This window comes from Salvelinus fontinalis, chromosome 38 (assembly GCF_029448725.1).
Source record: "Salvelinus fontinalis isolate EN_2023a chromosome 38, ASM2944872v1, whole genome shotgun sequence".
NCBI classification, from domain to species: Eukaryota; Metazoa; Chordata; class Actinopteri; order Salmoniformes; family Salmonidae; genus Salvelinus; species Salvelinus fontinalis.
Window position 1 is genome coordinate 32,490,344 of NC_074702.1, and position 144,179 is coordinate 32,634,522.

The 144,179-nt window shown below is 43.4% G+C and overlaps 6 protein-coding genes across 11 annotated transcripts; 2 read left to right on the forward strand and 4 right to left on the reverse strand.

Annotated features, from left to right (window-relative positions):
- Window positions 1-14,828: 14,828 nt before the first annotated feature.
- On the forward strand, window positions 14,829-24,543 carry LOC129837332 (protein cornichon homolog 4). Its single transcript, XM_055903410.1, has 5 exons — window positions 14,829-14,995; window positions 15,540-15,608; window positions 21,641-21,753; window positions 23,175-23,315; window positions 23,505-24,543. Exons 1-5 carry the CDS (start codon window positions 14,927-14,929, stop codon window positions 23,530-23,532), a joined length of 420 nt encoding a protein of 139 aa, XP_055759385.1. The 5' UTR covers window positions 14,829-14,926; the 3' UTR covers window positions 23,533-24,543.
- A 158-nt stretch (window positions 24,544-24,701) lies between these two features.
- On the reverse strand, window positions 24,702-37,168 carry LOC129837331 (WD repeat-containing protein 26-like). Of its 2 annotated transcripts, none has more exons than XM_055903409.1 (14): window positions 36,486-37,168; window positions 34,249-34,348; window positions 33,996-34,052; window positions 32,919-33,055; window positions 32,475-32,572; window positions 31,481-31,637; window positions 30,898-31,036; window positions 30,585-30,725; window positions 30,242-30,361; window positions 29,983-30,128; window positions 29,794-29,872; window positions 29,566-29,695; window positions 29,062-29,256; window positions 24,702-28,320 (listed from the first exon to the last, which is right to left on the reverse strand). In XM_055903409.1, the coding sequence occupies exons 1-14, from the start codon at window positions 36,776-36,778 to the stop codon at window positions 28,247-28,249; spliced, it is 1,866 nt and encodes a 621-aa protein (XP_055759384.1). In that variant the 5' UTR covers window positions 36,779-37,168; the 3' UTR covers window positions 24,702-28,246. The 2 variants fall into 2 exon arrangements, with proteins under 2 accessions (XP_055759384.1, XP_055759383.1); XM_055903408.1 differs by having other exon boundaries at window positions 24,702-28,330.
- Window positions 37,169-37,664: 496 nt separating this feature from the next.
- On the reverse strand, window positions 37,665-38,304 carry LOC129837411 (transcription factor BTF3-like). Its single transcript, XM_055903559.1, has one exon. The coding sequence runs from the start codon at window positions 38,203-38,205 to the stop codon at window positions 37,741-37,743; it is 465 nt and encodes a 154-aa protein (XP_055759534.1). The 5' UTR covers window positions 38,206-38,304; the 3' UTR covers window positions 37,665-37,740.
- A 676-nt stretch (window positions 38,305-38,980) lies between these two features.
- LOC129837333 (adenylate cyclase type 3-like) lies at window positions 38,981-67,943 on the reverse strand. 3 transcript variants are annotated; one of them, XM_055903413.1, is made up of 20 exons: window positions 65,155-67,943; window positions 63,691-63,840; window positions 55,477-55,619; window positions 55,211-55,322; window positions 54,847-54,974; window positions 54,242-54,400; window positions 53,724-53,889; window positions 53,212-53,331; window positions 52,564-52,706; window positions 52,054-52,215; window positions 51,879-51,966; window positions 48,268-48,384; window positions 47,660-47,928; window positions 47,340-47,421; window positions 47,022-47,180; window positions 43,314-43,460; window positions 43,013-43,126; window positions 42,551-42,707; window positions 42,315-42,439; window positions 38,981-41,837 (listed from the first exon to the last, which is right to left on the reverse strand). In XM_055903413.1, exons 1-20 carry the CDS (start codon window positions 65,827-65,829, stop codon window positions 41,655-41,657), a joined length of 3,399 nt encoding a protein of 1,132 aa, XP_055759388.1. In that variant the 5' UTR covers window positions 65,830-67,943; the 3' UTR covers window positions 38,981-41,654. The 3 variants fall into 3 exon arrangements, with proteins under 3 accessions (XP_055759388.1, XP_055759387.1, XP_055759386.1); XM_055903412.1 differs by having other exon boundaries at window positions 42,551-42,677; window positions 53,212-53,328; window positions 65,155-67,938; XM_055903411.1 differs by having other exon boundaries at window positions 42,551-42,677; window positions 65,155-67,937.
- A 1,976-nt stretch (window positions 67,944-69,919) lies between these two features.
- On the forward strand, window positions 69,920-78,820 carry LOC129837334 (prolactin regulatory element-binding protein-like). Of its 2 annotated transcripts, none has more exons than XM_055903414.1 (10): window positions 69,920-70,233; window positions 71,242-71,418; window positions 71,631-71,820; window positions 72,182-72,435; window positions 72,539-72,619; window positions 72,761-72,888; window positions 74,467-74,640; window positions 77,762-77,834; window positions 77,920-78,079; window positions 78,185-78,820. In XM_055903414.1, the coding sequence occupies exons 2-10, from the start codon at window positions 71,284-71,286 to the stop codon at window positions 78,277-78,279; spliced, it is 1,290 nt and encodes a 429-aa protein (XP_055759389.1). In that variant the 5' UTR covers window positions 69,920-70,233; window positions 71,242-71,283; the 3' UTR covers window positions 78,280-78,820. The 2 variants fall into 2 exon arrangements, with proteins under 2 accessions (XP_055759389.1, XP_055759390.1); XM_055903415.1 differs by having other exon boundaries at window positions 69,921-70,233; window positions 72,185-72,435.
- Window positions 78,821-107,517: 28,697 nt separating this feature from the next.
- Window positions 107,518-140,753, reverse strand: lyplal1 (lysophospholipase like 1). 2 transcript variants are annotated; one of them, XM_055903420.1, is made up of 6 exons: window positions 140,632-140,753; window positions 140,343-140,471; window positions 111,212-111,311; window positions 110,376-110,545; window positions 108,339-108,454; window positions 107,518-108,052 (listed from the first exon to the last, which is right to left on the reverse strand). In XM_055903420.1, exons 2-6 carry the CDS (start codon window positions 140,413-140,415, stop codon window positions 107,801-107,803), a joined length of 711 nt encoding a protein of 236 aa, XP_055759395.1. In that variant the 5' UTR covers window positions 140,416-140,471; window positions 140,632-140,753; the 3' UTR covers window positions 107,518-107,800. The 2 variants fall into 2 exon arrangements, with proteins under 2 accessions (XP_055759395.1, XP_055759394.1); XM_055903419.1 differs by lacking the exons at window positions 140,343-140,471; window positions 140,632-140,753 and adding an exon at window positions 111,968-112,083.
- Window positions 140,754-144,179: the final 3,426 nt, after the last annotated feature.

Sequence of the window (144,179 nt, forward strand, 5' to 3'; positions counted from 1 at the left end):
TAGGGCTAAACAGCACAGTACCAAAACAAGATCCCACAAACTACAGGTGGAAAAAGGCTGCCTAAGTATGATCCCCAATCAGAGACAACGATATACAGCTGCCTCTGATTGGGAACCACACCCGGCCAACAAAGAAATAGAAAACATAGATTGCCCACCCTAGTCACACCCTGACCTAACCAAATAGAGAAATAAAAGGATCTCTAAGGTCAGGGCGTGACAGATCCCTGACAACCATTATCATTACAGCATGACCAATGGAAAACATAAACAGCAGAACCTTAGACAATTTCTATAACAATGCAACCAAAAAGTGTGTGCTCAGCATACACTCACAATTTTAGTTGAAACTCTAGCGAGCTCAGCTGAAGCAGTTTGTACTTGAAGTTAAGAACCTTGTAGAGATATTCCTCATTATATTTCTGGTTGAATGAGCCCAGAGCAAAGGCCATAGCTTTATTGGCCTCTAGCTGGACATTATACCCCAGTATAGTTGCCAGCATTAAACAAAGCAGTACCAATATCTGGTACTTTGCCAGTGCCATGTGTAATTTCTATTCTCAAGTCACCTTTACTTTGTAGCTCAAGCAAGGCTGCATACTACTCTGCAATGGAATCTCTGACCTCCAAAACACACTGAAGATTAATGGAGAATGGGTGTGGTGGCAGGAAGTTTCACCGTTCACTTTATTCATTAAAAAAAAATTATCAAACAATGCAATCACAGTCTAATATTTGTACTACTGCGACAGGTATTCATTGATATGAATGTTACAATGGCATCGATGATGCATTTGAGAGTGAAAAGTAGCCAAACAATATGACTGAGAGACTTGTCTAGATAGAGTGTGCGAAATAGAGAGATTGCGTGACCAACCAGTGTTTTGAGACCAATATACAGGCAATGACTTAAGAAACCTTTCAGAGAGCAAACTCTGTCTCTCCTTGTTCACAAAGTTGAAACTATATTTAGGATATATATTTAGGATATATAAACTCAGCAGAAAAAGAAAAAGTTCTCTCACTGTCACCTGCATTTATTTTCAGCAAACTTAACATGAGTAAATATTTGTATGACCATAACAAGACTCAACAACTGAGACATAAACTGAACAAGTTCCACAGATATGTGACTAACAGAAATGGAATAATGTGTCCCTGAACAAAGGGGGGGGTCAAAATCAAAAGTAACAGTCAGTATCTGGTGTGGTCACCAGCTGCATTAAGTACTGTAGTGCATCTCCTCCTCATGGACTGCACCAGATTTGCCAGTTCTTGCTGTGAGATGTTACCCCACTCTTCCACCAAGGCACCTGCAAGTTCCCAGACATTTCTGGGGGGAGTGGTCCTAGCCCTCACCCTCCGATCCAACAGGTCCCAGACGTGCTCAATGGGATTGAGATCCGGGCTCTTCGCTGGCCATGGCAGAACACTGACATTCCTGTCTTGCAGGAAATCACTCACAGAATGAATAGTATGGCTGGTGGCATTGTCATGCTGGAGGGTCATGTCATGATGAGCTTACAGGAAGGGTACCACATGAGGGAGGAGGATGTCTTCCCTGTATCGCACAGCGTTGAAATTGTCTGCAATGACAAATCAAATCAAATCAAATGTATTTATATAGCCCTTCTTACATCAGCTGATATCTCAAAGTGCTGTACAGAAACCCAGCCTAAAACCCCAAACAGCAAGCAATGCAGGTGTAGAAGAACGGTGACTAGGAAAAACTCCCTAGAAAGGCGAAAAAACGTAGGAAGAAACCTAGAGAGGAACCAGGCTATGAGGGGTGGCCAGTCCTCTTCTGGCTGTGCCGGGTAGAGATTATAACAGAACATGGCCAAGATGTTCAAATGTTCAGAAATGACCAGCATGGTCAAATAATAATAATCACAGTAGTTGTCGAGGGTGCAACAAGTCAGCACCTCAGGAGTAAATGTCAGTTGGCTTTTCATAGCCGATCATTAAGAGTATCTATACCGCTCCTGCTGTCTCTAGAGAGTTGAAAACAGCAGGTCTGGGACAGGTAGCACGTCCGGTGAACAGGTCAGGGTTCCATAGCCGCAGGCAGAACAGTTGAAACTGGAGCAGCAGCACAGGCAGGTGGACTGGGGACAGCAAGGAGTCATCATGCCAGGTAGTCCTGAGGCATGGTCCTAGGGCTCAGGTCCTCTGAGAGAAAGAAAGAGAGAAGGAGAGAATTAGAGAGAGCATACTTAAATTCACACAGGACACCGGATAAGACAGGAGAAGTACTCCAGATATAAGACTGACCCTAGCCCCCCGACACATAAACTACTACAGCATAAATACTGGAGGCTGAGACAGGAGGGGTCAGGAGACACTGTGGCCCCATCCGATGATAACCCCGGACAGGGCCAAACAGGCAGGATATAACCCCACCCACTTTGCCAAAGCACAGGTCCCACACCACTAGAGGGATATCTTCAACCACCAACTTACCATCCTGAGACAAGGCCGAGTATAGCCCACAAAGATCTCCGCCACGGCACAACCCAAGGGGGGCGCCAACCCAGACAGGAAGATCACGTTAGTGACTCAACCCACTCAAGTGACGCACCCCCCCTAGGGACGGCATGGAAGAGCACCAGTAAGCCAGTGACTCAGCCCCTGTAATAGGGTTAGAGGTAGAGAATCCCAGTGGAGAGAGGGGAACCAGCCAGGCAGAGACAGCAAGGGCGGTTCGTTGCTCCAGAGCCTTTCCGTTCACCTTCACACTCCTGGGCCAGACTACACTCAATCATATGATCCACTGAAGAGATGAGTCTTCAGTAAAGACTTAAAGGTTGAGACCGAGTCTGCGTCTCTCACATGGGTAGGCAGACCATTCCATAAAAATGGAGCTCTATAGGAGAAAACCCTGCCTCCAGCTGTTTGCTTAGAAATTCTAGGGACAATTAGGAGGCCTGCGTCTTGTGACCGTAGCGTACGTGTAGGTATGTATGGCAGGACCAAACCAAATCGGAAAGATAGGTATGAGCAAGCCCATGTAATGCTTTGTAGGTTAGCAGTAAAACCTTGAAATCAGCCCTTGCCTTAACAGGAAGCCAGTGTAGGGAGGCTAGCACTGGAGTAATATGATCAAATTTTTGGGTTCTAGTCAGGATTCTAGCAGCCGTATTTAGCACTAACTGAAGTTTATTTAGTGCTTTATCCGGGTAGCCGGAAAGTAGAACATTGCAGTAGTCTAACCTAGAAGTAACAAAAGCATGGATTAATTTTTCTGCATAATTTTTGGACAGAAGGTTTCTGATTTTTGCAATGTTACGTAGATTGAAAAAAGCTGTCCTTGAAACAGTCTTGATATGTTCTTCAAAAGAGAGATCAGGGTCCAGAGTAACGCCGAGGTCCTTCACAGTTTTATTTGAGACGACTGTACAACCATCAAGATTAATTGTCAGATTCAACAGAAGATCTCTTTGTTTCTTGGGACCTAGAACAAGCATCTCTGTTTTGTCTGAGTTTAAAAGTAGAAAGTATGCAGCCATCCACTTCCTTATGTCTGAAACACAGGTTTCTAGTTAGGGCAATTTTGGGGCTTCACCATGTTTCATTGAAATGTACGTGTCACCCGCATAGCAGTGAAAGTTAACATTATGTTTTCGAATGACATCCCCAAGAGGTAAAATATATAGTGAAAACAATAGTGGTCCTAAAACGGAACCTTGAGGAACACCGAAATTTACAGTTCATTTGTCAGAGGACAAACCATTCACAGAGACAAACTGATATCTTTCCGACAGATAAGATCTAAACCAGGCCAGAACTTTTCCGTGTAGACCAATTTGGGTTTCCAATCTCTCCAAAAGAATGTGGTGATCAATGGTATCAAAAGCAGCACTAAGGTCTAGGAGCACGAGGACAGATGCAGAGCCTCGGTGTGACGCCATTAAAATGTAATTTACCACCTTCACAAGTGCAGTCTCAGTGCTATGATGGGGTCTAAAACCAGACTGAAGCATTTCGTATACATTTGTCCTCAGGAATTCAGTGAGTTGCTGTGCAACAGCTTTTTCTAACATTTTTGAGAGGAATGGAAGATTCGATATAGGCCGATAGACAACAAGCTCAGTCCGATGATGCTGTGACACACCGAACCATGACGGACCCTCCACCTCCAAATCGATCCTGCTCCAGCGTAACGCTCGGTGTAACGGTCATTCCTTTGACAATAAACGCAAATCCGACCATCACCCCTGGTGAGACAAAAACACGACTGGTCAGTGAAGAGCACTTTTTGCCAGTCCTGACTGGTCCAGCGACGGTGGATTTATGCCCATAGCCAATGTTGTTGCCAGTGATGTCTGGTGAGGACCTGCCTTACAACAGGCCTACAAGCCCTCAGTCCAGCCTCTCTCAGCCTATTGCGGACAGTCTGAGCACTGATGGAGGGATTGTGCGTTCCTGGTGTAACTCGGGCAGTTATTGTTGCCAATCTTTACCTGTCCCGCAGGTGTGATGTTCGGATGTACCGATCCTGTGCAGGTGTTGTTACACATGGTCTGCCACTGCGAGGACGATAATCTGTCCGTCCTGTCTCCCTGTAGCGCTGTCTTAGGCGTCTCACAGTACGGACACTGCAATTTATTTCCCTGGCCACATCTGTAGTCCTCATGTCTCCTTACAGCATGCATAAGGCACATTCACGCAGATGAGCAGGGACCCTGGGCATCTTTCTTTTGGTGTTTTTCAGAGTCCGTAGAAAGGCCTCTTTAATGTCCTAAGTTTTCATAACTGTGACCTTAATTGCCTAAGCTGTTAGTGTCTTAACGACCGTTCCACAGGTGCGTGTTCATGAATTGCTTATGGTTCATTGAACAAGCATGGGAAACAGTGTTTAAACCCTTTACAATGAAGATCTGTGAAGTTATTTGGATTTTTATGAATTATCTTTGAATGACAGGGTCCTGAAAAAGGGACTTTTTTTGTTGTTGCTGAGTTTATATATGTACATACATATAGTGCTAATAGAAAGTGTAAAGGCAGTCATTGTTGTTCTCCCCCTTAGACGAGGAGGAGCATGGATAGGACCAAGATGCGGATTGAGGGAAATAAGCCATCTTTTAATGACAACAGCAAAACAAGACACTACAAAACTACAAAACAACAAATGTGACTAACCTTCAACCGTCCTGTGAGGACACAGGAACAAACACCCACAAAACCCCAGTGAAACCCTGGCTGCCTTAGTATGACTCTCAATTAGAGACAAACGACACACACCTGTCTCTAATTGAGAATCATACCAGGCCGAACACAAAAACCAACCTAGAAATACAAAACATAGACTGCCCACCCAAAAACACACGCCCTGACCATAAACACATACAAAAACAACATAAAACAGGTCAGGACCGTTACAGAAAGTCTACACCCCCTTGAACAAAAATAAATACATGTGAGTTACAAAGTGGGATTGAAATAGATTTAATTGCATTGTGTTTGCCATTGATCTACACAAAATGCTCCAGAATGTCAAAGTGAAAAGAATATTCTACAAATTCTACAAATTAAATAAATAAAATAGAGTCATTGTATAAGTACACCCCATTTGTTTAGGCAAGACTAAATTAGTTCAGAAGTAACATTTGGCTTAACAAATCACAGAGGTTATATAGACTCTGTGTGAAATAATAGGGGTTGACATTAATTTTTAATGTCTACCCCTTCCTCTGTCTGTCAAACATACAACATCTGTAAGGTCCATCAGTCAAGTATTGAATTTCAAGCACAGATTCAACTACAAAGGCAAAGGAGCTTTTCAAAAGCCTCATAAAGAAGGGTAGATGGGTAACAATAACAAATCAGACATTGAATATATATTTTTGGCATGGTCAAGTTAATAATTATGCTGTGGATGATGTATTAAACCACCCAGACACATCAAAGATGCAGCCGTCCTTCTGAACTGAGCTGCAGGACAGGAAGGAAACAGCTTCACCATGAGTGATTGGTGATTGGTGATTTTATTGTTGAGTTCAATGGCTGTAATTGGAGAAAACTGAGGATGGATCAACAACATTGTAGTGACTCCACAATACTAACTTAACAGAGTGAAAAGAAAAATATGCATATATGCATATATGCAACAAAGGCACTAAAGTAATATGCAAAAAAAACACAGCAAAGTAATACACTTTTTGGACTAAATGCAAAGCCTTATGTGTACTTCTTCTTTGGTATCTTGGCGTTAGCACATTTTGTTTGTGCATACCACCACCTACTGTGCGGTACAGTGTGGTCAATCAATTTACATTTTGTGATAAAACAATAAAAAAGGAAGGGGGAAAAGGGAAAAGGAAAATACTGCACCACCAACTAACCCTACACATACAGTACCAGTCAACCAGCTTCATGAGGTACTCATCTGGAATTTCAATTAACAAGACCTAGTCCATATCATGGCAAGAACAGCTCAAATAAGCAAAGAGAAACGACAGTCCAGCATTACTTTAAGACATGAAGGTCAGTCAATCCGGAAAAGTGCAGTTGCAAAAACCATCAAGCGCTATGATGAAACAGGCTCTCATGAGGACCGCCACAGGAAAGGAAGATCCAGAGTTACCTCTGCTGCAGAGGATAAGTTCATTAGAGTTACCCGACTCAGAAATTGGCAATTAACTGCACCTCAGATTGCAGCCCAAATAAATGCTTCACAGAGTTCAAGTATCAGACACATCTCAACATCAACTGTTCAAAGGAGACAGCGTGAATAAGGCCTTCATGGTCAAATTGCTGCAAAGAAACCACTACTAAAGGACACCAATATGAAGAAGAGACATGCTTGGGCCAAGAAACATGAGCAATGGACATTGGACTGGTGGAAATCTGTCCTTTGGTCCGATGAGTCCAAATTTGAGAACCGCCATGTCTTTGGAGGGTCATATCAGGATGAGCCTGCAGGAAGGGCAGAGTAGGTGGACGGATGATCTCTGCATGTATGGTTCCCAACATGAAGCATGGAGGAGGAGGAGTGGGGGTGCTTTGTTTTATTTAGAATTCAAGGCACACTTAACCAGCATGGCTACCACAGCATTCTGCAGCGATATGCCATCCACACCACCAGGCTGTGTAAGGGCTATTTGACCAAGAAGGAGAGTAATGGAGTGCTGCATCAGATGACCTGGTCTCCACAATGACCCGACCTCAACGCAATTGAGATGGTTTGGGATGAGTTTGGGACTCCTCCAGCTCTGAGGAGAAGGAAGTAACGAGAGAAAAGTTATAAGTTCCAGTCATCTCCTGTGATTTCCTTTAGTTAGCATGCTTTGTTTTAGCCAAGGCCAGTGTGCGTCCTTCAGAAATGTGACTACATGTTTCTTACTTTTCATGTGTTTATGTTGTGGACACACTCAGCTACAATTATTTAGTTTCTCTTTGTTTTACTAATTAGTGTTTTTCTGCACAATAAAAGCTAAGACGTTAATATTTGTGTAAACTCTACACAGTTGTGTTCTGAGTGCCACTAAGAATGCAGATACCCCATTTCATGGGTGCACAATTCATAGGTTAGCCTGTAGAGAGCAGTATGAATGGACAATACACACAATAGGCTGATTGGAAAGGTGATTTCCCACAGTCAAAGTCCTGCAATAAGAACTAAGATGGACGTTATGGATGTTAAACTGGTGAGATTTTCTGATGCTACCAAACATGAATTTGCACACTGCAGTCAGTGCACAACAGAGCCAGAGGCGCTGTTAATATCATTAGCAAGCAATTTGTTTTCTCAGCAGTTTGAGTAGTGTCCTGTCTGACAGAGAAATGTGGCTGAAGTTAGCTAGTTCTTACTGTAACTTGGACTATGGAGTAACGTTAGCTAGCTACTAGTAGTGTTACAAAAATGTAGGACTGGCATTTGGACGTAAACTAACGCTGTTGATGTCTGACTAGCTAGCTAGCTAATGGCTGAAGTTATTATATTATATATTATATAATATATACTATTATATATATTATTATTATTATAATATATTGTTATATATTATATACTATATTATACTCTTCTCTGTATACATCAATGATGTTGCTCTTGCTGCTGGTGATTCTCTGATACACCTCTACGCAGACAACACCATTCTGTATACTTCTGCCCCCTCTTTGGACACAGTTGTCACGATCGTCGAAGGGAGAGAGATTGGACCAAGGCGCAGCGTGTGGAAAGTACATCTTCTTTTATTCAGAAGAGGGAAAAAAAACACAAAACGAACACTATACAACTAAACAAACAAAATAACAAACTGACGACCGTGAAGCTATAATAACAAAATGGTGCTGACACTGACCATTACATACTGACATAGACAATTACCCACAAAAAGCTAAAGCCTATGGTTGCCTTAAATATGGCTCCCAATCAGAGACAACAATAACCAGCTGTCTCTAATTGAGACCCAATTCAGGCAACCATAGACTTTCCTAGACACCTACACTGAACACTAAACCATCTCCTCTACTAAACCCCCTAAACCATACAACACCCTAGACCAGGGGTGTCAAACTCATTCCACGGAGGGCCTAGTGTCTGCAGGTTTTTTGGTTTTTCCTTTCAATAAAGCCCTAGACAACCAGGTGTGGGGAGTTCCTAACTAATTAGTGATGTTAATTCATCAATCAAGTACAAGGGAGGAGCGAAAACCCGCAGACACTCGGCCCCCCGTGGAATGAGTTTGACACCTGTGCCCTAGACAATACAAAAAACACACAAACTTCCCCATGTCACACCCTGACCTAACTAAAATAATAATGAAAACAAAGATAACTAAGGCCAGGGTGTGACATAACCCCCCCCTTAAGGTGCGAACTCCGGGCGCACCAGCATAAAGTCTAGGGGAGGGTCTGGGTGGGCGTCTGTCCACGGTGGCGGCTCTGGCACTGGTCGTGGTCCCCACCCCACCATAGTCACTACCTGCTTTCTTAACCCCACTGGAATAAGGGGCAGCACCGGACTAAGTGGCAGCACCGGACTAAGGGGCAGCACCGGACTAAGGGGCAGTACCGGACTAAGGGGCAGCACCGGGATAAGGGGCAGCACCGGGATAAGGGGCAGCACCAGGATAAGGGGCAGCTCCGGACTGAGGGACGGCAGCTCCGGACTGAATGACGGCTCTGGCGGATCCTGGCTGGACGGCTCTGGCGGATCCTGGCTGGACGGCTCTGGCGGATCCTGGCTGGACGGCTCATGGCTGGCTGACGGATCTGGCTGCTCATGGCTGGCTGACGGATCTGGCTGTTCATGGCTGGCTGACGGATCTGGCTGCTCATGGCTGGCTGACGGATCTGGCTGCTCATGGCTGGCTGACGGATCTGGCTGCTCATGGCTGGCTGACGGATCTGGCTGCTCATGGCTGGCTGACGGATCTGGCTGCTCATGGCTGGCTGACGGATCTGGCTGCTCATGGCTGGCTGACGGATCTGGACGCTCATGGCTGGCTGACGGCTCTGGCAGATCCTGTCTGGTTGGCGGTTCTGGCAGATCCTGTCTGGTTGGCGGCTCTGGCAGATCCTGTCTGGTCGGCGGCTCTGGCAGATCCTGTCTGGTTGGCGGCTCTGGCAGATCCTGTCTGGTTGGCGGCTCTGGCAGATCCTGTCTGGTTGGCGGCTCTGGCAGATCCTGACTGATGAATGGCTCTAGCGGCTCCTGACTGACTAACGGCTCTGACGGCTCGGGACAGACGGGCGGCTCTAATGGCTCTGGACAGACGGATGGCTCAGACGGCGCTGGGGAGACGGATGGCTCAGATGGCGCTGGGGAGACGGATGGCTCAGATGGCGCTGGGCAGACGGATGGCTCAGATGGCACTGGGCAGACGGATGGCTCTGGCCGGATGAGGCGCACTGTAGGCCTGGTGCGTGGTGCCGGAACTGGAGGCACCGGGCTAAGGACACGCACCTTCAGGCTAGTGCAGGGAGAAGGAACAGGGCATACTGGACCCTGGGAGCGCACATTAGGCCTAGTGCGTGGTGCCGGAACTGGTGGTACCGGACTGGGGACACGCATCTCAGGGCTAGTGCGGGGAGCAGCAACAGGACGCACAGGACTCTGGGGACACACAGGAGGCTTGGTGCGTGGTTTAGGCACTGGTGGTAAAGGGCGGGAGACACGCACCATAGGGCTAGTGCGTGGAGGAGGCAATGGTGGTACTGGGTTGGGGCGGGGAGGTGGCGCCGGAAATACCGGACCGTGCAGGCGGTCTGGCTCCCTTGAGCACTGAGCCTGCCCAACCTTACCTGGTTGTATGCTCCCCGTCGCCCGACCAGTGCGGGGAGGTGGAATAACCCGCACCGGGCTATGTAGGCGAACCGGGGACACCATGCGTAAGGCTGGTGCCATGTAAGCCGGCCCGAGGAGACGCACTGGTGACCAGATGCGTTGGGCCGGCTTCATGACATCCGGCTCAACGCTCAATCTAGCCCGGCCGATACGTGGAGCTGGAATGTACCGAACCGGGCTATGAACGCGTACAGGAGACACCATGCGCTCTACTGCGTAACACGGTGTCTGCCCGTACTCTCGCTCTCCACGGTAAGTACAGGGAGTAGGCGCAGGTCTCCTACCTGACTTCGCCACACTCCCTTTAAGGCTCCCCCCAAGAAATTTTTGGGTTGTACTCACGGGCTTCCAGCCTTGCTTCCGTGCTGCCTCCTCATATCGCCTCCTCTCGGCTTTAGCTGCCTCCAGCTCTTCACGAGGGAGGCGATATTCTCCCGGTTGTGCCCAAGGTCCCTTTCCATCCAATATCTCCTCCCATGTCCATGAATCCTGTGTAGGTGGGTCCTGTTGCCGCTTGACACGCCGCTTGGTCCTGGATTGGTGGGTAATTCTGTCACGATCGTCGAAGGGAGAGAGATTGGACCAAGGCGCAGCGTGTGGAAAGTACATCTTCTTTTATTCAGAAGAGGGAAAAAAAACACGAAACGAACACTATACAACTAAACAAACAAAATAACAAACTGACGACCGTGAAGCTATAATAACAAAATGGTGCTGACACTGACCATTACATACTGACATAGACAATTACCCACAAAAAGCTAAAGCCTATGGTTGCCTTAAATATGGCTCCCAATCAGAGACAACAATAACCAGCTGTCTCTAATTGAGACCCAATTCAGGCAACCATAGACTTTCCTAGACACCTACACTGAACACTAAACCATCTCCTCTACTAAACCCCCTAAACCATACAACACCCTAGACAATACAAAAAACACACAAACTTCCCCATGTCATACCCTGACCTAACTAAAATAATAATGAAAACAAAGATAACTAAGGCCAGGGTGTGACAACAGTGTTAACTAACCTCCAGACGAGCTTCAATGCCATACAACTCTCCTTCCGTGGCCTCCAACTGCTCTTAAACGCAAGTAAAACTAAATGCATGCTATTCAACCGATCACTGCCCGCACCTGCTCGCCCGTCCAGCATCACTACTCTGGACGGCTCTGACTTAGAATACGTGGACAACTACAAATACCTAGGTATTTAACCAAAAAGGGTTCTTCAAAGGGTTTCTCCTATTGGGACAGCCAAATAACCCTTTTGGAACACTAAGAGTGTAGTGTAAGTAGATCCAATTGATATAACACCGCTTCTTATAGAATACATTTGTAAAGCAACATTTTTTTTTCAGATGCAAAACCATTGTGTCCTAATTCAACAGACATCTACCTCGGTGAGTCATGTAATGTTTCTTCCTTTTCTCTCTTGCTCATTCTCCCTGTCGCTCACTCAAACTCACACATGTGCGCAGTTGCAGAGAAGAGGAAGAATGATATGTCAGACAACTTTTGAAAAAGATAATATGTTATTGTCTCTTTATTGCCTCTACACAAAGCCAAATGTAAAAATGTAAGTTTCTTTTTTTTTAAGACTGCCGAGCTGTGCTCAATCGGGGGAACCTCTGTCAGGAACAATGTCCTCAGGATTATGGAGTGTGTGTTTCTAAAAGGTTGTGTAAATATCACAACATGTATTAGGATTAAGCAAAACTTTACCATTTAAAATGGGTTAAAATTGTCATTATCCAACTTCTGTTTAATGTTCATATCCTCTTTCTTAAAATGTTTCAGATTGATGACTAATATATTAATTTCCCACTTCAATATGAAGGGACAGAGGAGCAAACATGTCTTTGCTAGGACTTTTTAGTGATTCTGTTAGAAATATTTTACTGTGCGTTACTGTTCTGTCTTGTTGTCATGACTGTCCTGTGAGGATGACAATGGGTCAGATCAGTTTGGCAGAGGGGAGGATGGAACTGGAGTGGGGGTTTGACACCTCAACACCCGGTCGTAAATGAAGCAGGAGAGGACTCTCTCTCTACCCTCCAGTATTGGCTAAAGGAATGTCCCTTTGTCTCCAGAGACTTTTTCCCCACCCAAAACGCTAACGTCCAAAAAGTGGACAATGGAACAATATTTCTAACATAAAGAATGTGGGGAATGGTCAGTGGGGAGATGTAGAAAACTAATGTCATATTGTTTTTCATTTTGCAATGTCATTAAAAACTGTATGGACGAAATACTGTAACTTGGAAATCTGTCAAGTTTCCATCCAATACGTTATACATAGGATATGAAAAATGATGTGGATGTGATTTTAGGAGTCATGAGAGATAACTTCTAATCCTATTCTTTGCACATTAAGTAGCCACATCCTGTGTGAGGTCAGAAGAGTGTGACAGACGGACGGAGCAATCCCCTTTGGCCAGAGTGCATAAAAAGCCTTGGTAACAGAATTAACATTAGACGAGAAAAGTGTGGAGCGGTCGCTACACGTCTGAAATGGTTGGAACTTTGAACCTCAACACGAGGTGAAGAAATGAACTCACCTTCCTTTAGACCAGAGAGACGAAGAGCTACAGCTCATGTCCATGGTGGTTTGAATCCTGAACCCGGAATAATCAACACGAGGAGGAAGAGGCGACAAACTCCCCCCTCAGACAATCACTGGTACAGCTGATTAGCTGTCCTGAGTCAAATATCTCAAACTCTTCAAACCATCCCATCCTACTACGAGTCTCAAATCACTGTAGTACGATACTTCCATCACCCCACTGGAACCATTGACACGGCTGGCTTATCTACAAATAACCAGCTTCAGGATCGAATGGAAGAGGGAACTCTGTAGTTCTGTTCAGGACTACACAACGAACAAGGGAACCCACACGCAAACACATTCATGATTTCTTATTCCAAGTGGGCGGCGGTTCGTGTGCAAACTATATGATTAGTGTTACTGTGAGAATAATTCTGAAATGTCTCCACAATAAGTGTGCCTTTCTCTCTCTCGCTCTCTCTCTATGTCGTTGGGTAAAATGCCATATTGTGTCAGTCCGCTAGGAACCTTTGTCTCATGTAGTAAGTGTGTGTATTCTGTGTTATTATTTAGTTAGCTAGTACGTAAATAATTGAAACCAATTTGTGTAGTACTGAATAATGAGCAAGGCTGGGGTTTTTGCAGATGAAAGGAGGTAATGATTAATAAGATGACTGTTTATCGATGTAATAGATATATACCTTATAGAGCTTAATTCAGGAGATGGTAACTCTAACCTCTTCTGTGGTGCCACAAATCCTAATGAGTTAACATTATTAATTTAATCGGGTAACAATTAAACATAGTTAGTGGATTAAATAAATAAGTAATCAGATTACTGAAGGAAAAGTCACGACAATGTCCTGCATGACCACAATATGCCAATCATTAATTTATTTTCTTCTCTTTTTATGCTTACAGCAAGTGCCATGAAAAGCCAGAAAATTCAGGAGGTTGATGTGTTGCGGGCCCTCTGGAAAGTTCTAAAATATGCCCCTGACCGCGGTGGTGTAGGATGTAAACTATGTATATGAGCAACTTGCTCTTTTTTTAAGACATCTCTAAGCTATAACTGCCACAAAATTAGTCAACTACCACCATGGAAATACCCATAGGCAGCTGAGTCCACAAAGTTTCTTCAAGAATGTCCTTTTCTAGTTTTCTTTTAAAATATAAAATTGATACAGATGTAATGTGCTGATTCTCTTCACTGCAGATCTGACCCATCACACGACTCTTCAAGAGAGCCACTACGCTCCAGATCTGACCCATCACACGACTCTTCAAGAGAGCCACTACGCTCCAGATCGCCTTCTGTGCTCAGAGGACCTTGATGAGGCTCTACCCCATCAAACCATGCTTATGAATAATTAAACAAATAAGCCAATTGGCCTTTATATAGTCTTTCTATGCATGTAATGTCTGGGTGAATTTTGAAACAATTACTAAATGCAGATGTGCTCAAATTTGTGATGTAGATTTGTTTTTGCCATTGCTTGATCTCTTTAAAATGTAAGAATATGTTGCAGATTAACTATGACCAGTAGGCTGCATAACATAGGACATAATATAGTGGTCACAATTATGACCAACTGGTCGTATGGTGGTCAGAAAAATACGTAATATTCTGGTCAGTAAAAATATTGTAATGACCTGGCTAGATCCTAAATGAATCCTAACCTGGCTAGATCCTAAATGAACTAATGGATTGCGTTTACGAATTTCAGGTTTATTAACCAAACTCAACACAGGTTACTGTTTGGCCGTAGCCCACGCCAAATAAATAAAGGAAAACAGTATCTAACAACGGTGACCCATCTCTTGTTAAGACCAGACGTAAAGAAGGAGAATAGCATATGGTCTTAAACTTGCGGTGCTAGTTGAACTACATGTTGTTCACTGCAGGCTATGCTTTGTACTGTAGGCTATTTTTATTTGTAAGATGCTGTAGGTCTGTCTCATGGGCGGTAGTTTGTACTATCGACTACAGTACGAGAGGTGGCAGCATAGGTAAAAGCTAACTAACAATTTGCACCTAGTTTCAAAATAACCGGAAATAGCAGTGAATGCGGAAAACGAAAGATGGAGGCGGCTGTGTTCATTCTATCGCTGGTCGACTGCTGTGCTTTGATTTTTCTGGCGGTGTACTTCGTATCCTTTTCTTGAACATTAGCTAATACATTGTGTACTGGATCTCTATTGGTATTCTTTGTTATAATCAATACGTTTTAGTGCTCGTGCTTTGTGGGTACCGGTCTGTACCTGTCGGTGCTAGTTAACGTTGCCAGTGATTTAACTATGATCAAACGGATCAATCAAATCCGTGCTGCTTCCGTGCAATCCGTGCTGCTGTCTTGATAAACGGACGTTCTCGAACTAGCCAGCAAGGGCCAGTGAGCCAACGTCCTGTTCGTCCTTTGCACTTTAAAATGCCGATCTTCTGGCTGTCTACAGCAGTGTTGACATATTTTAGATGCGGTATCTGCTGCTTGTTTTTTCCTAGCAAAAGTTCAGTGGTTACTGCTTAGACTGTTTAAGCTTAGACTGTCAGTCCTAGTTTCTCACACATTCATACTTGTTCAATTCCTTCCTCGCTTGAGTTAGCTGACATTCAGAATAGAGATAAACTGTTACTCTATAGCTAGCCTGATACATCTCTGCCCAGACAGTATACATACCTTAACTTCATGAATAGATAATTACCCTCTCCGATCTAGAGTGTGACTACATCAATGCACGAGCCTGCTGTTCGAAGTTAAACAGAGTAAGCACAGTTGTCATGGGTCATCTTTCAAATATATTTTTTTTGCATGTACACACAGCTAGCTGGCTCTCGAGAACCCAGGGGGCATAGCCATCCTTTAGGGCTCTCGGTTAAAGGTGTAGACCACAGCTGACAACTGTAAACTATAATCCCGACACTGTTTTAACGGTTAGAAACATTCAATCTCGTTTGCGATAAGGTTTTGGAAACCTCTGGGACTTAGCTTTCACATTAGCGAGAAATAATATTTTAAATACCAAAAGATACACTTGTGAATCGCAAATCGAGCATCACCGGGTCACATTTTGGTGTGCCGGCGTTTCCCAATGATCTTGAATTTGGGATTTCGTTTTAAGTAATTGCTGGCAGAGCACCCAGCGAATAAAGAGAGATATCCCACCTTGTTACCCACTCCACAAATCCGGGAGGCAGCCTGTGGTCAAAACGAATGCAATCATTCTTTTTGACCACAGAACGGGTTAACCGGGCGAGCTAAATCGAACTCCCTTCATTGGAACATTAGATTCCGTCTGTAGTATATATAAAAAATAAAAATTACACAGCAGGGTGTAACTTTGCCAAACTGTGTACTGTAAGTGTATCTTTTGTGTTTTTTCATCGCTGATATGAAAGTTAAAGCTGCAATATGTAACTTTTTGGCCACTGGGCCAAATTCACATAGAAATGTATGTTATAGACCTGTCATTTTTATTGAAAGCAAGTCTAAGAAGAGGTAGATATGTTCTGTGTGTGCATCCTATGCTTCCGTTACATTTAGTTGTTGCGTCTTTACTTTAGGTTTTGTACACCATCTTCATTCAAACAGCTGAAAATACAATAATTTTGGTTATGGAAAATATATTTCACAGCAGTTTAAACGCTACAATGATTCTCTACACTATACTTGCTTGTTTTGTCAGAAACTGAAATTATGCAAACGTAGAATTTTAGCAATCAGGAAATGGAGGAGCATTTTTATTAAGTTCCAAACATTTCCAAAATCCTATTGCAAGCGAAGTGTATTTACGTTTAGACAGAGCATTTGGGTAGGGTCAGGACATTTCCAACTGCAAAAAGGGATGTGGAATTCCACAGTGGAGGTGTCATAATACCCATAAAACCTGTCAAACAGGAAAGTGGTTTCAATCGTTTTCAACCATAAATTTTTCCCATGGGGGATTTTTAGAAACACTTAAAATAAGGGCTGGGTTTCGTGTAGGCTTACCCTGTCGTGACGTTTTGATAACCAAGTAAATCTATCTCGGACAAGGGGACTTATCAATATATTATGCTTTATTTACTATGATTTGAAAATGCTAATTAAGATCAAAGTAGACATGCAAAACGACAAATCCCCGCAAGCTCCTGCAGACCATCGCAAAAACTGACACCTTTGCTAACAGGTATTGTGTCAATTTAAAACTTGCATAAGGCAGTTCACAGAATTGTACATTTAAATACATTTAGCCAATTTATTCATTACTACATTTAGCTAACATTAGATTGTAAATCCAGAGATTCCTACCTTTGCCTTGATTCGGCAGCCCCGTCCAGATTATCATGGCATTTGTAGTTCCTTATGATAGCCACATTAGCTAATTAGTGTTTCATTTTTGGTGTGTAAATACAGGCAAATATATTGATAAAAGTCACTTTATCCTAGAGAGATTTACACAGTTATCAAAAAGTCACTCAAGGGTAAGCCTACATGAAACACAGCCCTTATGCATGCATGAGGCATGCATGAGAGCATCAGCTGTTCCGGACGACTGTGATCACGCTCTCCGTAGCCGATGTGAGTAAGACCTTTAAACAGGTTAACATTCATAAGGCCGCGGGGCGAGACGGATTACCAGGACGTGTGATGACCAACTGGCAGGTGTCTTCACTGACATTTTCAACATGTCCCTGATTGTGTCTGTAATACCAACATGTTTCAAGCAGACCACCATAGTTCCTGTGCCCAAGAACACTTAAGGCAACCCACCTAAATGACTACAGACCCGTAGCACTCACGTCCGTAGCCATGAAGTGCTTCGAAAGGCTGGTAATGGCTCACATCAACACCATTATCCCAGAAACCCTAGACCCACTCAATTTGCATACCACCCAAACAGATCCACAGATGATGCAATCTCTATTGCACTCAACACTGCCCTTTCCCACCTGGACAAAAGGAACACCTACGTGAGAATGCTGTTCATTGACTACAGTTCAGTGTTTAACACTATAGTACCCTCAAAGCTCATCACTAAGCTAAGGATCCTGGGACTAAACACCTCCCTCTGCAACTGGACTTCCTGACGGGCCGCCCCCAGGTGGTGAGGGTAGGTAGCAACACATCTGCTATGCTGATCCTCAACACTGGAGCCCCTCAGGGGCGCTTGCTCAGTCCCCTCCTGTACTCCCTTTTCACCCACGACTGCGTGGCCAGGCACGACTCCAACACCATCATTAATTGTCAAAGAGTTTGCAGACGACACAACAGTGGTAGGCCTGATCACCGACAACAACAAGACAGCCTATAGGGTGGAGGTCAGAGACCTGGCCGGGTGGTATAAGAATAACAATCTATCCCTCAAAGTAACCAAGAATAAGGAGATGATTGTGGACTACAGAAAAAGGAAAACTGATCACGCCCCCATTCTCATCGACGGGGCTGTAGTGGAGCAGGTTGAGAGCTTCAAGTTCCTTGGTGTCCACATCACCAACAAACTAGAATGGTCCAAACACACCAAGACAGTCGTGAAGAGGGCACGACAAAGCCTATTCCCCTCAGGAAACGAAAAAAGATTTTGCATCGGGTCCTCAGATCCTCAAAAAGTTCTACAGCTGCAAGATCGAGAGCATCCTGACTGGTTACATCACTGCCTTGTACGGCAACTGCTCGGCCTCCGACCGCAAGGCACTACAGAGAGTTGTGCGTACGGCCCAGTACATCACTGGGGCTAAGCTGCCTGCCATCCAGGACCTCTATACCAGGCGGTGTCAGAGGAAGGCCCTAAAAATTGTCAAAGACCCCAGCCACCCCAGTCATAGACTGTTCTCTCTACTACCGCATGGCAAGTGGTACCGGAGCGCCAAGTCTAGGACCCAAAGGCTTCTCAACAGCTTTTACCCCCAAGCCGTAAGACTCCTGAACAGGTAATCAAATGGCTACCTGGACTATTTGCATTGTGTCGTCCACCCCCCCCCCCCCCAACCCCTATTTTACGCTGCTACTCTCTGTTTATCATATATGCATAGTCACTTTAACTTTACATTCATGTACATACTACCTCAATTAGCCCGACTAACCGGTGCCCCCGCACATTGGCTACCCAAACTATCTGCATTGTGTCCCACCACCCGCCAACCCCTCTTTTACGCTTCTGCTACTCTCTGTTTATCATATATGCATAGTCACTTTAACCATACCTACATGTACATACTACCTCAATTAGCCTGACTAACCAGTGCCTGTATATAGCCTCGCTACAGTTATAGCCTCGCTACTGTTATTTTTCAATATCTTTTTACTGTTGTTTTTTATTTATTTATTTATCTATTGTTCACCTACTACCTATTTTTTACTTAAAAATGTCCCTGTTGGTTAGTAAGCATTCCACTGTAAGGTCTACTACACCTGTTGTATTCGGCGCACGTGACAAATAAACTTTGCTTTGATTATTTTAAGTGTTTCTGAAATCACCTATGGGGAAAAAGGAATGGTGGAAAATGTATTGGAACCATTTCCCTGTTCGACCGCTTGATTTCATGGGTATTATGACTCATACTGTGGTACTCTATAGGACCCGTGATAAGTACCAGCTGTGCACCTGAGTGCAGAGCAGACATGAGACAGAACCTCATATTTAGTTAATGTTGGTATTGGTTTAAGGGAGTGAACATTATTTAAAATAAGGGTTACATGGAGAAAATCGGACCTCTCTGAAATGAAAATGTCTGGCCCTCCCTACAGTAAAATATATTTGACCTAAGCCTAAACGCTTAAAAAAATCAGCCCTCCCCTATACCCCAAATAATAATTAACACATAAAGTGATAGCAACTTTGACTCTCCTGAACTGCCATTGTAGTCCTACACAGCACAGCCATTGGTTAGACAGCAAACAAAAACATTTTTGATTTGCAAAAGCAGAGCAGGCCGGGGCTCAGGGTTGGATTATACATTGCAGTGTGTAATGCAGCCTAGTTTCATTTACACCATCCCAGCAGCTATCTTAGAAATATAACTTTGCTCTGTGCTTCTCAAGCATGCACTTCCGTAGCCTATAGGCTATGGATCATTTGATTGAGACCACACTAAATAGCCTATAGGCTATGGATCATTTGATTGAGACCACACTAAATAGCCTATAGGCTATGGATCATTTGATTGAGACCACACTAAATAGCCTATAGGCGCACTTGATATTGAGTGCCCACCGGAGAATCAGCGATGAGGGGCGGTATCGGACACACATTGATATATAGCCTAATAAGCAACTACTTCTAAAACTCTGAGAAATATTGACATTTCAATCTATTACAAATTACATAACCCTCCCCTGGACGAGATTAAGAGAATACTAACCCCTCCCCTTGACTAAAATTGAAAAAGCATGACCCTCCCCCATTTCCCTTCAGGTAACCATTCTAAATGTTGATCCATCCCTAAATCCGTTTGAATGAAATCACTTTTTGTCAGGATCCCTTTTTGATTTAAACAAAACTTTCCATAATTTTTTTTGCCCATGGAAAAAGGGGTCAGAAAGTGACTTTTTGGACCTGATTGCCAAAAGGTTCAGGAGTTAAAGGTGCTAACGGTTTGCCAATTTTGCGTACCCCACCATACCATGAGACATCCATGTCTTCTTCACTGGAAAAGATAGTTGAGTTTAATATCATTTAAAAGCTTACAAACAGTTTTGTCAAACTATTTTATTTCTTGGAAAAATATTTTTGGAATACAAATTGTCATTTTTTAAAACCTTTTAATGTACATGATAAAAAAAATGATAAACTTCAAATATTTTCATATTCTCATATATCCTATTTCACATAATCTGAGGTTTCTGTGTTGTGCGCGCCATCGGTTGAGACACAACATGCTCTTGAATACAGGGTGGGTGTCATTTCAATCATAGAAATAGAATTCATAGAATGGAACTATCCCTTCAGACCACTGCAATTTAGCTGGTACACTATTGACCTTTAAATTGAATTGACATTTTAACTTCTAATTACTACCACAAAGATGACCGCCCACCGTCGTCTGTCAACGTAAATAGTTATGTAAATTCTATTATCTATATTTCTATGATTTCAATAGGTTTCCTATGGACGATTGACAGTATAATTTAAAACAACAGATATACTCATTCCAGTCAACATTCGCTGATGTGTGGACCTCCAACCATCTTTGTGGTACCATTTGAAATGTGACATTTCAATTTTATTCCCATATTTGTACATTTATCAGCCAAAACATGACACCCTCCCTGTATTCAGGAGCATGTTGTGTCTTAACCGATGACACAACACAAAAATCTTGTAAAATAGGGTCTAAGCTACAACATATGCAAATAGTGTTTTTAGATCATTGACAAAGGTAAAATAAAATAAAAAGACATTACAAAAATAAAGCTACAAATTATCAAACAATTTGACAACCTTGTTTGTAAGCTTTTAAATGATATAAATCTCATCCGTTCATCTTTTCCAGTGACGACGACATGGTATGGCGGCGGTATGCAAAATGGGTTAACTTTGAGCACCCTTATCTCGTGAATGTTTTGGAATTCAAGTTCAAAAGTCACTTTCTGAGCATTTCTACAATGGTTAAATAGGCCTATGTATGGAAGGTTTCGTTCAAACCAAAAGAGGTGCAGTCAAAAAAGTTCCTGAATTCAAATGGATTTACCCTACATGTAGTTAGTAACTTTCAGCTTCCTGACTTATACTTCTGTGGCCCGTTGTCTCCAGTTGTCTTTTTATTTATTGTGTCCTGTATGCTTGTGCTCATATACTTTTCATAATGTGTATCTGCAGTGGGTTGTACCAGAGCTGGTAGGCCAGGCCCTGGCAACAGTGCTGATGCTTGTCTCCCTTCACTGGTTTGTCTTCCTACTCAACCTGCCTGTGGCCACCTGGAACGTGTACAGGTAAGTAGGCTGTACCTACTGTTTGAGATGACAACTGAATGTTAATGGTCAACGGCAACTTCTGTTCTCATGTAAACAGTAAAGCCACTTTTGTGTATGAGGAGTGAGGGGGGTCCACTCAGAGATGTCATCAGTGGCTGTGTGTAAACCTTACGATACACTTTATTTTTGAATTTACATTGAAATTAATTTTGTGACGTCAGCATACAAACACAACACAATAAATTACATGCAGTACTGAAAACTGGAAAGTTAGTATACAAATCACACATTTCCATTTTCACATTCTACTGTCTGACCGTGTATTGGGCCTGCATCTGTCCCATGTCCCACTCTTTACCAGGCTGATAGCTAATGAAATGAAACTTGCCTTCCTCCTATTCTTACTGAACAATGAGACCCTTAATCTCCTTCTGGAAGGCAGCAGCTCAAATCATTGGGCAAGATTGTGTGTGGGATCCTCTATGATGCTCTTGGCCTTGTCCCTTGCCTGTTTATCATAGTGGCTCTGAAGCCCCCTGCATTGCAGCCCGCAGAGCTTGAACCCTAGGCTCACAGTCCGCCTGAGGATACCCTTATTAGCCACTGACTGCCCACCGTACCAGGCCAGGAAACAGAAAGTCAGCACACTCTCTATATGGCAGGTGTAGTAGTTGGAGAGTATCTAGGTGATGACATTCAGTTGTCGGTCTGCGCAGGAGGTACAGTCGTGGTTTAATATTTTTTTATTGATGTTCTGAGTGTTGGCATTAAAAGAGGGCGTGCTGTCCATGATGGTTCCCAGGTACCTACAACTCCACACTCTCTATCTCTTCACCAAGCAGGACTAGGTGGGTACCTTTGCCACTGTTCCACCCCTTGTGTATTGCGCTGTCATGGTGTACACACAATAGTGGCCTTAGAAGCACTGTTTGAAAAAGCTGAACCTTAGTTGTTTTAATATATAATCACTGAATAACACTGTGTCTGCCTTCCCCCAGAAATCAGTGAGCAGTTTAGCTGAGTTTGAGGTAGTTGTTATTGCACCAGTCATGAACCCTGTTTACTTCTGTTTGGAAATGCAGTGTGTCATCTGGTGGTGTCATCTGCATATTTCACTGCCAAGCAGTTCCCATCGGAGCCTTTCAGGTCATTGGTGTATATGAGTAATAGCACTGTAGAGATGACAGTTCCTTGTGGGGAACCGGTAGATGTACACGAGGAAGTGATGTTATTGAACTCGACATACTGCCCCCCTGCTCAGCAGGAAGTCCAGCACCCAGCACCCGTAATACTATAACTACCCTAGCCCATGTAAGCCCCTTTCAAACTCCCCAACTCTTAGAGATATATCCCACCCCTAAGCAGTTTACTACAATGCCATGGTTGTTCTTTTGTCTCAAGTGTTGTTAGTTTCCCTCTACCTATTGTTTATCCGACAGGGTTTGGAAGGTGCCCATGGGAAACATGGGGGTGTTTGACCCCACTGAAATCCACAACCGGGGACAACTAAAGTCTCACATGAAAGAGTCCATGATCAAACTCGGCTTCCACCTGCTCTGCTTCTTCATCTACCTGTACAGGTAAGGGACTGCCTTGCTGTCTGGGATTCTGTATGCTAGCCGCTGTCACGTGACAGTACTAAGATGGCTAATCTTACTGCTTCTTCATTTATTGCTTCGCACAGGATAACTTTGATGTTTAGCCTGAGCTTAAGTTTTGTTTTCAAGTAATTTCTTCACTTGTCACACGCTTCCTTTTCTCCTCCACAGCATGATCCTGGCACTGATCAACGATTGAGATCCCCATGGCCGTTTTAATCCAATCGGCCAAATCACAAACTAATCAGTATGCGGCGTTCAATATGTCCTGGTCCTCAGTCCTCTGCTCAGCTGGAGTCACATGACCTTACCCCCCCCCCCCATTCCTTTTGTGTTCTCATAACTGCCCTGGAATTGTGTGTGTGCTCGCTTGTGCACGTGGGTATGTTCATTCGTTCAGCCTGTGTCCAAAAATGCTGTCCACGCACTGCTCCTCTGGGCAGATGGAAAACATGACAATCGTACAGGCTAGATGGTGCATACAATTGAGCACTTACAGCCAAGAGCCAATCACAACAGCTAGCACATCCTCTTGGAGTCTGCCGAACGCCATATTTGATTGTCATATTTATTTTTTTGTCTCTTGTCAACATGCTGGAAAATCCTTGAATTGAATATCCTTTGCAGAATACTGATCTGTGTTTTGGCAATCTATTTCTATGATATTTTCTTGCAGAGTCTCTTATTAACATCAAATCAGTTATAGATCTGACTGCTGAAAGGTGCACATTTGATTGGTATTATAAAACAAAAAGTGTTCTCAGGGGAATACATGCACCTGGATTGGAAAATGTTTTTCAACCCTATTTCATCACTCTGACTGTGTATCAATGGGCAATATATCCTCGGGCTCGATTCAATCCGTAGCGCTGTAGCGCAATTTCATTTAAGGTAATTTCCAATTGAGCTGACATGCAGCATTTATCATGAATGCAGTCTCCGCGAACGCGGGAACATTGCCTTTAAATTTGTATCGTGCTTCAGATTGAATCAAAGCCCTTGTCTGTATGACAGATGCACATTTATTACACGTCAATGTGAACATTTTTATTTGTGCAGTTTGAGAATGACCATGTTCCAACCAAATGTACTCCATGGGGAAGGGCGCGTGTTCCGATTGTTTAAATCAAACTAAAATGACTGTCGAGTTTTATTTTTGCTTTTGAAAATAATTTGTGGGGTTTCTTAAATAAATAAACTTGAAAGAGAACACTTGTGTCTTTTTCTTGTGAGATTGTATTAACCCGTATTGAGGTAGGGCTAATACAAAGTGAAAACCTCGGGAGACTTATGCATGTTCTGAGAATATAATCATTTCTGTGGCTGTGTTTCGTACGCTGCTAATCATTAAAGCCATCACTCACGGCCTTAAAACTCTGAATGCTTTATTGAAAATATGCATACATATCTTCTCCTACACAACATTACGTAACAGTACAATCACTTTTTTTAATAAACACATTTAAATGCAAAAATGGATTCTTCCGAACCTGGCCGCTAACAAACAAACCTAATAATGGCTTCTCACCTCGCCAAGCGTTGACAGCAAGGAGTGGGAAATAAGAAGCCCCAAAATAAGGTACGTCTCAAAAGAACAAGAACTTGCATAAGCTGAACCTAGAACACCACATCTGTGATTGTTTTAGTGTTTGATCTGTACTGAGGTGTGTGGCGTGTGTATACATTTTTTTTATTTTTTATATCTATCAGTCTTCTGTACAGAACAAGCTGGTGGTGGCTGTAATGACCTGTGGGCAGGCGCTCGCCTGATGCAGGGGAGATCTGTGTCACAGAAAAATGCTTAGCCTATATACTGTTCTTACACGATCTCATTATACATACCATAACATATACAGATATAAAGAGCATACCATATCAGAAAAGCTTATTTTGCTTGACCATCCAACAGGAACAAATAGTACATGTTCATAATTATCTGATACACTTGTGTACAAATGCATTACATATACATGATGAATTGTGGGTAAAATAAATTAACGTATAGAAAAAGAAATGGTTGAAGAGGCCAATGATAGTACGGGGAAAATGAGATGAAGTGATAAATGAAAAAGAAAACGATAGTAACAAAATTCACAAAAGCCATTAAAAACAGATAAAATGTCTGAAAAAAACTTGTCAGCCTGTATTGAATACATAAATCAGGAAAATGAAAAACAAACAAAGCAGCAAATAAATGCTCATTTCACCACAGCTAGAGAAAAAAGTGGATACACCAAAAACGTAAGCGATAAAGGTGAGGGACAGGAGAGAAGGGAACAAGTGAGGCAAGGAGAGAAGAGGGAAATGGAGGTCAAATGAAAACAGCACAATGGTGGACACACAAATGAGATCAAAGTCAAGGAAAACCCAGAGTCAACCCCATTGCTGTTAAGTGGATACAGCAAGTTGAAGCAATTCTTTCCCCACTACCGAACCTCTCCACAACTATAACCTCCTAAACGTTCCCATTAGAAAGTTAGCCTCAGCACGTGCTTTACTAGGTCTGGCAAGCACTCTGAAGAGTAAGAGCATAGCCACTATATAATCAAATGCTATTTAGCTGTAAACCACAGGTGGTCAAAATGGTTTCTTCTGGCAGCAGTGAGGCCTAAGCGACATGCACATCAATCTCACCATCCCACCAATTCGGGGAAACAAAGCTACATCCAATTTAAAAGGGTATTTTACTGTGTTAAAAAAACAAACACTAAACAAACGTAATCATCATAACCATAGAAGCATCTCCGAGATTCACTTAGATTTGTGGATTTTATATCCATCCGATTCAGTTAAAATGCCCGTAAGTCCTATCATTTAAAAATAGCTAAAAGTTTGAGGTGAAATAAAAAACCTTAATTATTTCCAGCGTGTGAAAACCACAATCTCATATACGTTGAGACGTTTATTAGAGGCAGCAATGAATAAACCCCCCAAAAAATGACTTTCCTGTTGGAAGAGAAACATAGATATATAGTGCCGTGATAAGAATTTGCCCCCTTTCTGATTTCCTCTATTTTTGCATATTTTTGATAGCGAACGATATCAAATCTTCAACCAAAACCTAATATTAGATGAAGGGAACCTGAGTTTACAAAAAAAAATTATTAACAAAGTAATGCAACATCCAATTCCCCTGTGTGAAAAAGCAATTGCCCCCTTACACTCCATAACTGGTTGTGCCACCTTTAGCTGCAATGACTGCAACCAAATACTTCCTGTAGTTGTTGATCAGTCTCTCACACCGCTGTGAGGAATTTTCACCCACTCTTGCACGCAGAACTGCTTTAACTCAGCAACATTTTGGGGTTTTCAAGCATGAACTGCTCGCGTCATCTCAATTGGGATTAAGTCTGGACTTTGACTAATCCATTCCAAAACGACAAATGTGTTACTTTTGAACCATTTTCATGTAGACTTGATTGTGTGTTTTGGATCATTGCCTTGCTGCATGACCCAGCTGCCCTTCAGCTTCAGCTCACAGACCAATGGCCTGATATTCTCCTGTAGAATTCTCTGATACAGAGCAGAATTCATGGTTCCTTCTATTAAGGCAAGTCGTCCAGGTCCTGAGGCAGCAAAGCATCCCCAAACCACCACACTACCACCACCATGCTTGACCGTTGGTATGAGTTTCTTACTGTGGAATGCAGTGTTTCGCAGGACAATGGGACCCTTCTCATCCAAAAAGTTGACTCAAGTTTGCCAAAAAGTATGTGGATGATCATCAAGACTCTTGGAAGAATGTTCTATGGACAGAATTTTCAAAAGTAGAACTTTTATGAAGACATGGGTCCAATTACGCCTGACGAAAACCAAACACGGCATTCCACAATAAAAACCTTAAGCATGATGGTGGTAGTGTGATAGTTTGGGGATGCTTTGCTGCCTCAGGACCTGGGTGACTTGCCTTAATAGAACAAACCATGAATTCCGCTCTGTATCAGAGAATTCTACAGGAGAATGTCAGGCCATCCGTCTGTGAGCTGAAGCGCAGCTGAGTCATGCAGCAAGACATGATCCAAAACACACAATCAATCTACATGAAAATGGCTAAAAAGCAAAAAAATTGAAGTTTTGGAATGGCCTAGTCAAAGTCCAGACCTAATCCCAATTGAGATGTTGTGGCAGGATTTGAAACTAGCAGTTCATGCTTGAAAACCCACAAATGTCACTGAGTTAAAGCAGTTCTGCATGGAAGAGTGGGCCAAAATTCCTCCACAGCGACATGAGAAACGAATGAACGACTACAGGAAACGTTTGGTTCGAGTCATTGTAGGTCAAGGTGGCACAACCAGCTACTGAGTGTAAGGGGGCAATTACTTTTTCAAACAGGGGCATTGGGTGTTGCATAACTTTGTTTCTGAAATAAGTATGTAACGGTTGTGTTATTTGTTCACTCAGGTTCCCTTGATCTAATATTCGGTTTTGGTTGAAGATCTGATAACATTCAGTATCAAAAATATGCAATAGGAGACAATTAGAAAGGGGGCAAATAGTTTCACAGCACTATATATACCCTTACCACTCTCCACCACTACAGCCCTCTCTATATATATATATATATCAACGTACTAATCATGACAATAAATAATATTATCAATAATAAATAATAAACTCTCAACGAGGCAGATGAAAGGTGGCAGTCCTGGGGTTAGCTCTGAGACAAAAGAGGATGGGGCCTGGCTGAACACAGGTGCAGACATCAGACACTGTGAGCCACACAGGTAAGAGAAGGTGGGAGACAGGTAAGAGGAGGTGGGAGGTCACAGTCAAGGTGGCTGCTGGGTAATCAGTTAATTTATGTGATTTGTCTGACATCTCCGTGTGTGTGTGACGTTATCACCTGCCACAGCCCCAGAGCCAAACCTCCAGAAAGCGGCTGTCAAAACGCAATAGTTTCTCTGCTTCATTCGTTAGAGTCTAGTGTTGTTCTCCTGGATTCGAGAAGTAGTGTCTTCTGATCCAAGATCACCATCAGCTGTCCATGTTACAACATTCTTTCAGGGAGACAGAGAAACAGTAGAGCATTTTCATTTATAGTTTATTTTTTTAAACATTTCTTTTTGCCCATCCCCTTCTTTGGACTACAAAAATAAACTTTGTTTTTACCGTTTTTAAAAATGTTGTTGTTACATGTAGTCTACACACATTTTACATACACGTTTTACATACATTTCTTTTTAAAGTAGTTACATAGCAAGAATAAAATAATTTGATATTTTTTATATACATTACATCTATATAGAATAGTACTTACGGTATACATTGCGCTGTCAGTCATAACTATTATAGAACATGAGCTTTTAAAACCACACCTCAGCTACTCTCAGTCCATCCCCACCTATCGCCGTAAACCGCCCTCATGATTTCTGTGCTGTTCACATAAAATCTGAACCGGTCTAATCCTATAGAATCTACATATTGTAAGATAAATAGTTTTGTTACATTGTTGATTGATTGACTATGGCTTTCTAAATCTCCCAACAATGCTATATGAAGAGTTCATAATAGCAGAGCATTTGCATGTATAGTACCTTTTCTTCTTGGTCCACCCCTACACAATAGACTTAAAAACCTACAAATGGTCTTTTACACCACATTTTGTCTCATAATTACAGTGTAGAGGCTATGGAAATAATAGACACTGAACCTAAAAACATATGGCAGATATAATGAGGGCTCTAGACCACTAGTTAAAAGTACGATGACCCGTCAAATAAATCCGTACCGTTTAGCCCCTCAGCGTCCTGGACATCAAGGAAAGGGGCGGGCCCCCAGATTCGGACGGTGCCGTCGTCTGAGGCGCTGGCCAGGAGACCGGGCACTACAGGATTCCAGCTCACACAGTTCACTGTACGGGTATGACCTGTCAACTCTGCGATGGGCAGCTCACTGCGCCTGTGCCAGATGTACACTTTGTGATCTGTAGATGGACACACAGTATAAACCAGACCATGTGAGTGTTAAACATTCGCCTCTACCTTATCCTGGGTCATGTTCATTAGGCAACAAATGGAAGAAAACAGACCGAAACAGGGAGGGACTACCTGCCCTTCCAAAAATAAACGTTAATTTTCCTTTGCAAACGGTTTGAAAACGTTTTCCGTTGCATGAGCTAATAAAACTTCCCTGATGTGTGAGTGAGTTTGTGTGGTTATACCGACAGGTTTACAAATAGTCAAAGCATAATTTGGACTCAGATGAGATCGACTAAAAGGGGACGTGGCCTTACCCTCGCTCCCACTGGCGATGAAGTCTTCGTTGTGTCCTCCAAAGCAGGAGTGGATGGTGTAGAAGCCCTGTGTCACGCCCTGATACTTCCTCACCAGCACCCGGTCATGTAGGTCCCACAGGTGCACACCCTACAGACAGACAGAATATTGACCAGTGCACTCTCAGACAGCTCGGCATAATCCGAACCAACCCCCCCCCCCCCCCAAAGAAAAGCCAAACCACTCACCTGAGTAGCCACATTCAGCAGAGCTAACCTCCCGTTCTTTGAAACTGTGAAAGACATGATTGGATGGTCCTCCTGGACTCTATGGAAGGGGAGCACAAACACAAAATGACAGAACTTGCAGAAGCACAGGATGGGCCTCGTGCGTATAGAAACAATGATTAGATACGACAATGGATGGGACTAACTCACATGTTTCTGTCCGTAAGGTCCTCAAAGTTGTAGCCACGGATACGCTGGTGTGTGTCTGATGCCAGGACGGTGCGAGTGTCACCCAGGCACCACAGGCACTGAACCCTTACTCCTTCCCACGAGTCCAGCAGGTTACCGTCCAGATCCTGGGGATAAGGTTATATCAACCTCAATGCACTGATTCGTCCAACACACACAATAGCTCAATCTGCCCTTATGCTGGGAACAAACAGGTCACACCCTGATAGAAGACACTCACACACTGGTAGAACTGGCCCCTCTGGCCTCCGGTGACGAAGCGCTTGCCGTCTGGATTCCAGGCCACACTGGTCAGACTGTCCTCGTGTGATTGGCTCATCTTTGTCCGCAACTCACCCGTCTGGCCAATGACAAGAGACATGCGTGAGTGAGCAGGGGGGACATTAAAAACAAAACAAAAAAAACAACTGTAACATTTTTTTTAATGCCTAGTAATAACATGACAATAACAACTGCCATTTCCATCCTGGTGAGAGTAAGATGTGGAAGCCATCTCTAATTTACCCGCAACACAATCATTTCGAACAACAAGCATTCCGGATAAAAAGTCAATCCAACGTTACCTGTACGTTCCACAGCCACAGCTCTGAGCAGTCATCGGGGCCACAGGCAATCAAGTAAGTGTCATCAGGGCTCCAGGCCAGGTATGAGACACCGTAGGCGTGGCCCTCAAGAGTCTTCATCAGCTTCAACTGGTGACTCTCCTGTCAATCAGCAGCACAGCTATCACCTCAGCTAATCATTTCCCCCCAAAGTCCACATCTTCCCGCCTCCGCCACCCCTTTGAAACCCCCCCTCTCTTATGCTCGGTTTACTAAAACCTGATACACTTATCAGCATGATCATGGTTCATCTGTAATGATGAAAGGCTCCTACTGTGTTGACATGCCACACGATGACTGTGGTGTCTTTGGATCCCGTGGCCAGTTTGGTGCCGTCATTGGAGAACTTGCAGAACCACACTTCATTGCAGTGTTCGGTGAGGATCTGCTGGGTGTAGCAAGGGAACTGTTTCCTGTAGATAACAACACTCAGACGTCAGGGAGAGAGGACATATAGGGGAGAATAAGGTTTTGTTGATTCCAGGTATAGACCTCATCACCCTGAACGTTCTACCCAGCTAGCGTGGGTAGCTAATAATAAATAAAAAAATCCAGGGCAAATAGTGGCAATGCGCTAAGATTTTTTGCATTGGTTTAAATGAAGCACTTCACTTCCATTAGAAAATGTGAACGTCAGAAAACGAGCGTTAGTTAATGGCGCGTGAATACGTACAATCTAGACATGCAATCTTGTGACGTAACAACCACAGTAGACGCAAAACAAACTATTCCTGGGAAGTAAGACCATTCCAACTACAGCTGAGGTCCCAGGCAAGGCAATGTTGACGGCCAAATGAAGGGAATGAACACAGGAAGGACAGACAAATACAGACAGAGTATAGAATGAAGAGCCTTACCGGCTGCAGGCGTGGTCCAGGAGGAGGGACACAGAGTCCATGCCGCTGTCCAGTTTGGTGTTGTGGTAGAGGCAGCGCTCTCTCTGCAGCTCCACAGCCTGCCTCAGCAGGGTCTGCAGCCGGCGCGGAGGCAGCATCACAGAGGGAGGCAGGTACGCTACAGACAGGAGAAGGGAGGGAATGGGGCACAGTGTGATAAGATAGGAATGAGGGGAACAAAGAGAGAGGGAGAGAGATAAATTGTTTAAAAGAAAGTCTATTCTTAAAATGTCACTCGGAAAAGAAGAGGAACAAAATATCTGTGTTTAAAGGCCATCAATTCTGTTTCAAATCTGGAGATTCAGGTTCTAAATGAACCTATTAAAACTCACGGACGCTTAATAAAGCTCAAACCAAGTTTATTCACCCATTGGGTCGATACAGCTGCATATCTCTGTTGCTAGACAGAACCTTAGTGATATCTGTTCTTCCTCACTTCATCTGACCTGACCTCTGCCCCAAAGTGCTCACTCCTCCCCAACTCACGGCTGTGTCATGTCGACTCGTACCAGACTGTGTCTTCCCCGCCCCCCCCCCCCCCCCCCCCCCCATAGGATCCCTGATGGCTAACAATAATATATCCGTACAGAATGTAAACATTATACATTCCCCTCTCTCCCTCAGTGACATGAATACGTATATTTCATATTCTCAGAACCCAACAAGAGGAATTCATTTGATAATAAAGGTACACTCATCTTAAACAAAACTGGGGGGAAGGCTGAATGTGAGGATGTGGTATGTGAGGACGTGGTATGTGTGGGTGTGTATATGTGGGTGTGTATGTGTGGGTGTGTGTGTGAGATGTGTATGTGTGGGTGTGTATGTGTGGGTGTGTATATGTGGGCGTGTATGTGTATGCGTGGGTGTGAGTGAGAGATGTGTATGTGTGGGGTGTGTGTGTGTGAGATGTGTATGTGCGGGTGTGTATGTGTGCGTGTAAGATGGCACTCACTCTGTAACTTGTCCAGGAGTTTAGTGCGGGAGGCAGTGCCTTTACCCTCCCACTCTGCCTTTGCTCTCAGGTCCTCTGCATGGCTGCACATCAGGTACCTGGGAAATAGATGACATCAGCATTAGGCTGCCCTGCAGGACTCAGCCCCAGCACCGCGAAGACAGACAAAGAATCCCGCTATTCTAGCTCACTCAAAATCAGCTCAAATTCAAAGTGGAGCCAAAAATGTGTCTAATCAAATCCAATACCATCGACCATACTGAATGAGGATTGGCTGTACTCCAACACAAACACTCCTCACTGATGGAATAGTTAGTTGTCACACATTGCAATGGAGATGGATCAAATTCCTTTTAAAAAGGAACTACAAGTGACAGCGGTTTCAATTTCAAGAGAGGCTTAGCTCTGTGATCTAGGCCATTTCTTTAGGTCAGAGGTAGCTACCCGCTCAGGATGTGGATGCGCTCTGTGTTGTACTTGAGGGGAGTGAGCTCAGCTCTCAGGACCTGCAGCGCCTCCAGGATCTTGGCATCCTCCAGATACTCCAGGTACTTCTGCTGCAGGAGCAGGAACTTCATCCGCTATAGAGAAAATAAGACGGGCAGGGGAGGAAAGGACATGTACAAATATGAGTGCATTATGAGTTAAGCACATGCATCTTAAAACATATCAAAAATGGTTTGTCTATGAGGAAAATGTAGTCTACACATCCTACTCTTTTTCTCTGACAAGCAATAGGTGTCAATGTCTTGTCCGCATTCTACTGTAGCTAGTGCTGAGTGATTAACCGAAATGTCGGTTATTTTTCACTTTTTAAACACCTCATTGAAAGCTGTCAGTTCAATTTTTTGAATTCCATTTAATTCATGTTTTTTCTGTGAGCGCAATGCGCAGGTTCTCTAGAGATAAATCAGATCAAGCCCGAACTGCACAATGTAGTAGGGAGTTTCCAACAGGTCAATATTCTACATAGTTTTGTGCAGAACACATGGTAATTACCTACAATGACCATAATCGAGAGAGAGAGAAGAACACACAATCAAGAGGGATAGAGAGCAGTTACTTCGTGAGGTATCGATACCTGAAAATACATCATCTAAGATTGATAATTGGTATTCAGCAGTCATAAATGTATGCCTTATTTACTGTGAAGAACTACTAAAATAGTGATTTTGTCAGACAGCATAAGCATCAGCTCTACAGAGATGACGTGGAATTAAATAATTGCCATCAAATAGGCCTAAAACAAATGTAAAATACAATACAACTGAAATATTTTATTAAATGTGAATACATTATGGTTAATAAGTGACAAGCAGTAATGGGCAGTCACTACCATCATGGGACTTTAATTCATTGTTTTTTTCTGTGTTGTTACAGCATTCAACCCACATACTGCATAGTGCATTTAATGTTAAAAACAATAATTGAAAACAGTGATTATTTTATATATAATCGAAATGAAACCGACCTCTAAATGCACCAATAACTCAGCACTAACTGTAGCACTGTTGGGCTCACCACAATAGCACTTGGAGAATGCATCAATGCTTTCAGCTCATTCAGGTCACTTTCAGCCTATATTCAAACAAATAAAATAGACACTGGTTATTTTCTGTTTTCTAACTACTGTACATTTCAACTTAATAAGCAAAATTGTTGTTTAAAAAGTTTGAGAGAAATTAATAAAATAAGCCAACATGTAGAATAGATGTGTTGTGTACCTCTAAAGTTAAATGACTAAAAATAAAAACATCTCAAATGGTTTCATCACCTTGTCCCACTCTCCTTCCACCACATGGTTGCGGAACATTGTGGCAGAGGGATGCTCCAGTCTGCAGCCAGACTCCTGCATCAACAGGTCCACTGTCTGACTGTAGATGAGAGGGAGAGCATGTGCAAAGGAAAAACACTAATTATTTGCAAAAGGAGAGTCAAAAAGCATTATTTTATGTAGAGGAATTCAACAATAAAGAAGTAATTCATTTGAATCATGTTTACTAACTTATTACTTGGTCAAGTACAATATCACAATGCCTGATAGGGTGATCATTGTATCTTTATCAATGACTTGCCAAAGTCCTAAACAATTCGACTTGTGCTGTATCAAATATATAGACATATCTTTAAAGTTGGAGGCAAATATGATGATCGTTCAATTTTCTAAATTCTTAATGAAAACAGATCGATTTCACGTGATCTTGTGGCTTGACTGACATGCAAATACTATCAAATAACCAAACATTCTCAAAGTATTCTGGACTAGATTTTCCAGTTTCCATGGTCTTGGCAACTCGCAAGAGTAATGTCATTGTAAACATATTTTTAAATACACTTAAAACAATATATACATATATTAGAGGCCGACCGATTAATCGGAATGGCCGATTAATTAGAGCCGATTTCAAGTTTTTATAACAATCAGTAGTCAGCATTTTTGGACGCCGATTATGGCCGATTATATTGCAATCCACGAGGAGACTACATGGCAGGCTGACCATCTGTTATGCGAGTGCAGGCAGCAAGGAGCCATGGTAAGTTGCTAGCTAGCATTAAACTTATCTTATAAAAAACAATCAATCGAAACAATCACTAGTTAACTATACATGGTTGATGATATTACCAGTTTAACTAGTTTGTCCTGCGTTGCATATAAACAATGCAGTGGCTGAAATTGTGTCACTTCTCTTGCGTTCAGTGTAAGCAGTCAGTATATGCAGCAGTTGGATGGCTCCTTGCGAACTGTGTGAAGACCATTTCTTCCTAACAAAGACCGTAATTAATTTGCCAGAATTTTACATAATTATGACATAACATTGAAGGTTGTGCAATGTAACAGCAAATTTAAACTTAGGGTTGCCACCGGTTCGATAAAATACAGAACGGTTCTGTATTTCACTGAAAGAAAACAGTTTTGTTTTCGAAATGATAGTTTCCGGATTTGACCATATTAATGACCTAAGGCTCGTATTTCTGTGTGTTTATTATATTCTAATTAAGTCTATGATTTGATATTTGATAGAGCAGTCTGACTGGGCAGTGGTAGGCAGCAGCAGGCTCATAAGCATCCATTCAAACAGCACTTTCCTGCGTTTGCCAGCAGCTCTTTGCAATGCTTGAAGCACAGCGCTGTTTATGACTTCAAGCCTATGAACTCCCGAGATTAGGCTGGCAATAGTGCCTATAAGAACATCCAATAGTCAAAGGTCTATGAAATACAAATGGAATAGAGAGAAATAGTCTTATAATAACTACAACCTAAAACATCTTACCTGGGAATATTGAAGACTCATGTTAAAAGGAACCACCAGCTTTCATATGTTCTCATGTTCTGAGCAAGGAACTTAAATGTTAGCTTTTTTACATTGCACATATTGCACTTTTACTTTCTTCTCCAACACTGTGTTTTTGTATAATTTTAACCAAGTTGAACATGTTTCATTATTTGAGACTAAATGTATTTTATTTATGTATTATATTAAGTTAAAATAAGTGTTCATCGTCCACTCAGTATTGTTATAATTGTCATTATTACACACATATACATATATATAAATAAATAAAAACCGGCCGATTAATCGGTATCGGCTTTTTATGGTCCCCCAATAACCGATATCATCGGTCGACCTCTAATATATATATATATATATATATATATATAAATAAAGTATGCATATGGCTGATGATTAGGGAAGTGTTAGGCTACTTAACGAGAAAACGGCATGTTCTTGTCATTTCATGAAGTCCCATTTCTGGACCCCAAAGTAACAGTTAACGTTAGATAGCTTACTACCAAGACCAGCTAAATTGTGCAATAACGGGCCATCTTTCTCCCTTCATCAATTTTCTATAGGACCCCGTGCTGTATTCAATTTTACCTCTACAAAACTCCTCTATTTATCTCACCGAACTAGTCGCTGTCAACATGACTTGCCTTATTCGCGGTTATTATGAAGGACATGATTTAGCATCAGCTGACAGCTAGCTAGAAAGTTAGCAAACGTTACTTACTTAAATCCTAAATCGTGTAAATGTTGCCCTATAAGTCTAATGACATCTTCCTCTGACTGAGAAAGACGTTTCTTCTTTTTCACGGAGTTTGCATCCGAAGACACGGTGTTGTTGGATGCTGCTGGGGCTGGGATACCGATGTTGTTACTGACAGAGTTCCCATTGTTTGTTGTGGATAGTCCATTAACGTTAGTGTGAGCTCCCCCGGCGGAGGACGACTCTCCGTTTTGCGTACTGTTGTTTAGGCAGGACAGCTCCGAATCTTGACCCTGTCCTGCCCCGTTGGCCTGCATGTTATTAATGTAGATGTGGGCTACACTGTGCGGATTTAATCGAATGACAGGAGCAACGGGTGAATTGGGAAAAGTTAAAATCCCCACAACTGTAGACAGGGCCGCTGACCCAATTGCAGCCCCAAGCTCCCCTGCTCCCTCCACCACCGAAGCTCGGTATTTCTTCCGCGGTAGCGGCGACGCTCCGCCGGTTTCCGAGTCGGAGGAAGCGGAGGCCAGAGTTAATTCGCCAAGGGCGTTGGTGACAGAATGATGTCAAGTTGGGGCTGGCAAAGGTGTCAGAGACGAGACAATAACTCGTTTTATCGCGGAGCTTCTCTTGTTATTGTTGCTCTCCAGACAGCTGCAGATCCATTATCGATCTTGAGACGCAATGACGTCACCGGAAATTCCGACACTACCTTGTGTCCGGGTAGTCCATTTGTGGCGCCCTTGATGTTCATACTGAACTTTGTTTCACAAGTTAATAGACCTTTTTATATTTGTTTTATATTTTGATTAATTTTCTATTGGGAAAATGATAACTTGTTTACGATAAAAGGGTAAATCTGCAGTTCTAACAATAACCGTGACCGTGCTGCTGTATGTAACCACTGTAATCAAATGCAACCACTCTCAAATTCATAGACGAGCTATTTTTTTAAATTATTATTATTATTATTTTTTTAAGTTGACAATAGCAAAATGTTTATTCCAGATATTATGGTTTCAGCCAGACTGCAAAGAAATAAGGTTCAGTAACACGGAGGAAACTGTTGAAGAGACCTCGAACCTCAGAGAGACAATATACAGTAACGTACATACAATCTCCCACTGACTCTCAAACTGGACACAGGACAGTAGTGCACAAAATAGCATTTGGAAAATCGGGTGGCAAGAAAGAAAAATAACGCCTTGTGCCCACCCCACCCCACGGCCTAGTCAAGTCCTGTTGAGACTCTCCTGAAGGTCTGTTGTTTCCTTTAGTTTGCCTCATCCTTGGAAGCCTCGTCAAAATTCTCCACCAGATCTGGAACATCATCATCTTCCTCCTCTATGGGGGCGATTGGTGCTTTTCCATCTCCAGCCTGTTTGGGCAGAACCTCAGCCAGTCTCCGGAGAATAGTCAGACTGTCTGCTCCCAGCAGGTTGATGATGCTGGGGAGCATCTCTGTCAGCTGCTTGGTCTCGGCGTGGCCAGTGATGGTGAAGGTGTTGGCTGCCAGGGAGGCCTCCACTTTGGGGTTGTTGAAGTGGATCACTGTCCCCTGGTTCGTGAACATGTTGACCTCTTCAATGCCAGAGAGGACTCCTAGTTTCTTTAGGGAGAACTGAAGTTTCTTGTCATCTGCAGTTGCAGTTCTGTGCACAACCTTCTTTCTGCGAGCAGTGCCCTTTCCGCCGTCGCGGACTTGTGCCTGAAGTTTGGCAAGTTTTTCTTGATTCATTATTATTTTTTCCGTCTTGTGTCATTGAAGAATGGCAGAAACAGTGCAGGAAAGAAGGTATTTTAGAGCTCCTAACTGACCTGCACACTAGCAGCGCACGCACGCGGGGAGCAAGATCCATGGACAAGAGCTATGGATGCAAGGGCTGACCATTCATGACGTCAAAATTATAGAATTAACCAAGTTGAGGCTATACAGCTTTTGTTTCAAATTACATTGTTTAGAGCTTATATTTACAGTTCGTGTGGGGTACAACAATTGACCGAAGGTCATGAGACTTGTCATGACACTTGTTATATTCTTCAATAATCAATGGGTATATATTTTTTTTAATTTTTACCTTTATTGAACTAGGCAAGTCAGTGAAGAACAAATTCTTATTTACAATGATGGCCTACTGGGGAACAGTGGGTTAACTGCCTTGTTCAGGGGAAGAACAACAGATTTTTATCTTGTCAACACAGGAATTATAGCCCAATGCTCGAACCACTAGGCTACCTGCCGCCACAGGTAGCATAACTTAATGATTATATATCATTAATTTAAAAGTCTAAAACTGGAAGTTGCAATTGCAGGTTTCCCCTTTAAGTTTTTTTCAAGCTACATCAAAAAGGGGATCTCTTCTCAGCAAGCAAAATTGGTTGAGACGTCTTTTAAACATAGTGTTCATTAGGTTCTGCAACTTCTGCATGAAATGGATCAGATGTCACACTCTCAACATATGCAACAACTTTACTCTATCCAGAGGCAACAGACCTACTCAAAACACACTAAATAAAGAAAGTATTAGGGACCATGGTTTAATTCCGTTTTTTTTTTATCAATACACTTGAAAATGACAAATAATTTAAATACATTAATAACTTATTTTTAAACTCAAACACAGATAGTTTACAACCATTCAAAGTGCCATTTTATTCCCAAGCCTGAGGTTCTTTAAAATACAAATCGAGAAACAGCAAAGACCTGCATTTTGGCCACATGTACAGGGACCAAAGCCATTCCTTCAACATTGGCACTTTTACATTGGTTTAAAAAAGAAAAAGGAAATCTGTCCCTGACGACTGCAATAAATTAATTTAATGAACAGTAAACTGTATGTACAACTTAGAGACTCATTCGTCCTTTATCCCATCACTTTAAATAGAATCTCAGCATGAATTAAACTTAGTTATAAAAATATTAAAGGGCCAGGAATGTTTTAATTTGTGTAAGGGGCAAGCGAGGACAGAGGGTTGTAGAAGAATAAACTATTACACTTTCATTCAATTTCAGAGAAAAGACACTGATGGGGACACAATACGAGCAAAAGAAACTCACCTGCACCTGCAATACTGTCCACATATCCACCTTACATACACACAAACAAACAAACATACAGTGCTGTGAAAAAGTCATTTGACCCCTTAATTCTCTACTTTAGCATTTTTTTTTAATACTGAATATTATCAGATCTTCAACCAAAATCTAATATTAGATAAAGGGGACCTGAGTGAACAAATAACACAACAATTAAATACTTCCTTTAGTTGTTGCACAGTCTCTCACGTTGCTGTGGAGGAATTTTGGCCCACTCTTTCATGCAGAACTGCTTTAACTCAGCGACATTTGTGGGTTTTTAAGCATGAACTGCTCATTTCAAGTCCTGCCACAACATCTGAATTGGGATTAGGTCTGGACTTTGCCTAGGCCATTCCAAAACTTCAAATTTCAAAATGTGTTTTGGATTATTGTCTTGCTGCATGACCCAGCTGCGCTTCAGCTCACAGAAAGCCTGACATTCTCCTGTAGAATTTACTGATGCAGCAAGCATTTTGCGACACCCACAATAACATCTGCATGTGACCAATAACCTTTTATTTGATACGGAACATAATTCATTGTTCCTTCTATTAAAAGGCAAGTCATCCAGGTCCTGAGGTAGCAAAGCATCCCCAAACCATCACACTACCACTACCATGCTTCACTATTGGTACAAGGTTCTTACCGTGGAATGCAGTGTTTGGTTTTTCGTCAGGCATAAATGGGACCCATGTCTTCCAAAAAGTTATACACTTGACTCATCTGTTCATTAGAACATTCTTCCAAGAGCCTTGATGATCTTCCAGGTGTTTTATGGCAAACGTAAGTCAACTTTAATCCAAAAGTCAAGTTTACTTTAAAATGACTAAAAAGCCGCCGAGTTAACTCGCTGAGTTAAAGAAGTTCTGCGTGCAAGAGTGGGCCAAAATTCTTCCACAGCGACGTGAGAGACTGATCATCAACTACAGGAAGCATTTGGTTGCCGTCATTGCAGCTAAAGGTGGCACAACCAGTTATTGAGTGTAAGGGGTTAATACATTTTTCACACAGGGGCATTGGGTGTTGCATAACGTTGTTAATTCAATAAATAAAATAAGTTTATTTTGTAAACTCAGGTTCCCTTTATCTAATATAAGGTTTTAGTTGAAGATCGGCTAATTTAGTATCAAAAACATGTAAAAACAGAGAAAATCCAAAAGGGGGCAAATACTTTTTCAGGGCACTGCATTTCTACCCACCGGGAATACCCATAATGGCCAAAGGTGTCAGCTACTCACAAAGACCCGGTGACCACAAACTCTAAAATACCGCAAATCACTCTTGCTTGTCAGCACACCTGCAATGCCTCCAAAAAACACAAAAACATTCAACCTGTCTCCAATTTCACACCTGGGTTCTGTGCCCACTGTCAGCATAGACTCAGATGCCGTAAAGAAGTGATGTGTGCCAATGTAAACAAAGGGGGGGAAGAACATAGAAGGCATGTGTTCCAAATTCATAGCAAACAGAGACAGGGCATGTTACTTGATTCTGGATCAGAATACTTTCACTGCAGGCTTGTTCAGCACACACACACACACACACATATATTAACCTTCAAACACTCTACCATCTTATCTCAGGTCATCTCCATCTCCAAGCAGTTTGGAGATACTGTAACAAACACAATGAAATCCATTATTTTCCCAAATATAAAGTATTTTGTAAAAGGGGGAACAGTATTCAAAATGAGGCATTTAGTCCAACAGCCATGATGCATCTGGCTTGAGTGCGTGGTAAGGATGGCATTGTAGTGAATACACGACTGTGCGTTTGTCAGACGGTGTTTCTGAATAAGAGTGTTTGTCTAAGCCTGTGTGTAAATATAGTGACTATACAGTAGGGTGATATGTGTTCATAAGTCTGTAGTGCAAATAGCTGAGCACTATTTTGAAAAGCTTTGTAGTTTGCCAAAGAATGTATTTGAACAGGCAGGGTGGGGGGAGGCGGGACAAACCTTCTTTCTTTGCAAGATGTACATATCCTCTTACATACTTTGCAATTCTGAAAGAGTGTTGGTATAAGCATGAATTCAGATCTCACTTATACATTAGAATGTATGTTTCTGATTATGTGTGTGTGTGTTTCTGTGAGCATTGACACGCAGGTCAGGAGTTGTCCACCACTTGGTGTGGCAGGGTGACCGAGGAGCCGTTGATGAAGGAGCCCTGTTTTTCTCTACCCTTCAGAAAGTAGGTAAGCAGCTCTCCTTTCCCCTTCACAAAGATAGGTCCCCTCCTCACAAAACGGAATCCGTACTCCTTCAAGATGTGGTAGCAATCTTCCACCACCTGGGGGCAGTAGAATCACATCAAATTGAAGGTGATGAATCTCCGCATGCATACAGATCCATCCAACATGCGTTTCCTACCCAGATTTGGTAATCCACTTAAAACTATTCCCTGATGTCAAACCCCAAGATCTAAATAGTAATCAAACAAAGTAGGATAATTCTTGTGTTATTATAGCCATCTGGGAAACAACAATTCCAGGCCGACTACATTGCAGTCAACCAATGGTTGCATGCCACATCGTCGACTGCGCAGTCGGGTATCCGATTGCTGTATGTGGTTTTGAGATCTTGCAGGTGATTGAAATGTATCACTCATTGTAGGCTATCAAGTGCTCGTGCTCGGTCCTCACCAGAAATCAGGTACATCAACGACCTGAACGGGCCAACGCGCTACAGCCATAACTGATTGTTTGGTTGTCACCTCAAGACTTATCCCATCCTGCATCTCGTCGCACCCTGTACGGAGAGGCCTTACCTGGATGTTACCCATGACCCCTGTGGACTCCATGCGACTGGCCACATTCACAGTGTTGCCCCAGATGTCATAGTGAGGCTTCCGGGCACCAATCACTCCTGCCAGCACCCCCCCTTTATTCAAACCTGGGGAGAGGAGGAAGCATGGGATACGTGATATGCATGCTGTACAAAATTAGGACACGCTCTCCATTCTTCTCTCACCTTAAAATATGTGGCTGAAAGGTTAGCACTGACCTATGCGCAGCATGAAGTTGTTGAAGGACTGGTAGTTGATGTTCATGAGCGTGACCTTCATGGCCAGAGCAAAGTCCGCCAGATCTGCCAAATGCTGCCAGCGCTCCCTGTCGGTCAGCTCCTCTTTCTGCACAACAGAGCCCTCTACCTTAACCATCTTTTTTGTCAAGTTTCCGAGTGAATTCATTTGATCATCGCCACCACTACGTTCCTCATCACCCATAAAAATGAACATATCCTCTGTAAAAGGTCAGTCCTGAAGCTCTTGATCACATTTCTGACCTGCTACCACAAACAGTATAAAATGCTCTAGACTGAGTTCATCAGGAGTTCTGCTGTTTAGCTATAGGAGTTCACAGGATTATGTCATACTATAGGAGTTTACATGATATAGTTTACACGGGTAGTTTAAGCCTCCTCTGACCCAGACCCAGTGGCTGATGACCATGGTAATGAGCTGACCTTCAGACAGGCGTAGCCGTTGCTGACGTCGGGAGTGACCCCTGACGCTGCCATGTAGGTGCTGCCAATGGTTTTGATTTTGGTGATGCAGCGGAACTGAGACTCGTCCAGAAGCTGTCAGAGGTTAAAAGGTCACGGGTTGAAAGGTCAAGTCTCAAAGTGTTAGGCTGCATTTTTTATTCCTATACATGCCTCGGGAATAGGGAGTAATAACATACAGTACTTCCATTGTCATAGCAAGCTAGTTTCAACATTTGCATGACTGTTACAAGTCGAAATTATGCATTCACGAGCTTCTTACGCTGTCAAAATCTGAGATGATTTCGTTGAGGAACCTGAGGCACTCAATCCCCCCATTGTTGATGCTCTCCTCTGTGTAGAAGTCCGAGAAGTTGGGGATGGAGGCGAACATCACACCAATCTCATCATATGACTGGCTGTACAGCTCCTGGAAGGGGTGGGTATATATATATATTTTTTTCAGATTAACAGATGTACAGACATAGATAAGTCAAGAGTATAACTCCAAATGTAACCTTTGCAATGGCTGAACAAACATTACCACTGTGATAACATGGTGGCTGATCACCGCACACAGTGACCGTGGCTGATACCTCTTTCTCAACTTCAGGAACTATGCATGTATTGGTCCCACTTCACATCGACTGCCTTAAAGCCCATGCATTTATTAGGGCTGGCACAATTACCATATAAACGATGGTTATGGATGAAGACCACCATGACAATTAAATAACTGTCATATCCGTAAATATATATATATATACACTACCATTCAAAAGTTTGAGGTCACTTAGAAATGTCCTTGTTTTTTGAAAGAAAAGCAACATTTTTGTACACCAAAATAACATCAAATTGATCAGAAATACAATGTAGACATTGTTAATGTTGTAAATGACTATTGTAGCTGGAAACGGCTGATTTTTTATCTACATAGACGTACAGAGGCCCATTATCAGCAACCATCACTCCTGTGTTCCAAGGGCATGTTGTGTTAGCTAATCCAAGTTTATCATTTTAAAAGGCTAATTGATCATTAGAAAACCCTTTTGCAATTATGTTAGCACAGCTGAAAACTGTTGTCCTGATTAAAGAAGCAATAAAACTTGCCTTCTTTAGACTAGTTGAGTATCTGGAGCATCAGCATTTGTGGGTTCGATTACAGGCTCAAAAGGGCCAAAACAAAGAACTTTCTTCTGAAACTCGTCAGTCTATTCTTGTTCTGAGAAATGAAGGATATTCCATGCGAGAAATTATCAAGAAACTAAAGATCTCGTACAACGCTGTGTACTACTCCCTTCACAGAACAGTGCAAACTGTCTCTAACCAGAATAGAAAGAGGAGTGGGAGGCCCCGGTTTACAACTGAGCAAGAGGACAAGTACATTAGTGTCTAGTTTGAGAAACAGACGCATCACAAGTCCTCAACTGGCAGCTTCATTAAATAGTATCCGCAAAACACCAGCCTCAATGTCAACAGTGAAGAGGCGACTCCGGGATGCTCAGACTGGCCAATAAAAAGAAAAGATTAAGATGGGCAAAAGAACACAGACACTGGACAGAGGAACTCTGCCTAGAAGGCCAGCATCCCGGAGTCGCCTCTTTACTGTTGACGTTGAGACTGGTGTTTTGCTGGTACTATTTAATGAAGCTGCCAGTTGAGGACTTCTGAGGCATCGGTTTCTCAAACTAGCCCAAATAAATGTAACAGACACATCAACTGTTCAGAGGAGACTGCGTGAATCAGGCCTTCATGGTCAAATTGCTACAAAGAAACCACTACTAAAAGACAACAATAATAATAAGAGACTTGCTTGGCCCAAGAAACACGAGAAATGGACATTAGACCGGTGGAAATCTGTCCTTTGGTCTGATGATTCCAAATTAGATTTTTGACTCCAATTACCGTGTCTTTGTGAGACGCAGAGTAGGTGAACGGATGATCTCCGCATGTGTGGTTCCCACCTTGAGGCATGGAGGAGGTGGTGTGGGGGTGCTTTGCTGGTCACACTGTCAGTGATTCATTTAGAATTCAAGGCACACTTAACCAGCATGGCTACCCCAGCATTCTGCAGCGATACGTCATCCTATCTGGGTTGCGCTTAGTGGTACTATCACTTGTTTTTCAACAGGACAATGACCCAACACACCTCCAGGCTGTGTAAGGGCTATTTGACCAAGAAGGAGAGTGATGGTGTGCTGCATCAGATGACCTAGCCTCCACAATCACCCGACCTCAACCCAATTGAGATGGTTTGTGGTGAACTCTTTCAAGACTGTTGGAAAAGCATTCCAGGTGAAGCAGGTTGAAAGAATTCCAAGAGTGTGCAAAGCTGTCATTAAGGCAAAGGGTGGCTACTTTGAAGAATCTCAAATATAAATTATATACATTTTTGCTTACTACATGATTCCATAAGTGTTATTTCATAGTTTTGATGTCTTCACTAGTATTCTACAATGTAGAAAATAGTGAAAATAAAGAAAAACCCTTGAATGAGTAGGTGTATCCAAACTTTTGACTGGTACTGTATATGAACGACCAGCTGACTGAAGACGGGATGGCAGGCCATTAGCGCAGTTGAGTCAGTTTCCGCTGTAACACAAACTTTGTTTCTCCTTGCTGAAACATGCAAGGTGTTGTAGCAAACGAGGATTCGGTTGCCTAGGCAACACCCCACTCCCTGCAGCAGCAGCACATGCAGTCAGGAGCAGAGGAGAGGAGAAAATGTGCGTCTTAAATATATTCACTGAGTGTACAAAACATTAGGGACACCTGCTCTTTCCATGACAGACTGACCAGGTGAATCCAGGTGAAAGCAACGATCCATTATTGATATCACCAGTTAAATCCACTTCAAATCAGTTTAGGTGAAGGGTAGGAGACAGGTTAAAGAAGGATTTTTAAGCCTTGAGACATGGATTGTGTATGTGTGCCATTCAGGAGGGTGAACGGGCAAGACAAAATATTTAAAGTGCCTTTGAACAGGGTATTTGTAGTAGGTGCCAGGCTCACCGGTTTGAGTATGTCAAGAACTGCAACACTGCTGGGTTTTTTCACACTCAACAGTGTGAAATCAAGAATAGTGCACAACCCAAAGGACATCCAGCCAACATCACACAACTGTGGGAAGCATTGGAGTCAACATGGGCCAGCATCTGTGGAACACTTTCGACACCTTGTAGAGTCCAGGCTGTTCTGAGGCAAAAGGGGGTGCAACTCAATATTAGGAATGGGTTCCTAATGTTTTGTACACTCAGTGTACACTCATGTTTTGTACATGTATTATAATTGTTTTGCTATTAGAACGGTTATAACAGTGAACTTGTTTATTTGGCTGACTAATAGCTTTCATCCAAAATCCCATTACCGTCACAGCCCTAGTATTTACATTGTAGCTACATGGTAGTTACGGTCAGGGCTATAAAGTGTGACAATGTTGGTCGCATATACTCCTAAATGAATTTACAGGTTTCCATATTAGTTTCAAGGGCATAACGTGTGCTTCAGAAGTAGCTAGCATACTTCAAGGCCCAGCATACAGTAGGCTATATCTCAATTGATATTTTTTATTTATTTTCAGTGCTACAAATGAAAAATTTGAATTAAGAGCCCTGGGTTTTTCTATGTTTTTGCATATTCCTTATACTGAATGTTATCAGATCTTCAACCAAAACCTAATATTAGATTAAGGAAACCTGAGATTACAAAACAACTTTAAAAATTGGATACGTCCCCAAACCATCACACTACCATCACCATGCTTGACCGTTGGTATGAGGTTCTTACTGTGGAATGCAGTGTTTGGTTTTCACCAGGCATAACGGGACCCATGTCGTCCAAAAAGTTAACTAAAGTTAGCCAAAAACATACCTGGAAGATCATCAAGACTCTTGGAAGAATGTTCTCTGGACAGATGACTGAAAAGTATAACTTCTCAGACAACACGAAGGGCGAACCAGGTACTGTATCTACAGTGGTGAAGCTGTCTCACCTCGTCCCTTTTCTTGGAGCCAAGGAAGTGGCGCGCTACGTGCTCCGGCAGCATGTTCGTGACCAGCGCCTCGTTCCAGCGCCTCATCTCATACACCTTCTCCTTCTGCTCGTGGACCTCAATCTTCCACAAGAACAGAGTACGGGCTAGCTTCTCCACCTAAAGTCAGGGACGTGGTGGCGGGAGACAGGAAAGAGGTTCACATAGGAGGTGGAGAGGTTAACAAGAATGGAGGAGAAGCAGAACCTGTGGAGACTAGAGAAGGTGGTGGCGACTTGGAAGGTATGTAACTAGTAGACTTCGGCCGTAGTAACTTACATGTCGAGAAAAGTAGTAGAAGCTGATCATCATGACGAAGATCATGATAGTCATGGCATATTTGGAGGGAACCAGATAAGACCTAAAAACAGAGCACAGAGATAGTCAGAAATCACAAGCCTGCTCACATTGTTTCCAGAACAACAATAAAACACACTTAACATGACAATCAGAGTTGCGGTCAATTTCATTTCAATTCAGTCAACTGAAATTCCAATTGCAGTTTTACTAATTGAAAAGAAATGATGACCACACATCCATAAACTGATGACCACCACCCACACCTGTTCTACAGCCTATAACACCACAACCACATCCACCTGTAGTCCTGGAAGCGGGCCATATCGTAGCGGTCAAAAATGTCCCTCCAGCTGTAGATGTTGACGATGCCCGTCGCTATGGTGATGAGGAGCATGAGTGTGACCTTGACCATGTGGCTGACCTGTACCAGCATGGTGGTCGCCATGAGTGCCAGCACGGCGATGTAGCTGTAGTACTTGGGGTTGTCCAGACAGCCCTCTGGCCCGGATTGGACAACAGAGGAAGGAAGAGCCATTGTGGCGTTTCCAGAGGGACGGGGACAGCTCAGCTACAGGGCGTGGACAGAGGGGATAGAGGCCAAATGTTAACGCAAGACCTGAGCCACAACTCAATCGAGTTCTAGTGCTTCCTCCAAGCTTACATGGACCCCTTTAAAAAAATCCCTGGTTTCACTCCCATCTTGTTGCTTTATTACGAATTTAAAACATTTAACTGCAATGCGCGCTGTTGCATATGGACGGCATGCAAGTCAACACCAAAAACAGACCCTTATGTCAAACCCAGCTTCATGAGAAGGCTTGTGTATTGGCATGCTACTGCATAATTCCACACCAGAAAGCCAGTGTTGTGATTTTTTTCTGCTGGACTAACGATGAGCGTTTCTCACCATGTCCACAATGTCGGCCATGGTGAGGATGAAGATTGCTGCCATGGCCCATGTGTTCCGTGCCCAGCGTGTGTGGTCGATCCATGTGGAGAAAGACACCAGCCTCTTAGGGAAAACCTAGGAGGGAAAATAACATGTTGGTCATCAACAGTAATATCATTAATTAGTCACGTGAACTTACCAGTAATATCTATCTACCTATCATCGTTGTATTGATGTGGTTTTGAGTCAATGGTGGTATATGTGGGGCAATGGCGGAACATTAAAAACGTTTTAACTATGATTGATGGCGCCGGTCGTCTTTGCTCGCCGTAACCAACGAAGTAATGCAATTGTAATCATCATCGTAATGATGCTCAGCTTTCAAACGCATCATCAGATGGAAACCATAGTAGCGGTCAGGGTATTTCTCCTAGTGAGTTTGTCCAGATGAGGATATTCGTTTAGGATATTCGTTTGCACCAGTTTGCTACAGCAGGAAAATAATCCTGCAGCAACAGGACATGTGAATGATGTGGATTTTGATTACTGGAAAATTTTTGTAGGGGTTGATACACTTCTCATAACGGAAAATCAAGTCTGAAATGTCAAAGTAGTAAACGTCAGAAGCCTTTCTAAACCGCAAATATACTACGAGTTGTACATTTCCTGTTGTCCTGCAACAGTAGGCCGTCATTGTAAAATCAGAATTTGTTCTTAGTTGACTTGCCTAGTTAAATAAAAAATAAAAACTGGGTGTTCAAATGAAGATCCTACATCTGTACTATAGTGACTTTCATGTTAGTGACAGTACAGTATACTACGACATAGTGCTGTATATGTCAACGGTCATTTCAGATGAGCTGGGACAAACTGAGGACGAGACATATTGGTTTTCCTCATTGAACCATCCAATCATGCCATGGGGAGTCACGCATCAGTCCAACCAGAGGGCTTCTCTATGAACATCTATATGATGAAGAGGGATTGATTTTCCATAGATAAAGAATTGTCACTGGAGTGGAACTACCGTCGCCCGAGGGGATTCAGATCTCCAATGGTTAAATCTCATCTCATTGGGTACAGTACATTCTCTCAGCAGCTGAACAATAATCTGGTCCATACAGCTTCAAGTAAAAGCATTTCATTATGTAGCACTAAAAGCTCTTGCTTATACGCTCTGGGGTAAAGTGTATGTGTGTGTGTGTGTGAGTGGGTGGGGTTTCTGGTGTTCGTGTGGTTGACATTGAACTGGGACAGGCACAGACATGTTGACATGCATTTCACCCTTGATATAATAGTTGTTAATCTGTTTGTTTATGTGTGTACAGTGCAATCGGAAAGTATTCAGACCCCTTCCCTTTTTACACATTGTTACCTTACAGCATTATTCTAAAATTGATAAAATTTTATTTTTACCTCATCAATCTACTACACACAATACTCCATAATGACAAAGCAAAAACTGTTTTTTAGAAATGTTTGCAAATGTATTAAAAAAATATATATATTTTACTAGGCATGCCAGTTAACAACAAATTCTTATTTACAATGACGGCCTACCTTGGCCAAACCCTCCCCTAGGCCAGATGATGCTGGGCCAATTGTGCGTCGCCCTATGGGACTCTCGATCACGCCGGTTGTGATACAGCCCGGAATTGAACCAGGGTCTGTAGTGACACCTCTAGCACTGAGATGCAGTGCCTTAGACCGCTGCGTCACTCAGGAGCTAATTTACATAAACATTCAGACCTTTTGCTATGAGACACAAAATTGAGCTCAGGTGCATCCTGTTTCCATTGATCATCCTTGAGATGTTTCTACAACTTGATTGAATCCCACCTGTGGTAAGTTCTATTGATTGGACATGATTTTGAAAGGCAAACACCTGTCTATATAAGGTCCCAAAGTTGACAGTGTATGTCAGAACAAAAAGCAAGCCATGAGGTCGAAGAAATTGTCCGTAGGATAACAGGATCGTGTCGAGGCACAGATCTGCGGAAAGGGTACCAAAAAATGTCTGCAGCATTGAAGGTCCCCAAGAACACAGTGGCATCCAGCATTCTTAAATGGAAGACATTTGGAACCCCCAAGACTCTGCCTTGAGCTGGCCAAACTGAGCAATTTGGGGAGAAGGGCCTTGGTCAGGGAGATGACCAAGAACCTGATTGTCACTCTGACAGAGCTCCAGAGTTCTTCCAGAAGAACAATCATCTCTGCAGCACTCCACCAATCAGGCCTTTATGGTAAAGTGGCCAGACGGAAGCCACTCCTTAGTAAAAAGGCACATGACAGCCCGCTTGTAGTTTTCTAAAAAGGTAACTAAAGGACCCTAAGATCATGAGAAACAAGATTCTCTGGTCTGATGAAACCAAAATGAACTCTTTGGCCTGAATGTCAAGCCTCACATCTGGAAGAAACTTGGCACCATCCCTACGGTGAAGCATGGTGGTGGCAGCATCATGCTGTGGGGATGTTTTTCAGTGGCAGGAACTGGGAGACTAGTCAGCGTCGAGGGAAAGATGAACGGAGCAAAGTAGAGAGAGATCCTTGATGAAAACCTGTTCCAGAGTGTTCAGGACCTTCAGGAAAGTTCCCCTTTCAACCGGACAAGGACCCTAAGCACACAGCCAAGGCAATGCCGGAGTGGCTTCGGGACAAGTCTCTGAATGTCCATGGGTGGCCCAGCCAGAGCCCGTACTTGAACCTGATCGAACATCTCTGGAGAGACCTGAAAATAGCTGTGCAGTGACGCTCCCCATCCAACCTGAGAGAGCTTGAGGATCTGCAGAAAAAGAAGACTCACGGCTGTAATCTCTGCCAAAGGTGCTTTAACAAAGTACTGAGTAAAGGATCTGAATACTTGTGTAAATGTGATAGCATTTTTTTTTTTTTTTGAATAAGTTTACAAACATTTCTAAAGACCTGTTTTTGTATTGTCATTATGGGGTATTGTGTGTAGATTGATGAGTGAAAAAAAACAATTTAATCAATTTTAGAATAAGGCTGTAACGTAAGAAAATGTGGAAAAAGTCTGAATACTTTCCGAATGCACTGCATGTGTGTCTGTGTGTGACTGTGTGTCTGCATTGCACACGGTGCACAGATACAGTGCATGGGGTTCAAAACCCTTGTGGGCAGTGTGGGGATGGGGGAGGAGTGTTGCTGTTAGGGTGACAGGAGCAGTCGATAGTGGTAGCTACATAACTGCCTGTAGCAGTCAATACATTTGACTTTCCATGACCTGGCTCATGAGGTTAGATCAAAAGTGCTGATGCGTGACAAAAGAACGAACGTATGGGGTGCTGATTAGACACATTCTTTACCACATTCAGCTTACCTAACATTGGGAGTGTCTGAAAACATCAAATGCACAGCATCATGAGATGCTTAGCACATTTAAGTTATTTAACTACGGTATGCCGATCCACTAATCACAACTACGTTATTTTTTTACTCAAGAGTATACCACAACAAATATATTCATATCTACAGATTTCTTATGTGGTGGAAAATGTTCGATGATAAATTATGATTTGGCTGTGGGTTAACTGTTGCTCGCTCTGAAAGGCTAGCTGCTCTCTGGTTTAGATGTTGAGCAAGGTGCGATAGTGGAGCGGGGGGGCACTCACTCGAGGGAAGATGGCCGCCAGAGAGCAGACAGTTAGGACAAGCAGCAGGACCTCTCCCACAGCTAGGGTCACGTAGTTTGCTATCATCCTGTCAACCGCAGGAACACACAGAACATAAGGAACGAAAGAGAGCGAGAGAGAGAGAGAGAGAGAACGAGAGTTTAGGTGAACTCACCGAGGGTCTATGAGGACCTCCATGGCTGCAGTGAACAGGAGTACCACACAGGAGCAGCTGAAGGCAGCTCCGCTCTGCTTCTCCTTTTCTACGGAGTAGAGGGTCTCCAGCTCAGGGTCCACAAAGCGCAGGGACAGACGGTTGGTGCGTTTCCCCTTCAGACTGACAGGGTAGATGGAGGGTTCACACGGTCGGTCTGCTCACATAACAGAGGATTCATACCTGGCTGCACATGGCTCACTCACACACCCTCTGCTACTGGGTGTTTCTCTATGACTATCACACACACACATTCATACATAGATATACACAGGCTGGGAAAATTCTGGGGAATTTTAAATCAATTCCCTGGTTTTCCCAAAATGCCCGGTTGGGGGATTCCCGAAATCAGGAGGGAATAAGCATGAAATCCAGAATCCTCCAACCAGGATTTCAGGAAAACCAGGGAATTTATTTAAAGTTCCTGGAATTTTGCAACCCCACACACACCCTCCCTCTCTGTCTACTCACGCTTGTACGGTCTCTCTCTCCAGCAGTGCCTCATTGAGCAGTTTGTTGAGCTCCTGTTCGTTCTCTTGGGCATCAATCACCCTCTCGGCCAGGTCCCGCAGTCTTAGCCTCCGCCGAGGGTTGGGGAACGAAGGGTTCACCACCTGGGGTCACAAGAAGGTGGCATTCCGGGTCTGTCATTACACCACTCACTGGATGCACCCCGATTCTCCACACTCCTTCTAAAGTGTGCACTTGCACACTCCCGCTCATGGATTTAACAACTGTCGAAACTCTCTCCAGCCAATACTTACACCAATTCAATGCTTTTAGATCCATGATGGGGAGTGTGCAAGTGCACACTTAATGAGAAGGGTGGAGAATCTGGGTGGAGCCACTCTTCATTCAGGTTTGAAGTAGGGAAGGTAGTACACTTTGGGCAACTCCTGTCTTGGAGACATCCAAAGCATTTGGAGGTTTTTGTACTAGCCCAGCGCTAACACCCCTGAATAAACAAATCGAGGTCTGAATATAAGACAATGATTAGTTAATCATTTGAATAGGTGTACTAATCCTAAACTGGAACAAAGGCCTGCACACACTGTGCACTTGCACGACACAGAGTTGCAATCCTGTGTGTTAGGGGTTACAGTAAAGGTCATGTGTTACCCGTGTGTCCAGCTCCTCTGGCTCGTCTGGTGTGGTGCAGGCTGTGTGGACACTCCCATTACACTCAGTGGTGTTGATCAACAATGGAGAGTTCCCATTGGACGACATCACAGACAACTTCTGATGGAAAACGAAGAGACAGGCAGGAGGAGAGAGAGAGAGAGAGAGAGAAGAGAGAATGTGAGGTGTGTTTACAGTGACTGTGGTGTGGTGGGTTGACAAGGAGGAATCTGGAGAAGAAAAAAAGTATTGTCCATTTGTTACGCTTTCTTACGCCTGTTGTAAGCTGTTACTAACCTGGCATTTCCATGGGATTAACTAAGAAACTACGCTGGTAATCACCTCAAAGAATTCAACAAAATTGGAGACTGGTATCAAAGTTAAAGACAAAAGTTATTCCTTAGTAAGTACTACCTGGTTGTAAAATAAAGTTTTACCGAGGTTTAATCTCAGTGAGACGAACCTGTAAGAGTAAAAGGTTGAATAAAACTAGGTGCTGAGGCAATACTCACCACCCCGTTGATGCCGCTCTTTCCCAGGGGGCCCTTGGGCACCACCACCAGGTAGGAGTCGATGCCCCTCTCCTTCAGGTACTCACAGCGGTCGCCGCCGTTTCCCGGCTCCATATCAAACTCCCCGTGCAGACACTCCATGGTGGCCTGGGAGATGTGCACACGCCTGCCGCAAAGGTCAGGGGTTATAGGCTAGAGGTCAGAGAGCCTGATCTATCAATGGGAGAACGGGTGGGGGCTGACCCTATGCCCTCCCTATTGCAAACTTTTAATAATTCCTGCTGTCACTTATTTGATATTCAGTACATCAACATTTCCTTACCCGACTTCATAATTCATGACTTATTGCTACCAATAGGTATATAGAGTTTGTATTGAGCACAAACACATCTGACAAATATGAGTGCATGAGGCAGGTCAATCTTGCCTGCGCATCATCTAAAGTTGTAGTAAAGATCTGTGAATAGAGTTAGGGAAATGTAATAACTTAGAGGGGTTTAAAACCAGTTCCTTCTTACCCCGGTATTCCTCCCGCCTCCATCTTATTGGCCACGGTGACGTCAGTGGACCAGACGTCATACTGCCACCGCTTCTGTCCCAGGACGCCCCCCAGGACAGTGCCAGTGTGTACCCCCACACGCATGTCCACATCTGTCCCGGTCTTCTCACGAACATACCTACAGGACAACACAGTCACCGTGACACAGAGCCAAGAAGAACCACCCTAGCCATTCTTTCCCCTGCCATTCGTTTTGCCTCCGGCACATCACGTTACTTCTACTCCATGTGCAAATCTCAAATGACACCCGATTCACCACAAGTACAGAAGGACCTCTGAGATGTGAACACGTCTGAAACGGAGGCCATTCGGAAAACTGAAAGGTCTGGACTTAAAAGCTCATCAAACCTTGGTAGGAAAATATGAATTGCGTATGATTTTCTCACCATTTATCCAGATACGGTAGATGTCAGACCTGTTTTTAGCACATGCAAGTAAGAGGTTCTACAGTAGTATGCTATCTTTGACCCTAGGTAGGTGAATAGGATGTCCTTTGACATGCAGCCTATACCACAAACCACTCAACAGTTTCTACAGTCTACATTTCCATTGGGTGGTACTCACGAAATGGCCTCCACCATGGCCAGGCCCATCAGGATGGAGCAGGCAGCGTGGTCCTCTCTGTAGTCTGGCAGGCCACAGATGCAGTAGTAACAGTCACCCAGGATCTTTATTCTCAACTGGTGGTATTTCTACCCAGAAACACACACACACACACACACACACAGTGAGGTAGTTAGTTGAGGGGCTGGAACATTAAAATTCATGATTTCATCTATATGTGAAAAGATGTGACTACTCATGTAAATGTACTTTAATCTATCAATAAATCTGTTTAAAAGATTAGTGTAAATACATGCCGACCAATATACATTTTTTTGTCAGTAAGTAATATATTTGTCTGTGGGTGTGTGTGCGTGTGACTCACGGCAGCCAGCTTGTCAAAGCGGGCAAACAGTTCATTGAGGAGCTTGACCAGCTCATGGGCACTGCATGATGATGACAGCTGAGTGAATCCCACAATGTCTGCAAACAAAATACTGCAAGAGAAAGGGGATACATGCTGTCATCACATCATCCTACTAGATATCCTGCCTCTTTATTATATACAACATAGTATACTCTATAAGTTACGTTCTCCTAGCCATAGGTCTATAGATTGTACATAGAGAGTCTGAGGCTACTGTGTCTTACCTGACGTTTTCGTGGCGATACATGTACATGGTGTTGAACTGCTGCTTCTCCTTCTGTCCTGTTTGACTGGCTTCTTTCTTCTTCATGTCCTGTAACATCTCGTCTGCTATATGCTTGGGCAGGATGGACAGCAAGAGACGCTCCTGTGGAGGACGGGGAGAGTGGCGAGGTTTCAGTGGATACGAGGAGACTCTAAAAGAGCCTTAAAAGACGCACGCACAGCTTACAATAAAAGGCACTTCATTTTGTGTGATTGGCAGCAGAATCAATCAATGCTCAATCAGAATCAATAAAAAGATTCAGTGACCTAATCAAACCACTTTCTATAACAAAAGGAAGCTGTCCGTTACCATCCCAAAGCATCCACTTCCAAATATATCTACTTCGATCACCCTTCAACCAATAGATCTTGGAAAAAGACTAAATAAACATGGATGACTGACTACCATGTGCTCAAAACAGTACATACAGTGCATTTGGGAAGTATTCAGACTCCTTGACTTTCAACATTTTGTTATATTACAGCCTTACTCTTTTAGAGATCAAATATTTTTTCCCCCCTCATCAATTTACACACAATACCCCACAATGACAATGCGAAACAGGTTTTTAGACATTTTTGCAAATGTATACAAAATAAATAACAGAAATACCTTATTTACATAGGTACTCAGACCCTTCGCTATGAGACTCGAAATTGAGATCAGGTGCATCCTGTTTCCATTGATCATCCTTGAGATGTTTCTACAACTTGATTGGAGTCCACCTGTGGTAAATTCAATTGATTGGACATGAGTTGGAAAGGCACAAACCTGTCTATATAAAAAGGTCCCATGGTTGACAATGCATGTCAGAGCAAAAACCAAGCCATGAGGTCGAAGGAATTGTCAGTAGAGCTCCGAGACAGGATTGAAGGGCCTTGGTCAGGGAGGTAACCAAGAACCCGATTGTCACTCTGACAGAGCTCCTCTGTGGAGATGGGAGAACCTTCCAGAAGGACAACCATCTCTGCAGCACTCCACCAATCAGGTCTTTATGGTAGAGTGGCCAGACGGAAGTCACTCCTCAGTAAAAGGCACATGACAGCCCACTTGGAGTTTGCCAAAAGGCACCTAAAGGACTCGTAAACCATGAGAAACAAGAATATCTGGTCTGATGAAACCAAGATTGAACTATTTGGTGCTGCCACCAATCGTTGCGTCTGGAGGAAACCTGGCACCCTCTCTACGGTGAAGCATGGTGGTGGCAGCATCATGCTGTGGGGATGTTTAAAAGCGTCAGGGACTAGGAGACTAGTCAGGATCCAGGGAAAGATGAACGGAGCAAAGGACAGAGAGACCCTTGATGAAAACCTGCACCAGAGCACTCAGGACCTCAGACTGGGGCGAAGGTTCACTTCCAACAGGACAACGACCCTAAGCACACAGCCAAGACAATGCAGGAGTGGCTTAGGGACAAGTCTCTGAATGTCCTTAAGTGGCCCTGCCAGAGCCCGGACTTGAACCCGATTGCCACAGCCCTAGTCTCTCCAGAGATGTTCAGTCACAAAATTTCGTCAGCCGCTGATTGTCAAGCAAATAACTGTCAGTTTCACGGTAATTGACCGCTAATTAACAAACACATTTAGCATCTCCTGGCTTCCACATATAGCCTACAAGCCACTGATACTGACTCTCTAAACATCTACATTTTAAAAAGTTTAATAAACCCATGTAATATAGCCTACACCGTCACAATAAATCCATTATCTATTTTAGACAGAAGCATGATATAAGGAAAATGTACTCAATTTCAGAAGAACAGAATCGCATACTCTGAGTTGTCCTTATGCTAGGTCCTGATTTGGCTATGCCAAATGGCTGTGGGCTACACTAGTTCATTTAGCAGACAAGATTTGCTTAGAATTCCATGGCATTATTTTATAGTATGAAGAATACAATTGAACAAAGCTGAATAAAATTGAAAGGATATTTTCTCCAAACGATTTGAGGGAGTGGCATTTCAAAGATGATACCAAAAAAATACAAAACAAATGCATGTTTTTTTTCTTTGTATTATCTTTTACCAGATCTAATGTGTTATATTCTCCCAGTGTTCCCTTTCAAATGGTATCAAGAATACGCATACGCAAAAGCACTAGCCTATGTCAATCTACTATCCCCCATTGTACAAAAGTTGACGCAATGTGACTGACTCATCCGATCAGAACGTTTAGCTTAAAAAGCTGATAAACTATTAGAGTATTTCTTCACATTATAAGTGCAGCAAAATGCACATGGTAGTAGGCTATAAGTGTGAACATTCCATTAGCGGAAAACCCCATTATCAAAAGCGACCACAAATGCAATTATGCATGTCATGCTTTTATTATCAAGGTGCATTTTTAAGGTGAAAATGATCTTCCCCAAACTTGAAACTCACATGCTGCTTATGTATGCCAGTTAGGCTCTACAACCCTTGCAAAGCGGATTAATGTGCTTCATTTTAAGAAGTTATTTGGCCAAGTTGTGATACAAACATTATTAAAACATATAAAAAACATACAAAAAAAGGCTTTATTTCTTATGCTGGGCATCATTCAGAAATTATAATACATAATTCACAAGTGATAAGCTAATATTGTCACCCATCAGACTATTCTTTAATTTAATCTGGTCTTTATATATACTAAATAATACATGTGTGAATTTCTATTTTATTTTTTAAGATGGACCATTATCATGCACCTGTTTCAAAACAGGGGCAGCAGTAAAAATTACATGTCATCTACGCACTTAAATAACGAATGGAGAGACGCTTTACCCCGTAGTTTATTTTCATGCCAGCCAGGTTGTCACGCCCTGACCATAGAGAGCCTGTTTTATTCTCTATTTTGGTTAGGTCGGGGTGTGACTAGGGGGGGGTTGTTTAGTGCTATGTTGGCCTGGTATGGTTCCCAATCAGAGGCAGCTGTTTATCGCCGTCTCTGATTGGGGATCATATTTAGGCAGCCATTTCCCCACTGTGTTTTGTGGGATCTTGTTTTTGTGTTGTTGCCTTTGAGCACTTCATTTACATCACGTTTCGTTGTTTCTTTATTTTATATTGTTCTAAGTTCCACTTCAATAAATATGTGGAACCCAGATCACGCTGCGCTTTGGTCCGAGTATGCTCCGCCGGTGTGGCGGTAATACAGTCACTGCAAAAGCCCTAAGAGAGACCTGAAAATAGCTGTGCAGCAACACTCCCCATCCAACCTCAAATCTAATTTTATTGGTCACATACACATGGTTAGCAGATGTTATTGTGAGTGTAGCGAAATGCTTATGCTTCTAGATCCGACAGAGCAGCAGTATCTAACAGGTAATATATAACAATTCCACAACAAAACCTAATACACACAGTATCTAGTAAAGGAATGGGATGAGAATATATAAGTATAAAATATATTTTTATTTATTTTTATTTTACCGTTATTTTACCAGGTAAGTTGACTGAGAACACGTTCTCATTTGCAGCAACGACCTGGGGAATAGTTACAGGGGAGAGGAGGGGGATGAATGAGCCAATTGTAAACTGGGGATTATTAGGTGACCATGATGGTTTGAGGGCCAGATTGGGAATTTATGGATGAGCAGTGACAGAGTGGCTAAGATGCAATAGATAGAAAGAATAGATAGTGAAGGATGCTGTATATACAGTTGAAGTCGGAAGTTTACATACACTTAGATTAGAGTCATAAAACTTGTTTTTCAAACACTCCACAAATGTTTTGTTATAAAACTAGTTTTGGCAAATCGGTTAGGACATCTACTTTGTGCATGACACAAGTAATTTTTCCAACAATTGTTGACAGACAGATTATTTCACTTATAATTCACTGTATGACAATTCTAGTGGGTCAGAAGTTTACATACACCAAGTTGACTGTGCCCTTAAACAGCTTGTAAAATTCCAGAAAATGATGTCATGGCTTTAGAAGCTTCTGATAGGCTAATTGACATCATTTGAGTCCATTGTAGGTGTACTTGTGGATGTATTTCAAAGCCTACCTTCAAACTCAGTGCCTCTTTGCTTGACATCATGGGAAAATCAAAAGAAATCAGCCAAGACCTCAGAAAATAAATTGTAGACCTCCACAAGTCTGGTTCATCCTTGGGAGCAATTTCCAATTGCCTGAAGGTACCACGTTCATCTGTACAAACAATAGTACGCAAGTATAAACACCATGGGACCACGCAGCCGTCATACCGCTCAGGAAGGAGACGCATTCTGTCTCCTAGAGATACTTTGGTGCGAAAAGTGCAAATCAATCCCAGAACAACAGCAAAGGACCTTGTGAAGATGCTGGAGGAAACAGGTACAAAGTATCTATATCCACAGTAAAACGAGTCCTATATCGACATAACCTAAAAGGCCGCTCAGCAAGGAAGAAGCCACTGCTCCAAAACCACCATAAAAAAGCCAGACTATGGTTTGCAACTGCACATGCGAACAAAGATCGTACTTTTTGGGGAAATGTAATCTAGTCTGATGAAACAAAAATAGAACTGTTTGGCCATAATGACCATCGTTATGTTTGGAGGAAATAGGGGGAGGCTTGCAAGCCGAAGAACACCACCCCAACCGTGAAGCACAGGAGTAGCAGCATCATGTTGTGGGGGTGCTTTGCTGCAGGAGGGACTGGTGCACTTCACAAAATAGATGGCATTATGAAGAAGGAAACCTATGTAGATATATTGAAGCAACATCTCAAGACATCAGTCAGGAAGTTAAAGCTTGGTCGCAAATGCGTCTTCCAAGTGGACAATGGCCCCAAGCATACTTCCAAAGTTGTGGCAAAATGGCTTAAGGACAACAAAGTCAAGGTATTGGACTGGCCTGACCTCAACCCTATAGAAATTTTGTGGGCAGAACTGAAAATGCGTGTGCGAGCAAGGAGGCCTACAAACCTGACTTCATTACACCAGCTCTGTCAGGAGGAATGGGCCAAAATTCACCCAACTTATTTTGGGAAGCTTGTGGAAGGCTACCTGAAACGTTTGACCCAAGTCAAACAATTTAAAGGCAATACTACCAAATACTAATTGAGTGTATGTAAACTTGCGAAACAGATGTACTATCTCGATTAAGAAAGCTAAATCAAGCTATCTTTTAAGCTCTATATCCGACAGCTGGTGATCCTTCAAAATTTTGGAAAACAGTAACTGCATTGTAGCATACAAATTCCTCTTCCCTTCCTAAGCAAGTTCAGTCTGACTCTGGCATCATAACTGAGACGAATGGGATAAGTGATACTTTTAATCATAATTTTATCTTGGCAGGCTTTTTATTTGCGAGAAATGGTGGTTTAATTGACCTTGGTAAGTCAATCAACTGCTCTTCCTCTGCCAGCCTCTAGCTGACTTGATGGTTAATCAATCAACTTCTAGTGAATCTTTGTTTTCATTTCAACAATTTACTATATGTGATATGCATTGATTAAGACGGGTAAAAAAAAATCTGATATGGGCTGAAATGCTTGATCCATTTTTGCTGCAGCTCTCTGCCCCCCTGATTACTGAATCATTAACCCATATTTTTTACCTGATGATTATACCTGGTACTATCCCCAAGGTTTGGATGGCGGCCCATGTACTCCCCCTTCACAAACGTGCGGACCCTTGTGATCTAAATAACTAAAATCACCCTATTTCTAAACTTTCTTGCCTAGCTAAAAATATTAGAATCCTTGATTCATTCTCAGCTAAGATCTTTCTTCTCTTTGAAATGTATTCTAAATGTACATCAGCTGGGTTTTAGACCAGGTCATAGCACTATCTCTGCTGCCTCCTTAGTTATAAATGATGTGGTTAACTGTATGGATAAAAGGCAACGTGGTGCTGCCCTCTTCATTGACCTGTCAAAGGCTTTCAATACTTTTGATCACTCATGGCTAATTCAGAGGCTTTCCTCAATTGACCTAGACCAGATTGCATGTGACTGGTTTAAAACTCAATGTGTATATCTACCGATGATGTTAAATACGATTTCCTAGATATTACGAAAGGTGTCCTACAGGGGTCGATTCTGGTCCTGTGCTTTTTACATGAACAATATCGACTTCTTTTAAAAAAAAACACTTTTGTATGCCGATGATACTGTTGTGTATGCTATTTCCCCCACGGTTGACCAGGCTCTATCTGAACTACAGTCTGCTTTCATTGTATTTACAGAACATATGTATTGACCTGGAATTAGTATTGCATTCAGGTAAAACCAAGTATATGTTGTTCTCTAGAGCACAACAAAATAACTCTGATGATTTTAGCATGTAATTTGGGTGATGTCCATATTGATTGTGTCCCTGCTTACAAATATCTGGATAGATTTAAAGCTGTCTTTTAAAAAGCATATTGACGACTTAAGAACCTGAGAATAAAAATGGGCTTCTTCTATAGAAATGGGTCCTGCCTCTCGCCAAATAGTAGAACGCAGATTATTCAGTCGACGTTCCCTTCGGTCCTAGACTACAGCAACATCATCTATATGAAGTCAGCTGCCACTTCATTAAAGCTGTTAGATGCAGTTTATCATAGCGCACTGGCTATATTACAGGCTAAAATGTTTGTACTCGTCAATGCATTCATTTGATTTATTAGCATCCCCATTAGCGACAGCTAGTCTTACTGGGGTTCCGACAGACAGTTGGTTGGCCCTATGAAGTCACGTAGGTTGATTCATTCCTATGTTTTTATTTAGAAAGCCCTTTTACAAAAAGTCCCACTGTACCTAACTTCTTTACTAAACTTTAGACATACGAGTTACCACACCCGGTCTCAGGGATGACTAACTCAGGACATTCCTTTGGTTGCTACCGAGTTGGGTAAATCAGCTTTTAGTTTCCTTGCACTTTATCTGTGGAATAATCTTCAAAATGTTCTTAGATTTGATATTTGGGTGCCTCTAGGGGAATTCATTAAGCTGATTGAGAATGATTTATATTTATTTACTTTACAAATGCTTATTACTGATGAATGTGTTTGTTTTTTATGGCCATGTTTTTCTTTCTGCTTGCATTTTGATGTGTGTATTTTCTGTCATTTAAGGCTCATGTGTAAAAGAGACCTTGGTCTCAGTATGACATGGTACAATTGTCAGCCCAAAAAAATAGGCCTATAACTTTTCTCCCTGTTAAAAGCACTGTACCTGTACACAAATCTGATTGGCCTAAAACTATCACTCATCATCACATAAGTCCATCTGAACAGATTCCACCCTTGATGATCCAAGACTAGAAACATAAACATTGGAAAACACAAACGCATCAGGGAAACAAAAACCTTGAGTTCACACACACACACACACACACACACACACACACACACACACACACACACACACACACACACACACACACACACGGAGGAAAACAAATAACGTGGCAGGGGTTTTCTACGTTCTTATCAAAACCTGACGGAGAGAGACAAAAAAAAAATGGGCAAGAGAGTCAGCAGAGTGATTACTGCGGACATCGTCTCAGGAGGCCGGTCGCCATGGTAACCTGCAGCGACCGGATGCTCCTTGATTGGCTGGCGGTCCTTGTCTCCCAGCAGCCCATGCTTCTCCATTAGTATTCTGGGAGTTTCTCCTCTCATGGTCTTATCAGCCCTTCTCTCTCTCATACACACACACATACACACATTTGCTCCCCCCTTTCCTTTCCTCCCTCCTTCCCTCCATAATCACCCCTTTCCTCTCAGCTCTCTATAGCAGTGACCCTCTGGTCCATAAATAGTAGCAATCAAGAATGCCCAATGGCCACAGCTGTGAGACAGGGGAGGGAGGGGAAATGACTGCTGACACAGAGCTAACAAACAGACAAAGTGCACACACACACACACACACACACACACATACATGCACGCTCACACACATTTAACTAGCTTAGTGTAGTGTAACAGTAGATCAAATGGAACTGTAGATACTAAGTATTGTGTTTAAATTCCCTTTGGCTTCAACATAAATAAAACAGGTCTGAATCAGAATCACATACATTCAAACCAGGGCACTACTCTGGCCACACACTCCTTATTGCCCCCCCACTCTCTAACCTACCATTCAAACCTACTAACCTCTGTCACTTTTCTCTCTCTCTGAATATGTGTCTCCTGCCCTATATTGTATATGCCCCTCTGTCCTCCCGCCATATGTTTTAACCAAAACTTCCTCCCTGTCTCAGTCTGCCAGTCTCACCTGTTGCTGGCTCTGTTCCTCCAGATTGAGTTTGACCTCCAGGGACTGCCGTGCCTCCAGGAAGGCCTTGCGGTGTTTCCGGTCTGCCATGTAGTAGGACATGACGCCCACAGTGATGGCACACACATAGATCACTACGTTGGCCAGCAGCTGGAGAACGCAACAGAGTCATTAGACACACACACACACACACAACACAGGCACTATAAAAAAAAAAAACACAAACAGGCACGCACAGTAATCTCTTAACTGTTAGTCTACACCTGTTGTTTACGAAGCATGTGACAAATACAAATTTGATTTGACATACGGACACATGCACACACACTCTGAACCCTGTAGGGGGGACCCTTGTGTAGACTTATCATGACCTAGGCTAGTGGTATCTTACGGACTTTCTGCAGCCATGAATGTGGCAGACAGGCAAAAAGAAACCAGCACTCTAAACTATTACCAAACTCGTATAGATTGCAGTGAGGTGGCTGCTGATGAGTTACATTTCAAACAAAGTGTGGATACCGCACTGTTTTGTCATTGAATAACATTTTTGATTCGCCGAGATTGAAGCTCCGATAGGGTGGTTGGCCTTTTATTGGGCCGCCTGCCTCTCATTGGATTACCGTGAGACTATGACAAAGACACGAGCATACTGAGAACCAAAAACGGTGGACCTTTTGAGAACCGTGTTGATGTCAAACAAGAGAACGACCTCTAAAATATCAAATACAGACAAATGACGAAACCACAGAGGCTTTTTTTTTGCCATTCATACTTCTACCTCAGACCTCTTTTAATTGTTAGGAGACACTCAAACCTCAGTCTATTCTCAGCCTCTGCTCTGTCACCGAAACATTTGATACATTCAGCCTGTTTGTAGACTCACCAGTAATGCCTATTCATTGTAGATGCTGTAAGACAATTACAGGGCAAAACGTGACATAAATAGTACATAGACTGGAGGCTAATCTTCTGCATGATGAAATTATTTCAACACACCATTTGATGTGATCAGGAAAGCTACCATGACTTACCTGCACTGTCAGGCTTCTTATTAAATCTACCGTATATACCCTAGTAATTGCTCATCATTCCTTGTGTTGCAAGTATGACATGTTGCACTGTTCCTAGTTATTTTCTTTTATGAGCTACTTCACAAGATCTGTTCATCTCTCTCTACCTGCCACCCTACTATCTACCTTACTCCCCCCCTCACACCTGCCTGTCTCCAACTCCACCTGCAACTTCATCCAACTCGTGTCCACCCACCCCAGGTGTTTCCTGAACCACTCTCACACGTCTCACTCTCCACCTGCAACTTCCTTCCCCTCCTGCAAGTGTCCTCAGCCCCCACTCTTACCCATCTCCCACTCTACCTGCAACTTCAACCCCCATCACCCCTCACCCACTCCCGCTGCAACTCATCCCCCACCCGAGGTGTGCCCTCAGCCCCATCCCCACTCTCACCTGTCTCCCGAGGGCAGCCCCCTGGATATCCTCCTGCTGCTGCTGTGCAATGGTGACCCCCAGCACCAGGGTGTGGACCCCGCACGACACGGATGTGATCAGCACAATGGGCGTGAGCCGCAAGGGCAGTGTCAGGAAGAAGGAGAAGCTAAAGAAGGCCTGCCAGCCCACTGTGTCACTGGCCTGGTGGAAGCGGGCATAGTTCAGGCCCAGGTAGCAGAAGATCTGGGCCGCTATGAGCACCCACAGGGCGTAGGGCACCACACGTCGCGAGATGCGGTCGGGTAGCAGGCCGTAGCAGCACAACACATAGAGTAGGATGTCGGATGCCAGGCCTACTGATGCCACCACCACAGAGGCCAGCTTTTCATCTGTGTAGACCACAGCGCACATGACAATGATGTAGCTGTCAAACAGGGCAGCAAACACAACCAAAACCAGCAGGGTTTCGTGTCGCTGCCGGCGGAAATAGGTCTGATAGAGGTTCTCCAGAGACTCGGGTGCAAAAGTGAGACGCATGAAGCGTGGGAGGCAGAGGCAGCACCCTTGGCTGCGAACCGTTACCTCGTGCGCGCGCCCCACGGCCTGGCCCGGGTCCGATGGTAGGGTCACAGAGCAGTCCGCCGAATACTCGGCTGAGTACTCAGGCTCCGAGAAGGCCCGGTTGCGAGGCATCGTGAATGCTGACTAAGTTTTGTATCCTTCCTGTGACCTCGTCGTAAAAAAAAAAGTGGAAATCTGTTTGTAGTTCTGCAGGTGTAAAATTCCTCAAGGTACTGTCGTAAGGTTCAAACGTAGGCCTACATCGTGCTCTCTCATCGGGTTCCCTTTTACTCTCCTGTGTGTAATCTGAACCCTTTGCCCTGAGGTGTCACAAATGTCCTTTAAAATCACACGTAGTGTCTTGATTGTCAGACCCTGCACTTTGGAATAGCGTTGCTCACATATTTGTTAGTTACACGTCTCTGACAGTGTCAGTTCATTCTGTCAGTTGATTCACCAATCCAATGTCCTCCTCCAAATGTAGACTTAAGACAAAAGGAGATTTAAAGTTTGTCCTGGACCATGTTCATTTCCCTTAAGCGAGCCCATGGAAAACTAACTAAGAATGAAGTGAGGGCGATAATATAGCTTTGCTTCTTTTCGAATGCAAAACTTTGTTTACATTGCCACCCTTCTCTCGATATTCATTGTATCAAGGTCATCACCATTGTTCACATGGGGTTTCCATGGTGAAAACTCAAAAGAAGTGAAGAATATGGGATGCTGTTTGATCATGAATTGTGCCCCCCCCCCCACCTGAGAAGTCACCTGACTAGCAATCCACGTTGGGAAAAATGGGGATTTTTAAGAAAGTTCTTGGGAAATATGGACAGCCTGTGCAAAAGAGGCCCAGGTTCGTTTCTTCTTTGTAGTTGACAGACTGATACTGAGAGCAATGTCTGTCGTTCCCTACCAATATTTATCTTGAGAACTGCGCCTCTGTCCTCAGTTGAGAATAACCCCGGAGAACTATGCGTGACTTCTGATTTTACAGCGCACGCAGGAAATAGGCTACATGTTGCGCTCTATGAAAGAAAAAAAAAATAGAACTTGTAAAATGGATGTCCAAAATGACACCATCGTGACTATCCATTTAAAATACTTAACACAGTATTTTTTTTTTTGCCGTATTATTAAGCAACGCGGTTTTCCAGCCTACAGTATAGGGACATCATATTTCTTGCCCTCATTACACACATTGATGAGTTTGTTTCCTGTGATTTCAGGGTTAAATCGTTTGGCTACATTTCTATTTTGAAAAGGTGCTATAGAGGACCTTCTATTGTCATACCCATATAAATGATCGAATGACTGAAAACAATAAGCGTCATTATTTACCCATTCTGTATCCATTTAACATGTGGCGATGGCCAAAGACGAACGTGATCTTTCAATGTAGGTTTTCATTCTCCAGTGCCTCGACGTTTGGCATCGCCTGTCTATCTATCCTTTTTAAGATGCCGCCTGTGAACAGAGATTTTGTACCAGATGATGTATAAACCATCCGCATATTGTTGCATCCGTTTACCGAGCCATGGAAGAAGAAAAAAAGACACTTTCGATCTCCTATAGGTGGTGCTCGCTCTTGTAAGGATTAGATGTCACTTGTAATCAAAACAGTGCATTTTGGGTGTTTGTTATAAGAATAACCTGAACATGTCCCTCTCGACGAGTAATAGACTACAATGGACTCTCGCCTTCTGCAGAAAACACGGATCAGCTCTGCTTTTTCGCCCTCGGTCTTCACTTTCTACCCCGGATAAGCCCGTCCCCCTCCTTAGATCACCCACTCCCTTTGCTTCCCATGTACAAAGTCAGAAATAGGGACAGACAATTCCAAATAGGATAACTAAATGTAAATAGCCTATGGTTATTCATTATGACTGGACGAGCATGCTCTAATATGACACTTGATTTTATTGATTAATTGCCACTAAAGTTCGCATAGTGTTTTTATGCCTCCTGGCCGTAACACCACAATGTCTGAGTACACTAATTGACTCTGACCATTATCACATCAAATGATCTACTTCTATAGTTAAATTAGAAAAAAAGGTTGGAAGCCTTGGGCCTACCCCTAGATCCAACAAGCACCATGAAATAAATATGCATGTCACTTGAACCGGTCTTTGGGAGGGAACAATTGATAGCTACTTATCGACAGCTGTTCCCCCATCGGCTTGAACAATCCAAACAAGAGCAGCAGCAGACGACACAACATCAGTTTATTTTGCTCACACACAACGCCCACCCTGTTTCAAATCAAAGGTTGCTTACACAATTTAGCAAATCTTACAGCGGGTGAAGTGAAACGCTTGTTATTAGCTCCTAACGATGCAGTAAAATGCCAAACAATGTGTGTGTGGAGCAGGAACTGAGTCTAGGCGCTCCAGGGCTGTTCATGCACCATATGGCATCGTTCTTTTTTATTATTTTTGGACTATGAGATGTGTTCAGGTTGTTGTGTTTGGTCATTTGTTTGTGTCCCAGAAACGCTACTGGCTGTGCAGAACCTGCCCGAGACCGGCTTCTTTTCGTTGACACCGCCATCAGACCTGTATTGACTATTCCACTGAAACCCTGTATTGAACGTGTGATCAATACCTAGACCATTGACCTTTTTTTACTGGGAACAAACTCATCAACATCTCCCTGCCTCTCAGGCCCAAATTGAACAATCATACTTCCCCCTGTATTCATCCCTCAATAGCTTGGGGTGTGTGATACCCAATATCACAGGGTCATCTGTCCTCTCCCTTGTTACTATGCCCCCCCCCCCCATAAACACACTCCTTTAATCTTTCCTTTGCCTCATTTTAAAAAAAAAGTACATGATGTATCAATTTGGATTTTGTCAAGGAAGCAGAGGTTAGAGGCCACGAGAACACGTGCGAACATATTTTTGAAGCTGTGCTAATCATCGAGAATGAACCTATCGCTACCGTTATGTGCCTAGAGTGATGCAGCCAATTGAGAATTAGATGAGACTTGTAGGTAACCTCTCTGTAAAAGTGATTCATTAATTGCTGGATCCCAAGACTGATGTTGCCTTGGAGAGACAGATTTCCCCAGAGAACAGCCAACAATAATTATTAAACGAGTGCTCTTTAGCACCAGCAAAGGCTGACAGATGGCGATGGTGTGCAAAGATAGACACAGGTTACGGGAGGCAATGGATTAGGGTACATCCTTTAACAGTTGACAGATGATTATGTAATGTCATGATTTTATTCAGAGGCATAACAATTGATTGCTTTGCTAAAGCGGATTTTTCAGAATGATCTCTTCCAAGTAACAAATGGGCAAGGGAAGGGAGTGAAGAATTTAGCCTGTTTATTGTGTTTAACCATGTCTCTCATCATGTTTTCTCTAGATTCATAAATAAACATTGTCCTATAACAATATCACAATCATTCTCTCAGTATCACTATGAATGTATGATTGTTTTAGAGAGACCATATTTTTCATCATCCCTCTCATGTGATTAAGCCGGTACACTGTAACTCTTTGAATGACCCTGTTGGGCAGAATCAGAATAGGACATCAGATGTGCATATTGTTTCCCATGGCATTGGCCACAGAGGACAAAGAAGAAACCGATTATTTGCACAAGGAAAGTGTTATTATCAATACATTGTTTGGCCAATATAGGCCTGTGCAAATATTTTCTGCTGTCCATGATCTGCAGAAGTTTTTAGATCTATGTAGAATAGAATACATCTATGTAAAACATGTGTTGCAAATATTTGGTTCTTGTTTTGCAATGCTATTAAAATGTTTATTGTATTTAGAAAAAACAACAATACAGTTCAATCAATACAGTGTCACAGAACAATGAGACAGATGTTTCACCGGATATATAAATCTGAAGCATCCGGTTAGTATTTCCACTCACCACCAAATATGGTTATTAGAGGAAGCCCAGTGGCTGGCAGTGGGAGAAGATGGAGTGAGATGGATTTTGGCCAACATTCTGCAAATCTTCTCATCGATTAAACATTTAATCTTAATACAGTTTTCTGTTCCCCAAACTAGAATCTGTTACGAACAGAGTGGACCAAGTTTTGTAGACCTTACCCTTTGCCAAAGTTAAAAAAATAAATGTATAAAAATGCGCTGTTTAGTAGAGCAATGGCGAATTGAGTTATTGCGCTCGCGCACTTCACAGAGTAGGCGTTCCCTAACGGTAATATGCAAATAATGCTAGAACGCACCAATAGGATCTCGCTAGGTCGTGCTTGGCTCTGCCCACTGTGATTACTTTTATTTTATTGGAAACGACAGGGTGTGGTCTATCTAGCGATAGTTCTAAAAAAATATTTGACAGTGTACGTACAGGGGCGTCTTTAATGAGGTGATTGCTCAGGTTGCACGCTGCTGACGTGTTTGTAGGGAAGTAGCAAGCTGGCTACCTAGCTAGCAACTTGAGCGTTATTTTCATTAGATGTGTGCAGCCAGTGACAGCTCATAATGGGAATAATAGCCAACGAAATGAAATAGTTGGCATCAGAAGAGAAATTGGAGCAGATTACACAGGTGGAGTTTGCAAGACCTCAAATATATTGGGTATCAACTACACCATTCATGCTCAAGTAGCTAATGGTAGGCTGGCATGCTAAAAGCTTAGATGGCGAGTTAGCTAGCTAGATAAACGGTCTTGTTCAGATGTATTGTGCAGTGACAATTGCTACGATTTCAAGTTATGTAGCTAGCTAGCTAACAATACTTTCGCGATGGGATGTTTAGCGAGCTAACATTTAAAATAAAAAAACCTGTTCTAGTTAGTTAGTAAACGATGTAGCAAGCGCGCTAGGCTTGCCAGGCAGAAGATACCATACCTACCGTTACTCTTGTTTACACCTGAGATCATAACGCAATCATGGTTACATTAACACACATTGGAGTCAGCGCGAGATATGGGTCGGGAAACGTACCTCATTGCAGGAATGGGATATGCCACTGTTCACCGAGAAGATTGAAATACTGCCAGTTTCCAGAAAACTTCACTTTTCATCTTCAGCTAACATGAAGCCGAAAATGGCAGTTTCCCAGGAAAACTAGCGGTATTTCAATCTTTTCAATGGTGCAGTATGGATAGAGGTACAATCTGGAGTACAGTGGCGTATCCCATTCCTGCATTGAGGTGTTTTCCGACCCATATCTCACCCCGGCTCCATAGTGTCTTAATGTAACCATTATTGTGTTCCACCCTCAGTGCAGCTCAGTGTAATGGTAGGGTCAGTATCCTCTAAAACAGGAAAAATATGTGTACTGTCTTAATACACAATTGTCCACCACCATTTTCGGACAACTTGGGACGTTGCAAACTGCGTTCAGCCAAGGGTGTGCAACAGCCTAGGCTGTCTGAAATTTGTATTTAACTTCTGGCTTCCCATGGACTGTTTTGTGCAACCAAATACAATTGAAAGCAACGCTAGTGTATGTAAGTACACCAGCATTTGCTAAAAGCAAGGATTTAGCTACTATTGTGTAAATATTGTTTTTTGACTTGTATTTTGAGTTCTCATGCATCTGTTTCTACAGACAAGGAATTTGCCGTGAGGTGGATTGATTCCTTCAAGGGCCATGGGCAAATGGAGGATGCCAGACCTGTATAGGGCCCCCTTCCCCCTCTACACAATCAAAGTCGACCCCAAAACAGGATGGGTGATCACTGCAGGAGGGGGAGGCGCTTCCAAGACGGGCATAAAGAATGCAGTGGTAAGCTACTGAATGTTTAGGTGATCATGTAATGGTTCTGCTCTATGGGCACAATTTCTAGTCTTTTCACACCTTTTTACCTTGCATGTATTCTGTAAGTGTGAAAATGCAGAAACATTGTAGACGTGTGATTCAGCATTTATTTTGATCTAATTAAATCTGAGTAATGTTGTACAGTATTTGCTAAGTTAAGTTGGGACTGTCTTTTTCAGCACTTCCTGGGTTTGGAGTTGGTAGGAGACCAGCACTGTGCCACCCTGGTGCACTCTCATGACACAGACACGCGTGCCACCATGAACCTGGCAATAGGCGGGGATGTGATCGCCGCAGGGCAGGACGGCAAATGCAGCCTCATGCGCTTCAGACAACGCCAGACCAGGGGCAAGGCCTCAGCCAAAGACGGTAAGGAAGGGACACCCCCAAAAACCTGCCATTCACTTTTATAAACCTCTTTATATACAAAGTTCAAATTATCTTTACAGATACATTTACTCTAACGTCATTCCTATCTTACATTTCATCTATTACATCTGTGTTTCTCAATCCTGGTCCTGGTGACCCAAAAGGCTGCATATTATTATTTTTGCCCTAGCACTAACACACTTAATTCATCTAATCAACTCATCATCAAGCCTTTGATTATTTAAATCACGTCTGTTTGTGGTAGGGAGAGAACTCAAATGTGCACCCCTTTGGGTCCCAAAGAGAATGATTGGGCAACACTGCCTTACTTGAACACATCACTATGCCCCTTATTTTCCAGCAGGGGGTGGCAGTGAGCAGGGCGCAGCTAGGAGACGAGCTGGGAAAGGGGGTAAGGGTAGTGAGGGAGCTGCTGCTGCTAGGGGCAATGTGTCCGAGATGAAGGATAACATCACCCAGATCTCTGTTGACACGTTTGGGGAGGTGCAGTCGGACTTCAACCCCCAGGACCCCCTCCAGAAGTGTGTGAGGTTCAGTCCCGATCTCAGCCTCCTACTGACTGGCGGAACAGACGGACACATCAGAGTGTGGGAGGTGAGTTTAAGTTATGCCAAAATGGCCGCCATGTTGAGACTTCTCCCCAATTGTTACTGTGCAGGTTTTGAGCTTGACTGTAATGCCTCTGCTCTCTCACCAGTACCCCTCCTTAAAAGAGAAGTTGGACTTCAAAGCCCATGAGGGGGAAATTGAAGACTTGGACATCAGTCCGAATAACAAGGTACTGACCAGCTAATAAGTATATGACCTCGATGTCTGTCTGTGTTGGAATCACAGTAATAAAGAGGTTATAAACATCATGTGCAAGCTAAACTGGTAAGTGTTTTCTGACCTGTGTGTTTTATTTTGTGTTTCTGTGTAGCACCTTGTGACGGTGGGCCGGGACTTTGCCTGCAGTATATGGTGTGGCAACCAGCTGGCCATGAGCCTCTGTTGGCATGAGAAGATGCCTCAGATAGCAGCAAAGTCATACCGCTATATGTCTTGCAGGCAAGCACATACCTCTTTCTCCTACGAATATTCACATACCCTGTAACATCACTGACCTATGGCTCTGGTCCCACTAGCATACCACATAAACTCAGCAAAAAAAGAAACGTCCTCTCACTGTCAACTGCGTTTATTTTCAGCAAACATAACAATGTGTAAATATTTGTATGACCATAAAAAGATTCAACAACTGAAACATAAACTGAACAAGTTCCACAGACATGTGACTAACAGAAATGGAATCATGTGTCCCTGAACAAAGGGGGGGTCAAAATCAAAAGTAACAGTCAATATCTGGTGTGGTCACCAGCTGCATTAAGTACTGCAGTGCATCTCCTCCTCATGGACTGCACCATGGCAGAACACTGACATTCCTGTCTTGCAGGAAATCACACACAGAACGAGCAGTATGGCTGGTGGCTTTGTCATGCTGGACGGTCATGTCAGGATGAGCCTGCAGGAAGTGTACCACATGAGGGAGGAGGATGTGTTCCCTGCAACGAACAGCGTTGAGATTGCCTGCAATGACAACAAGCTCAGTTTGATGATGCTGTGACACACCGCCCCAGACAATGACGGACCCTCCCTCCACCCTCCAAATCGATCCCTCCCCAGAGTACAGGCCTCGGTGTGCCACTAGTTCCTTCGACGATAAACGCGAATCCGACCATCACCCCTGGTGAGACAAACCGTGACTCGTCAGTGAAGAGCACTTTTTGCTAGTCCTGTCTGGTCCAGCGACGTTGTTGCCGGCGATGTTTGGTGAGGACCTGCCTGACAACAGGCCTACAAGCCCTCAGTCCAGCCGCTCTCAGCCTATTGCTGGGGCGGCAGGGTAGCCTAGTGGTTAGAGCGTTGTACTAGTAACCGCAAGGTTGCAAGTTCAAATCCCCGAGCTGACAAGGTACAAAATCTGTCGTTCTGCCCCTGTTAACCCACTGGCAGTTAACCCACTGAATTTGTTCTTAACTGACTTGCCTAGTTAAATAAAGGTAAAATAAATAAAATTGCGGACAGTTTGAGCACTGATGGAGGGATTGTGCGAGTTGTTGCCATCCTGTATCTGTATCTGTATCAGGTGTGATGTTTGGATATTCCGATCCTGTGCAGCTGTTGTTAAACGTGGTCTGCCACTGCGAGGACGATCAGCTGTCCGTCCTGTCTCCCTGTAGTGCTGTCTTAGGCCTCTCACAGTAGAGATATTGCAATTTATTGCCCTGGCCACATCTGAGGTCCTTGCAGCATGCCTAAGGCACATTCATGCAGATGAGCAGGGACCCTGGGCATCTTTCTTTTGGTGTTTTTCAGAGTCAGTAGAAAGGCTTCTTTAGTGTCCTAAGTTTTGATAACTGTGACCTACCGTCTGTAAGCTGTTAGTGTCTTAACGACCGTTCCACAGGTGCATGTTCATTAATTATTTATGGTTCATTGAACAAGCATGGGAAACCGTGTTTAAACCCTTTACAATGAAGATCTGTGAAGTTATTTGGATTTTTACGAATTATCTTTGAAAGACAGGGTCCTGAAAAAGGGACGTTTCTTTTTTTGCTGAGTTTGTTTTTTCGCTCTCCCGTTTAGGTTTGGAAAGGTCGAGGACCAGAAAGACACCCTGAGGCTCTACACCGTCCAGATCCCCCACAAACGAGACAGAAAACCTCCACAATGCTACCTCTCTAAATGGGACGGCCAGAACTTCCTACCCATGCTGACGAACCCCTGCGGCACTGAGGTCATCTCCACCCTGGCTGTCAGGTGAGGAAGGATGGAGAGGATACCTAGGATTCAATTAATCTTTTCTTGATTACCTGCATCCTATTTCCTTGCCCCCTTCTGAAGCGTATTGGAGAATGTTCATCCCCTCAGACCTTCTTTTCCAATGCATTTTGAGAAGGCGAGGAGGAAAATCAGAAAGGATGCGAGGAATTGAGCAAAGATGAATTGAGAAAGAGCCTTATTTGTTCATCTCTAAGGTCGCTTAACTGCTCATTGAAGGTATTTCTCTGACGTTGCTGTATCATAAATGTAGGGCTGGGCGATATGGCCAAAATATCATATCACAATATTTTTCACATTTTTGTTATTTTATGTTTTTGAATATTAATATTTCTAAATTTGTTTTATGAGTTGTGCATGATCCTCGGGTGGCTACACATACATTCTAAGTTATTTTCAAAGGGGCTTTCTCTACAATCAAACATAAACCAAAAGTTGATCTATTTTTACATCATTTCCACAATGCCAGACAGTGAGATACGCGGCCGTGGCTTGCTATATGAAAGCAGGCAGACCGGCATCAAGGCTTCCAGTTACTTTTCGATTGAACGTTAGAATGGGCAAAACGAGTGACCTACAGTTGAAGTCGGAAGTTTACATACACTCAGTTTGGAGTCATTAAAATTATTTTTTTCAACTACTCCACAAATTTCTTGTTAACAAACTATAGTTTTGGCAAGTCGGTTAGGACATATACTTTGCATGACACAAGTCATTTTTCCAACAATTGTTTACATACAGATTAATTCACTTAAAATTCACTGTATCACAATTCCAGTGGGTCAGAAGTTAACATACACTAAGTTGGCTGTGCTTTTAAACAGCTTTGACAATTCCAGAAAATTATGTCATGGCTTTAGAAGCTTCTGATAGCCTAATTGATATCATTTGAGTCAATTGGAGGTGTACCTGTGGATGTATTTCAAGGCCTACCTTCATACTCAGTGCCTCTTTGATTGACATCATAGGAAAATCAAAAGAAATCAGCCAAGACCTCAGAAAAAAAATTGTAGACCTCCACAAGTCTGGTTCATCCTTGGGAGCGATTTACAAATGCCTGAAGGTACCACGTTCATCTGTACAAACAACAGTATGCAAGTATAAACACCATGGGACCACGCAGCCGTCATACTGCTCAGGGAGGAGACGCGTTCTGTCTCCTAGAGATTAACGTACTTTGGTGCGAAAAGTGCAAATCAAACCCCAGAACAACAGCAAAGGATCTTGTGAAGATGCTGGAGGAAACAGGTACAAAAGTATCTATATCCACAGTAAAACGAGTCCTATATCGACATAACCCGAAAGGCCGCTCAGTAAGGAAGAAGACACTGCTCCAAAACCGCCATTAAAAAAGCCAGACTATGGATTGCAACTGCACATGGGGACAAAAATCGTACTTTTTGGAGAAATTACCTCTGGTCTGATGAAAGAAAAATAGAACTGTTTTGCCATAATCACCATCATCATGTTCGGAGGAAAAGGGGGGAGGCTTGCAAGCCGAAGAACACCATCCCAACCGTGAAGCATGGGGGTGGCAGCATCATGTTGTGGGGGTACTTTGCTGCAGCAGGGGCTGGTGCACTTCACAAAATAGATGGCATCATGAGGAAGGACAATGATGTGGATGTATTGAAGCAACATTTCAAGACATCAGTCAGGAGGTTAAAGCTTGGTCGCAAATGGGTCTTCCAAATGGACAATGACCTCAAGCATACTTTCAAAGTTGTGGCAAAATGGCTTAAGGACAACAAAGTCAAGGTATTGGAGTGGCCATTACAAAGCCCTGACCTCAACCTTATAGAAAATATGTGGGCAGAACTGAAAAAGCGTGTGCGAGCAAGGAGTCCTACAAACCTGACTCAGTTACACCAGCTCTGTCAGGAGGAATGGGCCACAATTCAGCCAACTTATTGTGGGAAGCTTGTGGAAGGCTACCTGAAATGTTTGACCCAAGTTAAACCATTTAAATACAATGCTACCAAACATTAATTGAGTGTATGTAAAATTCTGGCCCACTGGGCATGTGATGAAAGAAAAAAGCTGCAATAAATAATTCTCTGTACTATTATTCTGACATTTCACATTCTTAAAATAAAGTGGTGATCCTAACTGACCTAAAACAGGGAATTGTTACTAGGATTTAATGTCAGGAATTGTGAAAAAACTGTGTTTAAATGTATTTGGCTAAGGTGTATGTAAACTTCCGACTTCAACTGTAAGTGACTTTTAGCTTTGGTATGATCGTCGGTGCCAGGTACACCGGATCCAGTATCTCAAACGTCTACCCTCCTGGGCTTTTCACGCACGATATTGTCTAGGGTTTACCGAGAATGGATGTTTGTTTGTTGCGCCAGTCAGCAACAGTCCTGTGAAACAGCTCGTTGATGAGAAAGGTCGAAGGAAAATGGCAAGAATCTTGCCCTCTAACAAAAAACGGCGTAGTACAACAGTGGTGTGCAATGGCATCTCGGGAACGCACAACTCGTCAAGCCTTCTCATGGATGGGCTATTGCACCAGACGACAACACCGGGTTCCACTCTTATCAGCTAAGAACAAGAAGAAGCGGCTCCAGTGGCCACACGATCACCAACATGGGACAATTGAGGAGTGGAGAAACAGCCTGTTCTGATGAATGTTGTTGCGTCATGCTGATGGTAGAGTCAGGATTTGATGAAAGCGTAATCCATGGACTCATCCTGCCTGGTATCAACGGCACAGGCTCTTGGTGGTGGTGTACTGGTGTGGGGATTTTTTATTTTTTGTCAAACATTAGGTCCCTTGATAACAACATGCTGATTTAGGCCTACACCATCACTGGAAAATAAGAATTTGTTCTTAACTGACTTGCCTAGTTAAATAAAGGTAAAAAAAATAAATAAAACTATCGGGAAATGATCTCGTGGTCTAACAACTGCGCTCCTTCAGTGACGGGGCAGAGCTTGGGGAGAGAGACGACTCAAGTAGCGGAGTAAACTATAAAAACGAAGTGGCGTGTATATATATTAAAATACCACCTATCCCTGAATAAATGTGTTTGTATTAGATATTTGTTCTTCCCTGTTAACCAGCTCTTTTTTTTGTTCTCGCTGTGTTCCACAGTGACTCTGGAACCTTTCTCGGCCTTGGGACAGTGACGGGATCAGTAGCAATCTATATCGCCTTTTCACTACAGGTAGACACATACACACACAAATAATTAGCTGCCTTAGCGTATCCCTGTGTAACTCCCTAATTATCTTGTCTCATTGTCTCTGTAGAAGTTGTACTATGTGCAGGAGTCCCACGGCATTGTGGTGACCGATCTGGCCTTCCTGCCTGACACTCCCAAAGGCCAGAGCCTCAAAGGGAACAACGAGGCAGCCATGTTGAGTGTGGCTGTGGACTGCCGCTGTCAGATGCACACTGTACGCAACCGAAGTATGTGGTTTGAATAGGTAGCATTGATTGCGCATCGTGAGTAGTATTGTCTTTTCCCTCACCCTCCTTCGTTCTCTCTCTCTCTCTGCATCTCCACCATCCCAGGATCCTTCCCTATCTGGCTGGTGCTGTTCTTCTGTGGCCTCATGGTGGTGGGAGCCGTCCTGCTCCTGCAGCACCTCTTCCCAGGATTCATTTAGACATTGACAGGGAGTTAAGGAGAGGGAGAAGGAAATAATCAGACTGCCCTACAACCACTACTAGCCCTACAATCTTCAACAACAACCTCTGAGGAACCCCCCATGACACCACTCAATCCTGGAACACGCATCGATCTCCTACAGCCATCGTACCACACTTAACCAAACCGTGGAACATTTTAACCACACTTGCCCAACCCTGGACTACATCTACTAGAGCCATTTACTCACTCTTAACCCAATAAGATCCCCTGCATCAGTTACTATACCCTTAACCAATATTTGTATCCCCCCCTCCTTCCCTGTCACCCATTGCCCTGATTCAGGACTACCCCCACAGTGAATCATCTGTGCTCCTTCCACCCACAATTCTGTGAGACAAGAATTTAATTTTATCAATCTTCTTTTTGCTTTTATACCATGGTGGGGAGTTAAGGGCTCAGCTTCAGATCTACATCATCATGAATGTGCAAGGGGTCAGGCCTTTTTTATCGTAGATATTTAAGAAATCGTGTACAATTATAAATATACTTAAATCATTGCTCTTCTGTCAGTCTCCATCTGTCCTGTGCATACATAAACACACACTTGTAATTTTAGCAAGTTGGTTGGATAACATTTCTGCGTATGGATTTTCTGTACCAGTTTTTCCTGCTTTGTCCACTAGTCAGCAGCATAGACCAAATGTCTATCTAATGTTGTTCATCCCCGACTGGGAAGCAGGCCAGGCAACAGGGCATCATGACCTTCAGAAAAACGAAATCAATTGCGTTGGTGGACTCCTCTGTAGCTCCATTTCCAATGTTGAAAGACCTGGCAATTTGAGTTCTGCTCTGAAGGCACCTGTATAGTATCTCTAATCGTCTCCTTTCAGGCCTATTCCGCCATTAAACCAGATTGACAGATGGAAGGGTGGTCTTTTTCTGCACAACCATTCAGTCTGGGCCCAGGGCTTGCTCTGATTCGTCAGAGCTGGACCGACTGATTCGTGTTAATGCTCTAGTCACTCACGTGACATTTTAAACACTACTTAGCTAAGATAAAAGAAGGCGATAACGATCCTAAATAAAAGATGAGGCAGGCTATGATCCAGTGTATGTGATGGTTTTCTGTGTCTTGCAGAGTCTACATACTGTATATCAGCATTGTATGGTCTTTTGTAGCATGGAATTCAAGATTCTGCACGATCTAGACCAAAGCACCATGGAGAAGTGCTTGGTTTGTTTCAAATGGCTGACTAACACTATCGAGAAGCTGTGTAGTTCATCTGTGTTTGTTTCAAGCAATTAAACACTTTATTGGAATCTCTTTTGTCGAGGCTTAATGGCCTTCAACTAAAGAGCTTTAATGACTTTCCCTTCCGCTTTCTTCACACTCTTTAAAATAATGCCACCAGCCCGTCTGGGTACCTGACTATGTAACAGCTTGGTTCTGGCCCCTAGTCTCACCACCATTCCTCTACATGCCTGGCCTAAGCACTTGCGTTGTTGCAGAGATGGAAAGGTTGCTGTGATACACTGGGACGTTCATTAAGCACCAAATTGGAAGACGACGGACTAAAACAGGGAGGGTCTACATGGACTTAGCCAATAAGAAAGTCAAATTTTAGTTCCCCATTGCAAAACTTTTTTTTAAATGATTACCCTTCTTGAACACGACCCAGGGGCATAATAGTAGGGCACGAGGTTGAACACATTGGATATACAAATTAGAGATATAGAATCGACATTATCTACCGTGAACTTTGCAATCTGGGACATTTGAAATGTTTGGTCCCACCAGTTCACATCATAACCTTTTATAGGTGCTTTGCCAGCAACAAAGACACTTCTTCAGGGAGCAGGAAACCTTGAGAGGCTTGCTTTGCTGGCATGTTGGCCGCAATATTGTTTGGCTTTGGCATACACGACACACTGGATGGGGTTTTAGCCTTAAACCAGCCAGCAGTTGGACTACAATTTGTTTGATCAGAATTGACTTGCCAATTTTCCTGCTAGATCATATCCCCGAGCTGACAAGGTAAAAATCTGTCATTCTGCCCCTGAACAAGGCAGTTAACCCACTGTTCCTAGGCTGTCATTGTAAATAAGCATTTGTTCATAACTGACTTGTCTAGTTAAATAATAAAGGGTATTATAATTTTCACAATATTATTGTATATACAGTATAAAACACAGGAATATCACATTTTTGATTGCACTGGGCCTTTAAAGAGATTCTCTGGTACTTTTGTATACTTTTCAGCCAGTAGTTCTAAAAGTAGTCCCCGAAAATGTGTACTATGTGCAGATATGTGCACCACCTCATTGCTCTCGCTCTCTCTAATGTACACTGAGTCGTTGGGCCCTTCCTGCAACCTCATTTGATAATGCTGGGCAGGCCTCCTGCTAGCTGTCACTCAAATGCGAGGGGCTGAAGCTCATTGGCTAGAACACAAATTGCTAGGGGGCTGTCCCATATGGGGGAAATGTAGGGAAAATGACACGGGACAACTTCAAGTAAACAGTTTCGTGGCTAATTGAGGTAAGACAGTCCTTCTGCTAATTGATTATGAATGTTTACCAAGGTTATGTTTCCACTTGACACTGCATAAATATGTATTGGATGTTTATGTATTTAAAAAAATATCTTATTTTTTATTTCACCTTTATTTAATCCAGGTAAGCTAGTTGAGAACAAGTTCTCATTTACAACTGCGACCTGGCCAAGATAAAGCAAAGCAGGGCGACCCAAACAACAACACAGAGTTACACATGGAATAAACAAGCGCACAGTCAATAACACAATAGAAAAAAAGAAAGTCTGTAGACAGTGTTCATTTTGGTTGGTTGAATTTACATATCAATGAGGTGTTATGCAATTGGTCATGGTTGCAGATAGGGGGAGATTGCAAATGTAAATTCTTCCCACTCTTGATATTGACATTCAAGTGGTAGGTCACGTTCTGAAATACTGTATTCTATTTTCACATGTGTACGAGTTCACTATGCACATGTCCTGAGGTGTATATGCAGTATATATGTGTATGGTACCTGTTAGATATTGGGGACATCCTATGATCTGCTTTTGTATGTTGTTGCTGTCTCGTACACAATTAGCATGCTCTAATTGTAATGGTCACATTAGCTCCCTGCTAATTCACAGTTATTTCCATGCAAATCACAAATCTACAGCCATCAACATACTGTTGTTCTGCACATCTAATGCGCTTCCCTGTGTCTATTGTCAGAATAAACACAAATCAACTGGGCTCGCTGGCTGGACATCCTTGTCTTTAAAAACACAACGCAAGAGAGTCACGAAGTAAGATCGCATCTGTTGCACTACTGGTGCCGAGACCAGTCATCTTGTCTTCCCTGGACAGCTGTTACACATGTCTGAACTACACCCAATCAAATCCAATTGTATTTGTTGCATACATGTATTCAGCAGATATTATTGCGTGTGTAGCGAAATGCTTGTGTTCCTAGCGCCTGCAGCTCCAGCAGTACGAACTAGACATTGACACATCCAGCCCAAAGAGGGACGTTTAAAGATTACTTCCTTAGTAAAAAAAAAAGTACCGGAGCATGTCTTTAAGGCTTTCACTGAAAACAAATGTGTGCACTCCACTCAGTCACAGTGTGTTTGGCCAACAGGTGGCACTGTTTGTCTGGCAAATTCTTGCTGTATAGTGGTGGAAGTCCCCATGTTGTTGATTTAACCTACATTCTGATTCAGTTGAAGCAGCACAACCTTCCCACACATCCAAGCCAGTTATCACAGATAGGGGGGAAAGTCTCAGACCTCTCAGACTCAGAGGTCTATGGTTTCTCCAGTAAAGTCCAAGGCCACTTCACAATGGCAGTATGTGTTTCATTGTGAAGCTCTCTAAATGCTGTCTGTCCAGCCACCCATCCCTGGTTTATTTGTCTATATGAGAGAGCGAAGGGGCAAGTATCAGTCATCATTGTGCTGAAAATCCTGAGCTCCATTAGTGAGACAAAATGACGCCCTAAAAGGTCAGCAGCCATGTTTGCGCAACCCACTCGCCCCTCCGAAATGTCATTCTTCTCACCAAATTGTGAAGCCGATTCAGACATTTCCCCAAATACACCCCCGCCCGCCCTCCAGCCAGCCTCCTCCACCCCACGGCTCACCCCTACATCAGCACAAGGCAGGAAACCCAACTCCCACCTCTCACCTACATCGCAGCCCAGCCCAGCAGGAAATGAATTCCCCAGACAGGCCAGTGTCTCAAACTCCATGAAGAGGAACAAACACCATCTCGTTCTCTTTTTTTTCACCTCCCGTCCTCCCGACAACGCACATACCCCGTGGGTCCGTTGGCGTAAACTTGCCAGACCAGTAAAATGGTTTCAATTTGTCTGAGTAATTGACTTGGTGGCATGGGGCAAAATGGCTAGACAGCGAGGGGGAAGTTTGTCTTTCTCCATAGTGGTGACTAAGCCAGTGACCATGATTATCTGTCCCATCGTGGCGATTGTTTTGGCGTACCTTTGATAATACAGTAATAATGCAGACCAGGGTCATGTGTCTCAGTGGATGGGTTTTGTTGGCTGGCCACAGAGCATTGGGGACTCCTGTTCAAATGAGACTACTAAAACACTATTGTTTTCATGAATGGATATGTGAGTTCATGGATCAAACCTTGTGGGACAACATGGACTCAGGGGTAGGACGTAGCATAGTAAATGTAAACGCGGTACACTCCAATTAGTATGATATGTTCATATGGTATATATGATTCGTATGGTATGTTTTAATTTGTGGATGTCCATTATCCATTTCATATGATGTTACGAGTTACAATTAGTTTGAAATGTTACAAATTGCAATTTGTTCAATATATTACAAATTTGCAAAATATATGATTAGTTACGAATTCCAATTTGGTGTGGCTAATGTTAGCTATGTGGCTAATGCTAACATTAGCTAGGTGGCTAACATTAGCTAGGCTAGGGGTTAGGGTTTAAGGTTAGGGTTAAGGTTAGGAGTTACGTTAAAGGGTTAGGGGAAGGGTTAGCTAACATGCTAAGTAGTTGCAAAGTAGCTAAAAACTAGAAAGTAGTTGTAAAGTTGCTAAAATGCTAAAGTTGTCCGTGATGAGATTTGAACGTTTGCATTGTATGCCTACCCATCCACCCTGACCAACCATCCTACTTTTGTTTTTGCCTTATGTACTTATGTAACCATACTAATTTGAGTGTCCCGCATTTACATTTACTATGTTACGTCAATGTCTATGAGACCAGGCTGTGTTGGACCACTGGTTCAGATACTGTCATGTCGAATTACAGGGAAACATTGATCTTCTTTGCATTTCTCTTCGCGTCTAGTGTAAAAAACACTTCAAACTCACCCAGTTGGATACAGTTATGGTATCAGAGAGCGGCCCTTTAAATGGATTTCAAAGGTGTGAGATAGAAATCATAAAACATGCATGTTTCCTCTATAAAGGCAGGCCTCTCCTGTTGCTGCTTCAGGTGTGTTGAAGATCAAGCATTTCAAATTAGGGAGGGAAAAAAACACATTCTCCCAGATGAAAAGGTTTCCCGGGGTCTAAAACACATAAAATACAGTCTTAAATGTAGTACAGTTAAGTAATAATGTGAAACAGACAAGCAGGGCAAACATTATACCTGCCTTTGCCTCTATCAGCACGGCAAACAACTGAGATATAAAAGAGACACACACACACACACACACACACACACACACACACACACACACACACACACACACACACACACACACACACACACACACACACACACACACACACACACACACACACACACACACACACACACACTAAACCCCATACAGTGCCTTCAGAATGTATTCATTCCCCATTGACTTATTTCTCATTTTGTTGTGTTACAGCCTGAATTTAAAATGTATGAAATAATTTTTTGGGGTGGCTTATTAGCCACAACAAATTGGAATTCATAACAATAATGTTTAGAAAATTAGTAAATTATTATACAAATTGATGAAAATACAGGCCCTACCTGGCCCTAACCCAACGTATAATGTTGGGGCCGTCCGGCTCGGGTCAGGTAGCAGAGCTCTAGTTTGAACCCAGAAGTCGCCCCCTCCTGGTAGCCTCTGCAGCCCAGAAGCCTAACCTTTCATAGCCACATCACAGCAGCATACCGCACAGCAGTGGAGAGGCCAGGCCAGCTGCCTTTGACTCAAACCTCCTGTCTACTCATCTCCATCTCTCAGCCCTATCTTGGATGGGAGAGGAGGAATTCCTCATTATCGTATGGTCCTCTCTATAGATATAAAACGTCTAATATGAATGATATACGACCACTCTTCAGGTCTTTTCATCCATTATTGGGAACCGACAAAGAGCGAGGAACCACTTTGAACAAAATGTGTAACATACCTTTGTACAGTACCATACATGGTACAAGAAATAGGCTGTGTCTACATGCATGTGTGTGTAGGCTATTTCATGTTTGACTAATTCTGTGTGTTTGTAAGAGTGAGTGTAATTGTGTGGCATAGAACTGGGACAGTGCAGTGTGCTTATGTCTCTTTCTGTGTGTGTTTGCAGTGTGGCGAGTGAATGTGTCTTTGAGTGCACTGTATGTGTGGCTGTGTATTTGAGGTGAGTACAGCATATGGGGGATGGAGTGACTATGTGCTTGGGGATTGAGTGACTGTGTGCTTGGGGATTGAGTGACTGTGTGTGTGTGTATGGGAGATGCTGTAGTCTAGCAGTGGGATTGTATGAGGTGGAGGGGTAGCCAGAGTGGCACCAGGTACAGTGCTTTATCAGAGATGGAACACATTAAAGAGTATTATTGCTTCAGCATGTTTCGGTCCACACATTACTTCACTCCCACTCACTCCTATCACAACCAGTTTGAAATGGAAGGGTTAGGGGTTAGCTTTAAATTCCACAGATAAAATATACATTTATATTAACTTGCGCTCAACCCTGTCTCTTTGTGAGTGTGTGTGTGTGTGTGTGTGTGTGTGTGTGTGTGTGTGTGTGTGTGTGTGTGTGTGTGTGTGTGTGTGTGTGTGTGTGTGTGTGTGTGTGTGTGTGTGTGTGTGTGTGTGTGTGTGTACTGCGTGCTGTGTTTGTGTGTGTGTGTGTGTGTGTGTGTGTGTATGTGGCTACAACATGGCAACATAAGACGAAACAGAAGAATACTGCTTGAGATTGTTGGTGGTCGAATGTATAGTAAAACATGATCCGCACTGAGTTAAATTTTGTGGTGGGCAGACCCCAAGGAGTCTAGAGAAGAACGAAAAAGAGTGTTTGTTTTTGATGAGAAGCTGTTGGGATGGGCTGGAAAGAAAATAGCAATGTGTGTCAGGGACTTTAATTGTAGGGCCCCTTAATCTGGAATGATTCACCCCCATGTCTGGGAGGCAGAAAGTGAGTCAGTTTTTAAATGTGGACTAGAACCTCATCTCTACCTCCCTCCCATACCGTCCCGTGGTCATGCTCTGTTTATTCTCATCTGGCCATTGTTTAAACACTGCTGACCCGTCTCACCAACTCAGGGTGGTATGCTCGCCAGGCAGTCTTGCTGGCACAGATTAAACAAACACACACACATATATATATACATATAGCCACATACGCACAGACAGACATAGGCTGTGGACTTGATAGCGGGGTGTGCCTCTGTAGACGCCAAGTCCTACCCAAGTCCTACCCAAAACCTGGCATGTCTTTCTAAACATTGGTGTTCTAATGGTATCTGTCAATGCCATTTCAAAACGTCATAACTCTCGCCACAGGAGAGGTCAAATATAATCAGATTACATGGGATCGAATGACACCCGATGAGACTAAAGCCCATGTGTCTTAGTCTAGTCTAGCGTCTAAGCTCTTACCCTAGCAGCAAACCCAGGCCAGTGGTGACCTAGCCACAATGAGCCAGGCACTGAGTAAGCCGGGATTTCCAGCGAGAAAACCCTGTATCCCATCCCACACACACACACACACACACACAGACACACCACAGTGTCTGCGCCGGGGCCCCTCTGCACTGACGTCAGCCATGGAGTCAGCCGGCCCACGGCTGGAGTGGAAATCTGTCGCACACAGCTGAAAAGTGGCCCTGTCTGTGGATGTGTGTGGAAATACGCCGGAGCCCGAATAGAAGGCCACATAAACAAGAGAAAAAACCCCAACAACAAACAAGAAATTAAGGATGCAGAAGTATATGTTTTTCCTTTTCATGAACAAAACCTCCCAGGTAAACAAAACAAATCTCTTTAACTCTTTCGATATAAAAAAAAGCATAACCCTGCAATGCCTCACACAAGCATGTCCTATATAAAGCATGTCCTATATAAAGCATGTCCTATACATATAAAATAGTAGGCAAAATATTTAAATGTTAATTGACACACACACACACACACACACACACACACACACACACACACACACACACACACACACACACACACACACACACACACACACACACACACACACACAATATAGATACAGTATGTTGAATTTGCTGGCATAACACAGTTGAAGTTCTGACTCTCATGGCTCGTGCCCACCGGACAGTAGACCGTAGACACTGAGCAAAACTGGACCCTGGCAGCCAAGATGTACGGAAGCCACAGCCATGTTATTGAGCCTGTGACGCAAAGCCCTGCATGTCAACCAAACTATATATAACCAGCAGTAGGATGTTTGTTTGTGTGTCACACATCATTGTTTTTAATCATACTGTGCTTTGTGCCATGTGCGTAGAGTCTGGCCTACAAGAAAGCCTTGGTGGCGAACCTTAACTACAGTTCCGCCCACCCATTTAGCCACAGTCTGTCTGGGCCATAGATGGGTTAGCTGACAATGTCACGAGAACAATGCACACGCTTCAATGGGGAAGAAATATGTCTGTTTATTTACGTTTTCAATAAACATCGGAGACTAAATATTGTTTACATGTTGTGAACAAAGTACGCCAACCCCATCTGTTTTGCCCCATAGTTGCGCACGTGTCGGTTTAGTTGCTAAACAACTAACCCATCTATTGGTATGGGCACTTTCTCCCAACCTGGTATATACCACTCTGGTGAGAACAGGGTGCCACGGGAGAGTGGGGGCGTTTTCGGGGCGTTCTTTCCCTTCGACTTCTATTTAGGGAAAACCAGACGGAATAATTTTGACCCTTTTTTTTTGTCACCGTGGTGGCTATGGTGCCCGAGCGAAGGACAGGGTATTAAATAACACAGATGGGTGAACACGCCCTGGCCCTGCTGCTGCTGACCTTTTTGGGTCTAATATAAGGAGTTCTGAACTCAAACATGGAAAAGACAACATGGTCGCATTAAGAGAAGGGCTTTGGTTTCTGACAAAAGGGTAATGAAACAAAGAAAATGACAGGGCGAGTGGAACAACTATGTCCCTCTGTCTGTCTGACTCCCTCCTTCCCTTTCCCTCTGTCTGGCTGTGGGTGACTTGAACTGTCTTGGCCCGTTAGAGCAGCATGGGACTTGCCTGCTGAGGCGAGAGTGGGAAAACTGATGCTGCGGCAGGACAGGGGTAACGCGATCATTATGTTCCACAGACAAGTCTGAAGTCTTCTAAAACGACTCACATCTTCACTTGTCAACATTTAGAAATTATACATTACTGCGTCATGGGTTATTTCTGGTATCTCTCACAGACCCACAGTCTGGCCTGGTAAACTCGCATCGATGACAGAGATATGGGTCAACTTGCTCAGCCAGTCCTTGGAGCCAAAGCCATGTGTGGCGCGTCACAGACACACATTGTGGGGCTTGTGGTGGGGGGCTCCCTGCTGGTGACGGCACCACTTTCTCTACCGCCCGCTCTTTAAGACGCACAATGAAATTATATGTCCAGTCCAGGGCAAACATTGTGTGATTCACCGTGATGCGGTTTGATCCCCAGTAGTAGCGCATGGTTTGTGTGTGGCGGTGGTGCCGTGAGGGAGGTAGCGTGTATGTTTACGTGCGTGTGCGCTTGCCGCAAGGCTGACGTGTTAGATCAGCGATTGAGGTGATGAGACATCCTCCTCGCACAGGCGGGCGTCCGTCTCTCGCAGCACTGGATAGTTAGCAGAGTAAACACGAGCAGGGGCCATTTTGACTCCTGTGAGTTGAACTAAATCAGAGGGACTCTCCATGCTGTTCCCCGGTCAGACCAGTCCAGACGGAGACAGGCTGAGGCAGCAGTGCTGGGGGGCAGTCAGGCTCATTACTAGGAGGTCAGTTACCGGTCTGCAGACTACCTGTGATGGGGATGATCACACGTGGCTAACGGCTAGCTAGAGGTCCATTTCTCCATGCTGGGATGAGAGGGACCAGTGGATATGAAAGAGTGCAGTCCCACTCTCCCTGGATAGAGTGCCAACAGAGGTAGTGATCCCAAATATATCTGGTCTGAATCCCAAACATCTCCCCTTCAACCCGGCTATGAATGAGACAACCACCGCACCAGTAACGGCAGTCTGGCACTCACAGTCTCAGCATCAGAGAGGAACGTAGGTAGCCGACTAGCAATTTTCACCTGGACTATACCTCCTGATGGATGCATCTGACTGGTGACTGCAAACATACTCACTAACACAACACAAACACACATACACACATACTCATACACAGCCATTTTATTTGCATGAGGTAGTCACACCCATTCTACACCGCATTAAAGAAGATGTTGGTAATCATCTTTAACATATGAAATACATGAAATAGATTTTTGGGGAGGTGAGGCAACTGCACAGGTTTAGACTATTCCTCTATAAATAGAATAAAACTATAAAAAATGATCTTCTGGTAAACAATCAGTGGTCTCGTAAACAACACGCCTCTGCGAATTTGGCACTAAATGTCACAGCACACTGAATCTGGCAAGTGACAGCCATCTGCAAACCCCATGACAAATACTGGAACAATCTGTCCGAAGCACAATGTTGCGTGTCAATGACTGGACAGTCTCAGACTGCAGGAGTGCATTCTAGAATGTCTACTGCTGTTGGCGTCACCTGCTGTTACACCACACGATTGGTCAGGAAACATAAGTCTTTTTTTTCTCAAGTCTCAAGCCAAACAGACTGGTTGTTTCATTATTTGAAATTATGGAGCCTTGCGTAATCTTAAAAAAAAAATAAACTAGAGTCGACTGAAGCACCCATAAAAATCCCCATAAAAATGAAAGATATCTTTTTTTTTTTTGCATGGGTCTCAATCCACCGACATTGTGGCTTTCCGCATTTGCGGTGGAAAGTAGCAGAGCTCCAACACTGTTTGTCAGACCAGGAGACATCCTGAAAATTGGGATGTAGCGTCCGAACGGTTTGGCCTACACCCAATATATACCTACAGGGGTCCTAAAATTCGAAATTAAATAGCGAAATGATCCATGGTATCATCATGTTAAAACAATTCCATATGCTAGCTTAGTAGAACCCCCTCCAACGACTTGTACTTTTAGGGTTCATTTCTGGATACGTCTACAAGTCACGTTGTGTTCAAGTTCCAGGTGGCTGTAGACACGTTTTAAATAACATGACATTTCTGTACTGTACTGTAACGACTGCGAAATGTTTCAAGATGAAAGGGCACGGTGTTTGTTTGCACATTACATGAACCTAAGTACTTCCTGGGAAAACAGCATGATGAAAAGGAACGACGAAATGAAAATAGAAATGTGCTCCTGAGTGGGCTAGCTTGAAAAGTGTACGATGCCACACCCCAGCGTAAGACACGGGATGTATTTGAACTGCAAATCAGTGTGTGCTCCACTGGCAGCGGTGTGATTGGACTGGTTTGGTAGAGTGGTGTGGAGCAGAGCGTTGTGGATGGGGAGGGCCATCTATGGGCTCTATGTGAACAGAGCAGGCACTGTCTCGTGGCAGTAAGAAAGTTGGAATAATATATACGTTGGACGAGGGCCCACTATTAAAAATGGAGCCTACTCGAGGCAGTTGTATAAACTTCAGAGGACTTTCAGTGTCTCTCTTTCTGATGTCAAAGGTCTTTTGGAACACTTAAATCGAATCACTGTAATGGACAACAAGGGAGGAAATTAAATTAGATTTCCTCCTCCTATTGGGTGCCGAGGTTTCACTTTCAAACAAGGTGCACCCATTTTGCACGAGAACTTGAGGTATTTCATTATTTGATCACGCTTTGAAATGTTAATAGGGCAAAATATGAATGTGATCCCTCTTCAAAATAAGCACCAGCAGGGAGGGGCGTATTGTGATTGGAGGGTTTAGTGTTTATCCTGCATTTTGGCCTCACTCTCTGCTTCAGGAAGGTTTTCTCTGGCAGGGATGGCCCAAAAAGGCTCAAATAAAGCAGTGGACGTCAAATTTCCTTTGGTGAGTTTCTATCACCTCGGGTACTCCAGCTGCCCAGCCCCCTAAACACCGAAAGAAAACATGGCGGCCCCCGCAGGGCCCTGAGTCAACACTTGCGGACGCCTGCAGCTGCTTTTCTAATCACAGGAAAGCCTATCAGCGGCAGCATAGTGCGGACACAGACCAGCAGACTACATACTCCACTCTCCCTCTAGTCTCTCTGTCATACACTCTCGGGGACACACACACACACAGACGGACACACACGCACACAAAAACCTGGATGACTAATGCCTGCATTATGAGTTCGACTCCGAGTTTCATCATCATCGTAAGACCAGAGTCTTATCTGTTGCAAGGTATTCACATCTTCATTTTTCTACTTAATAAAATGTGTTAAATGTATTTTTTATTTCACCTTTATTTAACCAGGTAGGCCAGTTGAGAACAAGTTCTCATTTACAACTGCGACCTGGCCAAGACAAAGCAAAGCAGTGCGACAAAAACAACACAGTTACACATGGGATAAACAAACGTATAGTCAATAACACAATAGAAAAATCTATGTACAGTGTGTGCAAATGTAGTAAGATTAGGAAGGTAAGGAAATATATAGGCCATAGTGGCAAAATAATTACAATTTAGCATTAACACTGGAGTGATAGATGTGCAGATGATGATGTGCACGTAGGGACAATGGGGTGCAAAAGAGCAAAAATAAATAACTATATGGGGATGAGATAGTTGTATGGGCTATTTACAGATGGGCTGTTTGCAGGTGCAGTGATCGGTAAGCTGCTCTGACAGCTGATGCTTAAAGTTAGTGAGGGAGATATAAGTCTCCAGCTTCAGTGATTGTTACAATTCGTTCCAGTCATTGGCAGCAGAGAACTGGAAGGAAAGGCGGCCAAAGGAGGTGTTGGCTTTGGGGATGACCAGTGAAATGTACATGCTGGAGTGCGTGCTACTGGTGGGTGTTGCTATGGTGACCAGTGAGCTAAGATGGGTTTTTACCTAGCAAAGACTTACAGATGACCTGGAGCCAGTAGGTTTGGCGACGAATATGAAGCGAGGGCCAGCCAACGAGAGCGTACAAGTTGCAGTGGTGGGTAGTATATGGGGCTTTGGTGACAAAACGGATGGTACTATGATAGACTACATCCAATTTACTGAGTAGAGTGTTGGAGCCTATTTTGTAAATGACATCGCCGAAGTCAAGGATTGGTAGTATAGTCAGTGTTACGAGGGTATGTTTAGCAGCATGAGCGAAGGAGGCTTTGTTGCGAAATAGGAAGCCGATTCTAGATTTAAGTTTGGATTGGAGATTCTTAATGTGAGTCTGGAAGGAGAGTTTACAGTCTAACCAAACACCTAGGTATTTGTAGTTGTCCACATATTCTAAGTCAGAATCGTCCACAGTAGTGATGCTTGTCGGGCGGGCAGGTGCGGGCAGCGATCGGTTGAAGAGCATGCATTTAGTTTTACTAGCATTTAAGAGCAGTTGGAGGCCACGGAAGGAGTGTTGTATGGCATTGAAGCTCGTTTGGAGGTTTGTTAACAGTGTCCAAAGAAAGGCCAGAAGTATACAGAAGGGTGTCGTCTCCTTAGAGGTGGATCAGAGAATCACCCGCAGCAAGAGCGACATCATTGATATATACAGAGAAAAGAGTCGGCCCGAGAATTTAACCCTGTGGCACCCCCATAGAGACTGCCAGAGGTGCGGACAACAGGCCCTCCGATTTGAGACACAGAACTCTATCTGAGAAGTAGTTGGTGAACCAGGCGAGGCAGTCATTTGATAAACCAAGGCTATTGAGTCTGCCGATAAGAATGCGGTGATTGACTTAGTCAAAAGCCTTGGCCAGGTTGATGAAGACGGCTGCACAGTACTGTCTTTTATCGATGGCGGTTATGATATCTTTTAGGACCTTGAGCGTGGCTGAGGTGCACCCATGGCCAGCTCTGAAACCAGATTGCATAGCGGAGAAGGTACGGTGGGATTCGAAATGGTCGGTGATCTGTTTGTTAACTTGGCTTTCGAAGACTTTAGAAAGGCAGGGCAGAACAGATATGTGTCAGTAACAGTTTGGGTCTAGAGTGTCTCCTCCTTTGAAGAGGGGGATGACCGCGGCAGTTTTCCCATCTTTAGAGATCTCAGACAATACGAAAGAGAGTTTGAACAGGCTAGTAATAGGGGTTGCAACAATTGCGGCAGATAATTTTAGAAAGAGAGGGTCCATATTGTCTAGCCCAGCTGATTTGCTGGGATCCAGATTTTGCAGCTCTTTCAGAACATCAGCTATCTGGATTTGGGTGAAGGAGAAGAGGGGGGGGGGCTTGGGCAAGTTGCTGCGGGGGGTGCAGAGCTGTTGGCCGGGGTAGGGGTAGCCAGGTGGAAAGCATGGCCAGCTCTAGAAAAATGCATATTGAAATTCTTGATTATCGTAGATTTATAGGTGGTGACAATGTTTCCTACCCTCAATGCAGTGGGCAGCTCGGAGGTGCTCTTATTCTCCATGGACTTTACAGTCCCAAAACTTTTTGGAATTAGTGCTACAGGAAGCAAATTTCTGTTTGAAAAACCTAGCCTTTGCTTTCCTAACTGACTGTGTGTATTGGTTCCTAACTTCCCTGAAAAGTTGCATATCGCGGGGATATTCGATGCTAATGCAGTACGCCACAGGATGTTTTTGTGCTGGTCAAGGGCAGTCAAGTCTGGGGTGAACCAAGGGCTATATCTGTTCTTAGTTAAAACATTTTGGAATGTGGCATGCTTATTTAAGATGGTGAGGAAAGCACTTTTAAAGAATGACCAGGCATCCTCTACTGACGGGATGAGGTCAATATCCTTCCAGGATATCCGGGCCAGGTCGATTAGAAAGTCCTGCTCGCTGAAGTGTTTTAGGGAGCGTTTGACAGTGATGAGGGTTGGTCGTTTGACCGTGTACCCATTACGGACGTAGGCAATGAGGCAGTGATCGCTGAGATTCTGGTTGAAGACAGCAGAGGTGTATTTAGAGGGCAAGTTGGTCGGGATGATATCTATGAGGGTGCCCGTGTTTACGGATTTAGGGTTGTACCTGGTAGGTTCATTGATAATTTGTGTGAGATTGAGGGCATTTAGCTTAGATTGTAGGACGGCCAGGGTGTTATGCATATCCCAGTTTAGGTCACCTAACAGTACGAACTCAGCCACGCTCAAGGTTCTAAGCCAAGTTAACGAGGGGCAATCAATTCATAAATGGTGTGAGCTGAGGGCTGAGGGGGTTCTATAACAAGTGGCAACAGTGAGAGACTTATTTCTGGAAAGGTGGATTTTTAAAAGTAGAAGCTCGAACTGTTTGGGCACAGACCTGGATAGCATGACAGAACTCTGCAGCTTCTCTCTGCAGTAGATTACAACTCCGCCCCCTTTGGCAGTTCTATCTTCACGGAAAATGTTGGGGATGGAAATTTCAGAATTTTTGGTGCCCTTTCTAAGCCAGGATTCAGACATGGCAAGGACATCAGGGTTGGCAGAGTGTGCTAAAGCAGTGAATAAAACAAACTTAGGTAGGAGTCTTCTAATGTTAACATGCATGAAACCAAGGCTTTTACGGTGACAGAAGTCAACAAATGAGAGCGCCTGGGGAATAGGTGTGTTACTGGGGGCTACAGGGCCTGGGTTAACCTCTACATCACCAGTGGAACAGAGGAGGAGTGAGATAAGGGTACGGCTAAAGGCTATAAGAACTGGTCGTCTAGTGCGCTGGAAATAGAGAATAAAAGGAGCAGATTTCTGGGCGTGGTAGAATAGATTCAGGGCATAATGTACAGACAAGGGTATGGTAGGATGTGAGTACAGTGGAGGTAAATCTAGGCATTGAGTGACAATGAGAGAGATTGTGATCTCTGGAGGCACCAGTTAAGCCAGGTGAGGTCTCCGCATGTGTGGGGGGGTTGGTCGGGAGAGCTAAGACAACAATGGGTAAATGGCGATGAATGGGCAGAGAGGGTCAGTTAGGTACGCACATGACCTGAGTTCGAGGCTGGGGCCGACAGATAAACAAAAAGAAGTATCGCGTTAGTGAACAATCCAGCAGGCACCAGCTGTGTAGCCGAGTGATCATAGGGTCGAAAGAGCAGCAATAGGTGAGTCAGGGAGCCGTTCGGTAGTCGCTACTACGCTAGGCGAGCGGGAGACAACAGCGTTCAGAAAGCTAGCGGGCCGAGACAAGCATTTGGGTCTTCGGCGACATCGCAACGGAAAAGCCTGTTGAAACCACATCGGACAATTACGTCGGCAGACCACTCGTGATGGATTGGCGGGGCTCCGTGTCGACAATAAAGGGTCCAGGCCAATTGGCAAAAGAGGTATTGTAGCCCAAGTAGTTAGCTGGTGTATGGGCCTAGCTCGAGGCTAGCTCAAGGCTAACTGGTGCTTGCTTCGGGACAGAGGCATTAGTTAACAGTAGCCACTCGATTGCGATGATCTGGTGTAATGGTCCAGAGCTTGCGTCAGGAATCCGATAATGTGGTCGAGAGAAGTAGTCCGATATAAACTGGGTTGATATCGCGCTGTGCAGACCGGTAGGTATTGTTGAGCTAAAGCTGGCTGGTGTCCGAGCTAAAGGTGAAGACCGCTAACCGTGGCTAACAAAGACTGATAGCTAGTAGATAGTTAGCTGGCTAGCTCCTGATGAAGGTTCCAGTTATAAGGAATAAAAATAGCAGATCCGTACCACATTGGGTGAGGCGGGTTGCAGGAAAGCATATTTAGTTCGTAGATAGAAAGTGAGATTAAAATATATACGAAAAAACAACAACTATTTACACAGGATAAGACACGGGATAAGACAAAGACAAACAGACATCCGACTGCTACGCCATCTTGGACTATTTCATCATGTGCCATGTGTATCAAACAAAGATTCAAGCCTTCTTAGAGAGCATACAAATTGGGTAATTGAAGGGTGACACCACCAACATTACATTTTAATACTTTCAAAGAATAGTCTTGTAGGGAAGCATAGCTTTGAAAGGGAGTCAAACCCTGTAAAGGAACGGTCTGCTGACAAGTCAAAATGATCTCACTTATTCTGTTGTTATTAGTACCATTTTTACAAACTCTGCATGTTCTTTATGGGCAGATATATCTGATTCAAAGGAATCACATAATATTTCAGTAGTCCAATACAGAAAAATCATTTAACCGATCATTTAATCAAATATAACATCATATTATTGTACAAAATACATGAATGGACGGCAACGGTGCAAACGCCAAGGCCCTGTGGTAAACATTCTGCGATTTGGGAGTATTTTACTGTTGCTGGAACTTCATGTTAATGTTGCCAAACAGTAATGTTAGCTTGTTTATGTGGCTAGAGCTTTATGCATAATGTATTGAGTTGGTTTTTAAGGGCTTGTTAATGTTGTGTTAATGGTCATACACCCCCTTCTTTAGCAACATGAACAGACACATTTAATTAAAACAATTCTGATGAGCTTAAAACAAGCCTCTTAATGATCTCTTGTTGGAAAAGTGCCCCGGAGATAGAGAGGGGCAGGGGGGGTAGGGGTGTAATGTTGGGGTGCGTACCAATGGAGAAGTGCCCGGATGGAGGCTCCATGCCAGTGGTTGTGTACTGCCTCTGGGGTAAAGGAGGTATAATGTTTTCATGTCCTCTCACTAAACTCTGCCAATGATGCCTTTTGGAAGGCATTAAAAAAGAACAAAATGGAAATAAGTAAACACTGGATACTTTGAACTTCAGGGTGGTCTGCCAGTCACACAAGCTATTATTATCACTGACTACACGGCATTCTGTTGCCATCTGATTCCGAACAATTTCTCGGGCATCCTACTGCTTCACTTCGTCAGCAGGTTATACGAGTTAGAGGGTGAATGAAGCAAAATGAAAGGAGAGGGAGAGAGAGTGTGTGCGCGAGGAGAGATGGGCGGTGAGAGAACAGTGAAATTGAGTGTGTGTTGTCCACAAAACTGACAATAAAGTATCCTCTCTATATGCAAAGGCACGTGATAAGATACACTGAGTGTACAAAAGATTAAAAACACCTGCACTTTCCCTTACATAGACTGACCAGGTGAATCCTATGATCGCTTATTGATGTCACTTGTTAAATCCACTTCAATCAGTGTAGATGAAGGGGAGGAGACGGGTTAATGAATGATTTTTAAGCCTTGAGACAATTGAGACATGGATTGTGTGTGTGCCATTCAAAGGGTGAATGGGCAAGACAAAATATTTAAGTGCCTTTGAATGGAGTATGGTATTAGGTGCCAGGCGCACCGGTTTATGTCAAGAACTGCAACGCGGGGGGCGCTAGAGAGCGTGCTATGGAATAGACGTGTTTTGTTAGAGATCTGCTCAATTTTGAAACAAAATCATATTTATTTTAATCTTTCACCACATATAACTTCAAACATTGTCTGGCAAAAGGAAAAGGCATCAAAAAAGGGGGCGCTAAACAAGATCATTTGGATGAGGCAGAAAACAAACCAACGTCAACATCACCGACCCACGAGGAGTTAGCTGAAGATACTAGCTCCCCACAGAACCTACTCAAAGTGACCTACTGGCTGCTATAAACTCACTCGGCAAGAAGGTGGACACAAGGTTGGCTGATATCTCAAAGAGTATTGGGACTTTGTCTGAAACTGTGAAGGCAACCACGGGTGCATGAGGTCGAGCAGACGACAACTGATCACGAGGCCAGGCTACAGGACATTGAGAAACAGTGCACAACGTTCAAAAATGACAACAAAACACTGAAAGCCCGACTGGAAACGCTCGAATCGCATTCAAGACGCCCGAACATCCGAATATTTGGGATCCAGGAGGACACTGAGAAATGGAAACCCACTGAATTTGTATCGGAGCTGATACCGATCTTTCTGGGGAGTGAAGCTTCAAAACGGCCCATCCTGATCGATGGCGCACACAGATCACAGGCGCGCCACCAAGGCCATTCATTGCACGGCTGCACAATCCCCAGACCAGGGACCTCATCCTCAAGCTGGCTGGTTAAAAGTTCCCCCTTAACTACAACAGAGCCAGGGTGTCTGTCTACCCAGATCTTTCTTTGGAGGTGAGGAACCAACGGAAAGAGTATGATGAGTTGCGCAAGAAATGCAGGGCGGCCAACACCCGATATGGATTCTTCTTCCCAGCTCGATTTAAGGTGACAGTCGAGGGATCAGGACTGGCTGAGGATACAGAACTGTTGTGTCAGCCGGCTAAGTGGCCAAATACGGTACGTACCTCCCCTCTATCACCAACCCCCGGGGTAGACCTCCCGGGATACCACAGTATCATGATCATAAAGTTGAAGCAGTGCTCTTGATGCAGAGAAGGCAGATTGAGTGGAAGTATATGAAGTTGGTTCTGAAGCATTTCGGGTTTGGAAAGGAATCTATTAATTGGATAAGAATTATTTATGCACACCCAATGGCATCCGTGGTAACCAATCAGGAGAAGTCGCAGTCATTCCGCCTGTTTAAAGGCTGTCGACAGGGGTGCCCTATTTGGCCTGCTCTCTTCGCTATAGCCACTCTCATTTGTGTACGTGCTGATATAGCTCCCGTTAAGATAAAAGACAAAATCTCCCTCTATACAGACAATGTTCTTTTGTCCTCATCCAAGCCTAAAACTTCTATTTCCCCCTTACTTAACTTGATAAATACATTTGGCTCCTTCTTTGGTTACAAGATAAACTCGCAAAAAAGCGAACTGATGCCGATATCACGGCCTGTGGATATGCAATTTCTGCAATCTACCCATTTAGAACTGTGATGGACAAGTTCACAAGCCTTGGCGTTGATCAGCTATTGAAAACGAATTGGGACATGAAAATTGATCAGCTTAAACAAAGTATCGATTTTTGGAATACTCTGCCTATTTCCTTGGTTGGTCGTATAAATGCTATTAAAATGGTTGTCCTACCCAGGTTTCATTACCTCTTCCAATACCACAAAGCTATTTTAAGAAACTAGATTGAATAGTAATTTCATTTTTATGGGATAAGGCAGCCAGAATTCCAAAGAAGCTTTCATGCAAGTACAAGATAGAGGGGGGTTTTGGCCTTCCTCACTTTAAACTGTATTATTGGGCTGCCAATCTGAACATTGTGCGTTTCTGGAGGGAAAGTTTACCTGGTTTCCGTCAGAATGATATGCCTTCAAGGTTTATGATTGAGCAGTCCTCCTGTCGATGCTCCTCGCTCCCTGCACTTGTTAATAGCCCAGGTGTGTGAAAAAAGCCATTTATGTCACACTCTTAGGATCTGGAAACAGATTACGTCTTTTCTTAACATACCCAATGCATACATTGACAGCTCAATTTGCCTGAAATATTGCTTTTCATGCTGCATTGGATTGATGTGGTGTTTTCACAGTGGAGGGAGAAGGGGCTCACAACAATTGGTAACGTATACAATGATGGTCAGTTAGCTTCATTTCAACAATTAAGGGTAAGTTCAACATGCCAACAACACATTTTTTCAGATACATCCAAATCAAGAATTTCTTAAGGACACATATCCCACAGTATGGCATTTAGCCAAATAATCCTACATTAGATAGCCTGATCCAAACCCCATTCAAAAGGGTCGGTCTCTAGACTGTATGATGTGCTACAGGCCCACATAAGGGTATCCACAGACACTATTAAAAGGGCTTTGGAACAAGAACTTAGTTCAGAAATCTCAGATGAGGACTGGGTAGAAGCTATCAGATGAGGACTGGGTAGAAGCTCTCAGATGAGGACTGGGTAGAAGCTCTCAGATGAGGACTGGGTAGAAGCTCTCAGATGGGGACTGGGTAGAAGCTCTCAGATGGGGACTGGGTAGAAGCTCTCAGATGGGGACTGGGTAAAAGCTCTCAGATGGGGACTGGGTAAAAGCTCTCAGATGGGGACTGGGTAGAAGCTCTCAGATGAGGACTGGGTAGAAGCTCTCAGATGAGGACTGGGTAGAAGCTCTCAGATGAGGACTGGGTAGAAGCTCTCAGATGAGGACTGGGTAGAAGCTCTCAGATGAGGACTGGGTAGAAGCTCTCAGATGAGGACTGGGTAGAAGCTCTCAGATGAGGACTGGGTAGAAGCTCTCAGATGAGGACTGGGTAGAAGCTCTCAGGAATATAAGCCACAGTTCAGTGAATACCAGACACAACCTTGTACAGTTTAAGGTGATACACAGGTTACATTACTCACCACTGTGTGAGAGGTGCAAGCAGGATGAGGAGACTTTGACACACTTATTTTGGACATGTCTTAAGTTACATGCTTACTGGGCTCTCATTTTTGATAACTTATCTAAAGCCTTTGATAGAGTTATAGCCCCAGACCAATTGATCGTTGTTTGGTACAGTTGATGGGAATAACCAGGAAGGGAAGGCTGTTTCTCTTTGTGCTCTATTAGCCAAAAGGCTTATATTGCAATTTTGGAAATGTAACTTTGAAATCAATCAATCAAATGTATTTATAAAGCCCTTCTTACATCAGCTGATGTCACAGAAACCCAGCCTAAAACCCCAAACAGCAAGCAATGAAGGTGTAGAAGCACAGTGGCTCAGAAAAACTCCCTAGAAAGGCCAGAACCCAGGAAGACACCTAGATAGGAACCAGGCTATGAGGGGTGGCCAGTCCTCTTCTGGCTGTGCCGGGTGGGAATTATAACAGAACATGGCCAAGATGTTCAAATGTTCATAGATGACCATCAGGGTCAAAAAATAATAATCACAGTGGTTGTAGAGGGTGCAACAGGTCAGCACCTCAGGAATAAATGTCAGTTGGCTTTTCATAGCTAATCATTCAGAGTATTTCTACCGCTCCTGCTGTCTCTAGAGAGTTGAAAACAGCAGGTCTGGGACAGGTAGCACGTCCGGTGAACAGGTCAGAGTTCCATAGCCGCAGGCAGAACAGTTGAAACTGGAGCAGCAGCACGACCAGGTGGACTGGGGACAGCAAGGAGTCATCATGCCAGGTAGTCCTGAGGCATGGTCCTAGGGCTCAGGTCCTCCGAGAGAGAGAAAGAAAGAGAGAGAAAATAGAGAGCGCATACTTAAATTCACACAGGACACCGGATAAGACAGGAGGAGTACTCCAGATATAACAAACTGACCCTAGCCCCCCGACACAAACTACTGCAGCATAAATACTGGAGGCTGAGACAGGAGGGGTCAGGAGACACTGTGGCCCCATCCGATGATACCCCCGGACAGGGCCAAACAGGAAGGATATAACCCCACCCACTTTCCCGAAGCACAGCCCCCACACCACGAGAGGGATGTCTTCAACCACCACCTTACCATCCTGAGACAAGACCGACTATAGCCCACAAAGATCTTCCCCACGGCACAACCCAAGGGGGGGAGCCAACCCGAACAGGAAGATCACGTCAGTGACTCAACCCACTCAAGTTACGCACCCCTCCTAGGGACGTCATGGAAGAGCACCAGTAAGTCAGTGACTCACCCCCTGTAATAGGGTTTGAGGCAGAGAATCCCAGTGGAGAGAGGGGAACCAGCCAGGCAGAGACAGCAAGGGCGGTTTGTTGCTCCAGTGCCTTTCCGTTCACCTTCATACTCCTGGGCCAGACTCAATCATAGGACCTACTGAAGAGATGAGTCTTCAATATAGACTTAAAGGTCGATACCGAGTCTGCTTCTCTCACATGGATATGCAGACCATTCCATAAAAATTGAGCTCTATAGGAGAAAGCCCTCCCTCCTGCTGTTTGATTAGAAATTCTAGGGACAGTAAGGAGCCCTGCGTCTTGTGACCGAAGCGTATGTGTAGGTATGTATGGCAGGACCAAATCGGAAAGATAGGTAGGAGCAAGCCCATGTAATGCTTTGTAGGTTAGCAGTAAAACCTTGAAATCAGCCCAGCCCTTGCCTTATTACTCCGGCTAGCATTGGAGTAATATGATCACATTTTTTGGTTCTAGTCAAGATTCTAGCAGCCGTGTTCAACACTAACTGAAGTTTATTTAGTGCTTTATTCAGGTAGCTGGAAAGTAGAGCATTGCTGTAGTCTAACCTAGAAGTGACAAAAGCATGGCTAAATATTTCTGCATTATTTTTGGACAGAAAGTTTCATATTTTTGCAATGTTACGTAGATGGAAAAAAGCTGTCCTTGAAACAGTTTTGATATGTTCGTCAAAAGAGAGATCAGTGTCCAGAGTAACGCAGAGGTCCTTCACAGTTTAATTTGAGCACTAAGGTCTAGGAGCACGAGGACAGATGCAGAGCCTCGGTCTGACGCCATTAAAAGGTAATTTACCACCTTCACAAGTGCAGTCTCAGTGCTATGATGGGGTCTAAAACCATACTGAAGCATTTCGTATACATTGTTTGTCTTCAGGATGGCAGTGAGTTGCCGTGCAACAGCTTTTTCTAACATTTTTGAGAGGAATGGGAGATTCAATATAGGCCGATCGTTTTTTATATTTTCTGGGTCAAGGTTTGGCGTTTTCAAGAGAGGCTTTATTACTGCCACTTTTAGTGAGTTTGGTACACATCCGGTGGATAGAGAGCCATATATTATGTTCATCATAGGAGGGCCAAGCACAGGAAGCAGCTCTTTCAGTAGTTTAGTTAGAATAGGGTCCAGTATGCAAGGTTTAGAGGCCATGGTTATTTTCATCAATGTGTGAAGAGATACAGTTTTTAAAAACTTGAGTGTCTCCCTTGATCCTAGGTCCTGGCAGAGTTGTGCAGACTCAGGACAACTGAGCTTTGGAGGAATACGCAGATTTAAAGAGGAGTCCGTAATTTGCTTTCTAATGATCATGATCTTTACGTCAAAGAAGTTCATGAATTTATCGCTGCTGAAGTGAAAGCCATCCTCACTTGGGGAATGCTGCTTTTTAGTTAGCTTTGCGACAGTATCAAAAATACATTTTGGATTGTTCTTATTTTCCTCAATTAAGTTGAAAAAAAAATAGGATGATTGGATTTAGGATATGTAATGCTAATGGAAAAAATACAATACCTCCAATAGAAGTCCAATGTTTTACTAAATATGGCAGCTGATACGGGATAAATGGTCTATTCCCCCTTCATAACTGGGTTGATGATCTGCTGCTACTCTGTGCTGTACTACACTCAATATTTATTTTTGATTTAACTACACTGCTTGGAATGACTATATGCTGTCTTATAATATGTACCACCTAATAGGATTTTTATTTCGTATGTGAGTTAAGTTTTGTTTTGTCCTCTTTTTCTATTGGAAAATAAACATATTATATATCAAAAAGAACTGCAATGCTACTGGGTTTTTCACACTCAATAGTTTCCACTGTTAATCAAGAATGTTCCACCACCCAAAGGAGAGCTGGAGTGAACATGGGTCAGCATCCCTTGGGTACGCTTTTGAACATCTTGTAGAGTCCATGACCCCAACGGAATATTAGAAAGGTGTTCCTAATGTTTGGTATTCTCCGTGTAAATCACCTGCACTTTACCTCAAACTTTCTTCAGAGTGGGGAGATCATCATCACCATCGGCCCTGGCTGCAGCCCCAGTGACATCTCTGTCCGGAGCCCAGCTCCAGCCTCTTGTAAAAGCCAGGTCCAGTTCTTCTGGGGGGGAGAACAGACACAGCACAATGCCTCTCCTCCTGGAAGCACAGAGGCTACAGTTCTGCTCCATTGATTGGGTCGTCAGATCGAAGAGAGGAGAGCTAAAGCTGTAAACTCTTTTTACATAGGACCTGCCTCCCTTCTCCATGGCCGTGTTCTGACCGTGGTCTCACGGGCACAGAGGATGTATTCAAAGCACAGAAAGAGGAAAGGTCAAAGGTTAAAGGGAGAGGTCAGGGCAGGACATCAGGTAGCCAGAGTGTGTGTAGTTAAAGACATAATAAAGGTTAATAAAAAACAACTCTGGTTTGAAACTAAAAAACTCAATGGGACTTGATCTGGGATAAAGAGCGCCCATAAAGCAAGGGTTGGAACTGGTTGAGGGAACAGAACCAAAAACCTGAAAATAACAAGGAACAGAAATGGAACCGGGAACAAAAGTGATTCATACTGTTCCAGAACAGAACTGTTATTGTAAAAGCATGGGAACCGGTTAATAACATTATTTTACGTTCCAGGCATTTTTTTCTAGCCACACAAAATAATGCAACAAAGCCCAAATGCAAAGCCCTCACTCTGTCACTCAGAAACATATTCCAGTGTCTGCCTGCAAGCTGAAAATCTTTACCAGTGTGTGTGTGTTTAGGCTACCTGCACCTTCTCCCTCCGAAGCATAGGCTACTGTACTGACGTTACAAACAGACGTTATCACATTTCAAGTTGGATTTATTGACTACAAAAAGGTAAGATGTTTTTAATTCTGGTGCCGCTCTGCACACACAAGCTTGTTAGCTAGCTAGCTCAAAGGACATTCAAAGTTTCTCCATAGAAGCCGCCCCTCCTAGGTACAGTATAATTCTGTGGACCTAATTCAGATAGTGCATGTCATAAGATGCCCAGCGCTTCAAGCCTCCTCAACCCTCTGCAAAATGTCAGTCGCATCTTGCGCCATAGGCTACACATGTCATTCCATCATGCTTGTAAACAACTAGCTTGCCTGCTCTACCCACACTGATTGGTGAAGTAATTTAATGAAATAAATGTAAAAAACAGTTTATTTCACAGGTTTAAAAAAGGAACAGAAAGGAACCAGCATTTTTCTGGGGGTCAAACCAGTTCAGAACTTATTTTTGCTAGTCGGAACAGTTTTTCTAGAAAGTAACATTAACTCAAATTAGACCCTATTCTTCAATTCAGACTATTTATAAATCCGAATCTGCAATAAATGGGCTATTGGAATAAAATGAGTATACAATTACATTTTGGCACTCTTGCTCACACATTTCCTAATTAATTTGGCTGGCACACTGTACAAAACAAATGTTAGAAGAATATATTAGACACTACAACAATAATCTAATCCCTAGTCCACAAATCATTTAATACTGGATTGGAATCCACAGTATCTAATTATAAATCAACGACGGACGGTCAAGCGTTGCGATAGACCAATTGAGTGGTGACCTCTAACTGGTGGGGGTGACCAGATGAGTGATCTGGAATCTTTCAACATCTCGGCTCCCTCAGCCGGGAATTCCTCCTGCTGTAGCCTGGCCACTCTGGAGCAGGTCAACATGGAAAGTAGTGCACAGTGGAAACTGGCAGCCAAAAAAGCCCCGACTTCGCAGTCCGCAACTCTTCCAGATTAGCATTCCTTCCCCCTGACACATGCACCGTGAAGCAGATTATCATCTGAGCCGACAGGGGACGGACTTTAGAGGAGGAGGAGAGGAAGGGGGAATATCTCAGGAAAAGAGAGAACAAGAAAGCAAAGAGAAGGGAAGGTGGAGAAAAGAAGGGTGAAGTTAGAAATGCCAGTGAGAGAGGAGTGAGACGGGCTAAGGGGCAAGATACAAGTTAGGGTGGCTATGTAATTACGATCCGCTAGTATTGTAGGAGCCTCAAAAACAGTGACGGGAGTTGTAGTGGCATATCATACGCCAATTAGTGGTGAAAAGTAGGGTATTGGTTAAGGAGTGTTGAGAGGACTTTTACAGTGTAAAAGGGTTGTTAAAGTGAAGGCTGTATCCTCCTTGTTTCGAAATGCAGCGTTTTTAGAGCCGTCGACAAACACTTGTTTCTTCACCTCGCTTAGAGAGGAGTAGACCGCTCATGGCCTCCTTCATTACCTACATCTATTCCCACCATTAAATCATAAAACGCCTGGATGGCAATAGGCTACAGCCCGGGCCTCTCACTGACCAGGGGACGAGAGGTAGAAAAAGAGCGAAAGTGTGGGGGCGTGGAGGGAGGGAGCGAGTAAGGAGCGATGGCTAAGGAGGCATACAAGAGAAGGGGAGTGTGCCAGTCGGTGTAGGGGAGGAGAACTGCTGGCCGCTCAACAGTAGCATTCTTTCACACATAGCTGGAAGTAATCAGCGATCAGGGACAGAGAAAAATTCAGAGCTCAGTCTGTTTGCTTTGGCCGCACCTCCCACCCTCTCGACTCTTCTTTCTCTCCCTTCCCCTCGACATGGGCTGAGGCCCTGAGCGCACCCCCATCTTCCACCTCCCCATTCTCTTCTCCCTTTCTCAGCCCCCCATCCCAGCCCCGCCAAACCACTAAGAATGATCTCAACATTGTTGCCTAATCCGAGTTCACCTGATACTCACGTTTCCATCCTCTCCAGTTGAAGGAGAGAGACAGAGAAAGAATAGAATCCTAGAGCTAGAAAAAGGGGGAGAGAACATGATTGACAAATAAACTTTGCACATGATTTGTTGGGTGATTAGAAAGTGGAGAGTATAGTGGGAGCACAGAGACGTTGATCAGTGTTGACACACGTTGATGAAACAGATGCTGGAGGTGAACGCTTCCTAAATGGTGGATGGTGTCAAGGCCAACTTCCAGCTGAATTTGAATAGCCTTACTGCTACTGTAAAAACAGCTGCTAACACTGCCAAAGCATTTTGGACATACAGTTTATATGTTGGAATGAAAGCATGCACGGATGTGAAGTAATAAACGTGCATTTTCTTTAACGTGCATTTTCCTTTGCAGTGAGATATGTTTTGGTTTGGTGTTCTTGTGTGTAGGGGGACCATGTTACATTCTCTAGCTGGTTCAACTGAGCAGCTATCATTTTTTCATACCGTATTCATGTCTTTTATTTTTTTGTCCCCAATTTCGCGGTATCCAATTGGTAGTAGTTACAGTCTTGTTTCATCGCTGCAACTCCCGTACGGACTCGGGAGAGGGGAAGGTCGAGAGCCATGCGTCCTCCGAAACACAACCCAACCAAGCCACACTGCTTCTTGAAACAACGCACATCCAACCCGGAAGCCAGCCGCACCAATGTGTCGGAGGAAACGCCGTACACCTGGCGACCTGGTCAGCGTGCACTGCGCCCGGCCCGCCACAGGAGTCGCTAGTGCGCGATGAGACAAGGATATCCCCTCCGCCCCATGGACCTCCCAGCCACGGCCGGCTGCGACAGAGCCTGGGCTAGAACCCAGAATCTCTGGTGGCACAGCCTTAGACCACTGCGCCACCCGGAAGGCCCCCACCATACTCATGTCTAAAAAGTTGCTGATTTGTTATAGGCTATATCATGTAAACCACAAATATATAATAAACTCATTAAAATAATGTTAATTTTAAAAGGTTTGTGGTTACAATTTCAAAAATCAGAATTCAAAGTATTGTCTGAAGGGTGACTGCTGATGTTGACAGACGGTTCATTTACAGCCAGGGCTATACAATCATTTCCATAACTCATTATGTTTGGCACCTAAGTGTTACTACTGCTCACTCATGATCTCCCTGTGTTCTGACCCTGGCCTGCAGCCCTACACCAGTGAAAGCAGCCCAACATCCGGACTACCTGGAGCACAACGCCGAGAGAGAGGCTGCAGGTAGGAAGAAGGGAAGAACAGCTAACTGCTTCCTCCCAATAACCATCAATGAGGCGACGTGGGCTACGGAGCAGAACTACTGAGCAAACAGAACAGACCTCCGCTCCCTCCACACATGTTCAACACATTTCCCAGCGCACAACGATAACGGTGTATAAAAAAAAAAACAGAGCGAGCGAGAGAAAGATTGACTAAACAATTCCCGTTCTCTCTACAGCAACAGTACTAATTTGACTCTAGTGTTAGTTAGACTATAGGGGTGGAGGCAGAGCACGCTCCCATTATCCTATCAGAGATAGACAGACGAGGCTGAAGCGTTAAGAGTGGAGACTGCAGTAGTGCAGAGGGAGTGATTATAAGCACACTCAACTATCACATGTTCTCTTTTGAAGGGAACCACACAGCTGTTGAGTACACTAAGCAAGCACAACGGACAGTGTCCAAGCCAAAAAAAAATAAAAAAAATAATTGACAGTTCATTTTTTTTTTTTATTTACGGTATTGTGTTCCCAAAGAGGTTGTGAGGAGGTGGTCCACAGCCCACTCAGCACGTTAATATCATTTTCACACTATAGTACCGACCTGAACTGTACTGGCTCGCTTTTCCAGCTTTGTTCCAGAAACTATGGGCAATGCTTTACCAGGCCAGCGCAGTACCGTTTGGTTTGGCTCAGTTTAAATCAGCTCAATAGTGTGAACGTGTTATTAACGTGTTGTTAATGTGTCTGTTTAGTGGTGTGGGGCTGACTGGTCACTGCCCACTGGCGTCTAGACTGTCCGGGAGCAGCTTGGTGAGGATCCAGGAGCGCAGTAGCTCAATCTCTGGCCGGGAGAGCTGGTGCTGGAGGCCTGGGAACGAGTGGAAGGTGGTCGTCATCCCAGCCTTCTTCAGCAGGGCCGTAGTTTCTTCTCCCCACTTATGGAACACCAACTCGTCTCCTGTCCCATGGCCCTGGAATAGCTCTGGGAGGGGGCTCCCCGCCCTTGCCCGCTCCTCCACAGCCTAGCAGGGGGAGAAGTCAGTCAGACACTTCTAGACTGCTTACTAGCACACTAATATCTCTGTCAGAACCAAGTGCAGCAAACTCCTGATAAATGCAAGATCTTGGATGTGACATGGAGCATCTTTGAATTGGGACACTACATCAATACACCAATATTTCTCTACCACCATCTGTCATTCAAACGACGGTTTAGCAGGTCGTTGTAGTTTTCTGGCGCTCTATTCAAGATTTGGAATATTGTCTGGACATTTTAGTAGACATTGTACCAGTGACAACCTGCCTTACCTGATATACTACAGAGTCCTTGTTGAGAAAGCTGGACAGAACAAAGACTCCTGCTACGTCAGGGTGATAACGGCACGCTAGGTGGAGGGCCATAGCTCCGCCCATAGAGAAACCCCCTTTGGACGAGGAACAAGACAAAACAGAACATGTCATTGTACTGGGTCAATTAGGCCTCTTTGTGCAGGTATTCACTGAAAATGTGTATTGAATATTGTACCCAAAGTGCTTTTCCCAGGAAAATCACATTTCTCAACTGTGCATACTGGGAATAATATAAGGTAGGAACATAATAATAAATATATTCATTTATTATTATGTATGAGTAACAGTAGTTTAAGCCATCCTGGCAGTTTAAGCTGTCCGAAGTGGAAAATACTCTGCCTCTAACTGAGAAAGAAAAGAAAAAACATTAAAATGAAACAGACTCCTTAGTTCCACATCATCAGCTTTTCGCTCCTCAGGAGTCGGCATCCGTTCACGAGTCCGTCCTTAATCTCACATCTGGGCACATCTGGGAAAGTGTGAAAGTACCCATCATCCTGTCAGAGGGGGAAGAATGGAGATATGGAGGGAAGGGGGAGTTCACACGCTTTGCCCAACGAATAAAACATTTGTCCATGAGATTCTGTTTCTTTCTTTACTTCACCGGCTATACTCTTTGGGGGAAAAAAGTGTTATCTAGAACCTAAAAGGGTTCTTTGGCTGTCCCCATAGGATAGCCCTTTGTAGAAGCCTTTTTGGTACTAGGTAGATCCATTTTGGGTTCTACCTGGAACCAAAAAGGGTTCTCCTATGGGGACAGCTGAAGAACCCTTTTTTTCCAAGAGTGTATACTTTGAGACCGTCTTTCTGGTATACTCTCAGTCGCTCATTCCAATCCACGATAACAAACCTCAATCATACATTCCCATTCTAATGTCTCCTTCTTTCGTATACCCCTCCGCTGTGCTGTTTGGGTACAGTGCTGCTGTGTGTTTTCAGTGTGTGTGTGTGTGTGTGTGAGCCTATATGTGTGAAATAATGACTGTGGCGATAGCTTCTCTTTTCTGAGATTTCCCGACGGATCCATGCTTTTTTTAAAGAGTGAAAAACACAAACACAAAAGCCTGCGGCGGCGGCTTTTACTTGACAAAACTTTTTTCCATGGAAAGTTCTGCCGCTTGTCAGTCCGTCAGCGCGGCAAGTGGACTCTGGGTACAGACCACTCTGTTTCTCCAGTATGCCGAGTGATTCCAAGGAGTATTTATAGTTAATGACAAAATGTTATGATTTAGGGAGATAATATTTCAGCAGTCTCCCAGGAACATGTGTTTTTTGAATCACTTTCTCGAGTGGAGTTCGGGGGCTTTTCTGGCGTTCCACACTGGGCCTTTCACACAAACGCGCGGCTCTTTTTTTCTTCTACTCACAACTATTTCCGTATATTTATATATCTCAGGGCTTGTAGGTTAACCCTTTCCCCAATGTTCCCATCGGTTTCCCCTTTCATGGACGCTATCATTTGTTCTCTTACAGAGACATAAAACTTGCGATGGCCCCCCACATATTTCCTGTGGGAACTCTTACCTAGGTTCTAAAATAGTGTTTATGGCGCTTGATCCGAGCGGTTTTATGTCATCGTTATTTACACGCGAACCTGATAACCAAAATATTTGGGGAAAAAGGATTTGCTGCACCCGAGAATCCCTCCAGAAATACTTTACGGTTCATAATTGGCATCGTATAAAAGGATAAAGAAACCTGATAACTTGCATTCTTCATTTTATATCATGACAGAGGGAGTTGAGAACACCAAGGCCAAGAGAGAGTGGTGCGTGTGGAGAGAGAAAGAGCAAGATAGAGCAAATGGGCAAGTGGACGGGTGTATAATACACATTCAGGAGGGGGTCATGGAGTTAGGAAGTCATGAGGAAGGTAACGAGTGAAGGAGAGATCATACAGCCAAATCTGACATACGGCCAGAAAGAGACAGGGAAATCAAACAAAGAGCTCTAGTAGCAGCAGAATTTGTGTGCGTGTATGTGTGTGCGACAGTACCTATGATCATCCTGTGCTTTGGTACTCCTGCCCTGATCTCCTCCTGTATAACCGCTCCCAAGGACTTGGCCATGGCGTCTATAGACTCCAAGTGCTCCAGGCTGTCCTGTGAGATCTTGTAGCGGTCAAACCACACATTGGACAGAGCCCCCCGCATGGGTGTGTATGGCCTGAGGGGTCAACAGAAGACAGAACCAGATTCAAAGTTTAGCTATGTAATGAGGAAAGGGTCGGGCAGTGAGGGTCACATGGGAGGATGAGAAGATTTAACCCTTTCCACAATATCGTGCTGTCCCGAACAGCACTGGCTTGGAAATGATCTATTCACATGGTCCATTCATTTCGGTGCGGTAGTGTGAAACGGGTATTAGGCGATTTAGCCTATTTAAATTGCTGTTCAGGGTCCATATTCACAAAGCATTGGAGTAGGAATGCTAACCTAGGATATATAATCATAATCATTATTATCTAAAAAGGCTAAACTGATCCTAGATCAACTCTGAGATGCTTTATGAATACATGCCCAGATGTTCTACCTGTCTGGGTTAGTTACGTTATTTTGAAGACAACAGTTGAAGGGCATTGTCTGTGTGTTGAGGGGTTTCAGCAGCTTGACTGCAGGACTGTATATGGCATTTAGCAGCAGGTGGCCTAGTGGTTAGAGCATTGGACTAGTAACCGAAAGGTTGCCAGATCGAATTCCCGAGCTGACAAGGTAAAAATCTGACGTTCTGCCCCTGGACGAGGTAGTTAACCCACTAGGCCATCATTGTAAATAAGAATTTGTTCTTAACTGACTTGCCTAGTTAAATAAAGGGTAAAATAAATAAAAATACCTGGCTGGAGCTGTGGGATATACCACTCTGATGTGGGGGAATGCCAGGTCCGGTACCGAAACCTCTTTGACCCATGCTCGCACCCCCTGTCCAGTGTCTCCTGCATGGCAGAAGTGAAGAGTTAGCCAATATAACTGACTCGCCAGTCACTAGGCTTACAGAGCAGAACCTTGGTTTCACCAACATCCCTTTCACATGTTGCTGACTGTTTTTGGAATAAACCGTATATTGAATATTGGTGACGCCACAATTATATTTTAGTTGTTGTTGAGTTGCTCACATTTACTATAATAATTTGTTTTAAAATATTTGATACATTTTTATTTAACATTTCTTTTTTCAGGGAGATATCAGATAAATACATAGCCTTCCGTTTTTTCTTTTGTGATCAAGGCCAAATATTAAGTATCCTTAGAATAACATTTCCCAATGCTGACGACTTAATTGAATGTATCGATCTACGTTGCTTCTGTTAGATACATTATTAACTTGCCACGGTAGGTCATATCATAACTCAGTTACAGTTGCGTGGAAGCCACATAAGTTTGCATAGTTATAAAGTTCAAAAGACAGTCCTGTCTGTCCATCACTGTACAAAAGCTTTCTGTATCTAAATCGAAAGTACTCTGGCAATGCTACAGGCTAGGCTATAGGTCGCTAACCTACCACAACTCCCAGTTATTATGAGGCTAGTTCCGCGTAGTTACCGTTGAAGAAATGTCAATAAACATCGAGAGCATTGTAAAACGTAACCACCTGAGCCGTGTAAGAAGATGACCGACGCGGAGTGTTTCCCCGTTGGAGATGCAACACACTTGCGTAGAAGTTTGCTGCTCTGTACGGCAGCCATGACTTCTCTGTGTCTCGCGAGATTACAGAGCAGACAGACAGGCATCTGTGATTGGATAGGCGCAATTTACAGATGACCAAAACCTAAACTCCCGATAGGTTGTTTCCGACTGCACATATTGCTCAATCCGGATGACACAAAGATGAGGGAATTTACGATGCATGTGCACATGCTCCAAGGCTGCAATGAAGGCTACATTTGGTAAATTATTTCAATACATTTTCACCTCCCCTTTGTAGGCTAACCATGTCAGAATTCATGGTCAAGGACCAATTTCCCCCTGATGCTATTTAGAGCCACTAAAGTATGAGTTTACATAGCCCCACAAAAACTGATGTCAGTGTGCTCAATCATGTGTACAGGGATTTAATGGAATGTCTGGATCCACAAATCAGTTTAAACACATTCTAAGGTCTTATCTTTTATAAACATAGGCCTGTTTTACTCCGATTCTGGTCATTTTCACTTGCCTTGGACCACACAAACTGTGTCCCAATCCCGACCCTCAATAATGTTGCAGAGAGGGATCCGCTTGAAAGTGGGTGGCTGTCTTGCTGTGCCAAATACCAAAACTATAAACCCACTCAGGGGGTCATTCCCTCCATTTTGTGTAATAGAACAGACTATAAATATTTTGTGAACCTTTCACTTAACATGTTTTACATGGGAAGCTCCCCTCTTTAGAATAGGCTGTTGATGTGAAACTTGATATTAGGCCTACATGACTGGGTCATGGTGTCTGTGCCATGTAACGCCGTTGTCCTTTTATTCCTTATTTGACAGGGCACAATGGTTGTATGACAAAGGAATGCACAGGTCTCTTTGGAGGTTGATGTGGAATACGGGGTGAAACATGACACATTCACTCAATCATTAACAAACTTTTAAAAATATATTTTTAAAAATATAATCAGTGAGCTCCACAAATTAGTGCTTTAATTGTTTTTATGATTATTTATTGGTTTAAGTAGCTTCACTACGCAGACAGAGGTGAAATAAATATTCAATACATCTAATGTGGGTTTTGTGTGAGTTGTTCAAAAGAACAAAATGTATTTTACGTTTAATTGAAGCCCGTTGTGTGGCCTTGTTATGGATGGCACGCCGGAATGAATTCCCTCTGAGTGATTCATGCTGCTGACTGAGAAGTAAACTCACTGTTGTCTTTCAACCTGGACTCATGGGTAGACGTAACATAGTAAAGGTAAATCCGGGACACTCCAATAAGCATGATATGTTACGTTTCGAATGGTATGTATTAATTTGTGGATGTCCAGCATCTATTTTGTATGATATGTATGTTACGAATTGCAATTTGTACCATATGTTACTAATTGCAATTTGTACAATATGTTACAAATTTGCAAAAAGTATGATATGTTCCAATTTGTTATGGCTAACATTAGCTAGGTGGCTAACGTTTGCTAAACTAGGGGTTAAGGTTGGAGTTAGGAGTTAGGTCAAAGGGTTAAGGTTACAGTTAGGGTTAGCTAACATGCTAAGTAGTAAGTAGTTGCAAAGTTGCTAAAATGCCAAAGTTGTCCATGATGAGATTCGAGCACGCAACCTTTGGGTTGCTAGACATTCACATTATATCCCTTCCCATCCACCGTACTTTTGGCTTTGCCTTAAGTAACCTTATGTGTTATGTAACCATACCAAACATAGTATATCACACTAATTTGAGTGTCCTGGATTTATGTTTACTATGTTGCTTCTAGTCTATGAGACCAGGCTGTGTCTTTAACCTGCATTGAGTGCTATGTGACAAGTATCTCACCTCACAGTTTATCGTCAGTGTTGTGCTCATGTCCCTGTGCCTACCTTGCCCAGCTCTATCCTCACCTGCTTGTTATTGCCTATGATAGCATCTGGGTGTGCTTGTGTTGGTGTTAAAGTGTGCTACCTTGCTTCCGTGAGATACCCGTTGCAGCAGTGTCATGACAAATTTGTGAGTTTTTGCAGGTTTAAACCATACAGTGAAAAAATATGTTCTAAAGATAACTTTAGCACTCATACCCCTCCCCCTCACAAACAAGCACTCGCTCATTCAAATTCTAACTCAGGTTAACCTATGTGCCCTATAAGTGGCTAAGTCATGTGGCTCATAGTAATAACTAATATCAATAGCACATACAGTGGGGCAAAAAAGTATTTAGTCAGCCACCAATTGTGCAAGTTCTCCCACTTAAAAATATGAGAGAAGCCTGTAATTTTCATCATAGGTACACTTCAACTATGACAGACAAAATGAGAAAAAAAATCCAGAAAATCACATTGTAGGATTTTTAATGAATTTATTTGCAAATTATGGTGGAAAATAAGTATTTGGTCACCTACAAACAAGCAAAATTTCTGGCTCTCACAGACCTGTAACTCCTTCTTTAAGAGACTCCTCTGTCCTCCACTCGTTACCTTAATGGCACCTGTTTGAACTTGTTATCAGTATAAAAGACACCTGTCCACAACCTCAAACAGTCACACTCCAAACTCCACTATGGCCAAGACCAAAGAGCTGTCAAAGGACACCAGAAACAAAATTGTTGACCTGCACCAGGCTGGGAAGACTGAATCTGCAATAGGTAAGCAGCTTGGTTTGAAGAAATCAACTGTGGGAGCAATTATTAGGAAATGGAAGACATACAAGACCACTGATAATCTCCCTCGATCTGGGGCTCCACGCAAGATCTCACCCCGTGGGGTCAAAATGATCACAAGAACGGTGAGCAAAAATCCCAGAACCACACCTAGTGAATAACCTGCAGAGAGCTGGGACCAAAGTAACAAAGCCTACCATCAGTAACACACCGCCAGGGACTCAAATCCTGCAGTGCCAGACGTGTCCCCCTGCTTAAGCCAGTACATGTCCAGGCCCGTCTGAAGTTTGCTAGAGAGCATTTGGATGATGCAGAAGAAGATTGGGAGAATGTCATATGGTCAGATGAAACCAAAATATAACTTTTTGGTAAAAACTCAACTCGTCGTGTTTGGAGGACAAAGAATGCTGAGTTGCATCCAAAGAACACCATACCTACTGGGAAGCATGGGGGTGGAAACATCATGCTTTGGGGCTGTTTTTCTGCAAAGGGACCAGGACGACTGATCCGTGTAAAGGACAGAATGAATGGGGCCATGTATTGTGAGATTTTGAGTGAAAACCTCCTTCCATCAGCAAGGGCATTGAAGATGAAACGTGGCTGAGTCTTTCAGCATGACAATTATCCCAAACACACCGCCCGGGCAACGAAGGAGTGGCTTCGTAAGAAGCATTTCAAGGTCCTGGAGTGGCCTAGCCAGTCACCAGATCTCAACCCCATAGAAAATCTTTGGAGGGAGTTGAAAGTCCGTGTTGCCCAGCAACAGCCCCAAAACATCACTGCTCTAGAGGAGATCTGCATGGAGGAATGGGCCAAAATACCAGCAACAGTGTGTGAAAACCTTGTGAAGACTTACAGAAAACGTTTGACCTCTGTCATTGCCAACAAAGGGTATATAACAAAGTATTGAGAAACTTTTGTTATTGACCAAATACTTATTTTCCGCCATAATCTGCAAATAAATTCATTAAAAATCCTACAATGTGATTTTCTGGATTTTTTTTCTCATTTTGTCTGTCATAGTTGAAGTGTACCTATGATGAGAATTACAGGCCTCTCTCATCTTTTTAAGTGGGAGAACTTGCACAATTGGTGGCTGACTAAATACTTTTTTTGCCCCACTGTACAAGTCCAAAAGAGATTGAACAATCTGTTAAAACTCTCAGTATTTGTGTGTGTGTGAGTGAGTGAGTGAGTGTGAGAGAGAAAGAAAGATTTAGAGTGGGGTCAGGTTGTAAGTAAAGCTTTGCAGTGGGTTTGGCGCTCTCTCAGGCTCTCAGAGGTTGGTTGTTATAAACAGTAAACAGTAGAGGCTCTGGTGGCCCACCGACAGTAGCTGTGGAAGACGTAAATCAAACTGTGATTCTTTCAGTAGTGCTGTTATAGATTGAGTCAGAACTAAACATGCCACACACACACACACACACAAACACACAGGTTTCTCAGGGAAAGAAATAGCTGATCTGTCTTCATTTAGGGACCCAAATCCCCCAGAGCTTTACGCCAGATGCTGTCCTATCCTAACTATATATATATTTTTTTCAAAGTGAAATAAAAATGGGAGACGTTAAGCCGCAGAGGACAATCCTTGCTTCTGTTAATTCCTGCTTCTGGTTTTATCATATTTTAAAGTTTGACTGGGAAGTTAGAGTACTTTGATCGCAGCAATTTTTCACCCTGCTGTTTGTCTTTTGCCTTTCATTTTTCACTTTTTTCTCTCTAAATGTGAGCTCACTGGTGAGCCCGTTTCGGGCTGCCGTGGAAAGGTAGCTTCTTCACATCGATCAGTGCTGAAAAAATAATCCCCACACTCAGATTGAGGGGAGCGATGAGTTAAACAACTCATCTCTCTCCCTACTCAGAGGTCTTTCTGTGATTCAGGTCCATGACGGCATTTTTTATTTATAGAGGGAACTTAGTTAGCAAAAGGAAAAATGCCAGCAATGGAAACTTGTTCTCCCCTTTCCAGTTAGGCAGGCTAAAGGGGATTGGTTTGATCTTACATAGTACACTCATAACTCAAAGGGACTCAACGTGGACTCACAACACAGCAGTCACATATGAATCATACTTCAGTCCACTTTGACTCACACATGATAGGAATGACATCACTGGACTCCCAGCTCTGGAACTATACCTATCTACAGTATGGCCTTGTGTTATCTAGATATATCAGTGTTTTATTACTGTACTACTGCACAGGATTCCATACACAACTACCTGTATGGGCTCTGCCAAGGCTTCTGAACTTGTGCAGTCACAATTTATTTATGCCTACTATGTGATCTGTGCCCTGGATGCACTACAGGATAGTGTCCTTTTGGCAGAGGCTCCAGGTGTCTGTATTATCAGGACCTGTCCTCACTCCCTGTATAGTGCCGTTGCCGCTGACTCTATTGACCTGCGTGTCCTGCCTCAACCCACAATACAGTGTGCTGCCTTGGCTGCTCTCTCACCGCGTTTTATGGCCTCACTTCAAAGGTCCCTGCTGCAGCCCTGCCAGAGAGCGCCACATAACTCAGCCAACATAAAAGTATGGCCGACCATCAATTTTTTTACGGAGAAAAAACCCCCTAAGTAAACACAATGGGCTCCTAACAAGCAAACTAACGGGGAAACAATGCCACCGCCTCTGTCCATGTTCATTTGGAACCAGCCAAGTCAGCTGGTGACGGTTTCGCTTTTAATATCTGTAAATGTATTTTCATTATGTACCCAATCCATAATTCCTCCTACCTACAGCGGTGCAGAGGTATTGGGTTTTCAGGAATGTGCACGGGAGGCCAAGGAATTTTTTTGGCGATGGGATTTTATTTTCAGGGTTCACTTTGATGTGGATGGATGTGTTCTCCATTCTCTCCCGTAAGGAGAAAATCAGAAGCATACATGCCAGCACAAAGGTCAACTGGGAAAAGTGTACTCTTATGGAGAGGTTTTGGTTTACACAACCATTTTGATGTGATCGGTGTATCTAAGTTTAAGAGCAGGGTTTGGAGGTAATACTCTTTATGCTCTCCTTACCTTTTTTTATCAGAGCTATGAATATCCACTCTCTCTATCATCTCTCAGATACCACTGCATCCATAGCTCCACCTCATCAACCCCATTGGCCCTGCCATATTACTGTAGCCTCCCTTCTCTAACAGTGTTCCCTCTATGAAAAAGTCTGCTGTCAGTGCAGGAAAAACTTGGTGTATAGAATTTGCCTCTAAGTGCTGGTCCAGGGAATGTTTGCTGCATTAGCTAATAGTGGTTGAGGTCAGACGTGGGCTAGGGAAAGCTGATCCTAGACCAGCGCTCAGGGCCAGGGGCAACGTCTCCCCAGAGTATTGGGGAAGCACCTGCTCTCCCCGGGCCTATGATTTAACCATAACACAGAGCTTCTGCAGCTCTGACTTCAGAAAGGTTTCCATTACACAGGAAAAAGGGGGAAGCAGTGTTTTCTGAGCTGTGAGCGGTCACAGTTTGCGCTCATGCCAACTTCCAACTGTATTTTTGGAAAACGAAGGGCGAAGTGAGAGCATCGCCACAGCATTTTGCACGGCACGGGCTCCTCTCTGGGTTGATTTTGGATGGGGGAGGCCCTCTGGAATGGATCTTACCTCTTTGTTTTGAAGGACCTGTCGTGGAGAATGACTGGGAAGCAAAAATGTTGAGAAGCATGAAATAGAGAGAGAAATTCAGAGAGAAAGTGATGCAACACACAGTTCTGTATAACGACTCATTTGAACCCCCCCCAACAAATTAGAATGACCCTTGTAATATTTTGGTTGTGTCTGAGACCATATTGAATTTAATATTTCAAACAGATAAGCCCCGGCCGAGTCACTGGAATCACTGTCGTTTATCTGACTGGCTGAATATTGAGAGATGCAGGAGGAAATGTGAAATCGGACTCCTGATCTAATTTCCCTCTTTCCCCTCTACCCCACCCCAAACATTCTGTTCCCACATTGTTAGATTCTGATGTCCCATCCCAGGGGCTCTAAGTGCCACATCCCTTCCTCTCACCTTGCTTTGAAATCAGACACGGGAAGAAAATATGAAGTTATTTGTTATTTTCCACCCCCCTCCCCCAAAATAATTGATCAAAATAAATGTCATGGTGGTGTTATGGAAATGTGCCACATCCCCTGCTTAACAGGGTAGCCTTACTTTTTGTGCCTCTGTCTTGAGATGCTCAACCCTGGCTAAACTCAATGCACAAGCTACTGTTCGACTGTTTTTGTCTCTTTAAAAAGTCATAGTCTATCGAAAGCCCTGCTGGCACCATGGTCCATGCCCCCTTGAGACAGTGACCTTGTGTGTGTCTTTGAAGTAGCGCCATGGTGGAGTGCATGAAACCTCAGGTACAATGGCCATGAGCCTCAGCTGGGTCACTTTGACTATCGCTTTCATTCCGTGTCAGCTCACCTGGCCACTGGTAATTTCCAAAATGACACTGTAGGGCTATTGCTAACCAATGTCCACTCTAACATCCCCTCCCAGCTTCTATTCCTGTCTCCACCGAGCAGCAGATGATGCTGGGAATCTGCCAGCCGGAATATAAAAAGGGCCAGACGATGATGGTGCCCCCTCCAACAGGAGTGACTTGATTTCAAAGAGAGAGAGGGATAGAGAGAGAGACAAAGAGGGGGGAGAGATAGAGAGAGAGAGAAAGATATGTGGTATGGGGGCCAAGGGGCAATGGGGATCATCAACTTGGAGTCTTGAGTTACGGGCTCACATGCAAAACTGAATGGGTTTCACTGACAGGTGACAGGGATTTCCCCAGAGACAGAGGCAGAATTCCAAACACTTGGGCCTGAAGAACACAAGAAGTGGCCGTGGTGGAGTTGGGCGACCAGGTTTTAAGGTGAAGGGTCATAAATCTCACTTATCAACAAAGCAGTGACATATGAGGTCCTTGGAGACAGCCCCCCCCACACACACACACACTCTAAACCCCCTGATCTGATTTGAGCTGTGCAGCCTGGGACTGGGTTTGGCACGTTCCCTGGCAGTGGAAAGTTCAAGGGTGAAGGGTCAGAGGTCTTGTTAGTGATAGGGTAGATAGTAGTGAGTAGAGGGAGGTGAGCAGCGCGGCTTTGTCTGTCTCTCATACTTTATTTAATTTTGATCGCGTTGCAATATTGAGATGAAAACGGGAGGAAACCTTACGGTGCAATATGAACTTTCTCTTTTTAGATGCAGTCAGAAACCCAAGTTGTATTATGTTTGTTTATAAAGAAATGCCAGGAAATAATGTTATGTTCAACATACAGTTGAAGTCGGAAGTTTACGTACACCTTAACAAAATACATTTAAACTCAGTTTTTCACAATTCCTGACATTTAATCCTAGTAAAAATTCCCTGTCTTAGGTCAGTTAGGATCACCACTTTATTTTAAGAATGTTAAATGTCAGAATAATAGTAGAGAGAATGATTTATTTCAGCTTTTATTTCTTTCATCACATTCCCAGTGGGTCAGAAGTTTACATACACTCAATTAGTATTTGGTAGAATTGACTTTAAATTGTTTAACTTTGGTCAAACGTGTCGGGTAGCCTTCCACAAGCTTCCCACAATAAGTTGGGTGAATTTTGGCCCATTCCTCCTGACAGAGCTGGTGTAACTGAGACAGGTTTGTAGGCCTCCTTGCTCGCACACGCTTTTTCAGTTCTGCCCACAAATATTCTATAGGATTGAGGTCAGGGCTTTGTGATGGCCACTCCAATACCTTGACTTGGTTGTCCTTAAGCCATTTTGCCAAAACTTTGGAAGTATGCTTGAGGCCATTTGGAAGACACATTTGCGACCAAGCTTTATCTTCCTGACTGATGTCTTGAGATGTTGCTTCAATATATCCACATAATTTTTCATTCCTCATGATGCCATCTATTTTGAGAAGTGCACCAGCACCTCCTGCAGCAAAGCACCCCCACAACATGATGCTGCCACCCCCATGCTTCACGGTTGGGATGGTGTTCTTTGGCTTGCAAGCTTCCCCCTTTTTCATCCAAACATAGCGGTGGTCATTATGGCCAAACAGTTCTATTTTTGTTTCATCAGACCAGAGGACATTTCTCCAAAAAGTACAATCTTTTTTATGGCGATTTTGGAGCAGTGGCTTCTTCCTTGCTGAGCGGCCTTTCAGGTTATGTTGATATAGAACTCGTTTTACTGTGGATATAGATACTTTTGTACCTGTTTCCTCCAGCATCTTCACAAGGTCTTTTGCTGTTGTTCTGGGATTGATTTGCACATTTCGCACCAAAGTACGTTCATCTCTAGGAGACAGAACGCGTCTCCTTCCTGAGCGGTATGACGGCTGCGTGGTCCTATGGTGTTTATACTTGCGTACTATTGTTTGTACAGATGAAAGTGTTACCTTCAGGCGTTTGGAAATTGCTCCCAAGGATGAACCAGACTTGTGGAGGTCTACCGTTTTTTTTTCTGAGGTCTTGGCTGATTTCTTTTGATTTTCCCATGATGTCAAGCAAAGAGGAGCTGAGTTTGAAGGTAGGCCTTGAAATACATTAAATGATGTCAATTAGCCTATCAGAACCACCTAAAGCCATGACATCATTTTCTAGAATTTTCCAAGCTGTTTAAAGGCACAGTCAACTTGGTGTATGTAAACACAATGAATTATAAGAGAAATAATATGTCTGTAAACATTTGTTGGAAAAATGACTTGTGTCATGCACAAAGTAGATGTCCTAACCTACTTGCCAATATAGTTTGTTAACAAGACATTTGTGGAGTGGTTGAAAAACAAGTTTTAATGACTCCAACCTAAGTGTATGTAAACTTCCAACTTCAACTGTATCTTTTCATGCATGTGTATCCCCCGGTGATGTAAGGACTATGTTTAATAATGATTTGCAACACTTGCGAGTAACAGAGCTGCCGAATATTATAAACACAATTAAAGTTGTGTTTGCTACTATAGCAACAACCCGTGCCATAGCAACCTGGAAGAATCCCACAAATGTAATTTGGGTGTGTTTCAGAGTGGAGAATTTCAGAAGTTCATGGTAAACATGTGCTATGTAACAGTTTCTGGGTGTTTGTGTGGGTGTTTGTGTGTGTACACGTTTTACTATACTTGGGAGTGCCAGAAGTCCTCACAAGAATATTAAACCAACTTGTAAAAGGCTATTTTAGGCTTAGGGGTTAGGTTTAGAGTTAGAATTAGGATTAGGGGTTAGTGGTTAGGTGTTGGGTTCAGAGTTAGGGTTAGGGGGGAAGGTTAGGGTAAGGTTTCAGGTTAGGATTAAGGTTGGGTTAGGGAAAATAGGATTTTTAATGGGAATCAATTGTTGGTCCCCAAAAAGTGAAGGTTACAGCGGGTAATGTTACAGGATGAGGTGATAATAACGGTAAAGGTTGGATTGTTATTGCTGAGAATGTCACAGGAGTCAGGAGCTTGGGGGAGGAAATGTGATGGCTGTAAATGTAGCGAAACAGGTGACAACAGCAGTTACAGGTGAGAATCAATTAGTCATTCATTGTTTGGTAGATATACAAGTTGTACAGTCAAACATATTCTAGTAGTTTAGCAAAATATATTATAGTTGTATAGTCAAAAAGGTTTTAGTTGGATAGTCAAAGATGTCATAGTTGTAAAGTCAAATACAGGTAACTGCCAAAATAATGGAAACACCAATATAACGGGACTTAATAGGGTGTTGGGCCACCACGAGCCAGAACAGCAGCTTCAATGCATCTTGGCATAGATTCTGGAACCTTATTGGAGGAATGCGAGACCATTCTTCCACAAGAAATTCCATCATTTGGTCTTTTGTTGATGGTGATGGAAAACGCTATCTCAGGAGCAGCTCCAGAATCTTCCAGAAGTGTTCATTTGGCTTTAGATCTGGTATGTGAGACGGCCATGGCATATGGTTTACATTGTTTTCATGCTCTACAAACCATTGATTAGTAAAATATGTTATAGTTGTGTAATTATAGATGTTATAGAGTTTCACACACGCACGCACACACACACATACACATTTACACGGGACAGTGACAAATGGGGACTGTCGAATACTGTCACATGACCAGGAAGTTTGAGTGGCGATCCAGTGCCTCTGTGTTTTATGCTTTTTACACTTATGCGTGTCTAGTTCTGTTCCATACCGTGTTGGCTGGATTTTGCCTTCTCCTGGAGCTAACGTTAGCAGGCTACCCTTGGCTAGCTCGGTTACCTAGCCCTCACCGGAAAAGCTTATTTCATGTTGCAGTTGGCTCTTGTAGCCGGGACTGCTGTTTCTGACCCAAGTATAAGGATGTTGGATTCCTCTGATTTGGACAGTAGCCATGAAATATGAGACCTGTGAAATGTTCACCGTAGCAAAAGAGTGTACTGACTTTTACACTTGTAAATAGTGCAAGCAACTTGTTGCCTCAAAATACCAGATCACTGAACTACTAGAGGAGAACAGGATCCTAAAAGAACGTCTTGCTCTGGCTAAGGAGACTCCAAGATTGCATGCTGTTTTCGATGCGACAATTCTAAATGACCGAGGAGATAATCCAGCGTACTCTACGAGACTGGGCTCCTCTGCAGTAGCATAACACATTGTTTTATGGATCTGGTTCTGCGTTACTGAGCCGGCCATCCCCTGGATCCGCCCCCATAGCACGTCCCACAGGCTCGCGGTGACCCTCTCGTCATCCTCCAGTGGTGGTTGCTATAGGGAGCTCCATAGTTAGGGATGTGGTGGTCATGAAAGCTAGGACCTACTGCTTCCCTGGAGCCCCTGTTCGGGACATAGATCACCAGGTCCCTGGAGCGATGGAGATGCACCCGAATGCTCACGGTAGTCATTCATGTTGATACAAACGTCATCCATCTTCCTAAATCGGAGCAATTAAACGATGACTTCAGAGGGCTCATTGGTAGGCTAAAGGAGACAGGCAAGTGGGTTCTCATTTCCGGTCTTCTACCAACAATGGAATGCTTTAGTCATCTCCTCTAGCTACACTACTGGCTTAAATCCTACTGTTCCTCAATGAGTTTGGAGTACATTGAAAATGTTTACCACTTTTGGGAGAGGCACCAGTTTTACAAGAGGGATTGCTTGCATCCAAATATGAAAGGGGAACAAGTTGTCTGGTGTATACTATTGCCCCCACAGCTAACCAGGCTCTGTCAGAGTTTCATCACTCTGTCTCTATTTCCCTGCAGAAAGCCTTTGTTGAACTGAAATTGGTACTTAATGCAGGTAAAACCAAGTATGTTATTTTCCAAATCACTTAAAATGTATCTGATCATTTTTGCATACGTACTTTTGATGGTCTGGATTGACAAAAAACTATCTTTCAAAAACCATGTTGATCAGTTAGTTAATTACGAAATTAAGAATTAAAATAGGCTTCTTCCATAGGAACAGGTCCTGTCTTTCGTTAATTAGCAGCAAAAAAATAATTTAGTGAGCATTCAATCCGGTTATTGACTATGGCAATATTTCAGCCACACCCGGTGTTGGCAGGTGTATAAAATCGAGCACACAGCCATGCAATCTCCATAGACAAACATTGGCAGTAGAAGGGCCTTATTGAAGAGCTCAGTGGATTTCAATGTGACATCGTCATAGGATGCCACCTTTCCAACAAGTCAATTCGCCAAGTTTCTGCCCTGCTAGAGCTGCCCCGGTCTACTGTAAGTGCTGTTATTGTGACGTGGAAACCTCACAATAACACTTCAGCCGCGAAGTGATAGACCACACAAGTTCACAGAATGGGACCGCCGGGTGCTGAAGCACGTAATGCATACATATAGTCTGTTCTCAGTTGCAACTAGTTGCAACTACGTCTGCACATTAACCGTTTGTCGGGAGCTTCATGAAATGGGCTTCCATGGCCGAGCAGCCGCACACAAGCCTAAGATCACCATGCGCAATGCCAAGCATCGGCTGGAGTGGTGTAAAGCTCGCCGCCATTGGACCCTGGAGCAATGGAAATGCGTTCTCTGGAGTGTTGAATCATGCTTCAACATCTGGCAGTCCGCCGGAAAAGTCTCAGTTTGGCAGATGCCAGGAGAACGCTACCTTCCCGAATGTATAGTGCCAACTGTAAAGTTTGGTGGAGTATGAATAATGGTCTGAGGCTGTTTTTCAATGTTCGGGCTAGGCCCCTAAGTTCCAGTGAAGGGAAATCTTAACGCTACAGCATACAATGACATTCTAGACAATTCTGCGCTTCCAACTTTGTGGCAACAATTTGGGGAAGGCCCTTTCCTCGTTCAGCATTATAATGCCCACTTGTACAAAGTGAGGACTATACAGAAATGATTTGTCAAGATCAGTGTGGAAGAAAAAAAAAGTAAACACGTTTGGTGTTTGCCAAAAGGCATGTGGGAGACTCCCTAAACATATGGAAGAAGGTACTCTGGTCAGATGAGACTAAAATTGAGCTTTTTGGCCATCAAGGAAAACGCTATATCTGGCGCAAACCCAACACCTCTCATCACCCCGAGAACACCACCATTTTCATCGACAGGGACTGGGAAACTGGTCAGAATTGAAGGAATGATGGATGGTGATAAATACAGGGAAATTCTTGAGGGAAACCTGTTTCAGTCCTCCAGAGATTTGAGACTGGGATGGAGGTTCACCTTCCAGCAGGACAATGACCCTAAGCATACTGCTAAAGCTACACTCGAGTGGTTTAAGGGGAAACATTTAAATGTCTTGGAATGGCTTAGTCATAGCCCAGACCTCAATCCAATTGAGAATCTGTGGTATGACTTAAAGATTGATGTACATCAGCGGAACCCATACAACTTGAAGGAGCAAAAGTTCCAGTGGCTAGATGTGCCAAGCTTATAGAGACATACCTCAAGAGACTTGCAGCTGTAGTTGCTGCAAAAGGTGGCTCTACAAAGTATTGACTTTGGGGGGTGAATAGTTATGCACGCTCAAGTTTTCCGCGTTTTTTGGTCATATTTCGTGTTTGTTTCACAATAAAAAATATTTTGCATCTTCAAAGTGGGAGGTATGTTGTGTAAATCAAATTATACAAACCCCCCAAAAATGTATTTTAATTCCAGGTTGTAAGGCAACAAAATAGGAAAAATGCCAAGGGGGATGAATACTTTCGCACGCCTACATAGTGGAAAGCCTTCCCAGAAGAGTGGAAGCTGTTATAGCAGCAAAGGGGAGACCAACTCCAAATTAATGCCCATTATTTTGAAATGAGATGAGACCGTAGTCTCAGCTTTACTCCCTGCTTAAATAAAGGTTAAATAAATACTAAAATAGTCAAATATGTTAGTTATATAGTCGAAGATGTTATAGTTGTATAGTAAAAAATCTTGTAGTACAGAAAGACCCCACAACTATTGTACTGTCTATTGCAGGAACTGGTAACCTGATGCAGATCTTGACTAAATCACTGGGGTTTACATGGTTGGAAATCTCATAGATATTTTAATGATTTATGGTGCTACTCTCTGGCTGACAAACAACACCATGCTTTTGCTTCTTCTTATATGATATAAACATGATTTGGCCGAGTAAGACAAACATTATGCTAGTAATTAATAATCCTGTGTGAACAAGGCCCTGCCTTGGACTTCAGCTCGGTTATTTTTCATCTTTTCAGGAATCGCACAAAGTGTAAAAGATATTCTGGCCGTGTGGAAAATGTGTGCGCTATAAGTGAAGGAACAGACATGGGTCCCATTCCAGAGGCATATAACATGATCCTCAGAGGTGGGCCAAGGGGGTCTGGGGTGGGGGTGGAGGGAGTTCAAGGGGGTCCCCACGCAATGTCGACAATATGATGCATATACAGTACAGTACCATACATACATACCATACATACAGTTGTAGCCTAAGTGATGCTCTGCTATTGACTGATTTCTTGTGTTGTTTGTCACTATGTCCTACAGTCTCACAGTGTTCCTGTATTTGTGTTAGGAAAAGGAAAAGTGTGTGTTGCTCTGTACACCCTGTAACCTGTACCCCCGCACATTGACTCGGTACCGGTACCCCCTCATTATTGTTATTTTATAGTGTTACTTTACTTTATTTCGTAAGTATTTCCTTAACTGTATTTTCTTAAAACAGCATTGTTGGTTAAGGGCTCGTAAGTAAGAATTTCACGGTAAGGTGAACATTGGTTGTATTATGCGCATGTGACATACAATTTGATTTGATGTATTTAGCAGACGCTTTTGTCCAACTTCACTTACAGTCGTGCGTGCATACTGTACATTTTACATATGGCTGCTCCCGGGAAATCGAACCAGTTATCCTGGGGTTGCTCTACCGATTGAGCTACAGAGGACCACTGTGCATGTGTCTCTGCACAGTGCAGTAAGGGAGTGGGAGAGCAGGTGAGATTACATTCGGTTCGTTACATTACATCCCCATGTGTGTGGGAACTAAGTGACCTTGTGGTTCTTAAGGATAAACTCCATGCCGTTGTCTCTCACCTGCACTACCCAGGTGCTCGGAGTCTTTATTGCTGTAAGATGACCCTAAGCCAGAGTCCTGTGATGATTTATCCCTCAGATCTCTTATGGGAACAGGAATAAAGGGATTAAAGGTGGCTTGGAGTCCCAGGTGGGAAACCAATGGCACAAACAGCAGAACTGCCATGTCTCCTTCTCTCATTTCCTCATACACCTGTTATGAGTGTACTCAATACTTTAAAAAATGAATTAGTTTGGTATAATGTGTGTTTGTGTGCGTGCGTGCGTACGTGTGAGCACTTGTGTGCCCAACCGCTACGTGAATTTGAACAAGAGGAATCGTGTGTAGAAGCCTGCATTTACACAGTCATGCTATGCCATAATATGGCTATTATGCTTTGCCACGGTAGCCGAAATGCATGGAGGATCATTTGTTTATGGGACGTGTGTGTAGAACTGTATCCACTCTACCAGACCAGATTACATTTCCATGTTATACACTGAGTTGTACAACACATTAGGAATACATTCCTAATATTGAGTTGGGGCGTGTACTCTACAAGGTGTCCAAAGTGTTCCACAGGGATGCTGGCCCATGTTGACTCTAATGCTTCCCACAGTTGTGTCAAGTTGGCTGGATGTCCTTTGGGTGGTGGACCATTCTTGATACACACAGGAAACTGATGAGCGTGAAAAACCCCTGCAGGGTTGCAGTTCTTTACACATTCAAAACTGGAACCTACTAGCATACCCTGTTCAAAGGCACTTAAATATTTTGTCTTGCCCATTCACCCTTTGAATGGCACACACACAATCCATGCCTCAAGTGTCTCAAGGCTTAAAAATCCTTCATTAACCTGTCTCCACCCATTCATCTACACCGATTGAAATGAATTTAACAATACATTTGAACTGGATTCATCTAGTTGGTCTATGTCATGGAAAGAGCAGGTGTGCCTAATGTTTTGGATGTTCAATGTTCCAGGTTCCAGTTCCAGCTTCTATGTTCTACACTCTTTCGAAAAAAAACGATTCCAAAAGGGTTCTTTGGCTGTCCCCATGGGGTAATCCTTTGAAGAACCCTTTCGGGTTCCAGGTAGAAACCTATGTGGAAAGGGTTCTACAGTTCCAGGTTCTAGGTTCCAGATCAACCAAACCATGACACAGCTGCCATGGTCTTATTATTGAGCAAGGCTCCCTTAGAGAGAATGGTTGTTTGATTACAGTAGGATGTCAGACAACACAGGGCACTGATGTCTAGTTAGTTCTACATCCCGCTTGGTTAAATATACACAACTGTTCAAAAGTTTGGGGTCACTTAGAAATGTTCTTGTTTTTGAAAGAATAGCACATTTGTTGTCCATTTAAAAATGCATTAAATTGATCAGAAATACAGTGTAGACATTGTTAATGTTGTAAATTACTATTGTAGCTGGAACTGGCTGGGTTTTTAATGGAATATCTACATGGGTGTACAGAGGCCCATTATCAGCAACCATCACTCCTGTGTTCCAATGGCACGTTGTGTTAGCTAATCCAAGTCTCGTACAATGCTGTGTACTACTCCCTTGACAGAACAGAGCAAACTGGCTCTAACCAGAATAGAAAGAGGAGTGGGAGGCCCCGGTGCACTACTGAGCAAGAGGATACGTACATTAAGAGGGTCTTGTTTGAGAAACAGACGCCTCACAAGTTCTCAACTGGCAGCTTCATTAAATAGTACCTGCAAAACAACAGTCTCAACGTCAACAGTGGAGAGGCGACTCCGGGATGCTGGCCTTCTAGGCAGAGTTGCAAAGAAAAAAAATCTCAGCCTGGCCAATAAATATAAAATATTAAGATGGGCAAAAGAGCACAGACACTGGACATAGGAAGATTGGAAAAAAGTGTTATGGACAGAAAAATCTATGTTTGAGGTGTTCGGATCACAAAGAAGAACATTTGTGAGATGCAGAAAAAATGAAAAGATTCTGGAGGAGGCAATGTGATGGTCTGGGGGTACTTTGGTGGTGGTAAAGTGGGAGATTTGTACAGGGTAAAAGGGATCTTGAAGAAGGAAGGCTATCACTCCATTTTGCCATGCCATACCCTGTGGACGGCGCTTAATTGGAGCCAATTTCCTCCTACAACAGGACAATGACCCAAAGCACAGCTCCAAACTGTGCAATAACTATTTAGGGAAGAAGCAGTCAGCTGGTATTGTTTATAATGGAGTGGCCAGCACAGTCACCGGATCTCAACCCTATTGAGCTGTTGTGGGAGCAGCTTGGCCGTATGGTACATAAGAAGTGCCCATCAAGCCAATCCAACTTGTGGGAGGTGCTTCAGGAAGCATGGGGTGAAATCTTTTCAGATTATCTCAACAAATTGACAACTAGAACGCCAAAAGTCTGCAGGGCTGTAATTGCAGCAATTGGAGGATTCTTTGACGAACGCAAAGTTTGAAGGACACAAATATTATAATATTTCAATTAAATATTATTATTTATAACCTTGTGAATGTCTTGACTATATTTCCTATTCATTTTGCAACTCATTTCATGTATGTTTTCATGGAAAACAAGGACATTTCTAAGTGACCCCAAACTTTTGAACGGTAGTGTATATATATTAAATAAGCTCACTCTGCCTTCACTTGTGGCATCACTCTCTATGTTGTGCTCCCAGTAGGACACAGATGGCTTTAACCCCCTTCAACCTTACTGTCCACAGGCTCTCTTATATGACCCCCAAAATCTGGGAAGGGCATCATACTGTATCTCTGACTCAATCTGACCTTTCACCCATGGCATATTCTATGGCCTGAAATCTTTCCCAATTTCCTATTATTACTGTATGTCAAACCCCCCCCCCCCCCACCCCACCCAGGATTGCAGAAAGAATGAGCTACTCTGGCCAGCAAGTCACAGGGATGTTGGATTGTTTGTTATGAGGTTGTGAAAAGGCTCCCCTAAGTATATTGTGGAGACACACAACATTATAATTTCCAATGCTGCTTAAAGGGCGAGAGTACCTCCCCTGGTAGAGTCTCCGCAAAGGAAAAACACACATTTTACAAACACAGCTAGGGGCTTAGCTAATTTAGCAAAGTGGGTTAGCAAGGCTGCGAGACAAGTCATTTTCCAATGTACTTTATTACAGAGAAGAAGTGGGTTACCTCAGCTATAAAATGTTGCATGTCACCCATCCACGGTGGCTCTGTTTATTTGTCCTATCATTTAAACAGTAGAGAAGGGCCCCTGGTGGGAGCCACGCTCAGGTAAGCAGGACCCACTTAATCTTGTTTTTCTCCCCCCAGGGAGTACAGAGAACAATGCTCTATTATCCCCTGTCATAAAATAAAAAGAAGAAGCTCACAGAGATGGGAACCTGGGTTATTATGACAGCCGTGGCTACGGTGGCTCTGGCATGCTAATAATAAAATGCTGGTTGATGCAACAGGGGGGAGAGAGAGACAGATCATGAAACAAGAGCTATGGGTTTGGCCCCCTGGTTCTTTTGCCTCTGCTGCACGTACTGGTACATTATCTGTAATCAGGCCTTCCATCTGGGAGCTCATTGTGAAAGTTCCCTGGCACCTCTCTGCTCAAAAGTCCCTCTGTGCCTGGATAACTCCCCCCCCCCACCCCCCCCACCACCAACCCTGCCCGCACCACAGCCATTTACTGTACTCTACATCAGTGGCGGTCAGTGCCGTTTAAGATGAGGGAGGACGATTATTTCTTTATGAGCATGGCCTTATTTCTATTACAGCATTTGGATGACTGTCATTCATATTCCATTCACCCAGAAGAGTTCCATAGCCAGTCAGCTAACATAGCATCCCTCTCTATTTGAGCTGGGTGTTTAAGTAGGCTAAACTAGCTAGCTGCATTCGCTAGACAAGTAATTGAAAGTGAAAAAAGGTTAGCGCTCTTCACTTTTGAAGAAATACATTTTTCAAAACTGTTCAATTATTGTCTTTCTCTCTCTTTGAGTCAACTACTCACCAGATGTTATGCACTGCAGTGCTAGCTAGCTGTAGCTTATGCTTCCATTACTATATAAATTATCTGATCCTTTGATTGGGTGGACAACATGTCAGTTCATGCTGCAAGGGGTGTGAGAACCACGAGCCTCCTAGGTTTAGTTGTGAAGTCAATGTACCCAGAGTAGGATGGAAGCTAGCTGTCCTCCCGCTACACCATGGTGCTACCCTACAGAGTGCTGTTGAGGCTACTGTAGACCTTCATTGCCAGCAGTGTGTTTTAATTAATGATTTGGTTACGTGAATATATTTAGTATAGTTTTATCTAAAAAGGATAAGTTTTTAAATTTAAAAATTCTGAAATTCAATGAGGAGGGTGGTCCTCCCCTTCCTCCACTGAGGAGCCTACACTGCTTTACACCACATACATACATACATACATACATACATACATACATACTGTACATACATACATACATACATACATACATACTGTACATACACATTTTCTTTACACACTGTATGCCCACACAGAAGACAATTACCTATAACATTGACTTCCGGGTCTGGGTTTCAGTAGGCGAGAGAGAAAACGGTACCACAGTCCTGAAACAACAAACAAACCCTTTGGCTGAAGCGAGAGGGGAAAATGTTTATCTCGAGACCAACAGATTTAGGAACTATGACCCTAGTAGTGCTTGACATGAATACACGGAAGAAAATGATGTTATGACATATTGACACCTTGACAGCCATGATTGAGTGTGTGATGTTTTCTGGTGGCATGTTATACTGATGAAGTGTTGATGTTCTTGTTTGCTGATATTTTGGTGGTCTTGGTGAAGTCATAACAATGAATAGCTAAATGTCTGAATCAAGCATCCTTGTGAGTAGCTGGAGTCTAACTCTACTTGAACAACTCTACCTGTGAAAATATATATCTATTTTTCTTATAAATCAAAGTCATTTCATTAATTTCAACATCTGTTAATGTGATATAATGGATGTGTTGAGAAAGAGTTAAACGGTGGGACATTAAAAAGTAATTTGCCATGTACAGTAAGTGCAAGCTGGTGTAATCAATGTTTTGTTAACAACCTGGAAAATTCATGAAAAGCAACATTCAAGTTTTGTAATCGGAGGGTGTGTGGACACACCGACGTCACTGTCTCTTAGCCTACTGACTTCCTTTCTGCTCGTTGGGAAACCGATAGGGTCCCTAAATCACAAGCCTCTACTACCCTGTCAAAACCGCCTCAGAGCCACTACCAACAATAATAAACATGTTATTTTCAAATCAACTTAATTAGCGGTTATTAAAAAAGTTCCTTTCACACTAATGATCGGTTTAATGATTTATGGCTAACCGGAATGAGCTCTGCCAAGCAGGCTGTTGGGATGCTCTAATGATTTCTTCTCCTCGTCTGCTCTCTCTTTTTTCCTGGAGCGATTGCCTCAGCCTCAGGTCTGATCTATGCTGAGAGGAATGAAAAGAAAACACTGAACGGATGTGTGTGTGTGTGTGTGTGTGTGTGTGTGTATGCGTGTGTGCGTGCGCGTGTGTGCGTGTGCGCGTGTGCGTGCGTTTGAGAAGGGGGAATGGGTCGGGTCACAATTAGGGCTGTTGCCACACCGGCAGGCATCAGTCATGACCACAGTAAAATTCCACGTGACCATTGAGTAACTGTAATCTCCTTTGATGCCCACTGGAAGTACCCAACTCGCTAACGATCATCATGTCGCTAATGGCCTGGTACTCAGGGCACTATTGTCCCTCTAACCACTCAATAAAAAATACAATAGAAAATCACATCAAGACAGTTTGTGCTTTTAAAACTCACCTCACTATGATTGATCAATTTGAAGAAAGAAGTTCAACAACAGTTTCAACCTGAGTGGAAAACATGGTCGTTGTGGATGTTGTTTCAAAGCCTAACACAATGAAATGGACAGCGCTTTCTAAGGTGATGATTAATTCAAAACACCCGTCAGCATATTAGAGTTTATGCATATGCACATATGCACATTTGCATATTTGAGCCCAACCCCCCCAAAAAACAAACATTTAAATTATTATAAACATTTTTTTTACCCCCTTTTTCGCCCCAATTTTGTGATATTCAATTGACAGTTACAAACTTGTCCCATCGCTGCAACTCCTTACGGACTTGGGAGCAGTGAAGGTCGAGAGCCATGAGTCCTCCAAAACACGACCCCGCCAAGCCGCACTGCTTCTTGACACACTGCTCGCTTAACCCGGAAGCCAGCCGCACCAATGTGTCGGAGGAAACACCGTAAGCTGGTGACCGAAGTCAGCTTGCATGCACCCGGCCCGCCACAAGGAGTCGCTAGAGCCCGTTGGGACAAGGACATCCCTGCTGGCCAAACCCTCCCCTAACCGGACGATGTTGGGCCAATTGTGTGCCGCCTCATGGGTCTCCCGATCGTGAATAAAAAAAAAAATTAAACAATGATTGTGCCGTTATACAATACATGGCCTACTTCATATTATGCAAGGCAAAAATAAACATAAACAAAACGAATTTAAGGCTGACACATTACCTTTAGCTACAGAAGATGGCAGTAGATGGCGCCGGAGAAGAAGGCAGACGTTTTACATGCCCCCAGTTGATTGTGTTTTTTTGTTTGTTCATTTGCAACTTACTTTTTTACTTATTTTGTACATAATGTTATCGCTACCATCTCTTATGACCGAAAATAACATCTAGACATCAGGACTGAGATTACTCACCAAGGACTAACAGAATCTTTTTTTTCCTTTCAAAACTCTGACGAGCCCGACGCGAAGGAAATACTGCTTTCTCGGATACAGGCCCGGATCCCCGTGATCTGCATGAAGAGGAGGCGGAGAAAGAGGGGTCGAAGGGTGGCCTGCCTTCTGAGAATTTGTAGGCGATCTAATAAACCCCCACTTCCCTCCATTCTGCTAGCAAACGTGCAATCCTTGGAGAATAAAATCGACGAGTTACGTGGAAGATTAAAATACCAACCGGACATTAAAAACTGTAACATCTTATGCTTCACGGAGTCGTGGCTGAACGACGACAGTATAAACATACAGCTGGCTGATAATACGATGTACCGGCAGGATAGAACAGCGGCGTCTGATAAGACAAGGAGCGGTGGACTATGTATTTTTGTAAATAACAGCTGGTGCACGATATCTAAGGAAGTCTCGAGCTATTGCTCGCCTGAGGTAGAGTATCTCATGATAAGCTGTAGACCACACCAACTGCCGAGAGAGTTTTCATCTGTATTATTCGTAGCTGTTTACATACCACCACAGTCAGCAGCTGGCACTAAGACAGCATTGAATGAGCTGTATTCCACCATAAGCAAACAAGAAAACGCTCACCCAGAGGCGGCGCTCCTAGTAGCCGGGGACTTTAATGCAGGGAAACTTAAAACTTCTTATGGCTGCAAGGCAAAGTGTTGAGTAGCCAGTGAAATCGTGCCCATTTCAAACGGCCTCCTACTCAAATCTTGCTCGTACAATATGAATATTATTATTCTTTTTGGATAGAAAACACTTTCTAGTTTCTAAAAGAGTTGGAATTATTTCTCTGAGTGAAACAGAAGTCCTTCTGCAGCACTTTTCCTGACCAGGAAGTAAAATGTCAGAAATCGATGCTCTTTTCAATTTGATGCCTATACATGGTCTTAACACTTAGGAGTCTGCTGACACTCTATACGCCTTCCTGTTGGTGTAAAGAGGATGTCAGAGAAGACATTTTTCTGCTCATCTTGTTCTGTGGTGGAAAAAAAACAATTTCTTTGACCTGACCATCCACTTCCGGTACTCTGGAGGAAGTGGGATGGACTTCTGTTTTGCCTTGGTAACGAACGGCTAACGTCTCCGGCTCGAATTTTTTTTGATACATGTGACCATATCATCGTAATGTATGTTTTTTCAATATAGTTTAATCAGATTATTGAAACTTTATTTGGGAGTTTTGCCGTGTTCCGTCCTCTGACTGTGTTTACGTTGGAGAAATTTATGCCACTCGGCTAGTGCCAATGCTAATTGAAGAGGGACATTTGCCATTCTGAATCGAAACAACGACTCATCTGGACAGAGGACACGTTCTTCAACATTCTGATGAAAGATCAGCAAAAGTAAGACCGATTTTATGATGTTATTTCACATATCTGTCGTGCATGTGAATTGGCCGTGGGCGCCCAATTATTTCTGTCTATTGTAGCTACGCTAATATAGCGATACATTTTGTTTGCGCTGTAAAACATTTAATAAATCGGAAATATTGTTTGGAATCACAAGATGCCTGTCTTTCAATTGCTGCAGACTATGTATTTTTCAGAAATGTTTTATGATGAGTAATTAGCTATTTACCGTTGGTGTCTGTAAATATTATGGCTGCTTTTGGTGCAATTTCGGATTGTAGCTGAAATGTAAACTATGGTTTATACATGAAATATGCAAATTTTTCGAACAAAACATATGCTATACAATACATATGTTATGAGACTGTCATCTGATGAATTTGTTTCTTGGTTAGTGGCTATTTATATCTTTATTTGGTCGAATTTGTGATAGCACCTGATGGAGTAAGAAACTGATGGAGTAAGAAAAAGTTGTCTTTTGCTAACATGGTTAGCTAATAGATTTACATATTTTGTCTTCCCTGTAAAACATTTAAAAAATGTCACAAGATGTGCACCTTTCATCTGGTGTCTTGGACTTGTTAATGTGTGAAAGTTAAATATTAAAAAAAAATAGATTTTGAATTTCGCGCCCTGCAATTTGAGCTGGATGTTGTCATAAGTGTACCGGTGTCGGGCTGCCCCCGTAAAAGGTTAAATCCGTTTTACTAAATTTCTATCAGCATGCTAAATGTCCAACCAGAGGAAAAATAACAATGGACCACCTATACTCTACACACAAAGACGCATACAAATCTCTCCCTCGCCTTCCATTTGGCAAATCTGACCATAATTCTATCCTCCTGATTCCTGCTAACAAGCAAAAATTAAAGCAGGACGCACCAATGACAAGATCAATAAAAAAGTGGTCAGATGCTAAGCTACAGGACTGTTTTGCTAGCACAGACTGGAATATGTTCCGGGATTCTTCCGATGGCATTAAGGAGTACACCACATCAGTCATTGGCTTCAACAATAAGTGCATCGATGACATCGTCTCCACAGTGACCGTACGTACATACCCCAACCAGATGCCATGAATTTCAGACAGCATCCGCATTGAGCTAAAGGCTAGAGATGCCGCTTTCAAGGAGCGGGACTCTAACCCGAAAGCTTATAAGAAATCCTGCTATGCCCTCCGACAAACCATTAAACAGGCAAAGAGTCAATACAGGACTAAGATCGAATCTTACTACACCGTCTCTAACGCTAATCGGATGTGGCAGGGCTTGCAAACCATTACAGACTACAAAGGGAAACACAGCCGAGAGCTGCCCAGTGACACGAGCCTACAAGACGAGCTAAACTAATTCTATGCTTGCTTCGAGGCAAATAACGCTGAAACATGCATGAGAGCACCAGCTGTTCCGGTAGACTGTGTGATCACGCTTTCCGCAGCCGATGTGAGTAAGACCTTTAAAACTTCCTGTCAATAGGGGGCGCTGTTTTCACTTTGGAAACAATCGTGCCCAAATTAAATGGCCTCGTACTCTATTCTCGATCATACAATATGCATATTATTAACACTATTGGATAGAAAACTGAAGTTTCTAAAACTGTTTGAATTATATCTGTGAGTAAAACAGAACTCATTTGGCAGCAAACTTCCATATAGGAAGTGAAAAATCTGAAAACAAGGCTCTGTTTCAGGGCCTGCCTATTCAACTGGCTTTTATTTATCGATATGTATGCACTTCATACACCTTCCGCTAGATGTCAACAGGCAGTGGAAGGTTGAATGGGGTGTCTAGCTTGATCTGAGGCCAAATAAGAGCTTTTGGAGTGACAGGTTCGGTATTTTCTTTGTCGGCGCGCGGGGGAGCTCGACATTGTCTTCTGAAAAGCGTTCGGTATACACGGCGAATATCTCCGGCTCTGATTTTATTTGATACATATGAGAAAAACATCATAAAGTAGGTTTTTTCAACCGAGTTTTATCAGTTTATTCAACGTTTAATGGGACTTTTGGAATTTTCCGTTCTTTGCGCCAAGAGAGGATGGGAATGTTCGCGCCACAATGCTAGCCAAGGTTGCTAATTCTACAGAAGAAATGGACATTCTAAAACCAAACAACGATTTATTCTGGAAATAGAACTCCTTGTACAACATTCTGATGGAAGCTCAGCAAAGTAAGAAAACATTTATGATATTTCGTATTTCTGTGTAATATGTTGATGCCTATTCTCTGCCGTGTTGGTGAGCGCTGTCTCACAATAACCCAAGCTGTATGTTGTGGTAAAGTAATTTTTTAAAATCTAACACAGCGGTTGCATTAAGAACCAGTGTATCTTTCATTTGCCATACAACAAGTATTTTTTTGTAAAGTTTATGATGAGTTCTTTGGTCAGATTAGGTGAGTGTCCAAAATATCTCCGGACATTCTGGGGAAATGTTGCTACGTATTCACAATGTATAACCACGATTTGCAGCTCTAAATATGCACATTTTCGAACAAAACATAAATGTATTGTATAACATGATGTTATAAGACTGTCATCTGATGAAGTTGTCCAAAGGTTAGTGATTAATCTTAAATCTATTGCTGGTTTTTGCGAAAGCTATTGTGGTAAGCTAATATAAGCTAATATAATTCTATATTGTGTTTTCGCTGTAAAACACTTAAAAATCTGAAATATTGGCTGGATTCACAAGATGTTTATCTTTCATTTGCTATACACCATGTATTTTTCATAAAGGTTTTATGATGAGTATTTATGTATTTCACGTTGCTGTCTGTAATTATTCTGGCTGCTTTGGTGCTATTTTTGATGGTGGCTGCAATGTAAAACTATGATTTATACCTCAAATATGCACATTTTCGAACAAAACATAAATGTATTGTATAACATGTTATAAGACTGTCATCTGATGAAGTTGTTCAAGGTTAGTGATTAATTTTATCTCTATTTTGTCGGTTTTGTGAAAGCTACCTATGCGGTGGAAACACGGTGAAAATATGCGCTTGTGTGTTTGGCTATTGTGGTTAGCTAATAGAAATACATATTGTGTTTTCGCTGTAAAACACTTTAAAAATCGGAAATGATGGCTGGATTCACAAGATGTTTATCTTTCATTTGCTGTATTGGACTTGTGATTTCATGAAAATTATATTATATGATATCCCTGTCCCGTTAGGCTAGGCTATGCTAGTCAGATTTTTTGATGAGGAGGATCCCGGATCCGGGAGGGTGATGAAGTACAGGTCAACATTCACAACGCCGCAGGGCCAGACGGATTACCAGGCCGTGCACTGCGAGCATGCGCTGACCAACTGGCAAGTGTCTTCACTGACATTTTCAACCTATCCACGGCCGAGTCTGTAATACCAACATGTTTCAAGGAGACCACCATAGTGCCTGCGCCTAAGAACACTAAGCTAACCTGCCTAAATGACTACCAACCCGTAGCACTCATGTCCGTAGCCATGAAGTGCTTTGAAAGGCTGGTCATGGCTCACATCAATACCATCATCCCAGAAACCCTAGACCAACTCCAATTTGTATACTGCCCCAACAGATCCACAGATGATGCAATCTCTATTGCACTCCACACTGCCCTTTCCCACCTGGACAAAAGGAACACCTATGTGAGAATGCTATTCAGTGACTACAGCTCAGCGTTCAACACCATATTGCCCTCAAAGCTCATCAATAAGCTAAGGACCCTGGGACTAAACACCTCCCTCTGCAACTGGATCCTGGACTTCCTGACGGGCCGCCCCCAGGTGGTAAGGGAAGGTAACAACACATCCGCCATGCTGAACCTCAACACAGGGGCCCCTCAGGGGTGCGTGCTCAGTCAGGTTGAGAGCAGGTTGAGAGCTTCAAGTTCCTTGGTGTCCACATCACCAACAAACTAACATGGTCCAAGCACACCAAGACAATCGTGAAGAGGGCACAACAAAACCTATTTCCCCTCAGGAGACTGAAAAGATTTGGCATGGGTCCTCAGGTCCTCAAAAGGTTCTACAGCTGCACCATCGAGAGCATCCTGACTGGTTGCATCACTGCCTGGTATGGCAACTGCTCGGCCTCTCACTGCAAAGCACTACAGAGGGTAGTGCGTATGGGGCCAAACTTCCTGCAATCCAGGACCTCTATACCAGGCGGTGTCAGAGGAAGGCCCTAAAATTAGTCAAAGACTCCAGTCACACTAGTCATAGACTGTTCTCTCTACTACCGCACGGCAAGCGGTACCGGAGCACCAAATCTAAGTCCAAGAGGCTTCTAATCAGCTTCTACCCCCAAGCCATAAGACTCCTGAACATCTAGTCAAATGGCTACCCAGACTATTTGCATTTCCCCCCCTCATTTCTAAGACATTATAAGGTTTGTCATTCACAACTAAAGTTGCAAAATAACTCGAAATATAGCATATAGAACCTGTTTCAAATGGTCACTTTTACTCTCAACATAGCCACTTCATATGCACACTTGTCCCCGGAATGGGAAAAATAATATTTATATGTTTAATTATATTGTTCTTACTATAAAATCATATCATATAAAATAATGGCACGGGACATAAAAGCATATCTGCTATACGAACAAGGATACAGCCTATGGAATGGCGTGTAGCCAGATAACATACAGCCAACTCACATTCAGTTCTTCTGAAATAAATTTGCATCAGATCATAACGTTTCTTTAGACCTGACTAAAATTAATAATGGATTTATTATGATGGTATATATTACATTTCTTTATTAGACATTTTTAAATGTAGATGTTCCAAAGGCTTGCATCAGTGGCTTGTAAGCATGGAGGCTTGGAGATGCTAAACCTGTCTATGTTAATTAACCAATTACCGTGAGACCGGCAGACTTTTGCATGACAATAACCAGCTGACAAAATGTCATGGCTGCCACAGACAAACACAATGCTAACTTTACATCATGATCTGATGTTTTTAGTCTTTGCTCAGAATTCATCGGGAAGAAAATCTTGGAGATGCAATGTTTCTCAGCAGCTCTTTCAATATGATGATGATAATGTGTGTGTGTGTGTGGTGGTTGGGTCTCACAGTGTTATCTCCAAACCATGGTCTGTTTTCACTCCCCTCTCTTCTTAATTCTGACCAGAAAGTGAGGGAAAGGATCATCTCGGTGATGCAATGTATTTCTTACCAGAATCCCAGGAGCAATGACCAAGAGGATGAATAACAGGTTGACTACACCGGGCACGCGCTTGGGTCCGCATGCGCCATCGCGCGCATGTTGATTTTGTCCATCCACACCAGATGCGATCAGGACACGCTGGTTGAAATAACAAAAAGATCCCTGAACCATCTATATTAATTTAGGGACTAGGTCAAAACACATATGAAACACTCATGGACATTTAGCTAGATAGCTAGCTAGCTTGCTGTTGCTAGCTAATTTGTCCTGGGATATAAATATTGGGATGTTATTTTACCTGAAATGTATAAGGTCCTTTTTTTTGCTGGATTTTTGTAGAATTTTGAGACATTTTGAGTCACACTCCGACTATTAATCCACAGAGAAAAGGGGAAGCCTAGTTAGTTTCTAGTAATCTCTCCTAGTTCAGTCTTTTTCTTCTGTGGACTTTATATGGCGGTTGACAACCAACTTTAAGGTGCATTACTGCCACCAACTGGACTGGAGTGAGGACCTCGTTCATATTTCAATCACCTATGTGGGTATATGCTCCTAAAAACCAAAGAGGAGATGGGAAAGGCAGGACTTGTAGCACGTCAAGCGTCTAAAATTGAACAAAGTTTTATTTTAGCTCCTGGCTATGCAGACACGCATGAGTGTGAGCAGTTTGGATAAAATGATTGAATAACATGTATGTGTACATTTATTTTGTAACGCGGCCGGTGTGGTCAGCATGTAACAGCATCCATAGAAAGGTATTAGTGTGTATGTATTTCAATGTATGTACGTATTATAACACGTGTGTCGTTTGGGGTTTGTAATCTGAGTAATTGTTTTATGTCTTTAGCATGTGTGTATGCTGAGTGTACAAAACATTAAGAACACCTCCTCTTTCCATGACAGACTGACCAGGTGAGACCAGGTGAAAGCTTCATCCCTTGTTGATGTCACTTGTTAAATCCACTTCAATCAGTGTAGATGAAGGGGAGGAGACAGGTTAAATAAGGATTTTAAAGCCTTGAGACAATTGAGATATGGATTGTGTGTGTGTGCCATTTAGAGGGTGAATAAGCAAGACAAAATATTTAAATGGTGTATGGTAGTAGGTGCCAGGCGCACCAGTTTGTGTTAAGAACTGCAACGCTGCTGGCTTTTTCACTCTCAACAGTTTCCCGTGTGTATCAAGAATGGTCCACCACCCAAAGGACATCCAGCCAACTTCACATAACTCTGGGAAGCATTTGTATTTGTATTTATTATGGATTCCCATTAGCTGCTGCCAAAGGGGTCCAGTGAAATTAAGGCAGTTGATACAATTTTAAAACATTACAATACATTCACAGATTTCACAACACACTGTGTGCCCTCAGGCCCCTACTCCATCCACTACCACATATCTACATTACTAAATCCATGTGTATGTTATTGTATGTGTGTGTGTGTGTGTGTGTGTGCGCGTGCTTGTGTATTTATGTGTCTGTGCCAATGTTCGTGTTGCTTCACAGTCCCCGCTGTTCCATAAAGTGTTTTTTAAATCTGTTTTTTTAAATCAAATTTTACTGCTTGCATCAGTTACTTGATGTAGAATAGAGTTCCTTGTAGTCATGGCTCTATGCAGTACTGTGTGCCTCCCATAGTCTGTCCTGGACTTGGGGACTGTGAAGAGACCTCTTGTGGCATGTCTTGTGGGGTATGCATGGGCGTCCAAGCTGTGTGCCAGTAGTTTAGGCAGACAGCTCGATGCATTCAACATGTCAATACCTCTCATAAATAAAAGGAGTGATGAAGTCAATCTATCCTCCATTTTGAGCCAGGAGAGATTGACATGCATATTATTATTATTAGCTCTCTGTGTACATCCAAGGGCCAGCCGTGCTGCCCTGTTCTGAGCCAATTACAATTTTCCTAAGTCCTTTTTTGTGGCACCTGACCACACGACTGAACAGTAGTCAAGGTGCGACAAGACTAGGGCTTGTTGATAGTGTTGTTAAGTTTATTATAGACATACTTCACCCCATCTTAGCTACTACTGCGTCAACATTCAAGTCAACATGGGCCAGCATCCCTGTGGAACTTTTTTGACACATTGTAGAGTCCATGCCCCAACGAATGGAAGCTGTTCTGAGGGTAAAGGGAGAGTGTGGGGGTTTGCGTGTGTTCGTTTATAAATGCGTTGCCCTGTGCCTGGTGAGTGAATGTGTTTGTGTTTACGAGCGGTTTTATGTAGCTGTGTGTGTACATTGGGGACAGGGGTATCTACTCTCTGTAGGTCTAACACACAGAAACAGACCTGTGCTGTGTATGGACTCCCAGGCTACAGCCCCCATTCACTGGGGGATGGGGGCATAGAAGACCCTGGACTCTGGTCCCCCTCTCCCCTCTGAAAGGCTCTGTACACATCTGATGACTGACTGTGTGTGTTGTGCTGCGTTGAGGAACAAGGTTGCACTGTGCTTTGGCCTGCTGTGTGATGTAATATCTGTGTATATGTTTGGAAGGTATAAAGGGCTTGATTGGAGCGCACACAGGGGGCACCGTGTATGAAATGAATAGAGGCTAAAAATGAGGGACGTGCCCCCTTGGCTGCCGGTGATGAACATGATGAGGGCAACCCTTGTCTGTGCACGTATGTGTCAACGGCAGTTTTCTGTCAAGTGCACGAGACTCTGTCAAACAATCTGACAACTGCCTCAGAGCGAAATGGCACATCATATCCACCACAGTCAGCTCAGTGCCAAACATGTTATTGCTCTGCTCTCTGTCTGTGCTCTACTATGCCAGAGGATAGTCTGCTTGCCAGCGATGATATGATAGCCCTTTCGTTTTTATTTCGTGGTCTACATTGTGATTGTGGTAGGCAGACATGGCGTTGGCCATGTTCATGGGGAACCATTAACGTTTGGGCTTCCAAGAGTGGATGTGCACAAAGATGGTGCTTCTACAGTGTGACATCAGTTAGCATTATGACCCTGTCAACATTCCTTCTCACACTTACCACAATGACTCTAACCTTCCGTCAGCCAAAACAAACACTAAAGCTGAGTGTAAATGTTGTTGTCACTTGAAAGGTAATGTTGCCATCGTGAGGGCTTTATTTCTATCCTGACAGTGTTTAGGAGATAAAAGATAAGTATTGGAGAGTTTATGAGTCATGGAGATGGGTGGCTCCCGTGTGTCGTAGCGGTCTAAGGCACTGCATCTCAGCGCTAGAAGCGTCACTACAGACCCTGGTTCGATTCCAGGCTGTATCACAACCGGCCATAATTGGGAGTCCTATAGGACGGCGCACAATTGGCCCAGCGTCGTCTAGGGTTTGGTCGGGGTAGGCCGTCATTGTAAATAAGACTTTGTTGTTAACTGACTTGCTTAGTTAAATAAAGGTTAAATAAATGAAAACAAATTAAAACGCTTAGCTGGATGGAAAACAGGTGTAAGTACAGCCTCATGTGATCTGTCTCCAGAATCAGATAAGTCTCAGGATCACGTCCCAGCTTGAGGCTGCACATATCAAATCATCAAGTTTGTTTTATATAGCCCTTCGTACATCAGCTAATATCTCAAAGTGCTGTCCAGAAACCAAGCCCAAAACCCCAAACAGCAAGCAATGCAGGTGTAGAAGCACGGCGGCTAGGAAAAAGGCCAAAACCTAGGAAGAAACCTAGAGAGGAACCAGGCTATGAGGGGTGGCCAGTCCTCTTCTGGCTGTGCCGGGTGGAGATTATAACAGAACATGGCCAACATGTTCAAATGTTCATAAATGACCAGCATGGTCAAATAATAATCAGGAGTAAATGTCAGTTGGCTTTTCATAGCCGATCATTAAGAGTATCTCTACCGCTCCTGCGG

Excerpts from the sequence above, each read along its gene's own strand:
- LOC129837333 (XM_055903413.1), bottom strand. The coding sequence starts at position 65,829 with ATGCCTCGCAACCGGGCCTTCTCGGAGCCTGAGTACTCAGCCGAGTAT. Across the intron at positions 48,385-51,878 it reads TGGCGGCCATCTTCCCTCGA|GTTTTCCCTAAGAGGCTGGT; the intron begins GTGAGTGCCCCC and ends TTTCCCTCCTAG. Across the intron at positions 43,127-43,313 it reads TCATCTCAGATTTTGACAGC|CTTCTGGACGAGTCTCAGTT; the intron begins GTAAGAAGCTCG and ends AACCTCTGACAG.
- lyplal1 (XM_055903419.1), bottom strand. The coding sequence starts at position 112,061 with ATGGCTGCCGTACAGAGCAGCAAACTTCTACGCAAGTGTGTTGCATCT. Across the intron at positions 108,455-110,375 it reads AAAGCACAGGATGATCATAG|GGGGTTTCTCTATGGGCGGA; the intron begins GTACTGTCGCAC and ends CCTCGTCCAAAG. Across the intron at positions 108,053-108,338 it reads AGGACTCTGTAGTATATCAG|GCTGTGGAGGAGCGGGCAAG; the intron begins GTAAGGCAGGTT and ends TCCCCCTGCTAG.
- LOC129837331 (XM_055903409.1), bottom strand. The coding sequence starts at position 36,778 with ATGCAGGCCAACGGGGCAGGACAGGGTCAAGATTCGGAGCTGTCCTGC. Across the intron at positions 31,638-32,474 it reads ACTCCTGGACAAGTTACAGA|CGTACCTGCCTCCCTCTGTG; the intron begins GTGAGTGCCATC and ends TCCTGTCTGTAG. Across the intron at positions 31,037-31,480 it reads CTGGACCACGCCTGCAGCCG|GAAACAGTTCCCTTGCTACA; the intron begins GTAAGGCTCTTC and ends TGTTATCTACAG.
- LOC129837332 (XM_055903410.1), top strand. The coding sequence starts at position 14,927 with ATGGAGGCGGCTGTGTTCATTCTATCGCTGGTCGACTGCTGTGCTTTG. Across the intron at positions 15,609-21,640 it reads GCTGTTCGAAGTTAAACAGA|TGGGTTGTACCAGAGCTGGT; the intron begins GTAAGCACAGTT and ends GTGTATCTGCAG. Across the intron at positions 23,316-23,504 it reads TTCTTCATCTACCTGTACAG|CATGATCCTGGCACTGATCA; the intron begins GTAAGGGACTGC and ends TCTCCTCCACAG.
- LOC129837334 (XM_055903414.1), top strand. The coding sequence starts at position 71,284 with ATGGGCAAATGGAGGATGCCAGACCTGTATAGGGCCCCCTTCCCCCTC. Across the intron at positions 72,436-72,538 it reads GACACATCAGAGTGTGGGAG|TACCCCTCCTTAAAAGAGAA; the intron begins GTGAGTTTAAGT and ends CTCTCTCACCAG. Across the intron at positions 74,641-77,761 it reads ATCTCCACCCTGGCTGTCAG|TGACTCTGGAACCTTTCTCG; the intron begins GTGAGGAAGGAT and ends TGTGTTCCACAG.
- LOC129837411 (XM_055903559.1), bottom strand. The coding sequence starts at position 38,205 with ATGAATCAAGAAAAACTTGCCAAACTTCAGGCACAAGTCCGCGACGGC.